This window comes from Triticum aestivum, chromosome 2B, assembly GCF_018294505.1.
Source record: "Triticum aestivum cultivar Chinese Spring chromosome 2B, IWGSC CS RefSeq v2.1, whole genome shotgun sequence".
Classification (NCBI taxonomy): domain Eukaryota; kingdom Viridiplantae; phylum Streptophyta; class Magnoliopsida; order Poales; family Poaceae; genus Triticum; species Triticum aestivum.
Window position 1 is genome coordinate 41,210,239 of NC_057798.1, and position 144,179 is coordinate 41,354,417.

The window sequence follows — 144,179 nt, forward strand, 5'->3', positions numbered from 1 at the left end:
CGGACCCGTAGTGGCTGCGGTCGAGGCCACAGGTGGCGAGGCCGGGGCGACTGGGGCGAGGCGGCAGGTGGCAGGCCCGGGGCAGCTGCGGTCGAAGCCGCAGGTGGCCGACATGAGCCAGACGAGGTGCCCGAGGTAGAGGCGCGCAAACCCGAAGCCGACGAGGAGGCCGAGGTCGCGGAGTGGCCCGGTGCCCAGACGTCCGAGCCGCTTTGTACGCCAACAGAGTCACCAAGCTCAGAGATGGTCAGACCGGGGCAACTACCGCGAGGAGACGAGAGCGCGGCAGAAGGCCCGCTGAGGGGAGGCGGGGTCGACGAAGTCGGTGCATCCGAGGGAGGTACCTGCTGAAACGGAAACACTTTTTCGTCAAAGTAAACATGCCTCAAAGTGATCACCCGATGAGAGACGGGGTCGTAGCACCGGTAGCTCTTTGTGTTGGAGGGGTACCCAAGAAAGATGCAAGCGAGGGACCGCGGAGCAAGCTTATGGGGGGCGATGGAGGCGGTGCTAGGGTAGCAGAGGCAGCCAAAGATGCGAAGATCGTCGTATGAGGGAGGAGTCCCATAGAGCAACTGATGCGGCATATAGTGCCAGCGAACACGACATGGCCGGATGTTGACAAGGAGAGTCGCGGTGGCGAGAGCATCGGGCCAGAATTGAGGCGGGATGTTGGCATGGAATAAGAGGGTACAGACGCAATCGTTGAGAGTGCGGAGTACACGCTCTGCCCGCCCATTTTGCTGCGAGGTGTAAGGACATGTTAGACGAAAAACAGTACCATATGTGGTGAGGCGATTGCGGGCGGCAAGACTATCGAACTCTTTCCCATTGTCTATTTGAAACGCAAGAATGGGTCGACCAAAGTGCATAGAGAAAAATGAGTAAAAAGATGTGAGTGTTGAAAAAACATCCGATTTTTGCCGAAGGGGAAAAGTCCACACATAGTGCGTAAAATCGTCTAAGATGACAAGATAATAAAGATAGCCAGAGTTGCTCGCAATGGGCGATGTCCAAACATCGCAATGTATCAACTGAAACGGATAAGCCGCAATAGTATTAGAATTGCTAAAGGGTAGACGCTAAAGGGTAGACGCATGTGTTTGCCAACACAGCAAGCATGACAAGTATGGTCATCGACCTTATTACAAGTGAAAGAAAAACTATGAAGAATGTGACGCAGCGAGGCGTGATTAGGGTGACCCAAACGAGCGTGCCAGAGGTCCAGACCAGCGGAGAGGGCGAGAGGAGCGGCGTCGGTGGAGGATGGTGGGTGGATCGGGTAGAGATCATCCGGGCTGTCACATCGGTGAAGAACCATCCTGGAATGGGCGTCCTTCACAGAAAAACCAGAACCGTCAAATTCAACCGTAATTGGATTTTCACGAGTAAGACGGCGAACAGAGACAAGATTTTTGATTAGTTCAGGAGAAACTAAGATATGAGACATGTTAATGGGTGTACTAGAAGACGGAAAAGAAGTAGAACCAACATGTGTAATGGGAAGGGAAGAGCCATCGCCGAGAGTAATGCGAGTGGCGATGTTGGTGGGAGAGAAAGAGGTGAGATTACCCAGGTTGGAGAACATGTGTGCGGTAGCCCCGGAGTCCATGAACCAGTCGCCGCCACCGGTGCAGGTATTGGGGGTGGGGGCCGACTGCAGCGCCACTAGAAGAGACGGGTCCCAAGGTAGCGAGGCGGGGGCCGAGTTGTAGAAGCCAGCGCCGGGCTGCGGGGCGCAAGGGCCGGCTGCGGTGGATAGGCCGGGTAGGCCCTAGACTGCGGGAACGCCGTGAAGGCCGCAGGTGGCTGCGGGACGGCGTGGTAGACTTGGTGCTGCGCTGGCCGAGGACCCAGGATGCCGGGGGCGGTGGGACGGGGAACCGGCATAGAGTATGCATGGACGACACCGGTCCAAGGGTTTATCCTGTAAGCCATGGCGCCACGGGCTGCTGCTGCTGCTAGACGCGGGGCGTCCCGGCGGGGTTGGCCGCCCGCTGCTGGCCCTTGCGGCTGATACGTCTCCAACGTATCTATAATTTTTGATTGCTCCATGCTTTATTATCTACTGTTTTGGGCAATATTGGGATTTATTATCCACTTTTATATTATTTTTGGGACTAACCTATTAACCGGAGGCCCAGCCCAGATTTGTTGTATTATGCCTATTTCAGTGTTTCGAGGAAAAGGAATATCAGACGGAGTCAAAACGGAACGAAATCAACTGGAGAAGTTATTTTTGGAAGGAAAGCAACCCAGGGAACTTGGAGTGCACATCAGAGGAGATACGGGCTGCCCACGAGGGTGGGGGCGCGCCCACCCCCCCGGGCGCGCCCCCTGCCTCGTGGGGCCCCCGTAGCTCCTTCGACGTTCCCCCTGCACCCATATATACTCTCGTACCTAAAACTTCCAGAACGGAGATTACATCAGAAGTTCCGCCGCCGCAAGCCTCCGTAGCCACGAAAAACCAATCGGGGCCCTCTCCGGCCCCCTGCCGGAGGGGGCCATCATCACCGGTGGCCATGGAGGAGTATCCCGGAGGGGTCTTCATCACCATGAAGGCCAAGGACCAGAAGGTGGAGGCCATGGAGGAGGAAGCACAAGGGGGAGAACCTCTCCTCCTCTCTTCCGGTGGTGCCGGAGTGCCATCGGGAGGGGAATCATCGCCACAGTGATCGTCTTCATCAACATCACCATCATCATCACCATCCTCATCTCTTTTACGCGGTCCACTCTCCCGCACCCCGCTATAATCCCTACTTGAACATGGTGCTTTATGCCACATATTATGATCCAATGATGTGTTGCCATTCTATGATGTTTTGAGTAGATATCTTTTGTCTTTGGGTTGATTGACGATCTAGATTGGTATGAGTTGTATGTTTTACTTTGGTGTTGTCCTATGGTGCCCTCCGTGTCGCGCAAGCGTGAGGGATTCCCGCTGTAGGGTGTTGCAATACGTTCATGATTCGCTTATAGTGGGTTGGTGAGTGACTGAAACACAAACCCGAGTAAGAGGGATTGTTGCGTATGGGAATAAAGAGGACTTGATGCTTTAATGCTATGGTTGGGTTTTACCTTAATGATCTTTAGTAGTTGCGGATGCTTGCTAGAGTTCCAATCATAAGTGCATATGATCCAAGTAGAGAAAGTATGTTAGCTTATGCCTCTCCCTCATATGAAACTGCAATAGTGATTATCGGTCTTGTTAACAATTGCCTAGGACAATTCCGCACACCAATCCACCATTATTCCACACTCGCTATTTATATTATTTAGTATTATATTCTAACTTTATGATAACAGCACCTACTTTTATGTTTTAGCTCTCTGATACTATACAAAGTTATCCTCTCCATACCCACAACGTAGTTTTATTTCTCGTTGCTAGTTGGAAGCAAACGTTCGGTGCACGTAGAGTCGTATCAGTGGCAGATAGGGCTTGAGAGAATATTGATCTTACCTTTAGCTCCTTGTGGGTTCGACACTCCATACTTATCACTTCCATCTTTGGAAAGTGCTACGATGATTCCTTGCACTTGGGGATTATCGAGCTCTTTTCTGGCGCCGTTGCCGGGGAGCAATAGCGTGGGGTTGATATTCTCGTGTGTGCTTGTTTGCTTTCTTCACTAAGTAGATTTTGTTTTCCTTTTTGTTTATGTTTACTTGTGGGTGAAACATACAAAAAAAATTAAAAATGAAAATACAAAATTTTTCATTACTTGCCTTTCATGCCTAAGAAGTTTTTTAAAAAGAGAAGTGATTGGAAGGTTTTGCATTGAAGTGAGGGTCGACCTTGAGCACTTGTGCTCATGTTCACGGAAACAATGTAGAAATTTTCATGGAAGTTTCTCTGTAAATAATTATCCCCTTGTATATATTCATTGTCTTATAAAAATAATGTGCCAAGCTTGGTTTTAGGATGATTAGATTGCTTGTTTGCTTTGTGCAGAATAAAAACAGGAACTTTGGTTGTAGTGCATGAATTTACATTTTTAACTGGAAAGCCAAATGGTTCTGATTCTTTTTGCACATTACTTCCGTACAAATTGTTCAAATTGTCAAATTTAGTTTATAATTTTAGGAGTTACAGAAGTTTGGCAAACTTCCAGATTACTACAGACTGTTCTATTTTTATCAGATTCTGTTTTGCGTGTGTTGTTTGCTTATTTTGATGAATCTATGAGTAGTATCGGAAGGTATGAACCATAGAGAAGTTGAAGTACAGTAGATTTAACATCAATACAAATAAAGAATGAGTCTATTACAGTACCTAAAGGTAGTGATTTGCTTTATTACACTAACAGATCTCACAAGTTTTTGTTAAAGTTTTGTGTGGATGAAGTGTCCGAAGGTCAAGGAGCTATCAATATGAGAAAAATAAAGAGAGGCAAGAGTTCAAGCTTGGGGATGACCAAGGCACCCCAAGTAAATATTTCAAAGTATACTCAAGCATCTAATCTTGGGGATGCCCCGGTTGGCATCCCATCTTTCTTCTTCAACAAATATCGGTATACCTCGGTTTTTGTTTTGTTCACATGATTTGTGTCCTTTGTGTTTTTCCTTTTCTTCAAGAACCATGCTAGTATGAGATAGCCCTTCATTGATTTATAGAATACTTCATGTGCTTCACTTAAATCTTTTAAGTATGATCTTATAGAATTGCTCTTTGTGCTTCACTTAAATCTTTTGAGTATGGTTTTATAGAATGCTTCATGTGCTTCACTTATACATTTTGAGCTTGGATATTGGTTAGTTGTAGAATGCTCCATGAACTTCACTTATATCTTTTGGAGTATGAATAATACTATCATTTAAAGTGGGTTTGGAAGAGTGTCAACTTTAGGAATTAGTGATCCCACTATTTTGGAAGATATTGAATCTTAGTGTGATATTTATGAAAGTGGATTTGAAAGAATGTCAACTTTAGTTAGTAATGATTCCACTATTTCGGAAGAGGTTCCAATTGAGTATGAGAACAAAGTTGTTATTCATGATGCCTCTGAAAATTATTATGAGGGAGGATTACATGCTTGTAGGAGTTGCAATAATATTAAGTATCCTCCTTATGTGCTTAAAGTTTTGAAAGTTATGCTTGTTTTGCCTTCCTATGCTAGTTGATTGTTGTTCTTACAAATTGTGTACTCACAAAATCCCTAGGCATAGGAAGTGTGTTAGATTTAAATGTGCTAGTCATATTCTTCAAGATGCTCTCATTGTGCTTTAATTCCTATCTTTTATGTGCGCATCATTGAAATCATCATGTCTAGCTAAAAGGCATTAAAGAAAAGCGCTTGTTGGGAGACAACCTAATATTTACCCTTACTGTTTTCATGTGTCTACATGATTAAGCCACTGTAGTAATCATGTTTTATAGCTTTTGTTTCAATAAAGTGCCAAGTAAGACCTTTGGGAAGACTTGGGTGAAGGTTAAAGTGATCTTGCTGTAAAAAACAGAAACTTTGCGCTCACGAGAATAGATGTCATTTTTTACAGAAGAGTGTTTTTCAGTTGATTATTTTTTCATAAGATTAATAGACAAATTCCTCACGTCCACCAATTTATTTTATAATTTTTGGAGTAGCAGAAGTATGGTTATTGTTCAGATCATTACAGACTGTTCTGTTTCTGACAGATTCTGTTTTCATTGCATAGTTTGCTTGTTTTCTAGTTTCTATGACTTATATTTCTCAATATAAATTGTAGAAATGATATGGTATAGCAGGCGTTGTGTGAGAACAATTATGAACCTTGTCTTTGACAGTACCCAAGTGTATGGTTTACTCTTTATCATACTAACCTATCTCACGAAGTTTGGATGAGTTTTGTGTGATTGAGGTTTTCAAGTTTTGGGTAAGATATCGATATGAGGAGAATAAGGAGTGGAAGGACCCTAAGCTTGGGGATGCCCGAGGCACACCAAGGTAATATTCAAGGAAGACTCAAGCGCCTAAGTTTGGGGATGCCCCGGAAGGCATCCCCTCTTTCATCTTCAAAACTATCGGTACACCTTACTCGGAGCTATACTTTTATTCGTCACATGATATGTGTTTTACTTGGAGCTTCATTTTCTTTTGTTAGTATTAGCTAGCTGCTATTTAGAATAGTGTTTTGAATTTTTATTTTCAATAAAAATGTCAAGGATAGCCTTTACCATGCTTATTTTGCTAGTATACATGTTGCTGTTTGAAAACAGAAGCTGTTGCAAAAAATCCCTAGAAAAGTCAGAGAATGGTATAACGTTGAATCTTTTTGCATATTGAGCTCTGATAAATTCACTACAGTGGCAATTTTAGTTCATAATTTTTGAGGTCAGGGAAGTACTGATACTCTTGCATTCTTTATAGACTGTACTGTTTTGGCAGATTGCTGTTATGTTTGCATTGTTTGCATATGTTTGCTTGTTTAATGATTCTATTTGAGGATATAAGTGTTAAATATGCAGAGGCATTTAGTATGAAATGTTGAATAATAATTTTGGTGATCGGTTACAGTAGAAAATGATAAGGTTTTGCATTGGTTTATACTAACCTATCTCACGAGTTCTTGTTGAGTTTGTTGTGAATGAAGCTTTTGATAAAAAGAGAAACCACGATATGAGAGGAATTAAGGAGACACAAAAGCTCGAGCTTGGGGATGCCCAAGGCACCCCAAGAATATATTCCAAGAAGTCTCAAGCATCTAATCTTGGGGATGCCCCGTTAGGTATCCCACCTTTCTTCTTCAACAACTATCGGTTAGTATCGGTTGAGCCTAAGTTTTTGCTTCTTCACATGAGTTGTGCTATCCTTGCAATGTCATTTTATTTTGTTTTACTTGCTGTTTGAATAAAATCATTGGATCTGAATTTTTGAATAAAAAAAAGGGGGACCCTCCTATGGCTAGTTAGTTATTTGACTATTCAGTGTCTATCACTCATATCTTATGGAGTAGTTTGTCATTTACTAACATGCTTCATGTCTATCCTATGAGTAAATGGTTGAATGAATTGAATGTCATAAATCTGAATTTATATATGTTTCATATGCTTATAACTTGGATAGTAATGACTTCACACATAGAAAGTATGAGGCATAAAAGTTGTTGAGAATTGGCAAACGTAGTTTTGGTCATCGTTGCAATTAATAGGAAGTAATAAGGAAAGAGAGGTTCACATACAATTATATTATCTTGGACATCTTTTATGATTGTGAAGCACTCATTAAGTATGACATGCTAAAAGAGTTGACGTTGGACAAGGAAGACAACGTAATGGTTTATGTTTTCTGACATCTCATTTAAAGTATATTGTCATTGACCTTCCAACCATGTTGAGCTTGCATTTCCCCCTCATGCTAGCCAAATTCCTCGCACCAAGTAGAGATACTACTTGTGCTTCCAAATACCCTTAAAACCCAGTTTTGCCATAAGTCCACCATACCTACCTATGGATTGAGTAAGATCCTTCAAGTAAGTTGTCATCGGTGAAAGCAATAAAAATTGCTCTCTAAATATGTATGACTTATTAGTGCAGAGAAAATAAGCTTTGTACGAACTTGTTGTGGAAGTAATAAAAGCGACGGACTGCATAATAAAGGTCCACATGCAAGGGGCAATATAAAGTGACATTCTTGTGCATTAAGATTTTGTGCATCAACCCTAAACGTGCATGACAACCTCTGCTTCCCTCCGCGAAGGGCCTATCTTTTACTTTATGTTATGCTTGAGTCGAGGTGATCCTCACCTTTCCCTTTTTCATTTTATCCTTTGGCAAGCTCCTCGTGTTTGAAAGATCATGATATATATATATATATATATCCAATTGGATGTAAGTTAGCATGGGCTATTATTGTTGACATCACCTAAAGGTGAATATGTTGGGAGGCAACACAATAAGCTCCTATCTTTCTCAGTGTCCGGCTAAAACTCCATAACCACAACTATTGCGTGAGTGTTAGCAATTGTAGAAGACTATATGATAGTTAAGTATGTGAACTTGCTGAAAAGCTCTATTCTTGACTCTTTCTGATGTTATGATAAACTAGATGACCCGTTGCGCCCATGGCGCAAAGGCCAGAAGCAAACCAAGTATTTGAAAGAGTGAACATTAAAATATTTAGACACAGGTTAAAACATATGGAAATGAGTAGCTACTGCTGGTACATAGTTGCTTACTGATGATACATAGTGTTCTATGAAGTTTACAAATGCTTATTTACAATGTTATTAGCAAGGAAGTAGATAGCCCCAGATATATCATATAGACGCTATGAAGTGAAGAATATTAGATAGACCCATTGCCGCGCATTTCATCGGTATTGACAACAACTTTCATGTGCAGGCAACTCTTCATAGTAGTTGCGATTGGTGACTCACATTGCCCAGAGCAGAAATTCCTTCAATATGTAGTCGACTCAATATGTAGTCGACTGGTGGAGCTCCGCGACGATCGGCTCTCCACCATCACTACGGAAAAGCTTCGCCTCCCTTGGCATACTCATTATATGGAGCATTTCGAAGCACCGCAACTCCATAGTATTTGATACTGCTAGCCCCTCCATGGATCTGGTTATCCAGAGCATTCTCGATGAGGCACGTTCTTGGGCCCTGGCCGGGGCTAGGGGATTTGCGGTGATCACCCAATTTGAGCCACCATAGGCGTGCACCTGTTTGTGTTTGAGCTGAGCACCCCGTCTTCTTCTGCTCATTGTAGATCCATCCTCACCCTCCGGTGTACGAGCTATGTATATACCACCTTGTAACTCTTGCTCTCCTACCTATCAATGAAATGATACACAACTTGTGTATTCACGAGAAAAAAGGACCGAGGCCACCCAAGTGAGAACAATGACCAACACGAGGAAATCCATTTAAGCAGTGCCAAAGGCAGAAAATAGTAGAGATGGAAAAACAATTTTGCAAGCATCAAAGCAGTCCATGGCCTCTGCCACACCGATCAAGAAGCAAGAAAAACACTACATTGGACTATAGTTTTTGTTAGACCTCATGTCCAGAACAGTGTGACCGTTTATTGCAGTTCAAAATTCTCATTGATCATAGAGTGAAATGGGCATCTATGAATAAAGAGCGTGCAGTAAGAAATGTGTGCACTGTACTGCCAAATTTCTTGACTGACTCTACCAACCTCACATACTTTCTCCTGCTAGCGATGTCCATGTTCCTACAATGGGAAGCAAAACGTTCAACTATTACCACTCCACTTCCAGTATATATATGGTACCAACAGCTTGGCATAGAATCTAATGTTTTCCTGTGAGTTCATGTATCGGTCATTGGGAGAATATTACAGGGTGGAGGCAGAAGGAGAATAATTAAATAGCAAGACCGTACATGAAAATAAGCTGCAACATGCAACTCATTAAGTAAAAAAGAGATCTTACTTCTCAAATGTGCTTCATAGCCATCCAAATACACTCTTTCTGTAAACATGACTTGATACATCCGTATTTGGACAAATTTAAGACAAGAATTTTGGGATGGAGGGAGTACATTGTTTATCCCAAACCGTTTGGAACCCATACAGCAGCAGCACTATTTCTGCAGAAATTATCAAAGCCGACAGTTTTAGCATGTCTGCGTCTCACACTCGAGATTTATATATTTATATTCATTACTGCTAGCAAACAAAGAAACTATCGTACCTAATAAAGCAAGGATCAGGAATGGTCTATTAAACCAACAAACTGAACAGATCTTTTAAAACCACTCCTAGAGAGCACGAGCAGCAGAGGTCAAATATATTTCGAGCCCAAAGCACTCAACCTTAGCATGCTAGCATCAGAAACTAATGTAGAGAAGAACAACTGCCATTAAATGTTCTGCAAATCTAGTAGATCATCAATTGGACAGATATAATGAGAAGACATTTGTGACAAAGAGAAAGAAAGCTTTCGATGAACAGCACCACAGGGAGGTGCCTCGCTACTGGTTGTACCGAGCTTTTGACGGACAGGACAACGGGGAGGCATGGCTCTACTGGTAGGACATAAGCAATGGGAGGTCCGTCGGCAAGAAGCACGCAGCACACCGAAACAAAAATACTAACTGGAGAAATCTTGACGATTTAAAAATAAATAAACTGCTGCAACAAAAGAAGCTTATAATCAATCGAGTTGCGGACTTGTTTATATGAAGAAGGATCACCAAAGGAAATAGTAGATCAAGAAAGAAAACCAAAAAACACATTAGAAAGTAAACATGGGGCGAAATGAATAAAGTAAAACCAAGACAGAGGTCACCCAAGGCAGAACATCAAACAGTGCGAGAAAGGAACATCAAAGAAACACTAAAGAGAGAAAACAACGAAGAGGAAAAAAGTCCATGCAAATATAAAAAGAAGCCATGCCCATGGCCTCCAAAAAACTGATCAAGAAGCGGAAAAAACAGTACACCGATCAACCAATGCATTTTTCAGATTTAGAACATACCTAGGAACTTTTTTTTTTGAGAAACTGAACATACTTAGGAACTACCCCATTCGGCTACCATTGGTGAAGTATCTTGATTCTTTCTATAACATAGTACGGTAAAAGGAAAGGCACAGACACAGTTTACACCCACAACCCCGAAACAATATCAACCATGACCCATAGAATAAAGGTAAAACCTTGTAAATTCTTAATAAAAACTACACCCATTGGGCTTATAATCAAGCAAGGTACTCCCTCTGTAAAGAAATATAAAAGCGTTTGGATCACTATTTTAGTGATGTAGACACTCTTATATTTCTTTACGGAGGGAGTAACATATATCTTTTCTTAGATAATACCTCAAACAGAACATTATATGTACATCTCACACTACAGGGAAAAAGACCATACTATACACCTACATATGACCAGATTAGAAAGTCCACCATGCCGCAAAAATATTTAGCACCCATTTAAATATGGATTTGGGTTCATACCTACACAAAGCACAGTAATTATTGTGAAGATAGAAAAAAATGCTCCCACCATCAAAAATATACGCCGACAACAGCATCATCCAATTAGAGCTCGAAAACAGGAACAAGGAAGGCACCTATAGCTGTTCATGGAGCTGTGTCTGAACCTCTATTTGCATATGTATAGCTTCTGCCAAGTTCCTAAGAAAAGGAGAAGGGAACAAATGTAAATTTGTAAGGTCATGGTATTACTATGCATGCATTGTAGTATAATAATTCAGAGATATTACTTGTTTGTTAACGGATCACTTCCACTCCTAACCCCAGTCTCCAACACGAGGAGTTAGAGGAAACATTTGTTCCCAACTTGATCACAATAGTTTACGCGCAGCCAACCTTCACTGAATTTGTCAGTTCCCATCTCCCCGAATTTGTCTGTTCCCATCTCCCTCTCAGAAAGATATGTCCAAATACCAAACAACAGTAATAGTAACTGGGTTTCCATGTTCCAAGTAGCCAAGATAGACAACTCCAAACTGACCTTTGCCAATGGAATTCTCGAATCTATTTGTGATGGTCTTGAGTTCTTAGTAACTGAACTGACGGTTATCGAATTGCAAAGAGACAGCATCTCCGTTCTCTTCTTTTGAGTTATTTCCATTCAGCGGTCTGACAGAAGGATTTGCATAGGTACTACAGTATTAGCAACCAAGAACATGATACACTATATTTTTCCTGAACAATAATTAGACAAGTACTTGGTTTCCAGTCAATATAAGTCACCATTTTCAGTTCTTCTCCTGCAAAGGGACAATGTAATAATTACCACCACAACCACCAGTACAGAAACTACAACGGCAGCCCCATCGGAAGCTAGATGAGCTCCGGGATGGTGGCGTCGAGGGCGTCAGGTTTGGCTTTAGGCGTGAGCATCTTCACCTCGTGCACGATCAGCCTAGGCTTATAATAATCCAAAGATTGGGGTCGTAGCGCCCGCCGCCGAGCTTGTGCCGCCGCAACAACTAAATCTACTTTATCAATTGAATGCACTTCATCGATTGGAAAGTGAAAACAAAAAACCAGCCTACATTGGACATGCAAAAATTCTCTTCATATATCTCAACTTGTGGCACCATAAGACGAAATGTCATAACTCATAAGTAAACTGAAGGGTGAGTTCGTATGTTGATGCGTCCGCAATGAGACAATTCGGCTCAAATGGAAAATAGCCAAATACAGATCAAGAAAATTGAGCATGTAAAGTTTTATAGCTTAGCTCAATAGCATATAAAATGCCCCCATACTCTAGCATGCTTGAAAAAGAATTAAAATTTTCAACATGAATAGGCAGGATAACAATGCAATGGCTGTGATTCTTCAGGAGGCCTTCCAACCACACAAAATTCATTAAGTAATGAGTAACAGATAGAGTGACTAAGATCTGATTAGCTGAAGGCATACCTTCCCACAGATGCCTGAATATGGTGAGAAGTTTTTCCTCTGCAACATGATATGGACCTGATATGACATATGGAATAAGCCAAACAAACAGTGTGATTCTCCACATCTCTCTAAGATTGAGCATGAGAGAAATAATAGCAAGAATAGACAGTGAAAGAGATTTAGCATGAGAGAAATAATAGTAAAATGACAGTAAAAAGAAGTACAATCAAACATCAAAATGCAGGAACAAATGTGATTGTGTTCAAGAGAGAGAGAGAGAGAGAGAGAGAGAGAGAGAGAGAGAGAGAACTCACCTTATTCTTCACCAAACTCTTCCTGAAGATTATTTCTCTTCTCTTCTTTCTCAAATCTGCACACATGTGTATAGAAAAACCATAAATTGAGAAATCAAAATAAGACTATCAAGACCAGAAGAATCAAGGATAAAAACTGAGGGAGGAAGACTTCCATTTGTTTTCCTTCTTTCCCATAATCATGTATGATACCACAGGCATATTCCTTGTCAAACTAACAAGAAAAATACCAAGACACATACTAACCAAATGATTTGATCACTGAAATCTACAAAGGGATAATTTCTTCACTCCCATAATCATGGGATCCTAAAACTTAAAACCATGTGAAATTAGTATAAGCCTGCTATAACACTAATCGGCATAAGGGTTGCCACTGTCCAACCTGAGTAAAAAAATCATTTGCTTTCAAGACCATCATCCCAGTGCCAATAGTCCTCAGGTAAAAAATGCTCGTATCCAGTATTTGATTTACCTACTTGATGCAAATGTAAAAGCTCTATAATACCTCATAATGCAAGAAGATTTTCAGTATGATTGTTATAGAACAGAGTTGAGTAGTTCACTCCTGGCCCTTCAGGCACAACATTTTTATCTCTCTAATCTTTAGTTTGGAAGGATCGGTACTAACAAAACTGATACACATGCAACTACAAAGGCAATATTGCAACTCTCATTCCAAGACCACACACTGTAACCGAGCCTTGCTGCATATTTCAGAATGAGTTCTGAGAACTGTAAGATTTGCATTGGCATGGACTCTCTCAAGATGCACAGTCAGAACAATTTTGTCAAAACTATGTGCTAAAAATAACTGAGTCTCGTAAGTTCAGAAGGTGGTCCGCGAGCGTGCTACCGAGAATCTCTCTTCCTCCTGCTTGTCTCCTTCCCCATCCTCCCTTTGTACTACTGATTTGTTATCTCCATGGTCTTTTCTGAACCTTGTTTGTTATTTCGTAGAGTCAAGGAACAAAATATATAGTACACAGAAATTAGATGACTTAAATTGTGGGTTGTGGGTAATTTTAAGCTCAACAGACACAGAGTAGTTCAGAACTTCATACTTAGAACATGACTAAAAGGCAGGAGAGGAATTAGTTAAAATAGCAATATAATCAAGTGGCTATTTTTGGCATGGCCACAACATACATACTGAATTACTGATTGTGCCGGTGGAGCATAGGCGGAGACCGAGGAAGAGGTTGGAGTCGTGCTGGACGTAGCAGTCGTTGTCAAAGTGACAGACGGTAAAGAAGAGCCGCTGCATGGCCACAGGACGCGTTCCCAGGCTTGAGCTTGACCTGTGCCGTCCTCAATCTGAAGGCCATGACCATGCTCGCGACCTGTGCCGTCCTCCTCAATCGGCGGCTGCTTCCCTCCCCGCAATAAAGTATCTTCCTCACTAACCGTGAGATGGTCGTGGCCATCATCATCTCCCCACCAACGAAAATGAGAATGAGAATGAGAGAGAGAGTTAGCAGTCGCCCCGATCTAAAAGAGAAGGAAAACAAAAGACAGAGAAAGGATGGACGGACGTCTATGCGGTCCGTGCTCCTCCTGCTGAGGACGACGGAGACGGTGCCGTGGACCATCACTGTGGCTTGAGCTTCTCCTAGGCCGTCGCGCATGTATGTGGATGGAGGACGGGAAGAAGGCAGAGCTGCTCTGCCCTGCCCCGATCTGAGAGAGCCAGGGTGGACGGACGGCAGCGCCAGGAGCTGCGCGCCGGCCGCCGCGCACGGAGAAGAGGAGGGGAATCGGAGGAGATGGGGCGGCGCAGAGGAATGGGAGGAGAGAGAGAGACAGAGGAAGTGGAGGCAGATATTTTTAGGCCTCGCCCCATCTCTGGCCCGTACGCTCACGCCTTAGCCACGCTAAAAAGCAGCTGATTCACTGGACCCATAGCTAAAGAGGTCCACCCGGCAGCCGCTTTCGAAGAAGACGCGAATGTACAAAAGAATGGGCGGTTGATCATGCGCCAGCAGCTAAAATGGAGCAACAGTGAAAGAATGAAGGGCCCAACCAGCGTCGCGCGCGCGGATGCCTCAGAATTGCGGGTTGCCTAGAGCTGTTTATATGTTTAATTGCAATTGCTTCAATGAATGAGATTATAGTTTGTTAGTTTTCAATAAAGTTTTTGAACCATGCTTGACATTGTGATTAGATTGTTACTTCATCATGAAAAGTTTTATGAGATAAGCTACTATTATGACACATTTTGATGCTAGAAAAAGTGATTAGAATTATCATTGATCAAACTTAAGCACTTACTAGCATTCCACATTAAAAATTATCCTTTTTATCATTTACCTACTCGAGGACGAGCAGGAATTAAGCTTGGGGATGCCTGATACGTCTACAACGTATCTATAATTTTTGATTGCTCCATGCTTTATTATCTACTGTTTTGGGCAATATTGGGATTTATTATCCACTTTTATATTATTTTTGGGACTAACCTATTAACCGGAGGCCCATCCCAGATTTGCTGTTTTATGCCTATTTCAGTGTTTCGAGGAAAAGGAATATCAGACGGAGTCAAAACGGAACGAAATCAACTGGAGAAGTTATTTTTGGAAGGAAAGCAACCCAGGGAACTTGGAGTGCACGCCAGAGGAGATACAGGCTGCCCACGAGGGTGGGGGCGCCCCCCCCCCCGGGGCGCACCCCCTGCCTCGTGGGGCCCCCGTAGCTCCTCCGATGTACCCCCTACCCATATATACTCTCGTACCCTAAAACTTCCAGAACGGGGATTAGATCAGAAGTTCCGTCGCCGCAAGCCTCCGTAGCCACGAAAAACCAACCGGGGCCCTCTCCGGCCCCCTGCCGGATGGGGCCATCATCACCGGTGGCCATGGAGGAGTATCCCGGAGGGGTCTTCATCACCATGAAAGCCAAGGACCAGAAGGTGGAGGCCATGGAGGAGGAAGCACAAGAGGGAGAACCTCTCCTCCTCTCTTCCGGTGGTGCCGGAGTGCCATCGGGAGGGGAATCATCGCCACGGTGATCGTCTTCATCAACATCATCATCATCATCCCCATCATCATCTCTTTTACGCGGTCCACTCTCCCGCACCCCGCTGTAATCCCTACTTGAACATGGTGCTTTATGCCACATATTATGATCCAATGATGTGTTGCCATTCTATGATGTTTTGAGTAGATATCTTTTGTCTTTGGGTTGATTGACGATCTAGATTGGTATGAGTTGTATGTTTTACTTTGGTGATGTCCTATGATTCCCTTCGTGTCGCGCAAGCATGAGGGATTCCCGTTGTAGGGTGTTGCAATACGTTCATGATTCGCTTATAGTGGGTTGGTGAGTGACTGAAACACAAACCTGAGTAAGAGGGATTGTTGCGTATGGGAATAAAGAGGACTTGATGCTTTAATGCTATGGTTGGGTTTTACCTTAATGATGTTTAGTAGTTGCGGATGCTTGCTAGAGTTCCAATCATAAGTGCATATGATCCAAGTAGAGAAAGTATGTTAGCTTATGCCTCTCCCTCATATGAAACTGCAATAGTGATTATCGGTCTTGTTAACAATTGCCTAGGACAATTCCGCACACCGATCCACCATTATTCCGCACTCGCTATTTATATTATTTAGTATTATATTCTAACTTTATGATAACAATACCTACTTTTATGTTTTAGCTCTCCGATACTATACAAAGTTATCCTCTCTATACCCACAACGTAGTTTTATTTCTCGTTGCTAGTTGGAAGCAAATGTTCGGTGCACGTAGATTCGTATCAGTGGCAGATAGGGCTTGAGAGAATATTGATCTTACCTTTAGCTCCTTGTGGGTTCGACACTCCATACTTATCACTTCCATCTTTGGAAAGTGCTATGATGATTCCTTGCACTTGGGGATTATCAGCAGCCCCCCTTGCCGCGGCAACCGTCGCGCTCGTTGGAGGCAGCAGGCTGCGGCGCCCCCTGTTGGGTGTACTGGAAGGGCGGCTAGACCGGCTGGGGCAGGAAGAGTGCCGATGGCTGTTGGGGAGCCGCGCCGCGCGACGTGCCGGCGGCAAGGGCGGTGTGAACCGCCCGGGCCCTCATCTTCTTCATCCTACATTCCTCCAAACGCAGGTAGGCAACGACCTTGGGGAAGGTCGGGTTGGGGATGAGTGGGAGGTTGGCAGCCGTGTGGGTTAACTCCTCGTTGAGACCGGCCCGAGGGTGCTAAGGAGAAGGTCGTTGGAGACGTTCTCGCCGATGTCGCGGAGCTCGTCACAGAGGCGCTTTAGGTGCATGCAAAAGTCGTCCACGGAGGAACTATTTTGATGGCACCCAAAGAACTCCTGTTGGAGAAAAACGAGCCGCTGTAGCCGATTGTCGGTGAAGAGGCTATTGAGCTTCGTCCAAACGGCGTGTGCGTCATCGCCGTCTTGCACCACAGTGTAGAACAAGTCCTTGGAGATGGTGAGGAAGAACCAGCGAATGAGCGTCGTCTCGACCGCCGACCACTCGGCGTCAAACACCATGGTCGCGGCGTCAACGGTGCCGTCGATGTGCTCCTGGAGGTGAAACTCATGAAAAATAAGGTTAAAATTAGTCTTCCATGCATAGTAAGATGAGTCCTCCTAGGAGAGACGGATGGGCACACGGGCGAGAATGTCGACGCTGCGGATGACTTCGGCGGGGATGGGAGCAGGGACGGCAAAGGGGTTGGATGGTTGGGTGGCGCCGGACATGGGGGAGGAGGAGGAGGAGTCATAGGAGGCGAACGACATGGTGGCGTGCGGCTAGGGTTTGGGTTCGGTGGAGGTAGAAGGAGAGGGGGGTGGTGGCTGCGAGGGAGGGTGGCAGCGGGGTTGGGATGCGGCGGCAGAGGGACTGCGGTGGCAAAGGGCGGCGGCGGCGGCGGAAGCGTGTTTAGGAAGAAAACTCGGTATTTGATACCATGTGGAATATGCGATATGTTCATTGATCGTATGCCGTAGCATATATAGAGTACAAGGGCAAGAATATTTCAACCATATCCGCTATACAAAGAAAGGATCGGAAGATATCCGTAGACTAGAAAACAATAAAAGAAGATCCTAGCTGCCTAAGTACATGCGATCATGAGTATGTCAACAACCACCACATACTCAGGGATGCCAGCAAGCTGGCGCCAGCACCTGACCTGGTCAACACCGTCATGAGCGGCGTTGTCCACGTTGAGCGCCTTCACCGCCACACGCTGGTGGGCAGGGAGTGGGCCAGGGGTGCGAGGAGGTGTACGTGGCGCCCATGCTGACTAGCGAGTGGCTGACGAGCCTGGAGTATCGTACGTGGCTTTGGAGCGGCAGGTACGGCGACGCGCTGCCACGTGTGTTCCGCCTGCTGGAAACCCAGTGCCTGTTCGTGCTTTAGACTAGCCACAATGGTGAGTAACATACACTAGTAACATACACATATCCCTAGACTATGTTACTACCTTCATAGTGGGTAGTAACATAAGTGTGGTAACATACAAAGCTTCATTTATTAGGTTATAGACTCATATTGCATTGGGACATGTGATGTTACAGTAACTAGCTAAGTTACTATAACTACCTCTCTCCTCATTAACTCATTGCCACATAAGCAAATTTGTTGAGTTGGACTCGATGTTACTGCTGAAGTTACTCCCACTGTGGCTAGTCTTAAGTGCGAGGTGTCTGGGGGGCGATGCAGCTACAACCAGCCCGGTGGGTTCCTCGGCTGCCTCTGCTCCAATGGGCACATATGCAACCCGGACAGGCGGGATAGTCACATGTGGGCGGCTCGGGAGCAGTGGCGACAGCGGCTAGCATCACCAACACACGGTGGCAGTGGCAAAGCACTACCGCGAGCGTCAGAAACGGAGGGACAGAGTGGCTCGCAGGTGCACATGAGGTGTTTGCTAAAATTCCAGAGAGAGAGAGGATGAAGAGAAAGAAGTAGGGGATTCTGACATATGGGCCCCACCTATCATATGGTCAACTTAACAGTCAAAATAAATGGAGTTGACTTCGCTGCCACATCAGGCCTGACATGTGGTTCCAGCATGTCAGAAACATGTTTAAAATCATAAAAGCGGTCATCAGTTTCACTTGGTAGTTTTTGCCATAAAATTTAAAAAATGGTAGTTTTTGGCCACTAAAATGGTAGTTCTTTGGGACACAAACCTCAATTGTGGTAGTCTTTTGTTAAATACTAAAAGACCATCTTGATTTCACTTCGTGCAGTATATTGTCATCAGGAGTAATTCAGGTTAGAGAGGGGAACTGCATGCCTAGCACATGTACAACACAAAATTGACTTTCAACAGGAATATCTAAATGAAACTACATCACCATTTGAAGTTTGCATGCCTAGTACTTGTGTGATGTTGTCCTTCAAACTTCAAATCCAAATATTTTATAGTTTGGGAGAAACGAAAAGTGTTTTTTTACTCACAAACTTGATGCAAAATTGGACGGTCGAGATAAAGGGGTACACCTACATGGGGGGTCAACTACAAGTCTCTGTTTCTTATACCATTATAAAGTAGAGTTCCTTGTAATACGTACAACTGAAGATGCAACTTGAGATCTCTAAGCTTGGAAGGCAGAGGCGTTGTGCTGTATTAGTAATTTAGTACATCGAATATACTTGGGCATCTCTAAGCTTCCAAGGCAGAGGGCGTTGTGTTGTACTAGTGTCTAGTGATTCAGTACATCAAACATACTTTGGCGTCCTTTACAAACTTTGTGAAAGTAGATTTCAGACATGCAGTTACCATTTACATTTCTTGTGTCTCAACGTAGTCCATGACCTGTTTTCTAATATGTCTTCATTAGTATAACATTGGTACTTTGTAAAACAAGATGATTGTGATAGATTTCACAAGGATGTGGTGAAGAGGATGTTGACGCCCTTATAAAAGGGCTTGATTTTGAGAGGATGGATCAATTGTGGTATGAGGCCTGTCGGAATGATTAACAAGTATTGCACTTCCGAGCTGAGTACACGGTTGAAAGGTTTCTATAGTGTAGCTATACATGCGAGAGGTGAGATATTAGAAGAACAGTGAATAGAGGATGTTGAAGGTACAGTGGTACTCTATGGGAAGGATGGGTGCACCAGTCTAATTCTAACGAAGCATCTTCAGTGTGCTGCTTGGAGTTTTGTTCCCTGTCAATCTCTTTGAACTGAACCGCACAACCGGCTCTTCCGATGACTAAGATGTGCCTTCCTCCATCTTGAGGAGTTCCAGCACATCATCCCTCCAGAAATTTAGAGGGAATGGCTTGTTGTACGCTTAGAGAGCAGGAAGAGTTCTTGCTCCTTTTGAGGAGTTCTTGCTCCTTTTGTACTGAGATGTGCCTTCCTCTAATCTTGGACATTGCTAGCTCGTTTTGAGGCAATCCTATAACTGTTGTTGTATGTAGTTGTAGTGAAGAGTAGGAAATATTGCTTTCCAGTGAAATTTGTCCATGGTTTTTGTAATGATCATCTCGCTTTCATGTCAAGAAATCCGTTTCGGCCTTTAGTTTGTTCTTTATTTTGGACACCGAGCGGTCGAGCCTTTGACTTCGCTGGAATAGTTAGGTCATGGTGCGAAAGAAATTTTGGAGGCAGAAAGGAGCTGCTCTAGGTGGCGACCTACTATGGCCTGGCTGCAACCTGAATGACAACCCGCACGAGAGACATGTATGAGGGTGGCCAGTGATGTGCACCCATGAGGCGGACACTGCAAGCCTGGAACACCTGGAGATTTGCAGGGCCAAAACCCTGCCTTTATGGCAACATGACAGACATACCGGAGATTTGCAGGTAGAATTGGTACATCGATCGCCAATTCCACCCTGTTGATTTGATTTGTCGTTGTTCATGGAATACTTCATACGCATCCCGTAAGGTACAAGTGTATAACAGGTACAAGTGGTCCGGGCGGCAAAAGTGCAAAAACGGAACCTACCTCACTCTTTGGCACTGGAGTCACACACACACACACACACACACACACACACACACACACACACACACACACACACACACACACACACACTGCATGGACACGGATACCGTGTCAAACATGACACTGACGAGCATGGGGACGAATGCCCGTCTGGCATGCAGCGCTGCTGGTTGCTTAGCATGCATGAACTCAGCCACAGACTGTGCGTACATGGTTACATTTTGCACTTAGTCAACTTACCTGCTCCTGTTCCTCCAAGTTCATTCAGGTTCATGAAGAACTCAGCAACAGTCGCCAGTGGCGCTTTCATACGGCGGGCTGGTCGCGCCGACCGACATGGCCGGCCGATCCATTTTTTCCCAGGCGTTCGATAAAGGCAAATTGCATTGTCAATCATGACGTACTGGTTCCATCCACTAGCAGCTCGCGGGCATGGCATGCAGATACAGGACCAAAAGGCCTGCCGGGATGGCAACGTGACTGATGACAGGCTACCATCGCTTGTCGCAGAGGCCGCTTGATTGGCGTGATGGTCACATTTTACACTAGTATTTCTCTTTATTCCACTATATAGTGCTACGTACCTGGTCGATTCAGGCACTCAGATCAAATTTGAAGATCAACAATCAACATCATACAAGAACTACTCCAAGCAGAAAATGTTTCAGATTGTTTGGTGCAACATAAATTTCTCAAATGATATAATTTACAATAAGCATCACCATTTTCGATGTTCTTGTTGCACCCAAAGATAAATCAAAACAGTTTCTAGACATAGTAGTACTTGTGTGATGTGGTCCTGCAGCTCCAAGTCCAAATCTTTAATTGTTTGGGGGAAATGAAAAAGTGGTGTTTTTTACGCACGAAACTTCGATGCAACATTGGGCAGTTGAGATAAAGGGGTGCACCTACATGGGGGCTCAACTACAAGCCTCTCTTTCTTATCCCATTATAAAGTCGAGCTCCTTGTAATACATACTACAGAAGATGCAATCCGAGATCTCTAAGCTTCGAAGGCAGAGGCGTTGTGTTGTCCTTGTAAATTTTTACAAAAAAATATACTTTGGCATGCTTGGCAAACTTTGCAAAAGTATATTTCAGACATGCAGTTACCATTTACATTTTGAGTGTCTCCACGTAGTCCATGACCTGTTTCCGGATGTGCCTTCATCAATATAACATTGGTACTTTGGAAAACAAGATGATTGTGATATATTTCACGAGGATGGGGTGAAGAGGGTGTTGATGCCCGTATAAAAGGGCTTGGTTTTTGAGAGGATAGATCAATTTGTTGTTGAGTATTGAACTAGTATTGAACTTCTGAGCTGAGTATGTTGTTGAAAGGTTTATATAGTGCAGCTATACACGCGAGATGAGATATTAGAGGAATACTGAATAGAGGATTCTTAAACTACCGCGGTACTCTATGGGAAGGATCGGTGCACTGGTTAAATTCTAACAGTGCATCTTCAGCATGCTGCTTTGAAGTTTTGGTCCCTGTCAATCTCTTTGAACTGAACCACACAACAGACTCTACCACTGACTGAGTAGTGCCCTTGTCTATCTTGCGAAGTTCGAGCACCTCTCCCGTTCGCGAATTTAGAGGGACAAACCTTTTATAATGTTAGCAAAAAGAGCGTTCTACGCCGTTATAGCGTATTCAGAAAGAAAATGCTATATTTTAGCAAATTCAACCGCTATGGCGCTCATTCACGTAATTAAAAGGAGTTCGACTTCATAATGGGATTGCATCTTAGTGCCTTCTTATCCCATAATGACTTCATAATTCAACCGTTAGGCTCGGTGCTCAATGTTCAGAGTTAATATATGTTAAATAGATTGACAATAGTTTGAGATTCAGTTTAAAATTTGTGCTTCCTATCTAGGTATCTGGCTAGATTATGTCTCTCTATGATGGTGTCTGAAGGTACTGAAATACATTACTTATGTTTATATTTGGCATTATTTTGAAAACGCTATTTTGAAATTATAGCATGATATTAGCGCGCTATCACTAGTGTAGCATTTCGAGAAGGGCCTCGTTATATTTTGTAGTGCGCTATTTTTTTCGTTGCTGTTAGAGAGCTGGAGATATGGTGGTGTAGCAGATCTTGCTCCTTTTGATGAGGATTAGCTATCATAGACATGTTGTTGTATGGAGTTGTAATGAACAGTATAAAATATTGCTTTGCACCGAAATCCATATTTGGTTTCTCCAATGATGATCATCTCACTTTCATGCCAAGAAATCCGTTTCAGTCTTTAGTTTGTTCTCTTTTTTTACGCGAGCCTTTGATTTCGCTAGGATAGTTAGATCACGACGCGGAAAGAATTTTGTAGGCAGAAAGTAGCGACCTACTGTGCTTGAAACCTCGAATGACAACGCCCACAAGGGACATAGGTGAGAGACTGAGGGTGGCCTGTGTTGTGCACCTATGAAGCGAAGGCTGCAACACTCGGATATTTGCAGGACCAAAACCCTGCCTTTTATGGCAACATGACTGTCTTCTCAACAAGTGGCTGTATAAGCTATCTGTAGAGACGGAGGCCACATAGGCACAGATTCTGTGTAATAAGTATCTTCAATCCAAAACTTTGTCCCAGGTGACAGTGAGGCCGACGGATTCGCCTTTTTGGAAAGGACTGATGAGAATTAATCAGTTTTTTTTCAATAGGACAAAGTTATTGTCGGTAACGGTACCTCTACGAGATTCTGGGAGGATACTTGGCTAGGGAAAACACCCCTCGCGCTTCAATATCCTTCTCTCTATAGCATTGTTCAACGAGAGACGCTTTCGTTGCGACAGTAGTTCAGTCCACGCCTCTCAATATTCACTTCAGGAGAACGCTAGCCGGAAACCGTTGGGAAGCTTGGCTCCATCTTGTGAGACGACTGATGGATGTTTAGCTTTCTCAACGACATGATCAGTTGTGCTGGAAGCTAACTAGGAATGGAGAGTTTACGGTTAAATCCATGTATCTGGATGTTATCAACTCTAGCTCTATTCCTAGTTCGAAGCATGTTTGAAATGTCAAAGTACCTTTGAGAGTTAAAGTGTTTATGTGTTTTGTACACAAACAAGTCATTTTAACTAAGGATAACTTGGCAAAAGGCAACTGGACTGGATCTACAAGATGTAGTTTTTGTGATCGGGATGAATCCGTCAAACCCCTCTTTCTTGACTGCCCGTTGGCAAAAGTTTTATGGCGGACAGTTCACATAGCCTTTAATATTACTCCTCCGAATAATACCAACGCGTTATTTGGGACGTGACTTGACGGGATAGCTTCCGAAACAGCGAGACACATTCGTGTAGGAGTATGTGCTTTAATATGGGCAGTCTAAAACTGCAGAAATGATTTGGTCTTTAATAGAACAACAAATACTCATTTTTTGTAGGTTATCTTCCGAGCCACTGCATTGATCCATATGTGGCCGCTACTCACTCCGACGGAGGCCAGGGAGCGTTTGGTTACTGGATCTATCTGATGGAAGATGGTAGCACGGACTATTTTCAACCGGTTTGGATGGCGATTATGTAATAGGATAGGCAATTAGTTTTTCTATCTTTCTTTTGTCAGCCGGTTGTGGCTTTACTTTTACTCTTCTGCTCTTTGTGAGCATTTTTTGTTCTTTTGTTTGAGACTCCAAGACCTCTGTCGAACTTATTTGCTTATTAATAAATGTGGCCGTATGCATCGGTCTGATGCAGAGACCGGGGATCTCCCCCTTTTTGAAAAAAAAACATGACAGGCATACCGTGCTTCGTTCTCGTTGCATCCCCTTCCTTGCTCGTTGTCGGCATGCCTCTGCTTGACTCATCCTAGTCGAGCATGCCGCCCCTCTGCCCCTTCCAATCTCATTTTTGTTCCTAGCAAAAGACTTGCTCCACATTAACATGAAATATTACATTCCAGTGGAACCATTCCAAGATTTCTGCAAGGAAACATTACGCATTCATGCCAAGGATCCCGATTTGATCTTCAGAGGAATCATCTCAGAGTGCTCAGGGATCTGATAGTCAATTTTGGAGACGGAAAGGAGGTCCCCTCTCTCTCCTTATCTCTTTGTTCTAGCAGTTAATGAACTTTCGCTTGCCCTTAATGATGCTTTGGCTACTAACAATCTTGAGGGTATCAGCCTTGGGCCAAATTGCCCTCCTGTCCACTCACTACTTTTTGCAAATGACCTTCTTGTGTGCGGAAAAGCAAGTATGGGGGAAGCTCAAGCCATGGCTCAAATTCTTCACCAATTTTGTGCTGCCTCGGGTCAGACTCCTAATTGGGCCAAATCTACAATTCTTTTTAGTGCTCATGTTAATCAGACAGTGATCTCTAACATTCAAAGAGTTTTCCCTGTCCCTATCATGGATGAGAATTTCACTCACCTTGGCCACCTTCTTATTCTTCGTGCTAAGAACATGACAACTGCTTACAACTTTGTGTTGGACACATTTTTGGCTAAACTTCCAGGATATGAGGCCAATATGCTTTCCCATGCAGCTAGGTTGGAATTAATTAGATCTATTTTCTCTTCCATTCCGGATTATTACATGGCTAACATATTGCCAAAAAGTTCATTGCTAAACTTACCACTATCATTAGAACTTTTTGGTGGACAGGAATTAGCGAAGACAGTTCTTCAAGAGGTCTTTGCCTTCAAGCTTGGAAGGAGATATGCACATCTAAGCAAGAAGGGGGTCTAGGTATTAGAAACCTTCAAGCTATGAAACAAGGTTTAATCTTGGCTTCGGCTTGGAGAATCGCAAACTCCCCAAATTCTCAATTGCATCTTGCTCTCAAATCTAAGTACTTTTCGGAATCCTCTTTCTGGACTGCCACTTCCAATACCCCTAAATCTTCTTTTTGGTCCTCTGTTATCAAGTTGCTACCTAAATTGAAAGCACACTCTTTTTATCATATCACGCAAGGAAACATTTCCATATGGAGTACTCCCTGGTGTTCAGCTTGGTCTGATATTCATGATCATCTCATCATCCAACCTAACAACTTCACTTACCCTGCAACAATCATTACTCAAACTAATATTATTCCAGGTCAAAAAGTCTGGAACATTGATGTAACTCGCTATATTTTCCAGGAGCCTACTGCAACAATCATTACTCAGATTAATATTATTCCAGATGATTGTGCGGATATATTATGTTGGGATCTCACGCCTAATGGTAAGTGCAACACTAAAAATACATACAAGTTATGTTTGCAGGATATTCAAAGACATCCCAGGAATCAACCTGGTTAGGTCTCTACATTAGTCAAAGATTTACTCAAGGAAGCACAACAATATGCTTCCTAGGGTTCAAACATTTGCTTGGAGATTACTTCGCAAGGCCCTACCTACAGGTTTGAGAGCATCTCATTTCTCTAGTCATATTGATAAAGAGTGTTGTCGTTGTGCTCAAGATGAGGATGAATTGCATTTGTTTTTCAATTGTGCATTTGCTAGGGCTGCATGGTTTGTGCATCCTTGGTATCTTAGGATTGATATCTTAATTGAAGATCATCATTCTATACAAGCTCTTATCCATGCTCTTCTGACCATGAACCACTCTCATGCATCAATCCCAAATATTTTAATTTCTTATGGTGCATTTGGAAATCAAAAAATGATTGCCTTTTTGGTAGAAAAAATTCTTCTCCTCATCAGGATTTTATGGCTACAATGGCGTTGGATGAAAGCAGTAAACTTAATGATGTCTCTCCTGATGGTGCAAAGACTTATTCTCTCTAGCAAAATACTACAAACTCCACTCTTTTGCCGCTGCAGGGACAAACTATTTGGACGGATCTTCTTATTTCAGGGGCAAAAATTTATTCTGATGCTTCTTTTAAATGCACAAAGATCCCAGGTCTAACGCATGGACAAACATCCACGGGTATTGGTGTCTATCTTAATTTTTTGCAGGATCAAAGGAGCATGCAGGTCCAAATTCAAGCCTCGACTGAGCCCACCTTTTCTCCATTACAAGCAGAAGCACATGCCCTTGTTCTTTCTGTGAGGGTGACTCAACTTTTGCAGATTAGCCAATCTACGTTCCTCACTGATAATCTCTCTTTGGCTAAAGCAGCAGCAAGCAAAAATGTCTTGGCTGATGCGATTCCTTGGTCAATCAGAAAGCTCATTGCAAAGTTCTACAACACCACTCAACAGTTGCAATCGCAGGTGTTCCATATATCCAGAGAGAACAATGGCATAGCCCACAATGTAGCTCATCAGGTTCTGACCAGAGCAACATGACCTGTTTTTAGTTGTTTTAGTTCAACTCATTCTCACTCAACTTGCCCTGTCATCTCCACTCTGTCTTCTTGCAACATTGAGGGAGTTGTAATTCATGCTGTACACTGTTACTGACTTGAATGAAGTTGGCACCATGGGTGCCTTTCCCTGTTCAAAAAAAAGGTGCCCTCGGTGGGGTCTCGATGCAATGGGCAATGGGCAATGGACAGGTGCACTACGGCCTGCAACTTCGAACAACAACGCCCACAAAGGACAGTGCGCGGTGAGGGTGGCTTTTTTTAGAAAAGGTGGAAGACCCCATCCTCTGCATTTGGGAAATGCATGCAATCACTTTATTAATTATTGACAAAGACCTTACAAAGTAACACATCAGCAAGTCTGAAGCCACCATCTTGGCAACATCTGTCGCTACTCCTATCCACTTGATGAAGGGGTGCCGATAGACCGAGCCGAATACCAAACATACCTCGCACCAAAGCCTAACATCTAAAACCGGAGACCTCAACCAAGGCAAATTGCCAGGTCTGGCGCACACGCCGGTTCGATGCACTGTCAGAGGCCACCGCCGCTGTCTTCCACCGATCCATCTTCAGAGCAGGTACTGACACATCAACCTTGCCAGGCCCGCGGTTGACGTCACCACGACGCCAGACAGCGCCAAGACTCCACTCCGTCACGCCGTCGTCGATGCAGAGGAGGTAACACCGCTCCACCTCTGGGCCATTTCAGTCAAGATGTCATCATCGTCCGGTCTAGGAAGCCCCAGATCTAGGGTTTCCCCTGGAGCATGGTCCGGCAACCTGAAACAACGATGCCTCGAGAAGGGAATGACGTCACGGATGGCGCCATCGTCCACCATGACTGTAATCGGTGCGATTTTCACCGGCGGTCATGTCACCCATCTCTCATGGCTGACTGGAACCGAATGGAGCCTCGCCGTGAAGACGAAAGTCGCTGTCAGCACATCGACAAAGGGCCTCCAGCCGCCCAGCACTGGTCCCTCCATGCGTCACCGGCCGACCAAGGCCATGCCGCGGCGGATCTAGACGGGACGCTAGATCCACAGCCACCACCACCACCCAACACCTGATCGGGCAAGCCAATGACTCAACCCACCGGCCATGGGGGAACCGGCCGCCGTCGCACGCTAGGGTCACCACCCTGACCGCGCCAGCTGAAGACACAGGCTCCATGGCGAGATCGATCTGGATCCCTCGTGCTCGACCCCCGTCAGCCACGTAGAACCTCCTCGTCGCGCTGATGAGAGGTCCACCACCGGATCAACCACGCCGGCTTCTGCAACCGCGCCGCGCAGTCCAGGGCAACGCATCACCGCGAGGAGAAAGTGCCCTGTCGCTGCCGTCCACTGAGGCGGCCTTCGCCCCGTCGGCCTCCTTCGGCAGCGGCCAGGCCGTGGGCTGCAAAACCGAGGTTCGGGGCGGTGGCTAGGGTTCGCTCGTGCTGCCCCCCTGAACCAAGCTTGATACTCAATAAATGGGGGAAAAACCCTGTGCATTACTCCCTCCGTTCCAAAATAGATGACCCAACTTTGTACTAATTAGTACAAAGTTGGGTCATCTATTTTGGAACGTAGGCAGTAGTTGTCAATTTTAGGAATTTAACTCGGGTAGTTAGGTTACACAACCGCATGCCGAACCACTGAGCTCAGGCTCTCATTGCGGTGAGAGTGGCTTGTGCAGCCATATGCCCATATATGCAAGTAAAGGAATTTTCTCTCTGAAATTTGCAGGTTGACTTGGTACATATCGATCGCCACTTCCACCCTGTGTTTTTTCTTTGCACAGTGCGCTTTATGTTTGCCAACAGGAAAAACAAGTGAACATATTAGCATTTGGCCATATTCTTTTCATAAAAATTAAAATGTGCAAGTGCTTTCTGCCACATGTTCTGTTAACTTCCATTGCAAACATTCAAAGGTTCAAGGGGCGAGTCATCTTTGTTATTTCTTCTTGTTTTGAGTTGAGTTGTTGTGTCTTTGTTACTGGAATTCTTGTTTTTTGGGTTGAGTTGTCTTTGTTACTGGAATACTCCATAGGCATCCCGTAAGGTGTGTTGGAAGTTCGCCCACATGATCGATCACATAAAATAGCATGAACAAACACACACACAAACTGATAGCCAAAGGGCCCTTGTCGTGTCTTTGTTTCTCCTCTTTATTAATTTTCTGGTTTTCTGTGGTGCTACAAAACTCACGCGCTGCTGCTACTTATCTAAGTGCAGCCACCGCCCAACACAGGATCTACTCGTACCTTTACTACTAAACCAACACGGACACGGACTTCCGAATTCAACTAGAGATCTGATACACGTACACGTAAACAGCCAAGTACAACTCTTAGCCGGACCCAACTAGATAACTTTCCTAATCTAATTACGCGGCCACGCTGATCACAATAATGCTAATCCTAACCGGACATAACTTTGTCATGCATCAACGCACACCGTACATCCACTAACTCAACTATGTTTGGATTATTCTAACAAGGTGAAAGTATTACCGTGTTTAACCGGTATAACTTGTGCAGCGTATGACAGGTACAAGTGGTTCAGGCGGCAAAAGTGCAAAAACGGAACATACTTCCCTCTTTGGTACTGGAGTTAAAAGTGCCATTGAGGTGGATGTTGGCTTCAGTTTTCTGAAACACTCCGGTGGAAAACCGCGCCAGAAATAATTGTGTTGTGGATCGATGGTCCAAGGCAGAATATTGGTCGTCTCTAGGACACACATACACACACACACACGCGATGCAAGGACGTGGATACCTTGTCGAACATGATGCTGACAAGCACGACAAAGTCCAATTGCATGTCCGTCCCTCGCCACTGAACGAACGAGGTACTGGAATGCCCGTCTGCGTCTGGTATGCAGCGTTGTTGGCTGCGCAGCATGCATGAACTCAGCCACAGTGTGCATACATGGTTACATTTTGCACGCAGTCAGTTTACCTCCTGTTCCTCCAAGTTCAGGTTCAGGATGAACTCAGCAGCAGTCGCCAGTGGCGCTCTCGTAGGGCGGGCCGCCGACCGACATGGCCGTCAGATCCATTTTTTTCCGGTGTTCGAGAATGGCAAATTGCATCGTCAATCATCACGTGCTGGTTCCATCCACTAGCAGCTCGCGGACCAAAAGGCCTGCTGTGATGCCAACGTGACTGACGACAGCCTACCATCGCTTGTCGCAAAGGCCGCTTGATACTCACGTTTTACACTAGCATTTCTCTTTACTAGTACACGATTGTAATCGAGGAGGCCGCCGATGCGTTAGCTGACCCGCTGAAGAATTTGCTGTGCAAGGGGGTGTGATGCATCGTCTGCTCTCTGGCTCAGATTATTATATAATTTTATTTTATTTACACCTACTATAGACAATTATACCTTCTACAAATCTTTGTCAAGATATTTGTTAGAAAAGTATGTTCTATAATTCTTTATGAAGATATTACACAATTAAACACATATAATACACGATAACACATCTTATGATGCATATGGACTAAGATTTGGTCTTCGTTATTTTTCTTAAATTTGAAGGAAAGCAAATTCAACGGAAGTTTCTCGACAACATCTAAAATGAAATGAAAAAAAAGGATTATAACTCCTAGAGAATAAAATTAAAATTTTGTGAGAGTATATTTTGTAATAAATAGATTGAGAATAGCAACAAAGAATATTGTATTTTAAATTGAGCAGCACACTATATGTGTCTAATTATGCTAAATGTAACAAAAAAGTTAGTAAATAAGATATTATGTTAGCGGTATAAGTCATAAATAATTAAAAATGTTTAGTATAAATAAATCCATCACTCAAATTTAACATATGGTGAATAATCACACATAGTTTTTGGTAGCCATTCTACGCAACTCAAAATACCAACCCCTTGAATCCACAACTGCACACTAAGAACATTGACCAAATCACGGAAGACAACGATCTCTTCTAGCAGAGGCGCAGGCTCGACAATCGCGATAGCATAGTCCTCATGGCGCTGTTGGGGGGCGACATCCGGGGAGAATAATGTTCTTTACAGGCACAAAGTGTTGAAATGTGAGATGGGCCTAGAGCCCATATGACAATTTCAGATTTGATCTCTAAGGGCCCATGTAGCTGGCAGGACAAGGTGGTGGGAAGTTTAGTCCCACCATGCTAGTGGAAGAAAAGTTGGAGTGTTTATAAGGGTGGCTCTTCTACATGCTATTGGAGCTTGAGAAGAGAAGAGGCCCTCGCGCGCCAACTCCGCCGCCCGCCTCGCCACGCCTCGCCTCGCCTCGCCTCGTCACGACGCGACGCGACGCGCCACGCCGCGGGAATGAGCCGAGCCGAGCTCACACCTATCCGCTTATTTTTGTCAGTCACTAACGGAGAGGTTCTGACAGCAGGGCCACGATCCGAGACGTCGGATCGTGGGCTGTCACGGACTCGGACGTGGGTCAAGCCCACGTCTCTCCACGCGGCTGCGTCTATATAAGTGTGTTGTGTCCCCTAACCCTAGCGGCCATGATCAGATCACATCTGCTCCACGCGCACCGCCCACCGTCGTTCCTTTGCTGCTGCTGCCGCCGGTGACTCCATCCCGTCCGCCGCGTACACGGTCGACGGGAGAGCAGGTCTCCGAAACTCCGTCTCTCTGGTTCCTGTACGGGAGAGAGACGAATAGGTTTTTGGGAAGCGACTACGCGACTGCTCGCCTCCGATCCACTACTTCCTCTACGTCCGTGCCGTCTCCGTCATCACCATGTCCAGCGACGCCGAACGCGCCGCCGCCGAGAAGACCGAGGCCGACAAGAAGGCCGCCGAGGACGCTTCTACTGCTGCCACCGCGGCGCCGGCTTCTGCATGGCCTACTGGAGGGTATACCGCGTTTATCGCTCTCATGATAATTTATGTATTAGCAGTGCTAGCATTATGTGTAGATTTGTCTACTATTTGCGTAGTACGTGCTCGTTTAGATCAGTATCAGTATGTTGTTAGTTCTGTCAATGCCATGCTAGTTATCTACTTATGGATTAAATTAGTCGAAAAATTGCCTATTTTCTTAGCAATCCAAAAACCTATTATGTGTAGGAATTTTTCGGCAAGTGGCTTTGCCGCAGCACTGAAACCGGATAAGTTTACCGGTACGTATTTTAAGCGTTGGCAGACAAAGACCACTTTATGGCTCACGGCTATGAACGTGTTCTGGGTCACCGGTGTGTCCAGGGAACGATTGCTCTTGAACAGGAGAAGGCGTTCAGGGAGGCAACCACTGTGTTTCTCGGAGCAGTTCTTAGCGTGATCGGAGATAAACTGGTCGACGCATATTTACATGTGCATGTCGCCAAGGACTTGTGGGAGGCGCTCGAATCTAAGTTCGGGGCCCCCGATGTAGGGAGCGAGATGTATATTATAGAGCAGTTCCACGATTACAAGATGGTTGAGAACCGTCCTGTACTGGAGCAGGCTCATGAGATAATATGCATTGTTAAGGAGCTTGAGCTTCTGAAGTGCGAGTTACCGGGCAAAAATACTGATATTCGGAACAAGGCCAGGCTTGTGGCCAAGGGCTATGACCAGAAAGAAGAGGAAGATTTCTTCGATACTTATTCACCTGTGGCTAGACTGACCACCATTCGAGTATTACTCTCGTTGGCAGCCTCACATGGTCTTCTCGTCCATCAAATGGATGTTAAGACGGCTTTTCTGAATGGAGAGCTAAATGAGGAAATCTACATGCAACAGCCAGATGGCTTTGTGATAGATGGTTAGGAAAGGAAGGTGTGTAAGTTGCTGAAATCTTTATATGGCCTGAAGCAAGCACCTAAGCAATGGCATGATAAGTTCAATACAACTCTGACATCTGTTGGTTTCGCTGTTAATGAGGCTGACAAATGTGTATACTATCGTCATGGTGGGGGTGAAGGAGTTATACTGTGCTTGTATGTTGATGACATACTGATATTCGGAACAAACCTCAAAGTCATTGAGGAGGTCAAATCGTTTCTGTCTCAGAACTTTGAGATGAAGGACCTTGGTGTGGCTGATGTTATCTTGAACATCAAGCTACTGAGAGATAATGAGGGTGGGATCACACTTCTGCAATCCCATTATGTTGAGAAGGTGTTGAGTCGTTTTGGATATTCGGACTGCACACCTTCTGAAACACCATATGATCCTAGCGTGTTGATTCGAAAGTCCAAAGGCGTGGTTAAAGATCAATTGAGATACTCTCAAATCATTGGTTCATTGATGTACCTAGCGAGCGCAACGAGGCCTGACATCGCGTTTGCTGTGAGCAAACTGAGCCGGTTTATTTCCAAACCGGGTGATGTACATTGGCATGCTGTTGAAAGAGTTATGCGCTATCTAAAAGGTACTATGAACTATGGACTTCATTATACCGGAGACCCGTCGGTACTTGAAGGGTATAGTGATGCGAATTGGATCTCTGATGCTGATGAGATGAAGGCCACAACTGGGTATATGTTTACTCTTGGAGGTGGCGCTGTTTCCTGGAAGTCTTGCAAGCAAACGATCTTAACGAGATCGACAATGGAAGCAGAATTAACAGCATTAGACACTTCTGGTGTTGAAGGAGGATGGCTTCGAGATCTTTTGATGGACTTGCCACTGGTTGATAAACCGGTTCCGGCTATCCTTATGAACTGTGATAATCAGACTGTCATCACCAAGGTGAAGAGTTCAAAGGACAACATGAAGTCCAACAAACACATAAGAATGAGATTAAAAGCTGTCAGAAAATTAAGAAACTCCGGAGTGATAGCGCTGGACTATGTCCATACGGCTAAGAATCTGGCAGATCCCTTTACGAAAGGGCTATCATGTGTACTGATAGATAGTGCATCGAGGGAGGTGGGTATGAGACCCACATGAGTTGCCATGGTGGTAACCCAACCTATGTTATCGGAGATCCCATGAAGTAGGACCTGGGAAACAAGCCAGTGGTGAACTGAGGAGAGTAACTTTACTAACCCACTCCGTTGGAGATGCAATCTCGGAAACTGTATGGAAGGATGACTACTGTCTTAATGTGTTCCAAGGCTTATATGTATAAGCAAGATGCTATCCTACCGAGCGATCTTTGGAGGAACACAACTATGTGAGCCCGATTGCTAGTCACAGTCTATGAGATTGGGGTGATCTCTAGTAAGCTCATGAATAGGCCAGGAGTGTGACTTATATGCTTCACCCGAGGGGTCAGCCTTCGGCAGCCCAGTACTAGTAAGACATGTGGTGAAACTTCTTTACGTGAAACTGACAATTCAAGGCATAGTCCATTGTTCAGTTGTGAAGGAGTGTAGCTACTTGCTCCAGGTGAAGCTCAACCTTAACAGGTCTTCACTGAAACACTAGTATATCAAAACAACCTTTGGAACAAAGGACAAAGTGGGCCCCTGAGATCTGGTGGGGGATTGTTGAAATGTGAGATGGGCCTAGAGCCCATATGACAATTTCAGATTTGATCTCTAAGGGCCCATGTAGGTGGCATGACAAGGTGGTGGGAAGTTTAGTCCCACCATGCTAGTGGAAGGAAAGTTGGAGTGGTTTATAAGGGTGGCTCTTCTACATGCTATTGGAGCTTTTGAAGAGAAGAGGCCCTCGCGCGCTCCTCCTCCGCCGCCCGCCTCGCCACGCCTCGCCTCGCCTCGTCACGACGCGCCGCAGGTTGCGGGAATGAGCCGAGCCGAGCTCACTGTTGGGAAAAGTAGTAATTTCCAAAAATTTCCTACGCACACGCAAGATCGTGGTGATGCATAGCAACGAGAGGGGAGACTAATGTCCACGTACCCTCGTAGACCGTAAGCAGAAGCGTTAGAACAACGCGGTTGATGTAGTCGTACGTCTTCACGATCCGACCGATTCAAGTACCGAACGTACGGCACCTCCGAGTTCAGCACACGTTCAGCTCGATGACGATCCCCGGACTCCGATCCAGCAAAGTGTCGGGGATGAGTTCCGTCAGCACGATGGCGTGGTGACGATCCTGATGTTCTACCGTTGCAGGGCTTCGCCTAAGCACTCCTACAATATTATCGAGGAGGACTATGGTGGAGGGGGGCACCGCACACGGCTAATAGATCTCAAGGATCAATTGCTGTTGTGTCTTTGGGGTGCCCCCTGCCCCCGTATATAAAGGAGCAAGGGGGGAGGCGGCCAGCCTAGGAAGGAGGCGCGCCAAGGGGGGAGTCCTACTCCCACCGGGAGTAGGACTCCTCGTTTCCTTGTTGGAGAAGCAAGGAGGAGGAAAGGGAGAAGGAAAAGGGGGCTGCCCTCCTTGTCCAATTCGGACCAGAGGGGGGGCGCAGGCCTCCTTCCTTTTGGCCTCTCTCCTCTATTCCCGTATGGCCCAATAAGGCCCATATACTCCCCGGCGAATTCCCGTAACTCTCCGGTACTCCGAAAAATACCCGAATCACTCGGAACCTTTCCGAAGTCAGAGTATAGTCGTCCAACATATCATCTTTACGTCTCGACCATTTCGAGACTCCTCGTCATGTCTCCGATCTCATCCGGGACTCCGAACTCCTTCGGTACATCAAAACTCATAAACTCATAATATAACTGTCATCGAAACCTTAAGCGTGCGGACCCTACGGGTTCGAGAACAATGTAGACATGACCTAGAACTATTCTCGGTCAATAGCCAATAGCGGAACCTGGATGCTCATATTGGCTCCTACATATTCTGCGAAGATCTTTATCGGTCAAAGCGCATAACAACATACGTTGTTCCCTTTGTCATCGGTATGTTACTTGCCCGAGATTTGATCGGCGGTATCTCAATACCTAGTTCAATCTCGTTACCGGCAAGTCTCTTTACTCGTTCCGTAATACATCATCTCGCAACTAACTCATTAGTTGCAATGCTTGCAAGGCTTAAGTGTTGTGCATTACCGAGAGGGCCCAGAGATACCTCTCCGACAATCGGAGTGACAAATCCTAATCTCGAAATACGCCAACCCAACATGTACCTTCAGAGACACCTGTAGTACTCCTTTATAATCACCCAGTTACGTTGTGACGTTTGGTAGCACTCAAAGTGTTCCTCCGGTAAACGGGAGTTGCATAATCTCATAGTTACAGGAACATGTATAAGTCATGAAGAAAGCAATAGCAATATACTAAATGATCAAGTGCTAGGCTAACGGAATGGGTCATGTCAATCACATCATTCTCCTAATGATGTGATCCCATTAATCAAATGACAACACATGTCTATGGTTAGGAAACATAATCATCTTTGATTAATGAGCTAGTCAAGTAGAGGCATACTAGTGACTATATGTTTGTCTATGTATTCACACATGTATCATGTTTCCGGTTAATACAATTCTAGCATGAATAATAAACATTTATCATGATATGAGGAAATAAATAATAACTTTATTATTGCCTCTAGGGCATATTTCCTTCAGTCTCCCACTTGCACTAGAGTCAATAATCTAGTTCACATCATCATGTGATTTAACACCAATATTCATATTTGTATATGATTAACACCCATAGTTTACATCGTCATGTGATCAACACCCAAAGAGTTTACTAGAGTCAATAATCTAGTTCACATCGCTATGTGATTAACACCCAAAGAGTACTAAGGTATGATCATGTTTTGCTCGTGAGAGAAGTTTAGTCTACGGGTCTGTCACATTCAGAGCAGTATGTATTTTGCAAATATTCTATGTCTACAATGCTCTGCATGGAGCTACTCTAGCTAATTGCTCCCACTTTCAATATGTATCCAGATTGAGACTTAGAGTCATCTGGATCGGTGTAAAAGCTTGCACTGATGTAACTTTTTACAACGGGCTCTTTTATCACCTCCATAATCGAGAAGTATTTCCTTGGTCCTCACTAAGGATATTTTTGACCGCTGTCCAGTGATCTACTATTAGATCAAAATTGTATTCCTTTGCCAAACACAGAGTAAGGTATACAATAGGTCTGGCTCATAGCATAGCATACTTTATAGAACCTATGACTGAGGCATAGGGAATGACTTTTCATTCTCTTTCTATCTTCTGCCGTGGTCGGGCTTTGAGTCTTACTCAATTTCACACCGTGCAGCACGAGCAAGAACTCTTTCTTTGACTGTTCCATTTTGAACTATTTCAAAATCTTGTCAAGGTATGTACTCATTGAAAATCTTTATCAAGCGTCTTGATCTATCTCAATAGATCTTGATGCTTAATATGTAAGCAGCTTCACTGAGGTCTTTCTTTGAAAAACTGCTTTCAAACACTCCTTTATGCTTTGCAGAATAATTCTACATTATTTCCGATGAACAATATGTCATTCACATATACTTATCAGAAATGTTGTAGTGCTCCCACTCACTTTCTTGTAAATACAGGTCTTTCCAAAAGTCCGTATAAAACCATATGCTTTGATCAACTCATCAAAGCGTATATTCCAACTCCGAGATGCTTCCACCAGTCCATTGATGGATTTGCTAGAGCTTGCACACTTTGTTAGCATCTTTAGGATTGACAAAAACTTTCTGGTTGCATCATATACAACTCTTCTTTAATAAATCCATTAAGGAATGCAGTTTTGACATCCATTTGCCAGATTTCATAAAATGTGGCAATTGCTAACATGATTCAGACAGACTTAAGCTTCGATACGAGTGAGAAAATCTCATCATATTCAATACCTTGAACTTGTTGAAAACCTTTCGCAACAAGTCGAGCTTTGTAGATAGTAACACTACTATCAGTGTCCGTCTTCCTCTTGAAGATCCATTTATTTAACATGGCTTGCTGATCATCGAGCAAGTCAATCAAAGTCCATACTTTGTTCTCATATATGAATCATATCTAAGATTTTATGGCCTCAAGCCATTTCGTGGAATCTGGGCTCATCATCGCTTCCTCATAGTTCGTAGGTTCATCATGGTCTAGTAACATGACTTCCAGAACATGATTACCGTACCACTGTGGTGCGGATCTTACTCTGGAAGACCTACGAGGTTTGGTAGTAACTTGATCTGAAGTTTCATGATCGTCATCATTAACTTCCTCACTAATTGGTGTAGGAATCACTCGAACTGATTTCTGTGATGAACTACTTTCCAATAAGGGAGAAGGTACAATTACCTCATCAAGTTCTACTTTCCTCCCACTCACTTCTTTCGAGAGAAACTTCTTCTCTAGAAAGGATCCATCTTAGCAACGAATAAATTGCCTTCGGATATGTGATAGAAGGTGTACCCAATAGTTACCTTTGGGTATTCTATGAAGACGCAATTCTCCGATTTGGGTTCGAGCTTATCAGGTTGAAAAACCTTTTTCATATAAGCATCGCAACTCCAAGTTTTAAGAAGCGACAGCTTAGGTTTACTGCTAAACCATAGTTCATACGGTGTCGTCTCAACGGATTTAGATGTTGCCCTATTAAACGTGAATGCAACTGTCTCTAATGCATAACCCCAAAACGGTAGTGGTAAACCGATAAGAGACATCATAGATCACACCATATCTAGTAAAGTACGATTACGATGTTCGGACACACCATTACATTGTGGTGTCCCAGATGGCGTGAGTTGCGAAACTATTTCACATTGTTTCAAATGAAGACCAAACTCATAACTCAAATATTCGTCTCCACGACAGATCGTAGAAACTTTATTTTTCTTGTTACGATGATTTTTCCACTTCACTATGAAATTCTTTGAACTTTTCAACTATTTAAGACTTATGTTTCATTAAGTAGATATACCCATATCTGCTCAAATCATCTGTGAAGGTTTAGAAAATAATGATACTTGCCACGAGCCTTAACACTCATCGGATCGCATACATCGGTATGTATTATTTCCAATAAGTCAGTAGCTCGTTGCATTGTTCCGGAGAACGGAGTTTTAGTCATCTTGCCCAAAAGGCACGGTTCACAAGCATCAAATGATTCATAACCAAGTGATTCCGAAAATCCATCTTTATGGAGTTTCTTCATGCGCTTTACACCGATATGACCCAAACGGCAGTGCCACAAATAAGTTGCACTATCATTATTAACTTTGCATCTTTTGGCATCAATATTATGAATATGTGTATCACTACGATCGAGATCCAACAAACTATTTTCATTGGGTGTATGACCATCGAAGGTTTTATTCATGTAAACAGAACAACAATTATTCTTTGACTTTAAATGAATAACCGTATCGCAATAAACATGATCAAATCATATTCATGTTCAACGCAAATGCCAAATAACATTTATTTAGGTTTAACACTAATCCCGAAAGTATAGGGAGTGTGCGATGATGATCATATCAATCTTGGAACACTTCCAACACACATCGTCACTTCACCCTCAATTAGTTTCTGTTTATTCTGTAACTCCTGTTTCGAGTTACTAATCTTAGCAACCGAACAAGTATCAAATACTCAGGGGTTACTATAAACACTAGTAAGGTACACATCAATAACCTGTATATCAAATATACCCTTGTTCAGTTTGCCATCCTTCTTATCCACCAAATATTCAGGGTATTTCCGTTTCCAGTGACCATTTCCTTTGTAGTGTAAGCACTCAGTTTCAGGCTTTGGTTCAGCTTTGGGCTTCTTCGTGGGAGTGACAACTTGCTTGTCATTCTAGTTGAAGTTCCCTTTCTTTCCCTTTGCCCTTTTCTTGAAACTAGTAGTCTTGTCAATCATCAACACTTGATGCTCTTTTCTTGATTTCTACCTTCGTCGATTTCAGCATCACGAAGAGCTCGGGAATCGTTTTCGTCATCCCTTGCATTATAGTTCATCACGAAGTTCCAGTAACTTGGTAATGGTGACTAGAGAACTCTGCCAATCACTATCTTATCTGGAAGATTAACTTCCACTTGATTCAAGCGATTGTAGTACTCAGACAATCTAAGTACTTGCTCACTAGTTGAGCAATTCTCCTCCATCTTTTAGGCGAAGTATTTGTCAAAGGTCTCATACCTCTTGACACGGGTATGAGTCTGAAATACCAATTTCATATCTTGAAACATCTTATATGTTCCATGACGTTTCAAAAACGTTTTTGTAGTCCCGGTTCTAAGCCATAAAGCATGGTGTTCAAAACTATCAAGTAGTCATCATATTGAGCTAGCCAAACGTTCATAACGTCTGCACCTGCTCCTGCAATAGGTCTATCACCTAGCGGTGCATGAAGGACATAATTCTTCTGTGCAGCAATGAGGATAAACCTCAGATCACGGACCAAGTCCGCATCATTGCTACTAACATCTTTTCAACTTAGTTTTTCTCTAGGGACACATATAAATACATAGGGAAGCAACAACGCGAGCTATTGATCTACAACATAATTTGCAAAATACTACCAGGACTAAGTTCATGATAAGTTTAAAGTTCAATTAATCATATTACTTAAGAACTCCCACTTAGGAAGACATCCATCTAATCCTCTAAGTGATTACGTGATCCATATCAACTACACCATGTCTGACCGTCACGCGAGATGGAGTAGTTTCAACGGTGAACATCAATATGTTGATCATATCTACTATATGATTCCTGCTCGACCTTTCGGTCTCCGTGTTCCGAGGCCATATCTGTTATATGCTAGGCTCGTCAAGTTTAACCTGAGTATTCCGCGTGTGCAACTATTTTGCACCCGTTGTATTTGAACGTAGAGCTATCACACCCGATCATCACGTGGTGTCTCAGCACGAAGAACTTTCGCAACGGTGCATACTCAGGGAGAACACTTCTTGATAATTTAGTGAGAGATCGTCTTAAAATGCTACCGTCAATCAAAGCAAGATAAGATGCATAAAGGATAAACATCACATGCAATCAATATAAGTGATATGATATGGCCATCATCATCTTGTGCTTGTGATCTCCATCTTCGAAGCACCGTCGTGATCACCATCGTCACCGGCGCGACACCTTGATCTCCATCGTAGCATCGTTGTCGTTACGCCATCTATTGCTTCTACGACTATCGCTACCGCTTAGTGATAAAGTAAAGCAATTACAGGGCGTTTGCATTTCATACAATAAAGCGACAACCATATGGCTCCTGCCAGTTGCCGATAACTTCGGTTACAAAACATGATCATCTCATACAATAAAATATAGCATCACATCTTGACCATATCACATCACAACATGCCCTGCAAAAACAAGTTAGACGTCCTCTACTTTGTTGTTGCAAATTTTACGTGGCTGCTACGGGCTTAGCAAGAACCGTTCTTACCTACGCATCAAAACCACAACGATAGTTCATCAAGTTAATGTTGTTTTAACCTTCGCAAGGACCGGGTGTAGCCACACTCGATTCAGCTAAAGTGAGAGAGACAGACACCCGCCAGTCACCTTTAAGCACGAGTGCTCGTAACGGTGAAACCAGTCTCGCGTAAGCGTACGCGTAATGTCGGTCCGGGCCGCTTCATCTCACAATACCGTTGAGCCAAAGTATGACATGCTGGTAAGCAGTATGACTTGTATCGCCCACAACTCACTTGTGTTCTACTCGTGCATATGACATCTATGCATAAAACCAGGCTCGGATGTCACTGTTGGGAAACGTAGTAATTTCAAAAAGTTTCCTACGCACACGTAAGATCATGGTGACGCATAGCAACGAGAGGGGAGAGTAATGTCCACGTACCCTCGTAGACCGTAAGCGGAAGCGTTAGAACAACGCTGTTGATGTAGTCGTACGTCTTCACAATCCGACCGATCCAAGTACCGAACGTACGGCACCTCTGAGTTCAGCACACGTTCAGCTCGATGACGATCCCCAGACTCCGATCCAGCAAAGTGTCGGGGATGAGTTCCGTCAGCACGACGGCGTGGTGACGATCTTGATGTTCTACCGTCGCAGGGCTTCGCCTAAGCACCGCTACAATATTATCGAGGAGGACTATGGTGGAGGGGGGCACCGCACACGGCTAATAGATCTCAAGGATCAATTGTTGTTGTGTCTTTGGGGTGTCCCCCTGCCCCCGTATATAAAGGAGCAAGGGGGGAGGCGGCCGGCCTAGGGAGGAGGCGCGCCAAGGGGGGAGTCCTACTCCCACCGGGAGTAGGACTCCTCCTTTCCTTGTTGGAGAAGGAAAGAGGAGGAGAGGGAGAAGGAAAAGGGGGCTGCCCCCCTTGTCCAATTCGGACCAGAGGGGGGGCGCAGGCCTCCTTCCTTTTGGCCTCTCTCCTCTATTCCCGTATGGCCCAATAAGGCCCATATACTCCCCGGCGAATTCCTGTAACTCTCTGGTACTCCGAAAAATACCCGAATCACTCGGAACCTTTTCGAAGTCCGAATATAGTCGTCCAACATATCGATCTTTACGTCTCGACCATTTCGAGACTCCTCGTCATGTCCCCGATCTCATCCGGGACTCCGAACTCCTTCGGTACATCAAAACTCATAAACTCATAATATAACTGTCATCGAAACCTTAAGCGTGCGGACCCTACGGGTTCGAGAACAATGTAGACATGACCTAGAACTATTCTCGGTCAATAACCAATAGCGGAACCTGGATGCTCATATTGGCTCCTACATATTCTGCGAAGATCTTTATCGGTCAAACCGCATAACAACATACGTTGTTCCCTTTGTCATCGGTATGTTACTTGCCCGAGATTTGATCGTCGGTATCTCAATACCTAGTTCAATCTCATTACCGGCAAGTCTCTTTACTCGTTCCGTAATACATCATCTCGCAACTAACTCATTAGTTGCAATGCTTGCAAGGCTTAAGTGATGTGCATTACCGAGAGGGCCCAGAGATACCTCTCCGACAATCGGAGTGACAAATCCTAATCTCGAAATACGCCAACCCAACATGTACCTTCAGAGACACCTGTAGTACTCCTTTATAATCATCCAGTTACGTTGTGACGTTTGGTAGCACTCAAAGTGTTCCTCCGGTAAACGGGAGTTGCATAATCTCATAGTTACAGGAACATGTATAAGTCATGAAGAAAGCAATAGCAATATACTAAACGATCAAGTGCTAGGCTAACGAAATGGGTCATGTCAATCACATCATTGTCCTAATGATGTGATCACATTAATCAAATGACAACACATGTCTATGGTTAAGAAACATAACCATCTTTGATTAATGAGCTAGTCAAGTAGAGGCATACTAGTGACTATATGTGATCCCATTAATCAAATGACAACACATGTCTATGGTTAATACAATTCTAGCATGAATAATAAACATTTATCATGATATGAGGAAATAAATAATAACTTTATTATTGCCTCTAGGGCAGATTTCCTTCACTCACACCTATGCGCATATTTTTGCCAGTCACTAACGGAGAGGTTCTGACAGCAGGGCCACGATCCGAGACGTCGGATCGTGGGCTGTCACGGACTCGGACGTGGGTCAAGCCCACGTCTCGGATCGTGGGCTGCGTCTATATAAGTGTGTTGTGTCCCCTAACCCTAGCGGCCACGATCAGATCACATCTGCTCCACGCGCACCGCCCACCGTCGTTCCTTTGCTGCTGCTGCCGCCGGTGACTCCATCCCGTCCGTCGCATACACGGTCGACGGGAGAGCAGGTCTCCGAAACTCCGTCTCTCTGGTTCCTGTACGGGAGAGAGACGAATAGGTTTTTGGGAAGCGACTACGCGACTGTTCGCCTCCAATCCACTACTTCCTCTACGTCCGCGCCGTCTCCGTCATCACCATGTCCAGCGACGCCGAACGCGCCGCCGCCGAGAAGACCGAGGCCGACAAGAAGGCCGCCAAGGACGCTTCTGCTGCTGCCACCGCGGCGGCGGCTTCTGCATGGCCTACTGGAGGGTATACCGCGTTTATCCCTCTTATGATAATTTATGTATTAGCAGTGCTAGCATCATATGTAGATTTGTCTCCTATTTGCGTAGTACGTGCTCGTTTAGATCAGTACCAGTATGTTATTAGTTCTTTCAATGCCATGCTAGTTATCTACTTATGGATTAAATTAGTAGAAAAATTGCCTATTTTCTTAGCACAAAGGGCCTCCATTGATGATGTTTAAGCCCAACGGTAGGAGCTCTTTAGGACCAAGCTCGAAATTAGCCATGTCGAAGGAGTTGGGTTGGCAAGGGTGGATTTATTTTTTTCAAAAATGATGATAACCCGACCTCCGGTATATGGATGATGCATACAACCATATATTATTAAGACTGCAAAATACAATAGCTGAGTAATATTAACACGGAAATAAAGCGGGAAAAAACCCAAGGCCGCATGTCTTCTGACAGTGACTCCACCAGATAACCACTATGTTACAAGACGATAGCAAAACAAAAAATACACAACTCCTAGGCTGCACCTCCAAGTAGGAATCGCCGCACTTGCGCCATGATGGCGAGTCCAACACAAGTTCGAACTCCGGATTCTCATCCCCAAAGCTAAACTTCAATCCACCACCTCAGCAACGACACGGTGTAGGTGCGCGTCAACATGGCCTGATCAGAGATGTTTTGTTTCCACCGGAGTGCATAAAGTCGTCTTGAAGCCGTATGTACCAACATCCCTTATCTGGGCAATGGTGGAGGTGAAGGATTGCTTATATAACTCATGGGTTTCATCGTGGATGGATCATGTTCTTGTGTATACCGCTAGGTTAGCGCCGCACGGATTTCATTGCAGACATGATTAATACTTTTGGCCATTTTCATAGTTGGCATCAGAATGATCTGAGGCTAAAGAGAAATTTGTGCATGTCTCTTTGCTTGCACCTTAGTTGGTTCTGAGGGATATTATTTGTAGTGTATACTGATTTTGGGGCAACAAGGGTTTCTTGGACAGCCCCGCCTTGTGCAATTCTTTTTTTGTCGGAATTCCCTAAGCTTGGATGCAAAATTGGATGGTCAAGATAAAGGGGTGCACCTAAATGGGGGCTCAACTACAACTCTCTCTTTCTCATACCAGTATAAAGTAGAGCTCCCTGTAATACATACAACCAAAGGAGAGGCGTTGTGTTGTACTAGTGATTTAGTACATCAAACATACTTTGGCATGCTTGGCAAACTTTGCAAAAGTAGATTTTAGACATGCAGTTGTCATTTACATTGTGAGTGTGTCAACGTAGTCCCTGACCTGTTTACTGGTGTGCCTTCATCAGTATAACATTGGTACTTTGGAAAACCAGATGATTGCGATAGACTTCACAAGGGTGAGAGGGTGTTGACGCCCTTATAAAAGGGCTTGGTTTTTTAGAGGATGGATCAATTTGTGGCTATGAGGCTCGTCCGAATGATTAACTAGTATTGCACTTCCGAGATGAATATACAGTTGAAAGATTTTATAACTTTATATAGTGTAGCTATACATGCGAGAGATGAGATATTAGAAAAATATTGAATAGAAGATTTTTGAGGTACCGTGGTACTGCATGGGAAGAATGGGTGCACCAATCAAATTCTAACAATGCATCTTCAACATGGTACTTTGGAGTTTTGGTCCCTTGGAATCTCTCTGAACTGAAGTGCACAACCGACTCTTTCGATGACTGAGCAGTGACTTCCTACATCGTGCGGAGGTTAAGTGCCCACTCCCAGCCGTTCATCCTTCCTAGACCCTTCTATTTGGAGCACTAGATGCTGGCAAACAAGCAAGCGCCCACCGCCTTCCCCGGCGGGCCCTTTTGAGCCCGTTCATGTGCTGGACGCGCGCCCTATTTTCTTCATTTCGCTTTTTTGCTTTTTTATTTTCTTTCTTCTTTAAAAAATTGAGATTAAAACAAATTCCAAGTTTACAAAAAGTCTTAGTACTGAAAAAAATGTTTAAGGAAAATGTTTGTGATTTTTCATAAATGTTCTCATATTAAAAAAAACATAAGTTTGAAAAACAAATTTTAGGAAATATAGAAATGTTCATGATCTTGAAAAAATGTCTGTGTATTACGCAAATGTTTGTGAATTTGAGAAATATTCATGATTATAAAAAAATCATGATTTTTGAAAAACTCGCAAAAAAATGTTCGTTAATTAAAAAAAATCATGGACTCAAAAAATGTTCGCTCATTCAAAAAAGAATCATGAATAAATATGTTCATGCATTCCAAAAGTGTTCATCAAAACTTAAAATTGTTTATGAATTACTATTTTCCCCCAATTTCAATATTTTTCATAGGTTTTAGAAAAAATGTTCACTAATGCACGAGTTTCATGAAAAACATTCACAGTTTTAAAAGATTTTCTCGAATTTGTAAAAAAGATTCGTGAATTCAAAAAATTTATGATTTAATTTTTTTTGCGGATTTGTAAAAAAGTTCGGGATTTTGTGAAAATATTTGGGATTTCGAAAGATTTCATGATTTTTTGAAAAAAAAATTAAAAATAAACATGAAAAAAGGAAAATTAATAAAGAATGAAAGGTTGAAAATAAAAAAAAACAGGAAAAAGAAAGAAAAACACACAAAAAATAAAAACGGTTGTGGGGGTGGGGGGCGGTGTTACATGCTAGGTCGCTAGCAGCAAATAGGATTCCCAGCGAGAGATAGCACGGCGTCGGACATGCTTCCAAACTACGTTCTTCCCCTCGTCAACATTTGCAGACTTTTTCAGACCGCTACATTATTTCCACCATAAACTGATCTTCTTCTACAAAAAGCACAATTAAGAACAAGTGCCCAGATAGATGTATTAATTCCACCTTTGTGATCCGATTACGTTTCTATGATCACAAATCCGTATCAACCACATAATATAATAGAAGACAGAATACGAATCCCACTCCATCTTTAAGCCCATCAAGATCATGCCCCTGTTTTATGTCCACTTTTCACTGCACGAATAAGTTCAGAGACATGCCAATGCATCATCCTGCAAAGTGCCAACTACCAATTTGCTTCGAGGCTGTACAGAGAACCCATGAAAACTTGAAATAGAAACGAAGAAGGTTCAAAGAGGCAGCAGGGGTGGTTTCATCCTCCATGGTAATATATACATCAACCTGGTGCTGCATGCTCGGTGATATTATTCAGGTACGCTCTGAGGCAAAAGCTAGTGAAAAAGTCCCCGAATCCCCGATGATGTCTAGCGGTCTCCCTGTATCTTTAGCAGGAAATGCAGCTTCTCCGCTATGCTGATTAAGCAAAAGAGAAAAGGAGTTCCTAGTGAATGAAGGGACTGTCAGAAAAAGTCTTCCTCTGTTTTTCCAGTTCCCAGAGCTCTGTTTTTCCTTTTAGCGAGTACATTTCCTCTGTTTTGGGTGAAGCATCCCTAGCTAGTTTGTGACAATCGCTCCAACCAATCTGCACTTTCTTGTGTATTTCATTCCTCATGTCAAGACATAAATAGCGGTAATTATCTGCCACAGTAATTGAGTTTGATGGAAGTGAACTCCATCATGCCAAGACATAGTTAGTGGTAATTATCTGCCACAGTAATTGAAGTTGTCAAAGGCGTTTCAACCAATCTTTAGTTTCTTGTGCATTCAATTCCTCATGCCAAGACATAGTTAGTGGTAATTATCTGCCACAGTAATTGAGTTTGATGGAACCGAACTCCATCACTGTAGCTCACCAGCACAAAATTAAGTGACGCTAGAGAGAAACTTCGTTAAGATGCTATCGAGAAGAAAATTTTGACCTCTCTGGCGATACTTGTAAAATTTTCTGAAAGTGAAACAATGTGTGTGACGCGAAGCTACATTTCACAATTACTGTACATACTTCAGATGGAAATATACCTTCAGATGCACCGTACTCCCTTCATTTTTATTAACTCCGCATATTAGAGTTGACTGAAGTCAAACTTCGTAAAGTTTGACCAAGTTTATGGAGAACAATGTAAATATTTATCATAACACATCTATATGATGTGAAAGTACATTCAATAACAAATTTGAACCAAATCTAATACGCGGACTAAATAAAAACGGAGGGAGTACTATATTGCAGAGTTCCGGCTATGTAACCTCTATCCCACAATATAAGACACTTTTGTAAACTATGGGACGGAGGGAGTATATTAGTAATTCCAGCTATCTATCCAGGTGCGTTTATGTGCCTAGTTTCTCACGTATCCATATTTAAGCCCATCAATCAAACCACACCCCTAATGTTTCTGTCCATTTTTCACTGTTGCGGTCAATACAGGCCGATATGATATCCCTTCATCAGATATGCTCATGGATCATCATGCGAACTAATTTGCAATCTGGTGCTGCTTGGCGTTCCGAGGGGCATATGTTCCCGGCTGTATTCAAGTCTGGGGCTAAAGCTGTCAAAGAAGAAGCAATCCTCGATAATTTCGAATGCAGCCACAACACGTTCCCTCTTCCCTTTGCTTGTTCGCTGCCAAGAAAGAGGTTCAGTCACGTCTGATCCAGGTTGCAGCCTCGTTTGAGACTACGGTCTACGGATATTTTGGAATCAGTGAGTTCTCTGAATCTGTTGCGGCTGCACTCAAGTGAAAAAGGAGACAGCTCGCTTTTGTGATAAAATAATTTTAAATAGCGCGCTAAGCATCTTAGCGACGGACCTCTTTCAAATGCTATGGCGTGCTATAGCGGAGTTATAGCGTGCTATAGCGGACCTCTCGACCAAAGTCTCTTAGCGCAAGACCTTCTGTAAACGCTATAGCGTGCTATAGCGGAGCCTGTGTCATGTCATTATACAGGTCGTGTTCAGGTCGAGAGAGCCTGTGTCATGTCACCTCGTCCAGACTTGGCGACACCACAACTCTAGATGAATTCAACTGCAGGAGTGATTATGATTTTCCTTCTGACCTCTGCATGAGTCATTATACATTCTTGCATGCGTGCATATATTGCCATAAAGGATCATTCGGCTTAGACGGTGGAACTGCATGGCTAAGACATGTACACCACAAAACATGGACTAGCTAAGCAATTACTGAAAACTGAAGTGTAGGCCCAACCGGATTGGCCTTGTTGAGATGGCAAATGTGTACTTAGTTCAGATAGGAATGTTCGTTTAGATGCATACTATTGCAGAGTTGCGGCAGTGTAATACTTGGTACTAACCATATAATTCACACTAATTTAACTTCGTCTCATTATCTGAAAAAACTTAGAATATCTTCAATCATACACCTGTTATGATAAATAGCTCAACTAAAAATTGGCATGTTCATGTAATGCGGTTACCTTCATCGATTTAACATTGTTGTCATGCAGGACATGAGATGAGCATTCCATAAGAGTGAACGGTGTGGAACTTCATGCTACTAGTATATATAAGTGTCCTTTACTTGACACCTGTTGAAGGGACTAAATTATATCCGGCCTATGCGATGAGATGACTATATGATTGAAAGGAGTCACCCACATAATTTAGATGAGGTATTAGAAGAATACTGAAGGGATGGGTCTAGAGGAGTTCCAGCAGCAGAGGATTGGCGAGTAGAGGAGCAGAACTGGCCCGCAAGAGCAATGCTAGCGAGACAAACGAGTCTATCGTCGCCCTCCGGCGCTGGCCCGCCTTGCCTCAGCTTGCGACAACGAAAAGGCCGATGATCTCTAGCCTGGACAGGACTGAGTGCTCCAGTCCAGCACACACATCACAGATATAAGCCAACTGATTCGCACTGAGATTGAAACGAAGAAGATTCAGAGCACCAACGGGGTAATAGTAATACAACAATGATCAAATCACCGTCATGCAAACCTATGGATACATATGAATCGGTTAGTTTTCTGAATCTAATGGCGGAACTTTGAACAATGAGAGGTGAAAGAAATGCAGTTTCCTGGTGCTGATCAAGTGAAAAAAGAAACAGTTCGGTTTTGCATTTATGCAGTTTCATGTATGCCCCGGTGATAACTCTTCTAGGCAATAAAAACTGTACGCACCTTGACTGTCATTGTCATGATCTAGTCGAGACTCTCGAGAGACCCCGCATCATATATAGTTCACACTTGACTCCTATCTCCCGTGTTGCCTATCGCCTGGCCATGAGGTGCATGAGGTTGACATCGTCCTTGCTATTTGGCGCACCCACGCTCCCGAATGCAAGTTCATTTCTTTCTTTCCACCGTCGTTATCTGCCGTTGGCGGCCCATTTCCATCACCGCCACATCATTCCAGTGTGTCGTCTGCCTTCTGTGGGGCGGTAGAGACTCCAGAGCACCTCATGTTCAACTGCGTGTACACGCGCACGCTGTCTTGGCACTCGCAGGCCCTTCCGGGTGGTTGAGGTTGTTTGCGGCCCCTCAGCCTATGTTCTGCCCTCTCCTCGCCTTCGTTCTATGGCCGCAATCACTGTGCTATGGATGATTTGGATGCAACTCCAAGGTGTACTGTGGTCACCCCTCTGTTGCCAGTGTCCGTCACGACATTGCGGCCAATGTCCCGCTTTGGAGGTGGCATTGCTCTTGCTCGATCTGCAAATCGATCCGGGAAGCATGGGCTCCGAGTTTTGCGGCTTTGGCTTAACTCTCTCTCTCTCTCTCTCTCTCTCTCTCTCTCTCTCTCTCTCTCTCTCTCTCTCTCTCTCTCTCTCTCTCTCTCTCTCTCTCTCTCTCTCTCTCTCTCTCTCTCTCTCTCTCTCTTCAAGGATGCACCATTGAGAGGTGCATCTTTCTTTCTTTTTTAGAATATTGAGAGGTGTATTAGAATCATAGAAAAAGAACCAAGACGACTAATAGAACGCCAAACAACGTCTCCTCAGGTCTGGCTGGTTCCCCCTGTCTGCTTGCCATTCACTTGGGCGCTTCGGGTGGAGAGTACGTTGATTCAGCTATGGCTTGTTGTTTGGGTCGTGGTTCCGAGGTGTCTGGTTTGGTTGTGACATGGCCTTGGTGCTCTGTGTTCGGTTTCTTCGCCATTCGTGGCTGGAGGTTGACCAGGGTGAGTTGCATGTCGTTGTAGTCGTGGTGTCATGGTGTGTTGTGCCTGCTTAACTTTCTCTCTAGCTAGCCCTACTTGTTGTATCCATAGAAAAAAATTTGACAAAATTTCCGAAATTTCTTGAAATTTCGCTCATGTCGAGGGTCCACGAAACATTTACGTTTCGTTTAAATTATTTCGGTATTTTAAAATTAAACGTATAAGAGAGAGCTCGATTCTAGCTTAGTTGTATTCATATGCTTACCAGAGTGGTAGGCTAGTGTTATTACACAATTTAGGTCCTTTTTTCGAATCCCAGGGCCGCACATTTTTTTACTACTTTACTATTTCTGCTATACGAAAATTTGACAAAAAAAATAAGCCACTGGTATTCGAACCTGGATCTACAAAGACTGAAGTAGTGATTGCACCATTCGGATAGACTAATTCTGGTGAAAAATGCGTGCTAAAAAGTTACTTGTTCAATACTTTGTGTTCGAATTTATTGAAATTTAATTAAAAATTTCATTAATTTGCTCGAAATGGTTTTCGAAGTTGTAGTGCTTTCGAGGGTGAGCGAAAAAAAAATTGTTTCAAAAGTGAAAACTATGCTTGTATCTTGTGTCTTTTCCATGGTGTAACTCGACGATCGACCTATTTGACCTATTTTACCTATTTGTATCTTGTATCTTGTATCTATTTGACCTATTTGACCTACTTGAGCTATTTACCTATGCTTGTATCTTGTATCTTGTGCCTTGTAACTCGACGATCGACCTATTTGACCTATTTACCTATGCTTGTATCTTGTATCTTGTGCCTTGTAACTCGACGATCGACCTATTTGACCTATTTACCTATGCTTGTATCTCGACGATCGACCTATTTGACCTATTTACCTATGCTTGTATCTTGTGTCTTGTGCCTTGGCTGCGTCATCTGCCTGTTTGACCTATTTGTCATGTTCTGTAGCCTATTGTTTTGCCTCTCTTTGCTCAATGAAATGTTCAGTGGGTGGCACTAGTAGAAAAGGGGGCAAAGGTCCAGACCGGGTCAGCCCATTAGTCCCGGTTCAATCAAGAACCGGGACCCATGGGGGCATTGGACCCGGTTCGTGAGCCCCCGGGCCGGCCGGGCCACGTGGGCCATTGGTCCCGGTTCATGTGGACCTTTTGGTTCTGGTTGGTGGGACGAACCGGGACCAATGGACCTCGCTCCTGGCCCACCACCATTGGTTCTGGTTGGTGGCTCGAACCGGGACCAAAGGCTGCCCTTTAGTCCCGGTTTATGCCACCAACCGGGATCAATGAGGTGCCTATATATACCCCCTCGCGTAAGAGCAGAGCACACTGCTTTGTTTTTTCTGGCCGCCGAGGGGGAGAGGGCTTGGTGGTGCTCTAGCTCACCTCCTATGCACACAAGGTGTTCGATGGAATGCCCGAGCCACACTACTTAAGCTTTCCTCCAAGCTCCATTTTCCTCAATATTTGTCTAGATTTAGCGGTTCGTCACGCCCCGTCTCCGTCTTCACCGCCGTCGATCACCCACGCCGATCTCATCGCCGGCACCACCGTGGTGAGCCTCTTGTTCTTATCTTCTTTCTGAAAGGAAACATATTCTTATTTGTATGTTTAGATAGATACTTGTATTATTTTCTTTGGTTTTGGTATCCGCCCCCCGTCGGCCCTAGTCCTGTCTATAATTCGGATGCGGTATATATTATCTTTTCATAACTATTGGTTCATTTATTGTTTATGAAAATTATGCCGACCAACGTGACATAGATTTTATTTATCTAGGAGGTTGTAGAACCGGAAATTCCAACCGACCCTATTGTCGAGAGGTTAAATTTAGTTGAAGAAGGAAACAATTTCTTAAAGGAAAAAATAAGAAAAATTGAGGAGGAGAAGATGATATTGGAGTTGCATTTTGCGGATGTCATCGATGATCACAAGATCAAGATGGATGCAATGCGCTTGAAGATTAGAAAGATTAGAAAATATGCCATTCATACCGAGACTTGGTATCATTATGCCGTTGGATTAGTTATTACCTTGGTTGCGATTATGATCGCATTTGTTTTCGCATTGAAATGTTTTACATAGTTTCAATGTATGGTTTAATTAATTTAGATGCTCTGCAGAGCTTTATGTTGTTCTGTAATGATTTTCGCTTGAAGATGAGAATTATGTATGTACTTTGGTTTTAATGTGATGATGAACTTCTATTAATTTGGTCACTTAATTATCTATTCATAATGTTTTGTAGTGATTTTTGACACACTTAATTATATATAATGCACGCAGATGAACCGGCAATGGATGTACGGTAACAGACACACCTCCGAGTACATTAGGGGCGTGCATGATTTTCTCGAAGTGGCTGAGGCAAACAAGCAGAATGGTTTTATGTGTTGTCCATGCCCTATATGGTTGGTCCTCGTTGGTCCTCGTTGCGCTCAGAGTTTAGTCCCACGTCGCCAACCGAAGGGCGCTCACACCGGTTTATAAGCCCATCCCTCTCTGCCTTGTTGAGCTCCTCTCAAAGTGAAAATAGATGCCCCTATACAGGGAATTTGACCTAAATTCATAGTGAATTTCTCTGAAATTCATAGAAATTTATTACGAATTTAGGTTGAATTTTCTCTATAGGCGCATCTATGTTCATTTTTTAGTAAAGTTAATCACAAACTTGTGATTCACACAAATTTGAAAGAATTCAAATTTTAACTATTCAAATTTGAAAACTAATGGCACTAACATAAAGTTTATAATTTTACTGACCTAAAAGCAAAAAGAATTAAAAATAAAGCAAAAAACAAAAGAAAATAAATAATGTAGAAAACAAAACAAAAACACTGGAAACAAAATAAAAATAGTAACAATAGTTATTTTGTTGTAAGTAGAAACAAAAAAAATAAAGCAACAAAGAAAACAAAAAACAAAAAAAGTGTTTTTAAATTTGAAAACTAATGGAACTAACAGAAAGTTTATAATTTTTCTAAAACTAAAAGCAAAAAAGAATTAAAAAATAAAGCAAAAAACAAAAGAAAATAAATAATGCAGAAAACAAAACAAAAAAACTGGAAAAAAATAGCAACAATAAGTATTTTGTTGTAAGTAGAAACAAAATAAAATAAATAAAGCAAGAAAGAAAACAAAAAAACAAAAAAAGTGTTTTCAGATTTGAAACTAATGGCACTAACAGAAAGTTTATAATTTTCCTAAAACTAAAAGCAAAAAGAATTAAAAAATAATGCAAAAAACAAAAGAAAATAAATAATGCAGAAAACAAAACAAAAAAACTGGAAAAAAATAAAAATAGCAACAATAAGTAAAGAAAACAAAAAAACAAAAAAAGTGCCTCCTACTGGGCCCCCACGGTCTGAATACGACTAGAAACCCTAGCATGGGCCAGGATTCAGGCCCGCAGAAGGCCTAATAGGCCCACATGCAAAGCAGTGTCAGATTAGGCCCATAGGCCTGCAGTTCAGATGAGTTCGAGTGGGAAGAGGCAGCGGAGCTTATAAACAGGTGCGGGGCGCTCTCAACTAGCGAGGTGGGACTAAACTCCCACCATCACGCCGCTGCGCAAGGCCATTGGTCCCGGTTGGTGCCACGAACCGGGACCAATGCCACCCTTTGGTCCCGGTTCGTGGCACCAACCGGGACCAATGCCTCCCCTTTAGTCCCGGTTCGTGCCACCAACCGGGACCAAAGGTCGCCGCTTCCCGCCCTTTGGGCTGCTGAAAAGAGGCCTTTGGTCCTGGTTGGTGGCACCAACCTGGACTAAAGGGTGTATTAGTCCCGGTTGGTGCCACGAACTGGGACTAAAGGCTTTGCTATATAAGTTCACACTTGGGGAAATTTTCACTCTCATCTCGCAATTGCCGCCCCGACGACGCCGATGCTGCCAGGCTGCCCCGACGCCGCCCGCCGCCCCCACCGTTGCCCATGCCCGTCGTCGCAGTCGCCCGCGACCTCACTGTCGCCCGCGCCCCTGCCCCGACGCGCGCCGCCCCGGCCCTCCCCCGTCATCGCCGTCGCCCGCGCCCCTGCCCAGACGCACGCCGCCCCGGCCTGCCCCCGTACGTCGTCGCTGTCGCCCTGCCTCGCCCTTCGTCGACGTCGCCCCCCTACCCCGAGCACATGCCCACTGCCCCGTCGCCATCCTCGCCGCCGACCCCACGGTCCTCCTCACCTTGGTCCGGCCGGCGCCCTCCCTATCATTTTTTTTCATATATATGCTTGTTTTTTTCATATATATGCTTATTTTTTTATATATATGATGATATATATGCTTGTTATCATAATTGTTTTTGTTCATATATATATATATATGTGATGATTTTTTTCTAGAATATGATGTTTTTTTCATAGATGATCACATATATGATGTATGCACGGATGTGGATGAAATATGATGTTTTTTTTTGTTCATAGAACATGATGTTTTTTTATTCACAGATTTTTTTTGTTTATGAGAGAGGCGGGGACGTCGAGGGATCATAGATGTATTTTTTTTTCAGAATTTTCTATCGTGCATAGATGGAGTTTAGACCACGAGAGCACCCCCTCCCTATCGTTGCAAAAGTTGCTAAGTGATATTAAGAAGGACGTGGGGGGTCGATATACCCCCTCCTCGATAATATTATTTTCATGTACGTATGTCGTGTCGATATAAACTCCCGATAACTTCAACACGTGGGGGGGGTCAATATACCCCCTCCCGATAACTTCAACACGAGGGGGGGTCGATATACCCCTCCCGATAACTTCAACATGTTGGGGGGGGTCGATATACCCCCTCCCAATAACTTCAACACGAGGGGGCCGGGGTCGATATACCCTCTCCCGATAACTTCAACACGTGGGGGGGGAGGTGTGGGTCGATATACCCCCTCCCCGATAATATTCATATGAATGATGAATTAGGCAAAACATTTACTTTTTTTCTAAAATTTCTATTTGAACATTATTTAAAAAAAACAAGCAATACTACTTCATGTATTTTTAAGAAGGAAGAAGAAGAAAAAGAATGAGAGGAAAAAGGAAATAAGAAGAGGAAGAAGAGGAGAAATAAATAAGAAGAAGAAAAAAGAAGAAAAGGAAGAGGAGAAGAAGAAAAAATAGAAATTTTTTCTATTTTTTCTTGTTCTCCTCTATTCCTTTCTTCTTCTCCTCTTTTTTTCTTCTTTTTTTTCTTTGATCTTCTCCTCTATTCCTTTCTTCTTCTCCTCTTTTTATTTCTTCTTTGTTTTCTTATGTTTTATCGGGTCTGTCGTCGTCCATATACCCCTCCCAATAACTTCAACACGAGGGGGGGGGGGGCGATATACCCCCTCCACGATAATATTATTTTCCCATGTATATGCATGTCGCGTCGTTGTCGATATAACCCCTCCCGGATAACTTCGACATGAGGGGCGGTTGATATATATACCCCCTCTCGACCGTGATAACTTATACCACGGCAGCAGCACCCTCGGCCCTCTCGCTCGACCAAAACTCTCGAGGACACCCAAATCCTAGAGAAAAAACGATGTTGGTCTCCTACCCCCTCCCGCCGCGCCCCTACCTGACAAACTCTCTCGAGGCCACCCAAATTTACCAAGTTAAAAGAGCGTTGTCGTCGAGGCCACCCCAAACCCTTGAAGTGTTGTGTCGAGGCCACCCCAAACCCTTGAAGCGTTGTTGAGGCCACCCCAAACCCTAGAGAAGCAGCGTCGAGGCCACTAATTAATATGATTCCTTACTGTGATTAGCTAGCTAGTTCTATGTTTGCCACTAATATATCCATATCTGTCATGTTTGAATAAGAATTGCCATGTTGTAAATATTTGTAGAAACTATGGACACCCCCCGAGACGAAGCAACAGAAGTGATGTTGGAGGAGATAATCGCACATGGAAGTGTTGCCGTCTTATCATTTCTGAACGACACCGATGGTCTGGAAGGATAGGGTGAAGAAGCAAGCAATTATTATGGCTCCTTTGACCCAATGCCGGTGCAAGAAGGATACCATGAGGACGGCTCCGGTGACCCAATGACGGTGCAAGAAGGAGACCGTGATGACGGCTCCGTTGACCGAACCGAGTCTGGCCAGGTATATATATTAGTTAAGCATGTGCTAACTAGCTAATTGATGCATTCATTGTTTTGGTATATGTACACATATTAATTAACTCTCGTCTTTCTTCTTTTTTCTAGCCCTCCAGATCGAGCACAACTTCGGTAAGGAGACGGGGCCCAAAGAAAAAGTTGAGCTCGGATGAAAGGTTTGAGATCACAACAATCGCACGTGATGGTGAACCGATTGAACCCATCCGGACAAAGAACACATTTGCTGCTCAGTGCGGGGTTCTTGTTAGGGACAAGATCCCGATCAGCATCCACCAATGGTATAAGCCTAAGGAGGAAGACCCTCAGGTGTCTTATGTCAATGATATGCAGAAAGATGATCTTTGGACTGAGCTGAAGGCAAATTACACCCTACCGCCATAGGAGGATCTGGAGAAGCCAATTAAAGAGCAATTAATCAAGTCTTGTGCTCTTAAAAAGATGGCAGGCCTATTCAGGAGGTGGAGGAAAGAGCTGAAAAAGTTTGTCGACAAAGAAGATACACCAGAATTCATCGGCAAATATGAGAAGATCAGAGATCACTGGCCCGCATTTGTGGCCCACACGACATCGGAAAGGAGTAAGAAGATGTCGGCGGTAAACAAGCAAAATGCTGCGAAGAAGAAGTTTCACCATCGCACGGGGTCAGGTGGCTACCTCAAAGCCCGGCCTAAGTGGTCCAAGGCTGAGAATGATCTGCTTGATAAAGGGATCGAACCAGAGACAATGAAATGGCCAGACCGTTGCCGGACTTGGTTCTTCGGGGCTGGCGGAACCTCGGACCCTGTATCAGGGAAGTGCCGTTCGATGGACGAGCAACTGAAAACACCAGTCAACAGGCTTCGGCACTATATCTATGCAGCGCAGCAAGGGACGTTCGTTCCAGACAGGGAGAAGGACGAGCTCACAATGGCCCTCGGGAATCCTGAGCACCCTGGACGGACACGAGGCATGCCAGGCTCCATTCTGTGGAAGGATGGTTTTCCGGACGCAGGGGGTTACAAAACCCACGAGAGGAGGAAGAAACTGGAGCAGAGCCAACTGCACGCGCTGCCCGAAAGGGTACAAGGGCTAGAGGAACGAGAAGCAGATCGCAACAAATGACCTGCCAAAGCTTCCCCCGAAGCTACCCCACCATCTCAGCGGAGAAGCAACGTGGCTTCCACTGAGCTGCTTCAGCCGGAGCATGTCTTGACGGCTCCTGCTAGCTACCCCGTGGATTTTATCACGGAGGCTTAAAATTGCCACCTTATGACGCAATGGCAGAACTTAAAAGTCAAGGCGGCTGTCGGCCAAGTTCGACCTTCTGAACCCGGCGCAACTTTTCACCGTCGTCCGATTCTAGAAGGATATGCTGGGGTGACGGTGGACAAAATAACGGAGGGATTTGAGGACCTCCAGCTTGACCACCCTACCGGTGAAGGGGAGACTCGGCTGGGTTCTGCTCTGAAGACTCCATGCCTATGACGGAAGGAGTTCATCAAACTTCCGAATTGGACGCCTCCTCCTCCTCCGGCGAGTTAGGGCACTCCGCCTCCTCCACCGCCTCCTCCTCCGGCGAGTGACGATCAGGGCACTCGGCCTCCTTCTTCGGCGCGTGGCGGCACTCCGCCTCCTTCTCCGCCTGTGCCGGTGCGCCCGAGGAGCCAGCAGCCTCCTCCTTCTTCGGCGCGTGGCGGCACTCCGCCTCCTTCTCCGCCTGCGCCGGCGCGCCCGAGCAGCCAGCAGCCTCCTCCTTCTCCGCCTCGCCAGCAAGGGCGGAAGAGACCCGCCGCCGCCCCGGCTGCTCCAGCACGTCGTAGTCCTTCTCCTCCGCCTTGTAAGCAAGCACAAAAGAAGACAGACGCCACAGCCGCTCTGTCTGCTCCGGCATCTAGCAGTACAGCCAACAGAGGCGGGAGGCAATACAGATACGGTCCATCTCTCAAGCCTCTAGAGAAGTTACCGTACGAGAGGACCAAGGAGGAAAACGCGAAGATCGTGCAGGCCGAAGTGGACGACTTCTTTGAAGGGTTGAAAGCAAAGAGACATCCACCTCCGGAGGAGAAGGTAGATCCGGTGAAAGCAAAGCGCACTATCGATGCCCTGAGGAAACCACCAAAGTCTCCGCCGAGAACCAACTATGAGCGCATTACTGAACAGACATATCTCAAAGCGGAGCGGTCGGGAAGTATTGTCAGTGATACAAGGTTAAAAGAACGAGCAGCTGGGAAAAAATTGCCCAGCTCAGCGAACAAGCAAAGCAATCGTGGCCCCCGCTCAATGTGTCTAGCGGCAACATCGTCGCTAATGCTCCGGGGACGGTGGCCGGTTATGGCAATCTTGGAGATTACCTGCCTGACGATCAACTTCCTGATTTCTTGGAGGTGGACGAACACAAATACGAGTACGGGAAGCCTCTTGTCAAAGATAAAAATTCTCTAACAACGATGATGCGAAGATTCGATAATTGGTACATGAAAACCTACAGAGAGTCTGGGGGGACGAATGCTTTGTATGTGAATATTAAAGAGGAGCACGACCTCGTTGGAACTAATCTGTTGACTGTTCCATTTGAGGAGTTCTTTGAGTTCTTCAATCAAAAGGACCTCGATAAATTGACGGTCTTTTCCTACTGTCTATAAGTACTATTTCTGTCATTAAGTCTCTATATATAGCTCGGCTCTTTCATTGCATATATTTATAATTAATTATTCTCACTATATTATGCAGATTGAAGATCATCGAGTGCAAAAAACAAGAAATGTATGATATTGGGTTCATTAACACAAATATCATAGATGAAATTCAGGTAACAAAGCACGCCGAAGAGGTCGAGGCCAACTTGCTACAATCGTTGATCAAAAATCAAAACAAAGATTTAATACGCTTTCCTTACAACTTCCAGTGAGTGTTACTGTCGTGTGCATATTCGGTTTCCCTTATTACTCAAGCGAGGTTATGGTAATGTAATTGATGAGTTATGCATGCGTGCGCAGATACCACTATGTTCTTCTGGAGATTAAGCTTGAGCGGGGAGTAGTAAACGTCTTAGACTCGAGACGAAAAGATCCCCAAACCTATGGAGACATGACTAATTTGCTCAACAAGTAAGTTCAATCGATCATTATCGCACCATATCGGCAACTTTTTGTTCATTTTCTGATATCTCAAGTAATAATAATTATTTTCTTTGTCTTGCAGGGTTTGGAAATAGTTCACCACAGAAGTTCCGGGACTGCCGAAGGAGCTGCGATATACATACCCGAAAGTAAGTACTACTAGCTAGCTAGTTGCGCGCATCTCCCGTTGATTCTATAGCTGTACTTTCATCAATGCCATTTATAATGCTTCATTATCAGTTTGATTGACCTCTATTTCTCGTAAAGTGCTTGTGGCAGGAACAAGGGAATGATTTCTGTGGATACTACGTGTGCGAGTTCATCTACAACGCGACTTTGAAAAATAAGCGGGGCTACTCTAAAAGACAATATGAAGTGCGTAAGCAATAATATTCACAATTTTATTTTATTACACCATCATTTCTGTTGAGTTTCATTCATATATGTATTAACCCCCTTCTTCAAATTAGACGTGGCAGATGCGGGATGAACTCCTAGAACAAGATCGCATGAAAGCAATTCAAGAGGAATTGGCGGGATTCTTTCTTGACCACGTCATCAATAAAGCCGGAGAATACCATGTGGAAGTTGATTTCAATTGCTAGGGGATTGTAAGATATCTTACATATTGTATATGTATGTAGCCAGTAGCGTCGGATAGATAATACGAAAACTTGTTGTTCGACCAATCTCTCGGAGAAGGAGAGGTCGATCGATCACTTCTCTCGGTATGCATTACGAACTTCTGTACTTAATGATTCCCTTCATTTTCTTACTAGCTAGCGTGTCGAGGGCCTCTCTATGTACAATACGTAGCGTCGACCAAGCACGGACATAAGAGAGGACACTTCTCTCTATTAATTAGCTAGCTAACACAATATATGAAACACCTAAATTAACCCCCCAAAACGCCCAACCCCCAACCCCCCTTCAAAAAAAACAAAAACCACAGCCACTAAAATGCTGACGCGTGGATGCCTTTTGGTCCCGGTTGATGTCACCAACCGGGACCAAAGGCCCTCCTGCCTGGACTCGGCGCACCGGCCACGTGGAGGCCCACACGAACGGGGACTAAAGGGGGGAGGCATTAGTAACGACCCTTTAGTCCCGGTTCAAGAACCGGGACAAAATGCCCTCACCAACCGGGACAAATGCCCTGTTTTCTACTAGTGCGGTAACATTTCTATTTGGTTTTTATTTAACTCCATGCACTATATATTGTCATCAGCGATAGGTTAGAGAGGGGAACTGCATGCCAAACACATGTACAACACAAAATTGACTGAAACACGATTCACCTGCTGCAACCAAATGAACCATTTTTTTCTTCCAAGGGGGCTAGCTAGGAAATTACTAAAAATTGAAAAGTACACCCAACTGGATTTGCCATGTTGGGACGGTGCATATGTACCTAATTCAGATAGAAATGTTCGTTTAGATGCATTCTATTGCAGAGTTACGGTAGTGTAATACTTTTGTGCGTTTAGATATAAATGTTTTTCCTTCTGATATCTGCATGACTCATTATCTCGCTCGGGTTAGACAGTGGAACTGCATGCCTAAGTAATGTACACCACAAAACATGGACTAGCTAAGTAATTACAGAACATCAATATTTACGCTAAACAGGATTGGCCTGGTTGAGACGGCAAGTGTGTACCTAATTCAGATAGGAATTTTCATTTACTCCCTCTGTTCCCAAATAGTTGAAGTTATAGGGTTTTCCTAAGTAAAGCTTGCTTAAGTTTGACCAAATCAATAGAAAAAATGTGTTGAGATCTACAACACTAAATACTCATAATACAAAAATATATGTCATAAAAGTATCAAAAGATTAATTTGATGTTGTAGATGTTAATATATTGTTCTATAAACTTGGTCAAAATAAAACAACTTTGACTTTGGACAAATCCAAAACTTCTATTATTTTGAAACGGAGGTAGTACACGTGCATACTATTTTTCTTGAATACGCACGAGTGTGCGCATTATATATTAAAGAGAGGAAGGAAAGAAGAAACCTCTCCACATTGGATGTTCCATATTAGACACCAACTCCACGCTCGGTCCACCTACTACATAGCTAACTTCTCGGGTTGGCCCACGTAGCCAATGCATGCAACATTGGCTCCACGTCACATGCATATACCATTACAAAGTTGCCGCAGTGTAATACTTTGTACTAACCATATAATTCACACTAACACAACTTCACCTAATTATCTAAAAATGACCCTTAGAATATCTTCAAGCATGCAATCATTATGATAATTAGCTCAACTGAATTTTGGCATGCTATGATGCGGCTACCTTCATCGATTTGGCATTGTTGCCACGCAGGACATGAGATGAGCATTCCCCAAGGATGAATTGTGTGAAACTTCGTATCTGCTAGTATAAAAGTCTCCTTTACTTGAGATCTATTGAAGGGAATAAACTATATCAGGACTCTGTGATGACATGAGTATACGATTGAGAGGAGTCACCCATATAATTTAGATGAGGTATTGAACATATAAACACAGCTACGCTACCCGCCTAGCAAGAGCACTTGCGAGGGCAAAACGAGCTGTGCCGCTCAATGATTTCACCATAGTACGGATTTTCACCATGGCAGCAGGCCCTCCATTCATTCCTATTATACCTTGCCAGCTTATTTGGTACTCAATGACAGGTGGGGCTTGTGAGCCATGTACCCAGTTAATTGTGTGGTGTTTTTGTGATTATGGGTGACCAAAAAATTTACTGATGTGTGCCTGCGTGGGAGGATAGGAACGTGGGGTGGGACCTTGACCATAAAAATATCGGCCTCCTCCTCTCATCGCTCGATTCCTCCTCTCCTCCCTGTCGCCGCCACCTCCTCTTCTTCCCTAGACCATGCCTCCTCCCCGCTCCTCGTTCCGCCGCCTCCTGCTGCTCCCGCACGGCAGCCGTCTCCCATCCGGCGTATCGCCTAGCGGAGCAAATGGCGGATCTGCCACCTCTCTCCTCGCTGGTAAGGAGCAACCAGACCGGTGCTGGGGAGAGCCGGAGACGGGGACAAGAAGCAGCAGTGGTCGGCTCCCGCTGCGGTGGAGTGGAGCTGCAGGGAGAGGAAGGAGGCCGACAACAGGGGAAAAGAACATGTCGGCTCTGGTTCGTCATGGAGAACACAACTGCTCGCACTCCTCTACCTCTTCTTCTCTGGTCCATGGATTCGTTGTAGGTCTCATGTTCTCTATCCAGCATTATTCCTTCTCCGTTTTGTTGCTTCTTGATTTTGTTTTATTCTTGATTCATATGCTCATGTTGCAGGTGGGTTCTCTATTGGTGGTGTTGGGGATTGTAAGGCTTGTTCCATCTGGTTTTAGGAGTGTGTGTTGCTCCTATAAAATTTTCTCAGGTTATCTCTCTTCTTCTTGTTGCTATCTTAGTTCATTCTTTTGTTCATACAAGGGATTTCGAGATTTGCTTTTTAGCTCCTAATCGTTTGAGCCATTGGAGTTAGTGTACACTCCTATATCTAATTAGAAGTCACATACTTGTCTCCTGGTTGGGGAAATTAAAAATTGGTTTGCAGTCCTTCCATGCCTTCTAATTAGATGATTGAAATTTGTCAACTCCGCTGACTCGACTATGGCATGCTACAAGCCTACAACCCCGACCCAGCCCACTTATGCAGTAATATGCTCGTGTGACCGCTGCTTTTCAGGATTTTGTTTACTCAATATTACTTGCTTTCTTTACTTACTAAACTTGATGGTTTGACTTATATATAAGTTCCTTGAGGGAAAATCACAAGGCCTGTAGACATTCTTACGCACAAGATATTGTTCTGAAACAAGTTATCTTCCCCTCATGTTCTGCTCTTCCATCGTGTCTGATTCTAAAATTTGTTTCTTGCAATGTGTGATATGTTTGTTTACTTTCATTTTTGAGGAAAAGTAAGCTCCTATGCATCATAGGACTATTTGGTTACCTAATATTTTTAACAATGATCTGTTGGCGAATCTGTTTCTTTAGTTTTAAAATCTAACTTGCTCGTACAGATTAAGAGGTCTGCTTGTACTGTTTACATCACTAGGCTGAGTCCATCATTGGTGGTGGTTATTGTCCAGGTTCGGCAGCAAATCAACTACTCTGAATGAGGCCATTCACAGCTTCTCATGAGTAACATGCATACGCGAACACGTTGATCCAAGGTAATGAAGGAACCTGTTCTATTCTCGAATATTGACCATCACACAGTTGAAACTATTAAGAATAAGAGAAGCATGTCATTCATGTAGGGTTATGTTTTGTGTATTCTATTTTCGTGGGCTATGCTATGTGTTTCAGTGCCAATGACTCAACAGTCATTTATCAATCAGTGTGTATTTTGTTCTCATCAGCAATGATGCATATACATGTAAGTGGCGATGGTGATATGGTTCAGACAGATATTTTAATCATTTCCTTTTCTTGATCAATTTTATGCTTCCATCGATCTACAGTTAATATAGATCACAAACTTGACACTTCTAGGTGGAACTTTGGGGTGTAATATTTATTTCACTGCTTCATGGTTCATTGTAGCAATGCTGGCCGTCAGGGACGATGCTGTTAAGCACAAAGTGAGTGAGTTCCTAGCGAATTCCTCGAGCAAAGTTCATATAACTGTTGTCTCATAAGCATTCATGTGTATTATTTATCAGACCAATTGCAAAATTGCAATAATTGTTGGGTGCTGGCTGGCGTACTCGAGCCTGGGGTGGACAATTTAATTTGTCTGTATTAGTGTAGCAGCAAGCCAGAAACATTGATGTTGTTTCTTGTTTTATTGCTTGTGCACCGTCCTTAACAAATGAAATGGGCAGCAGGCTTTTGATATTTTAGTCCTCTAGCCTTGTATGCAGTACTTTGCTAGATTATTGCAGAAAAATTGAAAGAACTGCAAATGTGTAGCTCCCGAATTAGGAGACTAGAAACAATTGAGCTTTTTTGCCAAAAAAAATCTAGGATTTTACATCACTAATTAGCCCTTCATTCTTATATGCTTTTGCATTTGCTGCATTCCCGCTTTCAGGTCGTTCCATTGTTTTCACGCGCTCGCTTTAGCATGCCAAGTGTAATTCAGTTCATATGTACATGTACTGTTTTCAGGTCGTTTCCTTGTCCTATCTGGTGCATGTTTGGTTTGGTTACCCTTTGTAAACCAGTCATTTGAGAACGATGCAAGATTTGTTCTTACATAAATAGACATCACAAGTAGATTCCCATTTACCTGAACACTTGCAGAATTCAGTGCTCGGAGAAGTCTGTTATGCTAACTTGTGGGTTCAGATCCTTATTATCAGATCATGTCACTCTTCCGACTCCAAAACCGATGAGCTCTCAAAAACGGTATATCTCTGCCTCCTGTTCCTAGCACTACTCATTTTTGAAACAATTCATTCCCTATACTGCATTTAAATATCTTGCATTTGCACATAATTTGTAATAGCAATCCGTGGCTTTCATGTAATAAGGTGAAACCTACTCTTGCATGCTTCTGATTGTGTGTGTGTATTTTGTAGCTTCATCGCCTTATGGCATCAGATGCAGCTGCTCATATGATTTCACAGTTTGGCAAGTACCAGAGAATTTGTGGTTGACTGTTTACATCCAAAATCATCGTGTTAGTACTTAGTATTGAAGCTAATTTCTACATTGTTAATAGAGTTGCCTTGATGTTTCCCATACTAGAAAGATCTATCTATGATCTATTTTCTAACCATCTAAGACGGTAGTCATATATACTCCATACAGTAACAATATATGTTGTTGTCAGTTTGCTGATTATTTATCTCTCCCAGCTTGTTTTTATGTCTGGTCAGATTGCATAAGAAGCTGACATGTAAATGTAGATCATGCAACTTTATGGGCATGCATCAGATTCATATTATAATAAAGTTTTGCCTTCATAATATAAATCCATTCATTGGAGCTATATATCATATACAGTACCATTTAGGCTGGTTCATGAGTAAAATGTTGTTTTTAATAAATTTAAGGTTGTTCCTTGTTTGCTTGTTGTTTGCTAGCACTATTGCTGATGTAAGAAAACAAAGTATACTTCATATTTTAAATCATTTATGGCCATATCGTCTGATGCTAATGTATGAACTTTATATGGTTTGGTTTAAACCATATCAATAAAAGAATTTACATTGTGGAAATTAAATAAATCCTACAAATCGGATTAGGAAACTATTGTTACTGGCATTCGACGAGGAAAAGGAGACCCTGGAGGAAGTTACTGCGTCGCCGTGGTGGCTCGATCGATGCGGATTTTGATGTTCATTGTTTTGATCTGGACATGGATTGGATAGTGGAGAATTGATACTAGGGATAGAGAAATTGTTATTTGTGTTGCTGATTTTTTTTAGAGTCAATTACACTGGTGGTGCTACAACTTGGCGTAAACGGTCACTTTGGTGCTAGAAGTTGTGGTGTACATTGAAGTGGTGCAAAAACTTGGCATTAGCGTGCAAATACGGTGCTTATCTCATTTATGTACGAAGTAGGTGCTGACTAGGTGCGTGAGGCCCGCTGTCAGCCACTGCACCAGAGAGAAGGGGTGTGTGGCCTGATTTTTTGAAAAACACCCACAAAATATATACTTTCACAAAAAGCCCCTGTTGACATGGGAGAGTGGCATTTTTTTCACCTCTATGAGGAGTGGGTCCCACCTGTTAGAGAAGAGTGAAAATTAAATCAAAAGTGAGGCCGGCTGGACTCGTAGCCATGTCCGACAAGAAGCCACAACACGGCTAACCAGTACGCCAACAAGATCTCTTGTTTAATTCGGATAAGAAAGCTATATGTACTAAACTGGAAGCATGAGAAGCTTTTATGGGCTGCAGATAGTGCCGCCATTCTACGCCTGTTCCTTTTTAAAATTTATTTGTAAAACATAATTAATAAAAATATGCTCAAATATTTCTGTGATACAAATATTATACATGAAAATGATTATTAGTAAATAATAATATTTAAATGTACATCCTGGCATGATATAAAAAATATTTAGTTAATACGGACATTTAATAAAGTTAAAATATTTAGTGAATACATAAATATTATACAGTCACAGCTTATATTTAAATTATATAAAATGAATATTGATATGAGCAGTTTAAATTATAAATTATCATTATTTTTAGTTATAAAAACATTGAACTATACAAACATGCATATAATTATTGAAATGCTGTATACCTAAAATAATAGTATGAATTGTAATTTAACTTTGTAAATTCTAAATTATGCAAACACTGTTATAATTCATAGTATTTTTTAAATAATATGTGAACAATTTTATAAAATAATTTATTCTGTTTGCATGTACAATATTTATAAACACAAACATAAATATTATACAGTCACAGCTTATATTTAAATTATATAAAATGAATATTGATATGAGCAGTTTAAATTATAAATTATCATTATTTTTAGTTATAAAAACATTGAACTATACAAACATGCATATAATTATTGAAATGCTGTATACCTAAAATAATAGTATGAATTGTAATTTAACTTTTTAAATTCTAAATTATGCAAACACTGTTATAATTCATAGTATTTTTTAAATAATATGTGAACAATTTTATAAAATAATTTATTCTGTTTGCATGTACAATATTTATAAACACAAATATTCGTTCATTGCGTTTATTACTGAGATTATAATTTAGATTTTCTTAAAACACTTATAATTTGATACTTTCTACAGAAAAATAAATAAACTAACAGGTCTAGAAGAAGCCGCAAGATATGCAGCCCGTTTAACCTCTGCCTGCGCTGCGATTAAAAATCACATATGACGTTTTTACCCATACTGGCCGAAGAAAACTTAATGGGTGCAGTGGTTTGCCAGCTCGTTTGTGTGGATGATGTTGTGTGTTCGATCCCCAGCGGCCACATCTGGCATTTAATTATCTGTGTCAGGTGACATGTGAGACCCACTTCTCATAGAGGTGACAAAATCTTCCGAGTCAACAGGGATTTTTTTGAAAAAAATATTTCGAGGGTGTTTTTGAAAAATTCAGGTCACATGCGCCATCTCTCTGGTGGGAACGTATCTGGTATCTGTGTCAGGTGACATGTGAGACCCACTTCTCATAGAGGTGACAAAATCTTCCCAGTCAACAGGGATTTTTTTGAAAAAAATATTTCGAGGGTGTTTTTGAAAAATTCAGGTCACATGCGCCATCTCTCTGGTGGGAACGTATCTGGTGCAACGTTGAATTTGGTGCTACCGGTGCACCGATCTCCCTATTTCACTTTATAAACATTGGAAAATTATAAATTTTGTGAGGGTGTAAGTATAACACATATCTACCATAGTATAAACTTTTAGATTCAAATTTAACGTACATAGTTAAAAAAAGACAAATCATGCTGTGAATAGTACCTAATGCAATCTGGGCCTTGAATTCAGCCCATTTTCTATATCATTGGTGAATTTGTCATTTTTGTTTCTAGTGTCGTGTTTTCAATTTGGATCTCAACTTTTGTAGTCTGACAGATTCTTGTTGCTAGTACAACATACCTTTTGTTCAGAATTTTTTGACACTAATAAATTGGATTTTATTAACTTGGTGCACAGGTAGCACAAGATGGTTGGGTGCACTAGATATTTCCCCTCTCTCTGGTAGAGTGGCTGATGCCGGGCCCCATGCACCTAGTCAGCACCTACTCCTTACATAAACGAGATAAGCACCGTATTTGTACGTTAATGTCAAGTTTTTGCACCACTTCAATGTACACCACAACTTCTAGCACCAAAGTGATCGTTTACGCCAAGTTGTAGCACCACCAGTGTAATTGACTCTTTTTTTTATTTGGGCATGGATTTGAGAGTGGACAAGGCCTGATCAAGTCTCCAGACTCATGATTCTTTTTCAGTGTCAATCAATGGTTTCCTTAATTGCAAGACAGCGACTCCCCATGTTATCGATCTGGTACAGTGTTATTGTGCGTGAGGACGACACAGGGAAAGGTGCAACAAGGCAGCGCTCGCGTTGCAGTGGACTGGAGTCCGCCATCACCACCGACCGCTGCTCGCCGATCGTCGTCCCTCATCCCCCATCTAGGTTGCACGTCTTTGGCCTTGTCATCTTCTTCCTCCCAGTTTTCTACTCTTGCTTTCATAGGTTCTTTGACAATCTAATATTGATTTCTTGATTTATATATTTTTTGAACAAGATGTTTGCGGATCAGGCGAAGAAGAGAGGAATGATCTTGAAGAAGAGTCAGGAACATGGTGAACCTCTTGGCCATCGCAACCCGATGGCTCAGGCGACAATTAACAGGGGTATTTCTAGCCCATCAATCTACAGGGCTCAGGTCCTGCACATGGTATATCTAGCCCATCAATCTGCATGATATATGTTCCTACACTATACTGTAGCGCCGCGCCAATCTGTAGCTCAGATTTCCTTGTCTTTGGCTAACAATCCCTTTCTTTTGCCAAGCTATCGACTTGCTTGCTGTCGGGCGAGATTGGTTGCAACTTGTCTGCCTCGATTCTAATTCTCTGTGTTATCCATCTACATATGCCTACTATTGTCGGCTATGTCTTCAGCCCAAACAGCTGTAGCTCAGTTTTCCTTGCCTTTGGCTGGACATCCCTTTCTTTTGCCACGCCATTGACTTGCTTGATGTCGGGTGAAATTGGATGCAACCTATCTGCCTCGATTCTAATTCTCCGCATTATCCATCTACATATGCCTGCGATTGCCAACTATGTTTTCTGCCCAAACAACATATGTAAAGTATGATGGTGGAAGTGAGAGAGAATTTAAGAGGGGGAGAAAGAGTGAGAGAGACAAATGTTAGGGAAAAAGATAGCTAGGCAACAAATGTTGTGGTATATAGGTTGTTATAAAATTGGTTGCTACTCTCCTGTTTAATTAAATGTCCATGAGCTGGTTTTTGTTCTATGCTTGGAGTCGTCACATTCATTAAGGTTTATCTATCAGACTGAGCAAATGCATTTGAGTTCGTCTATTTCTGAATTTATGATTCTGCTTCGATGTGTATTTTCCACGCCTGAGTCATTCATGGTAGTATTGCTAGCTGCCTCCTTATTTTGGCGCTGCTTAGATTTAGTTACCTTTACTTCACGTTTGTCATTTCCAATCCTAGATAGTTAGCAACTTTAGCATGATTTGACATTCATGTGAACGATGCCATTGTTCTGCAAATAAAACCATAGAGTCACCTGCACATGTGTTGTCATTAATTGTGCTATGAGAAGTTGATAATAATGCATAATTTTATGTTTGGGATCTTGGATTTAGATGAAGGCCTCCTGTTGCATTAATCTTGTTTATAATACCAGGTGTTTGCTAGAGAAAAATCAAAAGAAGCAACCTGAATGTCAATGGGGTGATGGCAGTGACATGTTTAACACGAGGTGTTGCATCTAGGTACCTACTTCACCGATCATTCTGTTTCATCTGCAACTACTACTTGCAATTCAGATTTCAAAGGATGTTTAGAATCAGAATAGAACTAAATTGGTTCTGTATGACTTATCAAATTTACACACGCCTCAACCATAGTAAAATCTGGAAGGAGACGTAAAAGAATCAAAGAAAAGTAGAGATGCACAATAATTTTTGCTTTTCAGGGATTGTTCTTGGGTTCAGCTTTCGCTGGCAAGTTGTTATTACAGAGTTAGCCCTATCTTTTTGAATCATCATATGTACTCAAGAGCCTTATAAATTATGCAACTAGCTAATCATTGGAACTTTAATACTCGGCTTTATTTATAGATAGCACAACTTCATGTTAGTTGCCATTTTATTGCTACATATATGATGTTGTTCTGATTGTATATTGTATATTTGATAATTATATCCATGTGGATGTATGTGGTCTTCAAAGTTATTGAAAGATTTAAAGCATAAGCAAGCTCGTTAAATTCCTTTGGTACGTCATATATCCTTCTGTCTCATTCCTATGCTTCAGAGGTTTATAGTAAGAAGATATGAGATATAGTCTTTCCTTTTCAGTATATCTGAAAGCATATGACCGAGGTTACTAGCTCACACATATAGTTTGATTATTAAGTTTCTAAATAGTTCAGCCTCAGAGCACATATTTTGCATCCATTGCTTATTTAATCCATTGAGATGCTTCTAACTGCATCTTAATCTGTACTTGGTAGGTTCTACAGGATTCGTTGATGGATGTGTGAATGTGAGCAATCAGGATATAAATTTGTTCCGACAACAAGACATGCTGATTAGATTCATGAATATGTTGTTACGTCTCAGCTTTGCAGCTTCAAGTTGTAGGATTAATATTTGGCACCTGACATGCATGAGGTTGAGAAATACCATGCTTTAATTACATATGACATGCCTTGTGCAGGGCACATAAAATATATCTGATATCACTTTTTTGTTATGTATATTTTTGTCCTTTCTACCCTAATTCAATAGCATCATTTTTTTATGTTACTTCTTTATATGGTTGTTGCTTTCACTATCTGAAATATATATGAAATGAATTTGAATTAGGTTACTTTAGTATCAAGGAAAAATTTCTTTGTTGTCAAGAAGCGCCAAAATCCAAGGTGATAATAATTTTGTGCTTGACTGTTTGTTGACGACCAGTAAATTTGTTGACGTGTGTTCGATAAAATTGGCAATGTGATCGGAAGGTGGTGTCCAAGAATTCTGTGGTTTGATGGCACTAGGGGCAGGAGGTGCTGATTTAATCAGACTAAGAAGATGCCTAAATAAGCTGTGAGGCTGCCTATTATAACTGTGTTTCTAAGTCATTGTACTATATGTAAACCAATTTAAGTCATTCTACCATCTATAATACAATCCACATTGTATTATCTTTTCATCGACATCTTCTACTTACTCACTACTAACATTGCTTCTAACTGGCGTTTTGCGCCATTGGCGCAACCGGGTCATCTAGTTAGAAGAACACTGAAGAGATGGCTCTAGAATATGTAAGCATAGAAATGCTTTGTGCAGAAATTTAAGGGTGCTTGCATCTAACTGCCACCCATCTCATACGTGCTGTTGGACATTGTTCCTTGCATACGAGTATGACTAGGAGGAAAATTCCAGCACGCATATACAAGTCATGGTCACGATCACTGTACTATGTCTATATTCAGGAACAGGAATTCGGTTCTATCCTGCCAACTACCCATTTGCTTCGAGACTGTACATAGAAATCACAAATACTTGAGACAGAAACGAAGAATCAAAGAAGCAACAGTTGTTTTATCCTCCATGTAATTAATACAGTGGATGGTGCTACATGCTCGGCGATAATATTCAGGTCTGAATTGAAAGCAGGTGAAGATGCAAGTCCCCGATGATGTATCTCGAGCAGGAAATGCAGTTTCTCTGCGGCGCTGATTAAGTAAAAGATAAAAGGCAGTTTCACTCTGCATTTACTGATTTACGCATTCATATTGCTGCATTGCATTGACAGATTGACTGATGAAACAAGAGAAAATTCTTTATTTGTCACTATCTTAAAATCTGCTTCCTTATTTGACATTGAAAAAGTTTTTCTTCCCTATTTGACACAAGTTTTAAATTTTATTCTCTATATGACATTTTCCGTCCATTTTAAGCTTAAATGACACCTGAAAAGACTCTTTTGCCCCTCATGTGGTATCTGTGTGTGCGGGGCAGTAGCGCACACACGCATCATCAGTGCTAGGGTAGGAGCACACACGCAGCAACACATACACATGCAGCAACACACACGGACGCGCACACACACGCAGCAACACAAACGCGCATGCGCGCATACACACACACACGCACACACACACACGCAGCAACACACATGCACGCGCACACACACACACACGCAGCACACACACACACACACGCAGGCAGCACATAGGCACGCAACAGCGCACACACACGCACGCACGTACACACGCAGTAGCAAACACACACGCAGCAGCACACACGCACGCGCACACACACACACACATGCATGTGCGCGTGCACCCACGGACGCAACAGCACACACGCGCGCACATACACATACCGCATGAGGGGCAAAATGGTCTTTTCATGTGTCATTAAGGCTCAAAGTGAACGGAAGTGTCGTATAGGGAATAAAATTTAGGACTGATGTCAAATAAGGAAGAAAAACTTTTTCAGTGTCAAATAAGGAACTAGATTTTAAGGTAGTGTCAAATAAGGAATTTTCTCATGAAACAAAGCCAGGGCAAGCAGCCGTGGATGCTTGCCTTTACAGACAGACCGTAAAAGGCCGTGCACAGTCGATTGGGCCAAGCCCAGCCCAGCACTGTATGTTCCGTAGAGAAGCGTGTGTCGTTCCAGGCCAAACAGGTCATTCCAGCCCAGTGAAGCCCCGTTCATTGAACTCTTCCTCTGTAAAAAAACTCCTCCTCTGTTTATCCTGTTCTTCAAAAGAGCTCTGTTTTTCCTTTTGGCAAGTACAGTTCCTCTGTTTTGAGTGAAGCATCACTAGCTAGTTATAGAAGTTGTCACAATCGTTTCAACCAATCTGTAGTTTCTTGTGCATCCAATTCCTCATGTCAAGACATAGTTAGCGGTAATTATCTGCCACAGTTACCAAACTCCCTCACTGTAGCTCACCGGCACAAAATTAAGTGGCGCAGCAGAAAAACTTCATGAAGATGCCATCGAGAAGAAAAATTTGACCTCTCTGAGATAATCGTAAATATTTCTGAAAGCAAAACAATGTGTGCGAGGAGAAGCTACATTTCACAATTTATGTACTACATAATCAAGGTACATATTTCAGATGGAAATGTACGTTCAGATGCACGGTACTATATTGTAGAGTTGCAATCATGTCACCTCGTCCAGACTTGGCGATGGCAGAGCTCTAGATGAATTCAAGTGCAGGAGTGATAATGTTTTTTCTTCTGACATCAGCATGAGTCATTATCCATTTTTGCATGCGTGCAGTATATTGCCATAAAGGATCATTCGGGTTAGACAGTGGAACTGCATGCCTAAGACATGTATACCACAAAACAGGGACTAGCTAAGCAATTACTGAGAATTGAAATGTGGGCCCAACCGGATTGGCCTCGTTGAGACGACAAATGTGTACCTCACATAGGAATGTTCGCTTAGATGCATACTATTGCAGAGTTGCGGCAGTGTAATACTTTGTACTAACCATATAATTCACACTAATACAACTTCGTATCATTATCTAGCGAAAAACCTTGGAATATCTTTTTATTTTTTGAAAGATCGAGCGATCACTAGCTTTTAATTTAATTGATTTAGCGGAGGAAGATTACAAACGTTTGGTCAAATGACCCGAGAGGCTACTACTAACATGAGCTAGTACTCAAAATGTCAGAGAGAGGAGAGCTCATCTGTTTCTTCCGGGCTATATCTCACATTTGATCCCCAAACAGGGGTGCTAGGCATTTTGCTCCGGCGAGATGCCACTGATCACCTTGGTTGCGCATGGTGTCTTCTCCTTGGAATATCTTCAAGCATGCAACCGTTATGATAAATAGCTCAACTGAAATTTGGCATGTCCGTGCGATGCAGCTACCATCATCGATTTAGCATTGTTGCCATGCATGTAAGACGTGAGATGAGCATTCCACAAGGATGAATCGCGTGGAACTTCATTGCTGCTAGTATAAAAGAGTCCTTTACTTGAGAGTCTGCGATGAGATGAGTATACGACTGAGAGGAGTCACCCACATAATTTAGAACGAGGTATTAGAAAAACACTGAAGAGATGGCTCTAGAATATGTAAGCATAGAAGTTCTTTGTGCAGATCTTTAAGGGTGCTTACATCTAACTGCCACCTGTCTTATACGTGCTGTTGGACATTGTTCCATGCATGAGTGTGACTAGGAGGAAAATTCCAGCCCGCATATACAAGTCATGGTCACAATCACTGTACTATGCGTGCATTCAGGAACAGGAATTCGATTCTATCCTGAAGTTCGCCCTTGAGTCACTACCGGCTGTAATCATATTCCTGATAATTAATCAATATATCTCCCTCTTCGCCCAAAAAGAAAAAAGATAGATGGATGTTGTTCCTAGCATGACTATGACTAGGAGGAAAATTCCTACCCGGACATACAAGTCATGGTCTTTCTCTTGTCAGCCTTTTTCACATGTTTACTTCTGTAGCAGATTTTTCTAACTGCATATACAAATGTTCTTATAGAAAAGCACAATCATGGTATGGCTGCATTCAGGTCCAGGAATTCCATTCTATTCCGAAGCATGTCAGCTTGTCAGTGTTGGCTGTAATCATATTCCTAATGACGTTCCCTTTTAATTCCCCTGCAAAGAAAATAAGACATTTGTTCTAATTCCTGCTCTCTACAGTTACGTTTCTGAGTCAAGTGTGCTCACAAATCCATACCGGCCACATAATAGTATAAAGTAACAGACAAAAGACAGGACGAATCCATCTTTAAGCCCATCAATCAGATCAAGTCCCTAATTTTGCTGTTCACTTGTCACTGCACGAACAGATAGAGGCTGCCTGACATTATATCACTAAGATATGCTCATGGAATATGGATCATCCTGCCAGGTGATTCGCACTGAGATATAGAAACTAAGAAGATTGAGAGAACCAATGGGGTAATACAGCAATGATCCAACCACCGTCGTGCAGACCTTTTGACACATGGGAATCGGTGGGTTTTCTTAATCAGTTGACGGAACTTTGAACAACAAGAGGTAAAGGAAATGCAGTTTCCTCACGGTGCTGATCAAGTGAAGCAAGAAACAGTTCGCTTTGCATTTATACAGTTTCATGTCTACCCTGGTGATACAAAAACGTACGCAGATTGACTGCCATCGTCATGTTCTGGCCGAGACTTGAGAGACCCTGCGTCATAGTCCACACTTGACTCCTAGCTCTTGTGCCGTCTGGCCATCGAGGTGCATGCGGCCGATGCCATCGTCCTCGCGGTTGGGCGCAGCCACGCTCCCGAAATGCAAGTTCTTTTTGTTGCTTTCCACCGTTCATCGTCTGCCATGGGTGTGTGCCTTTCGTGGGGAGCACCTCATGTTCAACTTCGCACACGCGCACGTACGCTATCTTGGCGCTCGCAGACCCTTCCAGGTCATGGCCACGATTGCCATGCTATCGAACAATTGGAAAAGCTGCAACTCCAACGTGTACCGTGATGACCCACCGTTGCCGGTGGCCATCGCTCGCAATATTGTGGTGATCTGCAAATAGATCATGGAAGAATGGCCTTTCCAAGTTTTGTCGCTTTGGCTTAGCTTTCTCTCTAGCTAGCCTCTCCTTGTTGTATCTTGGGTCTTTCCCCTGGTGTGGCTCAATGATCTACCGAGTCTTGCTGCATTGTGAGCGAAGGAAATGAGATGGTAATGCACCGTAGTGCTTGCCGATCTATTAGCTCCGTATATACTAGATGATACCCCGCGCGTTGCGGCGGAAATCGCCAAAAAATAATCTGATATTAAAAAATATAACTGTTTGTATGAAAATATAGTATGAAATGATGGCAAATAGATGATATCACGCGCGTTGCACGGAAATCACTAAAAATAATCTGTTGTTTAAAATAAGAGTTTGTATGAAAACATAGTATGGAATGATAACAAATAATTTTTTGGGGGGAAGAAATATTGTTTAGATTAAGCATCTAGAGAGAACACGATGAAAAGCCAAAAATGTGTGTATATGATTTTTTAAAATATTTTTTCCTTGACAATATAACTTCAAGGTGATAAGACAAAAAATGCGTTAAGCAGAGACATTGGAAATCATAGCTTGCATAGAAAAATAAAATACAAGTTCACTCATAATCTGATTTTCTCTATATAAAAAAGGTCGCTTATAAATCCTGAGGCTCACAGTTGAGTAAGTCATGTATCTCATCAGATCGATCATGTGCAACGTATTGCTTCCGCTGCCTGATATTCTTTTTATTTGTCTTAGTTGGTGCGGAACCATGCATGCTTCCATATTAGATGAAGCCGAGTTCCATCCTACAAAAGCTTGATTAGCAGTGGATTTGTTAAAAAAGAAGTGATGAGTTACGTCTGTCTACGTAGTGGAATCAACTTAGGATCGAAAGAAGACATACACCACTGGAGAGGTTAGACGGAATGAATGTATCTATGGTCTGATCAGATAAACCAATGAGTCCACAATTAGTCTAAATTATGATTTGCTGGCCTGAATTCCAAAGAAAATAGGCAAGGAACATGATCGAATTTTTTGGCATACCTTTCGCTGGTTCAGTGTACAGTAGATCGCCGACGCGTCGCCGCACCGCTGCTACATCCCCGCAGCCGATTGCCTCCCAAGCCTATTCCTCAAGTCGATGGGCTTCACTGCAGCTGCTACCTGCTGCCTGCCCGCTGCCGTTGCTTTTCACGTCCAGTGATTGGGAAGTAGAAGCATGCAGTTGGCACAAGATTCGATCGTGATTTGTATGGAGAAGTGTGCATGAGCAGGGGCCACGAGGAACCGAACTGGCATATGAACAATGGATATACATAATGGATGGAATATGGAAGGCCCCTCGTTTGGTCTTCCTGTTCGGTGGATGGAATATGGAGGAGCCCCCGTTTCGTGTTCCAGTAGAGTGGGTGCGTGCCACACAACGTGATTAAAGAAATAGAGATGAAGTGGCATCAGGCAAATGCAGATAATTTTTTCCAAGGTGCATGATTGCATGTTGATTGATGACATGGATAGCTTGCATGCAAAAAGAAATAGGTTAGTCGGGATGAACTATTTAGGTATTACTAATAAGCGTGCACGTGCAACGCACGTATAAAAATGAAGTCGGTCACACATACAATTATGCCACATGCAAGACATACAAATGATCTTCAGAAGTGCATCTAGATGTCAGTCACATATAGTACAATAGCACTGAAGTCATACTTCTGCATAAGTGTATTTCAAATAAGAAGTCACATACATTACAAAAGCAATAAGGGCATACTTCTGCATAAGTGTATTTCAAATAGAAGGGCCCTTAGAGAATGTGGTGCTCAGAGTTTGGGTCTTCCTTCAGTTCCAGTTCTTGCAATATAACTTTATTTCCTGAATTTGCAGACAATTCAAGAATGGGGAAATATTTTTGAATGGATCAATGATGCAACATCATTACACGAGCTGAACATGAGCTTAACCGGATTCTTAAAATAAATGCATCACATTACAGACAAATAAAAGGCAATCTCCGCACAGGTTAACCCATGAGCAGCAAATTCAATGAGAATAACTTAACAGAGTGGATGAGAAAATTCAATTGGACGAATGTCTAAACGAAAGGATACATAACGAATATGATCCAGTAAAACTCCCTAAATTAGCCTAGTAGGAGAGAGAAGCTTTGAGTAAGTACATCATTAAAAAAGAATAGGAAATCTTAACAGAATTCAATGTAAACTTTAGCAAGAGAGAAGACGGCATAGATTCATATAAGCATCTACTAAATGTACACAAAAAGGGGATAATCTGGAACTAACCATTAAAAAATTGCATGCAACCTGTACTGAAGAAGTTACAATTTAATGTAGAATGCTTCATCTAAGGAAAACAAATTGATGCTCATTGTCGCCTTCAGCTAATTCAGCTGTCACTGAAGAACTGCATAATAGGTAAATGTCTAGTAATGAAATCTCACATCGATAAGAAATATAACTAAGAATAGAGTAGCACAAAAACTTCAATTGAAGCTGTGAGAAGCATGGGCTTGCATCAACCATCATGTGCATGATACACATGTTTTTTGTAGTTTGAGATAGAACCCAACTGTAGCAGTAAATAGAAAAGCCAAACTGTAGCCTAGCAATACACATAAGAGGTAGCACTGATCATGTGAATTGAAAAAAAGAAAGAATACAACCAGTAAAGACCCTTCAGATATACAATGACTACCTACACTCATCTTGATTTTACCGACATAAGAGTGAAAAATACAACCAGTAAAGGCCCTTAAGATGTACAATGACCACCTACACTCATCTTCATTTTACAGATGCGTAACTGACAGAAGAGTAGATTTGTCTAGATTGAGTAATCACAACTCCTCTTTTTTTTTGCGTTATCCCCACTTGAGGTGGTATTATCATTCTCATGCTTCATGACAAAATGACCCATTGTTCTTCACAGCTGTGTTTTAGTCTATAAGTTAAGTATAAAGATAAACAGAGACAACCAGCCCGTGTTTCTGCAAGTCTATAAGCATGTAAATATAGAGAGGATAGGCATTCCAAGGGGTTGTCATGGGTCTGCGAACCATCAATCTATCTATCATATAATGGATGGGAAATAGCCAAATCAATCTAAAGAAGAGTTTAGAGGTAAGAACAAAAAATTGACCTGGGAGGTAAGAAAAATTGCAGAGCAGGCAAATAAATATTTCACCGGAATTGAGGAACACACTACAAAGTGGCTAACATGGACTCCAACTAAACTGACAAGTTGAGTTACACACTCGAGTATTGCCTGAGAACCTGAGAGCATCATATTACTATGCTAATAGCCTAGAATCTGAGCAGCAATTTACACATTTGATGTTTCTGTAGATTCTCCTGACAAACAGAGTCCCCCCCCCCCCCCCCAGCACCCTGAATCAACCACAAATGCCAAAAAAGCATCCTAAAAGTAGATTGAAGCATATGTACGTATGTATCGAAGGACCTGAGGCAATGACGACTTCCACTTGAGCCCGTGGCTCCTGTGGCAGCAGCGGCTGCCACGTGCGCCCGTGTCCCCTGTGGTAGCAGTGGCTAGCGCGTCCAGGTGGCGGCGGCATGTGATTCCCGCATCCCCAATGGCGGTTCCCCAGTGATTCCCTCACATTTTCACATAACATAAGTGAGGAAACGAGGAACCTATGTCCAAATTAAGCATTCGCCAATAAGTAACATGATCAACTAAAGAAAAATTAAACACGCTATCATGTCAATTTAGGAACCTTGTACCATTCATGACTAATCACATTGCATGTCATCATAGAATATTTTCTCTTTTCTGAAGAGGGCGCTTGGCAGGAGGACTATCACATCATACCACATTTGCTAACTAATATTTTCTTGAGAAGTAGTGCATGCTAATAATTTCATACAAGCTGATTCTTTCCTAAATGCTTGGCATAAGTGTCATTTTGTAAATCATAATCCCTTCACCTCAGCAAGTACAGGAAGAACTAACATAAAGGAACCATGCTAACATTTGGCAAAGTCTATGGAGGATTACAAATATATGCATCATCTATAAAGGAAAAATAGATAAATCTCACAGGGAGAAGCGTGGCATCAGGCACTTGATCTGGATCTCGTTGTTCGAACTTCTAACCACACTTATCTGCACCCCGACCGCTGTAATATATGATATTTCTCAAATTACAGAATGTCGGCATTTTTAGTTCTTCTTATAGGCTAATTAAGTTCCTTTGGTCTAGATATTATTTTGGTGTTCTTGTTCTTTTCTATACAAAGACCGAACAGATAGAAATATTGTAGGATTATGATTATGCTAGGGGAAACAATCATATCATAGGCCATAGCAACAACACAACAGTAAGAAAGCAAACGCATTATCATTCATGTTTGAACTCTGGAGTGAATTTGTACAAGGTTAGGAGAATAGGGATACAGACTGTGTAGGAATCACACCAATCCCAAACCCTTCCAACAATCGGCCCATGAACAAAAATACGGAGTCCTGCACAGCATAATTCAGGAGGAAGTTAAAATAACATTTGTTCAATTCAGAACAATCCCGCGCGGAACAATTTAGAAGGAAGCATCAGTAAAAATAACAGGCGTAAATTAAGAAACCTTACATTTGCAAATGATATTGCAAGCCACCCAATGATGTTTGGGAACTGCGGCGATCATGAGAGACTGCAGGACCAATAGAAAAGAGAGCATCGTCAGTCAATGAGTGCACGACTGAATGTAATTCCATCAGAGAATCAACCACGAGCAGATCCATGAACTAATACTCCGTACATTTAACAGTAAAATTGAACGAATATAGGACCAAACATGGGTCAAAGGGAATTCAAATATCACCCCTTTAGGACCGATGAACTCGGCGATTTGCCCAATGGCAAAGGCGATGAGTGGGCAAGGAGTAACTGGACGCGAAGCTGAACTGGATGGGGCCAAGCGCGACAACGAAGGTGCAGAGCAAGGTGGAGATGGAGCTGTCGCAGAGCATGTAGGCGGAGGAGCCGAGGCGGGCCACCGTGTCCCCACCCATTGGGGACATCCCCGTGTGTTGGAAAGGCTTTCGCAAGTCCGACGCCGATCAGCCCCCCACCGCCCTCCTCCCCGCCGCTCTCATCCTGAAAGCTCATTGCGCGGCCGCGGGATCAGATCCGTCCTATTCTTCTCCACGTCCTCTTCTCTCTGTTTCCAGCAGGAGATCATTGAGTGGCTCAGCGCCGATTTAGCAGCCCTCGTCTGAAGCCATGTCGTGCTCATCCCCTTGATTGATGGGACAGCCGGCGGCACCTCTAGCAATGGGGAGGCGGCGACCCACGAATCCCGTGGCTTCGGCGGCGCGAGGCGGCAGCAAAGGGCGCGGCCGCGGCAGGCGGCAAAGGGCGCAGTGGGGCGGCTCCTATGGCTAACGGCGGCACGAGGCTGCGAGAAGGGCGCAACTGCGGGAGGCGAATGTCGCAGGAGGAGGAGGTCATGGGGGAGGCAAACGGCGCAGGAGGAGGAGGTCGTGCGGTCGTGCGGGGCAACTGGTTTGTTTTTTAACTGCGGGGCAGGTTAGAGATCGATGGATTAGCTTAATACGTGGTTGGTAGCGTTAAACACCGGAGAATTAAGGGCCATTAGATCTTGATGATGGATGGGTGTGATTGTTTGGATCTGCCCCTCTCTTTCTTTTATAGTGGTAGTAGATAGATATATAGTTTGTGAGTACAACCGTTGCGCAATCGTGCACAGATGGGGATCGTGCGCCTAGTGCGCAGAGAGGGAGGAGACTGGGTCGTGTCTAGAGAGGGCTGGTCAACAAGCAGATATCCGTTGACACCCGCCGCAATTTGAGTGTCCGACGGCCCGATGCACAAGCTGGAACCGAAATTCTTTGAACGCAGCTTTAGGTACCTTCACCATCACGTTGGCAAACTGTTGCGTCGTCGGGACGTGGAGAACATGGAGCTCACCAAGTGCCACCTTCTCCCGGACAAAATGTATGTCGAGCTCCATGTGCTTGGTGCGCTGGTGATAGGACGGGGTTGGCTGCCATGTAGACACTGGAGATGTTGTCACAGTACATGACCGTGGCCTTGGGGACCACGAATCGTAGCTCGCCCAGTAGCTGTTGGAGCCAGCAGCATTCGGCGACAACGTTGGCGACGACACGGTACTCGGCCTCCACACTCGATCTGGAGACCGTGGCTTGGCGCTTTGAGGACCAAGAGATCACCGAGGAAGATGGTGTAGCCGGAAGTGGAGCGGCGCGTGTCGGGGCAGCCGGCCCAGTCCCCGTCTGAGTACGTGACGAGGTCGAGCACGTGGGAGCGATGCAGATGAAGACCGTGCGATGTCGTCCCCGCAGGTACCGGAGTATGCGCTTGACCAGGGCCAAGTGCTGATCCCGAGGGTTGTGCATATGAAGGCATGATTGTTGGAAGGCGTAGGCGAGATCGGGGCGAGTCATGGTGATGCATTGGAGCGCCCCGACCAAGCTTCTGTACCCCGAAGGATCTGCAACAGTTGAGCCGGCAAACGTGGACATCTTGGCGCGTGTGGCCATTGGTGTCGGCGAGGGCATGCACGCAGCCATGTTGGCACGGTCAAGGAGCTCCTCCGCGTATTTGCGTTGCGGCAGGAAAAATCCAGAGCTGCTGCGCGTGACGCTGATGGCGAGGAAGTAGTGGAGGGAGCCCAGATCCTTCATCGAGAACTCGACGAGTTGGCCCTTCTATATTTGTTGGAGTAGAGGTAGCGAGTACGATGTCGTGGACATATAGGAGGAGGTCAGGCCACCGTCGTGCGAGTACACGTACAATGACGGGTGAGAGCGTGCCGCCGCGAAGTCGATCATGTTGGGGAACATAGTAATTTCAAAAAAATTCATACACACACGCAAGATCATGGTGATGCATAGCAACGAGAGGGGAGCGTGTCGTCCACGTACCCTCGAGCGGAAGCATTATGAAACACGGTTGATGTAGTCGTACGTCTTCATGATCGACCGATCCTTGTATCAAATGTACGGAACCTCCGCGATCTGCACACGTTCAGCTCGGTGACGTCCCACGAACTCACAATCCAGTAGAGCTTCGAGGGAGAGTTCCGTCAGCACGATGGCGTGATGACGGTGTTGATGAAGCTACCGACGCAGGGCTTCGCCTAAGCACCGCTACGATATGACCGAGGTGGATTATGGTGGAGGGGGGCACCGCACAGGGCTAAAAGATCAATGATCAACTTGTGTGTCTATGGGGTGCCTGTCGGTGTCAAAACCGGCGGATCTCGGGTAGGGGGTCCCGAACTGTGCGTCTAAGGCTAATGGTAACAGGCGGCGGGGGACACAATGTTTACCGAGGTTTGGGTCCTCTCGATGGAGGTAATACCCTACTTCCTGCTTGATTGATCTTAATGATATGAGTATTACAAGAGTTGATCTATCACGAGATCGTAGAGGCTAAACCCTAGAAGCTAGCCTATGATTATGATTGTTGTTGTCCTACGGACTAAACCCTCCGGTTTATATAGACACCGGAGGGGGCTAGGGTTACACAGAGTCGGTTATAGAGAAGGGGATCTACATATCCGAATTGCCAAGCTTGCCTTCCACGCAAAGGAGAGTCCCATCCGGACACGGGACGAAGTCTTCAATCTTGTATGTTCATAGTCCAACAGTCCGGCCAAAGTATATAGTCCGGCTGTCCGAGGACCCATTAATCCTGGACTCCCTCAGTAGCCCCTGAACCAGGATTCAATGACGATGAGTCCGACGCGTAGATTGTCTTCGGCATTGCAAGGTGGGTTCCTTCTCCGAATACTCAATAGAAGATTTTGAACACAAGAATCGTGTCCGGCTCTGCAAAAAAAAATTCAACATACCATCGTAGAGAGTACAATATTCCACAAATCTAATCTGCTGACAGCTTTTCATAACATGACATCACGCCACGGCCCGGTCATTATTCGAACCGTTTTTCACAACCAGCTACTGCACGTATTGCGAGACAGTTTCCTTGACACGTCTTGTCGAAGCAGAGATCGTGTCCCCTTATCGCGGGATTCTCATCAATACGGGCGGGGGTAACCCAACCGCGCCATCAATCGTGGCGCTTGAGATATAAGCGATTTTAACGGGCAAGTGGGGAGGCGCACAGTTTCTACCGCCTTTATAAAGAGATAGGGATTCCCTTTTTCACCCACACCTTCTTCCTCCTTCGCTCATTCATTCTCGCACCCTCGAGCTCCAGCGCCCAAGTTCTCACCTTCTCCGTAAGGCCATTCCGGACATGTCTGGAGCGGGAGGCAAGTGGATGGCCTCCTCCATTACGGAGGAGGACATCACGAAGCTCCGGGAGGCCGGATACTTGGCCGCAGACATCACGCACCGGCTCCCGGACGAAGGGTAGATCATCCCTACTCCAGAACCCCGCGAGAGGGTTGTGTTTCTCGCCCACTTCATCCGCGGACTAGGATTTCCCCTCCACCCATTTGTCCGTGAGATCATGTTCTATTATGGGCTGGATTTCCATGATCTAGCCCCTAACTTCATCCTCAATATCTCGGTGTTTATCGTCGTGTGCGAGGCCTTCCTCCGCATCAAGCCCCACTTCGGCCTATGGCTGAAGATCTTCAACGTGAAGCCGAAGATAGTGGTCGGCCAACAAGCGGAGTGCGGAGGCGCCATGGTGGGCAAGATGCCCAATGTCACCTGGCTCGAAGGCTCCTATGTGGAGACCGTGAAGGGGTGGCAGTCGGGGTGGTTCTACATCATCGAGACGCATGACTCCAACTGGGCGGCGGCCCCCGAAAATCGATCTGGCATCCCCATGCGGCTTACCTCTTGGAAAAAGAAGGGTTTAGCCTGGGGTGAGCCAACGGAGCTGACCGGACTCCAGAACTGCGGTCCAGGTCATGCTCTTCCGCCGGATCCTCCCGTGTCAAAGACGGACATTTAATATGTGGGAGTTCGACCCATCCGAACACCAGACGCTGTGAGAGCTCTTCGACACGACGCACAAGGACGTCTGGAAGGTGTATTTCAAGGCCGCCGAGGTACCTCCTCCCGTTACCGAAGATCGCGGGCTCAGCGCATAGCGCCCCGCCAATCCGGTAAGTTTTCAATGTTTTACAAGATGCTCCTTCCCCAAATATATTCGTGAAAGGAATTTAAGCCTTCCCACCAATCTTAACAGGACTGGGTGGCGACAGCGAAGCGGATCAACTGCCCAGCTCCGCTACCCGAAGACACAGCGACGGCTCTCCTAACGGAGATGCTGTTCCCGGCGCCCTATGAGGTGCCGGAGAAGAAGGCCAAGAAGAAGGCCACGGGGACCAGGAAAGGTCTCCGGCGTAAGGTGGTGTCGGACTCGTCGTTCGAAGACACCGAGGCGCACTCCTCCAATGAAAACGAGGAGGAAGAAGAGGAAAAACCCCTCCCCCAAACCGAGGGGGAGAAGAAAAGGAAGGCCGCCCCATTCGGGGAGGCCGAAGGGTCCAAGAAGGGAAGGACCCTCCCTCCAGACCACTCCACAACAGCCACCTATAGCGACGAGGAGTGGTTGCCCAGGGACAAGCCCCTAGCGAAGTCGTAAGTATCCGGATATCATAATGCTTCTGGCATGTTTGGCTTTATGGCTTCTTAGCGTGTTAAAATATGTTCGTGCAGTTCATCCAAAGCCCGCATTGACCTATCCTCCTCGGATGGGTCTTTGAGCTCGTCAGCGATGAACAACGATTCGCTCCCGACGGCCTCCACTCCCCGGCCCGCGGACGACATCGAAGTGTTGTCTCAGAGGATCCCGGGCCAGGGGGAGATAGTTCTGGAGGCGCCTCAAGGCAAAACCCCCGATGTCGGGCTCATGGGGGGGGGGGAGATCCCCATGGATTCTGATGAGGGGGCCGCAGCAAGCTTGACCCCCAGCCGGATACTGCGTCGGAACCTCCAGTTGTTTCGGATTCAGGCAGGCGGCCCTTTGCTAAGGGGGGCGAGCCGCCTGTGCCGATGACCTCTGTCCATCCAGAGGCATCGGACAGCTTGGTGGAAGCGCTTCGGGGCGCTTCCCTTGATGAAGAACACCATACTCTCATGAGTACGGTGATTGCGAAGATTCAGTCCGCAAAGAGCGGATTGACCGAGGCCTGCGCCAGCCTCCTGACAGGCTTTGAGGTAAATAATTCAATTATGAGGAAATGTCACAGTATAGACGGTAGCCCTTGATGCTCTATTTGGTGTTCGGAAAGAAAGGCCGAACAGAGGATCACATATTGCCCACAGGAGTCTAATCATATTATGTCTGTGTGAATAAGCAGGCGTCGCTGCTGGCCGCCGCTGCCCTCACTGCGGAGGTCTTCGGACTGAAGCAGAACCTGGGGCGGGCCGAAGAAGAGCTCGGCCTCGTGAAGAGGCAGCTCGAGGAGAACAAAGGTAAGTGATACCCCGTCTGAATGTTATATGAAGGAAAAATTGTTGACGCTAATGGAAGCATCATGTATATAATAGGGGCCACGACCGAAGTGGCGACCCTTAAGAAGGCGATGTCTGAGGCCAAAGACAAAGCGGCCAAGGAGCGCACCAAACGCGTAAAACAAGAGGCTCGGGTTGATGAGGTCCAGCAAGAGCTCCAGGATTTTGTCAAAAAATTCGAGTCCTTGGAGCGTGACTCCAAGACGCAAGAGTCGGAGTTTGCGAAGGCCCGTCAGAGCGGGCAAGATGCCAAGGTCGAAGCCCAGAAGGCCCTCCAGGAGATTGAGGCGGCTAAGAAGATAGGGGCGGGTAAGGCTTTCATTATGCAAAGCAAGCATGTGAAGGAGACTTTCCTTTTACTTACCCGAATTCGGAGCAATCCAGTTGCATTCGCAGATCTGCCGCACAACATCTCTGATGCCGCAGAGTTCTACCGAGCTGAGGAAGGGAGCTAGATGGATAAGCTGTTTTGGTCCCAGTATATTGGGGCCGAACATCCGATGCCCTTGAGCGACCAGGTGAAGCAATTGGTCGAACTTCACAAGGCGACCGAACTGGCCATGAAGGACCTCATAGTCCGCCTGTGGCCTCGCGAGCCCCTTCCCGGCAGCTACTTCGGCCTTGTCAAGCGGATGGTAAATGCCTGTCCGCCGTTGAAGTCATTAAGCGGTCCATCTACATTGAAGGTGCACACAGAGCCTTGGCCCGTGCGGAAGTGCACTGGGCGAAGATGGATGCCGAGAAGCTGGTGACAGAGGGGCCGCCAAAGGGCAAGTAGCATCGCCACCCCGAACAGTACTATGACAATGTCATTAAGGGTGGCCGCCTTGTGGCGGATGAATGTGCTAAGGATGTAATATTTGAATGAATGTACTCATATCATCCTGTAATATGAAAACGAGTTCATGTGCAATATGTGGCGCTTGTTATTTTAAAATATTACCTTCTGTGCGGCCGTTTATAAAATCTTGAGAGTTGGCCAGTCGTCGGCTTCTGCCCCCATGTAACTAGTACTGGGGTGTTCGGGATAAATATAAGCATTCTTTATCCAAATTTTTGGTCCTTTTAAGATGGTGTTTAACGTAGCGAGCAAGGCAATCAGACTGTACAACTTTATCACTCTCACTTGGTCATAGAAGTCTACAATTTTAAATTTTGGCGAAGCCCCTAGTATTCGGAAGGCCGGACTTGGGGCGCTATACACGCCTAAATCGGACGAGGCCAATTCCTCGCCTGAAGAGAAAAAAATCTTTAAGGATTTGAGACCTCTCGAAAAGTGACCAGCTCTCACCTCATTATGACAGTCAGTTTACGCCTTTCTCTACTGAGGTTCTCGTCCAGAAGAACCGGGACACAATCACAGTAGTTCTCCCTGTGCTACCTTAGCTGATATAGCGGAACGTAAGGTACCAAAACATGGGAGCCGGGCAAACCCAACTATTGACCAAAGACATGATTCAGATCTGATGCATATAATGCTATAAGTTCGGGGTGCCGCACTGTCAAAAGTGTTCGACTTTTCTTGCTATGTTATGGGGTACACTAAAGCCCCTGGCAAACTGGACGTACCAAGACGTACAGGTGTGATAAATAAGCAGTAAAGAAAAGGGGTAAATAAATGTAATAGTAAGCTAGGGCTATACACTATTTCCCTTGTTATTCGAATAATACGTCAAAGCGTACATATAGAAGTAGTGCGATAAGCAAAATAGGACTGTTTGACACCTCCTGAGCAGGAGCGAGCTGTGTGCGGGTATGTAAAACAGGTATAACAATCGTTATCAGAGACCACCTGAGGATTCCCTTGTATGCCCGAGCTTCTTGTCTTCTTGGTGTGTCCGTCCCTCTATGTGTCCGATACTCGGTCTATCGGAAGAGCCTCCCGAAGATAGGGACCTAAAAGAAAAAAAGTGGAAAGATGCGTGGGTCCTAGGGCGGTCGAACCGCATTGTGGACCGTGTCATAGTCGTGCCTCCGCCTATGCCCATGGTATTTTAAGTGCGTAACTATGTACGCGCGGCACAAAATTCACTACTTGACTGGGACTAGGACGGAGGCCGAATTGCTAGTCAAGCGCTGGACGTGCCGGATGATCCTGTTGCGGGGTACTCCGGACTCGCTTGACGGTGTCCGGGTTCTTTATCGCCGAATTGGATGTTTGCCTAAGAAGGCTGTTTTGTACTTCTGCCGCGAGGGCCGCCGTGTGCTCCTCCGTATGGAGCAAGCGCTCTGTGTTTCCATTAACTCTTATAACCCCGCGAGGTCCTGGCATTTTGACCTTGAGGTATGCATAATGCGGTACCGCATTGAATCTGGCTAATGCGGTTCGTTCGAGAAGTGCGTGATAGCCACTGCGGAAGGGGACGATGTCGAAGATTAACTCCTCGCTTCGGAAATTTTCCGGAGATCCGAAGACCACTTCAGTGTGATTGAGCCCGTGTAACAGGCCTCCACACCTGGTATGACACCTTTGAAGGTGGTTTTTGTGGGCTTGATCCTTGAGGGGTCGATGCCCATTTTGTGCACTGTATCCTGATAGAGCAGGTTCAGGCTGCTGCCACCGTCCATGAGGACTCGTGTGAGATGGAATCCATCGATGATGGGGTCAAGAACCAATGCGGCCGAACTGCCATGACGGATACTGGTAGGATGGTCCCTGCGATCGAAAGTGATCGGACAAGAGGACCATGGGTTGAACTTTGGGGCGACTGGCTCCATCGCATAGACGTCTCTTAGTGCACATTTCCGTTCCCGCTTGGGGATATGGGTTGCGTATATCATATTCACCGTTTTCACCTGGGGAGGGAATTTCTTCTGTCCTCCTGTGTTCGGCGGCCGGAGCTCCTCGTCGTCATCGCTATGCAGCCCCTTTTCCTTGTTTTCGGCATTCAACTTGCCGGCCTGTTTGAACACCCAGCATGGCTGGTTTATCGGGGGTGCCGTGAATTTGACATGAGTGATCGAGTATGCAGTCCAAACTAGATGAGCCCGGATTGTTTCTTTTGAATGGCTTTTTCTGCTATCCGGATTTAAAGCCTCTGAATCCGGCATTGACTGCCATGTCTTCGACATTGTCGCCATTGTTGTGACGCTTGTGTCTATTGTGTCGTGGCTTGCTGTTGCTATCTCTGGCGTCTGAATCGCCGGAGTTTTTGGGTGTGATGTTGCTACGAGCCAGCCAGCTGTCCTCGCCCGCGCAAAAGCGGGTCATGAGTGTCGTGAGGGCTGCCATGGACTTTGGTTTCTCTTGGCCGAGGTGTCGGGAGAGCCAATCGTCACGGATGTTATGCTTGAAGGCTGCTAAGGCTTCGACATCCGGACAGTCGACAATTTGGTTCTTTTTAGTTAGGAACCGAGTCCAGAATTTCCTGGCTGACTCTCCGAGTTGTTGAGTTATGTGACTTAAGTCATCAGCATCCGGTGGTCGCACGTAAGTGCCCTTGAAGTTGTCAAGGAATGCGTCTTCCAGGTCCTCCCAACTGCCAATGGAGCTTGCTGGGAGGCTATTCAGCCAATGCCGAGCCGGCCCTTTGAGCTTAAGTGGTAGGTACTTGATGGCATGTAGATCATCGCCACGGGCCATGTGAATGTGTAGGAGAAAATCTTCAATCCATACCGTGGGGTCTGTTGGGCCATCATATGATTCAATGTTCACGGGTTTAAACCCTTCTGGGAATTCATGATCCATTACTTCATCAGTGAAGCATAGGGGGTGTGCTGCGCCTCTATGCTGGGCTACATCCCAACGCAGTTCAAATGAGTCTGGTCTGTTGTATTCAGCCCGGCCAGACTTCTGTTTATTGTATCCGGGGTGACAGTCATTGTCACGTGTTGTGGCGCGCCCCCATGATCCATAGATTGATCTTGACTGTCCTCCTTTGTTTTCCAATACGTGTCGCAGGTCCTTCGTGTAGCCCCGGGCCTTAGTGTTACTGTTTGATTGGCGACGGGGTGCGGTCTGGACTTCGGGCTGGTACGCCACTCTGTCTCGGCCATGGGGTGGCCGGTAGCCGCATCATGCGCTGGTAGTGTGGGTTTTAACACCTCCTCCTCGAGTTGAGGTAGCAACCTGCGCTTTGGGTAACTTTTGGTAGGGCGCTCGAGTCCGTATTCCTCGGCTGCCACGACCTCGGTCCATCTATCGATTAGCAGATCATGATCAGCTTGAAGCTATTGCTGCTTATTCTTTAGGCTTTTTGCAGTGGCTATAAGCCGGCGCTTGAAGCGCTCCTGCTCAACGGGATCCTCAGGTACGATGAATTGTTCGTCGCTAAGGCTTACTTCGTCTTCGGAGAGAAGCATGTAGTTATCATCCTCTGATTCTCCATCTGTTGCCTGTTCTTTAGGGCTAGCTTGCCCATCTTCCTGCTCGGCCCGCTTGAAGCCTGGCTGGGTAGGATTGTTTTCGTCTTCGGCACCATCCGGATTGTTATCATCTCTTGTGCTGGTATTAGTGTTTTTGCTATGGCGGGGCTTGGAGCTGCGCCTATGACGCCGGTGCCTAGGTTGCTTCTCCAAGGGATTATCTTCGGTTGCCTCTTCGCCATTGCTTTCTTTGGGGGTGTCCACCATATATATATCATATGATGAGGTGGCTGTCCAGCGCCCTATAGGCGGTGGTTCCTGTTCTTCTCCTGCATCGTCTTCCATACCATCGATGTCTTCGGAGTTGAAGTCAAGCACGTCGGTTAAGTCATCGACAGTGGCTATTAAGTGGGTGGTGGGTGGGGAACGAATTTCTTCGTCGTTCGCTTGCCACTCGAGCCGAACATAGTTCAGCCAAGAATCTTCTAACAAGGAGAGAGACCTTAATGAGTTTAGCACATCACCCAAGGGCAAGTGCTGAAAGATATCCACGGAGGTGAACTCCATGACCGGTGCCCAATCAGATTAGATAGGAATGGATGTACGCGGTTCGGATTGTGTAGCCAGAGATGAGTCCAGGGGTCCAACGATACCGACCTCATAGGAGGTGGGGTCAGTGTTCGGCTCCAGGGCCGATGGGTGTGTGATACGTCTCCATCGTATCTATAATTTTTGATTGTTCCATGCCAATATTCTTCAACTTTCGTATACTTTTGGCAACTTTTTATACTATTTTTGGGACTAACATATTGATCCAGTGCCCAGTGGCAGTTCCTGTTTGTTGCATGTTTTATGTTTCGCAGAAACCCAACATCAAACGGAATCCAAACAGGATAAAAACGGACGGAGAATTATTTTGGAATATTTGGGATTTTTCAGAGGAAGAATCAACACAAAACGGTGTCCGGGGTGGCCACAAGATAGGGGGGCGCGCCCTTCCCCCTTGGGCGCGCCCTGGACTCTCTTGGGCCACCCGTAAGGCGGTTGACGCTCTTCTTTTGCCGCAAGAAAGCTAATTTTACGAGAAAAATCTGGGCAAAAGATTCACCCCAATAGGAGTTACGGATCTCCAGACATAAAAGAAACGGTGAAGGGGTAGAATCTGAGAACGCAGAAACAGAGAGATAGGTCCAATCTCGGAGGGGCTCTCGCCCCTCCCACGCCATGGGAGCCAAGGACCGGAGGGGAAACCCTTCTCCCATCTAGGGAGGAGGTCAAGGAAGAAGAAGAAGAAGGGGGGCTCTCTCCCCCTTGCTTTCGGTGGCGCCGGAACGCCGCCGGGGGCCATCATCATCACCGCGATCTTCACCAACACCTCCATCATCTTCACCAAACGTCTCCATCACCTTCCCCCATCTATATCCAGCGGTCCACTCTCCCGCAACCCGCTGTACCCTATACTTGAACATGGTGCTTTATGCTTCATATTATTATCCAATGATGTGTTGCCATCTGATGATGTCTAAGTAGATTTCCATTGTCCTATCGGTGATTGATGAATTGCTATGACTGGTTTGAGTTGCATGCTTTATTATTGGTGCTGTCCTATGGTGCCCTCCGTGTCGCGCAAGCGTGAGGGATTCCCGCTGTAGGGTGTTGCAATGCGTTCATGATTCGCTTATAGTGGGTTGCGTGAGTGACTGAAACACAAACCCGAGTAAGGTGATTGTTGCGTATGGGATAAAGGGGACTTGATGCTTTAATGGTATGGTTGGGTTTTACCTTAATGAATCTTTAGTATTTGCGGATTCTTGCTAGAGTTCCAATCATAAGTGCATATGATCCAAGTAGAGAAAGTATGTTAGCTTATGCCTCTCCCTCAAATAGAATTGCAATAGTGATTATTGGTCTAGTAACATAGTCAATTGCTTAGGGACAATTCCACAACTCCTACCACCACTTTTCCACACTCACTATATTTAATTTATTGCATCTTTATCTAAACAGCCCCTAGTTTTTATTTACTTGCTCTTTATTATCTTGCAAAGCTATCCTATCACACCTACAAAGTACTTCTAGTTTCATACTTGTTCTAGGTAAAGCCAACGTCAAGCGTGCGTAGAGTTGTATCGGTGGTCGATAGAACTTGAGGGAATATTTATTCTACCTTTAGCTCCTCGTTGGGTTCGACAGTCTTACTTACCGAAAACTGTTGCGATCCCCTACACTTATGGGTTATCAAGACCTTTTTCTGGCGCCGTTGCCGGGGAGTCATAGCGTGGGGTGAATATTCTCGTGTGTGCTTGTTTGCTTTATCACTACGTAATTTTTATTTTCTGTTCTTAGTTGTTTTCTCTCTTTAGTTATGGGTAGGAAATGCAAAATACCAAAAAAATTAGTTGTACTTACTGCACCAATGGTTGAAGAACCACTCAAAATCTATCACACTCCTGAAGCTTTTTACTTGGATCATCTTTGATCCCTTTGTGCTTGTGCTGAAACCCCAACTAGTTTAGTTGAGGGCAAATCTTTAGATGAGCATGCTTGTTTTGTGCGACACCGTATATCTGAAAAGGGGAAACTTTTACTGGATCAAATTCATCGCTTGCAATGTTATGCTTGGAATTTATGTGAAATATATGATATTACTTGTTGTTCTGAAAACCCTAAGAAACACCTTCCCTATCAATGTGTGTTTATTGATAATGGGATCGTATCTTCGTATGCTAAGGGTGTTTATAATTACTATGATGTTCAACAAATTGAAGAATTTGTTGCTTTTAAGTGTGCTTATGAAATTGCTTCTTTGATTGAAAAGTATGATGCTACTCTCTACAAATCTGAAAATTTTGCCATACTTGAATATTGTTATGATAATTATGCTTCTAATGCCTATGTTAAAGTATATATTGAGAAATTCTCCGCTGTCCAAGAAGAGACTAATATTCTGCAGGAAGCTATGGAAGAAGAAATTGATGAAACTGTGAGCTCATTGGATGAAAAAGATGATGAGGAGAGCAAAGAACAAACGGAGGAAGAGCGGATTGATCACCCGTGCCCACCTTCTAATGAGAGTAACTCTTCAACATACATTGTTTAATTCCCCTTCGTGCTTAACGAAGGAAGATTGCTATGATGATTGTTATGATCCCGTTGATTCTCTTGAAATATCCCTTTTTGATGATGCTTGCTATGCTTGTGGCCAAGATGCCAATATGAATTATACTTATGGAGATGAACTTGCTATAGTTCCTTATGTTAAACATGAAATTGTTGCTATTGCACCCACGCATGATAGTCCTATTATCTTTTTGAATTCTCCCGACTACACTATATAGGAGAAGTTTGTGCTTATTAAAGATTACATTGATGGGTTGCCTTTTACCATTGCACATGATAATTTTGATGAATGTTATATGCATGTGCTTGCTGCTCCTACTTGCAATTATTATGAGATAGGAACTACATCTCCACCTCTTTATGTTTCCCATACGATAAAATTGCAAGAAACTGCTTATACTATGCATTGGCCTTTACTTGGTGTGCATGAATTGTTCTTTTATGACATGCCAATGCATAGGAAGAGAGTTAGGCTTCGTTGTTGCATGATTTATGTTACTTTGTGCTCACTACTAAATTACAAATCATTGTTAATTAAAATTGGCTTTGATATACCTTGGGATCCGGGTGGATTCATTACTTGAGCACTATATGTCTAGCTTAATGGCTTTAAAGAAAGCGCTGCCAGGGAGACAACCCGGAAGTTTTAGAGAATCATTTATTTCTGTTGATTGCTTTTATATAGTTAAAAAAAGAAGAGGGGAACCTAAAAACTTTTCAAAAAGGAAACTGAAAGTGAGAAAGACAAGCATTGTTGAAGTGGGAGCTAGCCTTGAACTTTGTTCATGCTCACAGAAACATTGTGAATCTTGATTATAGAAACTTTTCAACAAACATAATTATCCCCTTGTATAATTCCATTGTATTATAAAAATAATGTGCCAAGGTTTGCCTTTAGGATGTTTACAATGCTTGTTGGTTTGTACGGTGCAGGACAGAAACTTTGGTTGTAGTGCGTGATTTTACATTTTTAACTGGAAGGTCAATTGGTTCTGATTATTTTTGCACTGTATTTCTATACAACTTGTTTACGTTTCCTAATTTTGGTAGAATTTGTGGGGTACCATAAGTATGGTGGATGTTCAGATTGCTACAGACTGTTCTGTTTTTGACAGATTCTGTTTTTTATGCATAGTTTGCTTGTTTTGATGAAACTATCAATTTATATTAGTGGATTAAGCCATGGAAAATTTATATTACAGTAGACACAATGCAGAAACAAAATATGAATTGGTTTGCAACAGTACTTAGAGTGGTGATTTGCTTTATTATAGTAACGGATCTTACCGAGTTTTCTGTTGTAGTTTTGTGGGGATGAAGGGTCTAATCGAGGATGTCTAGATATGAGGAAAAGGAAGAGAGGCAAGAGCTCAAGCTTGGGGATGCCCGAGGCACTCCAAGTAAATATTCAAGGAGACTCAAGCGTCTAAGCTTGGGGATGCCCCGGAAGGCATCCCCTCTTTCTTCAACAAGTATCGGTATGTTTTCGAATTTGTTTCATTCGTGCGATATGTGCAAGTCTTGGAGCGTCTTTTGCATTTAGTTTTCACTTTTCTTTTTTGCACCATGCTGGTATGAGATAGTCCTTGGTTGATTTATAGAATGCTCATTGCACTTCACTTAAATATTTTGAGTATGGCTTTATAGAATGCTTCATGTGCTTCACTTATATCATTTGAAGTCTGGATTGCCTGTTTCTCTTCACATAGAAAACCGCCATTTGTAGAATGCTCTTTTGCTTCACTTATATTTGTTAGAGCGTGGGCATATCTTTTGTAGAAAGAATTAAACTCTCTTTCTTCACTTATATATTTTTAGAGAGATGACAGGAATTGGTCATTCACATGGTTAGTCATAAAATCCTACATAAACTTGTGGATCGCTGAATTGTAAGTGCATCTAGTGCCCCTTAGTGATTTTGGTGTATTGAAGACTTATAGGTTAAGGGACTAATGCGTTTGTGAGTGTAAGCAGGTCTATAAGTCTATGAGGAGTTTGATATTTACAGAGAAAGTCGACCCCTAAAAATGAAGTTCTTCAACTGAAGACTTTGATATTCTGAAGACTTTCTGAAGACTTTGAAAGTGAAGAAATTGGTGTGACCTTGAAGACTTGGTATTCATTTGTGGAACATGAAACATGAAGACTTTTGTTTTTGTAGTTTCATTTTCTCTTTCTTGGGTCATAGGAAACACCGTACTGTTAAAGGGGGTCGAGGAAATACTAAGGAAAAATTTCTATGTGATGCTCAACTCAAAATCCTACACCTACCAATCCCTTCGAGTGAAGCCTTTGGAAATCTCATACAGTTCAGTCACTTTCTTCAGTGACAGAGACGAAATTCTTCTAGTCGCTGATGAATTTTTTCTGACTGAGGTGTTAGGAATTCGTCAGTGCGAATTACCTACACAGTGAGGAACATGATAGCCCTGAGGAATTTGAGAGTCAAATTTCCGACCGTTGCTGTGCTGCGCGCCAACTGTCCCAAAATATCTTATCCACCTAACGGTCATATCATTGAGGGGCATTTATGTCATATCATGTCGGGCTGCTCCCTAGGCTATAAATAGCCACCCCCTACAACCACTAGCTGGTTGGCTGCTCCGAGAGAACTTGACACTTGTCATTTGAGAGCAACCCATCCTTCGAGGACTTTGAGCGAAAATCTTCAAGTGAGGAAAACCCAAAACCAAACCCCTACAAACCCAAAGTGATTGAGCATCACTGAAGAAATTGATCCTGCGTGGATCCGACGCTTGTTACCTTTGAAGACCGTGCTTCTTCCAGACGGTTAGGCATCAAGGTCTAGAGCATCCAAGAGGAATTGTGGATCGCCAAGTGACCAAGTCTGTGAAGGTTTGGAAGTCGCCTGAAGACTTACCACGGGTGATTGGACGAGGTCTACGTGACCTTAGTTCAAGGAGAATACGGTGAGGACTGGGTGTCCTGAGCTGCGTGCTCAGTGACTGGGTGTCCGGGACTGTGTGTCCTCGAGTTTAAATACTCAGCCGCTCCAACCAGACGTACAACTGAGACAACAGTTGGAACTGGCCTACCAAATCATTGTCTTCACCAACCTACTGGTTCTATTTCCTCAACCCTTTCATTTCCTCATTACTGTGTTGAGTGTTTGTTCATATCTATGTTTGAAGACTTTGACTGAAGACTTTCTCAATTTCCTCAGTTCAATTTCTTCAGTCTGTTTGTCTTCATCTTGTGTTATGCTGTGATTACGCTTTCTGTACTCTGTGCTAGTCTTCATTTCATCATGATGACCATGCTTGTATTCTATCATGCTTACTTGTGAGTACTTATTCCGCTGCTAATAGTTCTTCGCTAAGGAATTTCCTCACCGGCAAATTCCTCAGTGAAGAATTCATAAAAATCGCCTATTCACCCCCCTCTAGTCGACATAACGCACTTTCAATTGGTATCAGAGCAAGGTACTCCCTTGTTCTGTGTGATTTTGGTTTAACCGCCTGGAGTTTTAGTTATGTCGACCGCAGGTATGATCAAGGTCTCGGCTGGGTGTCCTACCTTTGATGGGACGGACTACCCCTACTGGAAAAACAAGATGCGAATGCATCTCGAGGCAATTGACAACGATCTCTGGTATGTTGTGGAAAATGGTGTTCCCTCTGTCTCACCCTCACTGAACGCTACCGATGTGAAGAGATTCAAGCAACTCGATTCTCAAGCGAAGAATATCATATGTGGCCATCTGAGTAAAGGACAGTATGGAAGAGTGAGTGCTTTGGAAACTGCTAAGCTTATCTGGGATAGGCTGTCCAAAGTGAATGAAGGAGTCTCAACTCAGCGTGACTCTCGAGTTGATGTTCTTCGGAATCTCTTCAACCGCTTCAAAAGACTCGACAATGAAAATGTCCAACAAACCTTTGATCGCCTTACTGACATCTCAAATGAGCTTCAAGCCCTCGGTGCCACTGACATCACTGACCATGAGGTGGTGAAGAAACTGTTGAGATCGCTTGATTCCTCATTTGATACTCTGGGTCTGATGATACAAGAACGGGCTGACTACAAGTCTCTTGATCCTGCCGATATCCTCGAAAGGCTAAATACTCACGAGTTCCAGCTTGCTGAAAAGAGAGATCTCTATGGTTCGAGCTTTGGCAAACCATGTGCCCTGAAGGCCAAGGTTGTGTCTGAATCTGAATGTGAGGACTCTGGTAGTAGCCTTGGTGATCCTGAAGAATTGAGCCAGGAGCTAGCACTGCTCGTGAAGAAATTCCTGAAGTTCTCAAGACGTGGTCGCTTTGGAAAATCCTCAAGAAGCAGTGATTCCTCATCAAGTGACTATAAGATAAGGCTGTGCCACAAATGCAAGAAACCTGGTCATTATATTCAAGATTGTCCTCAGTGGGAAAAGGAATTGAAGAAGAAGAAATACAAGGATTACAGTTCTGATGATGCGAAGAAGAAGAAGAAATCGTCAAAATCTTCGTCATCAAAATCCTCGAAGTCTTCATCTCACAAGAAGAGCAGCTCCAAGAAGGCTCGGGTATTCATTGGCAACGAAATGGACTCTGAAGCTGAATCTGAGGAAAATGAGGAAGAGGAGGCATCTGAAGAATCCGAATCTGGTGTGGCGAGTCTGGCCTTCGCTACTGCTTTCGTTAGCAAGTCCATCTTCAACACTGAAGAAACTGACCCCACCGACAAGCTTGATGAAGATAATGATGACTACGCTCCCACCTACTGCTTCATGGCAAAAGGTGCAAAGGTACTCAAATACACCTCCTCTGAATCTAGTGACTGTGAATCTGATGATGATGAATCTGATGATGATATTGAACCTAGCTATACCAAGCTTGTTTGCATTGCCACCAAACAAAAACATGCCTTGGAAAAGGTTCAAAACATGCTAGACAAAAGTGATGATATGTTGGGTGAAGAAATGGATCGCACTAAATCCCTGACTGAAAATCTTCAGAGACTTCAGTCTTGGTTTGATAACCTTCAAAGTCATCATAACACTCTCTTATCTGATCATGAGAAACTTTCTTATGAATTTCTTCAAAGAAAGCAAGATCTTGAGAAGCTAAGAGTGAGTTATGAAGATCTTCAGAAGGAGCGCGATTCATTACTTGCTCAACAAATCAGCACTTCTCAGGAAGAATTTGTTCCTCCATGCTTAAAGTGCATTGAACGTGAATCTGCTAATTCTTCACCTGAAGGTTCAAATGCTTCAACTGTTACAAACTCTTCACCTGCCTCAGATATCACTAATTCCTCATCTGAGGACATTGCTAGTATCACTAACGATGCAGGGCTGAAGGAACTGTACATGACAGGCATGTACAAAAGCCTCAAAGGGCATCAGATTCTCTGTGATGTGCTGAAAAAGCAGATCCTCAACAGAAACCCTAGGAAAGAGGGTATTGCCTTTGAGAGGAAACTTAATGCTGATGGAACATATTGGAAGCCTGAGCAGTACCCCAAAACCTCATGGGTTGCTGCAAAGGGACCTCCAGTTGATCCATCCAAGTTATCTGGCTTTACATGTGGATCTCCTCATTCTTCTGATGATTCATTTGACTCCAACTATAAACTGTTCAAAAATCAGAATGGTGAAGTATTTGCTAGATATGTTGGGACTAACTGCAGGAACGGTTCCCCTATGAAGAAAATCTGGGTTCCCAAAAGTTATGTTGAAAGTCTTCAGGTGAATGTCCTCATGACACCACCTGTGAAGAACAGGAACCCCAGATCAAACTCTTCATATGGACCAAATTCTTCATATGGATCCAAGTCCTCATACGGACAAAATTCCTCACGTGGATCAAAGTCCTCAAATGGATCAAAGTCCTCATATGACTATCATCGTGCTAACAACTCTGTTTCGCAGGGTAGAGCTAAGGGCTATGAATATGCGCATTATTCTTCAAACCATTATGTTCATAAGTCGTTGAAGAATTTCTCTGCTTATTCATATGCTTACCCTAACCCCTCTTATGTGAAACGAAATGGTTTGGCTTCTATGCCACCATTCTCGTATGGTGCTCGCAGAGTGATGAACTCTTTGCCACCCCTTCAGATGTGGGTGGTGAAGAAAAAGAACTAATCTCTTCTGCAGGGTCAGGTCTCCAGACGTGCCTTAACGTCTGAAGAATTTGCTGGGGACCTGACAAAATTGCCTGAAAGGACGCAGGCGAATCATGATGAAATAAACTTTCACACGTCCTCCTACTGCTATATCTGTTTACTGCTTGATGAAATTCATCTGATGAACTTGATATCATATTCTTCATTGATGAAGCATATGAGATTGTAAGTTACACTAATTCATCTGCAGGATGATCAACCCAAAACCACTGAATGGGTCCTCGATAGTGGATGTACAAATCACATGACTGGTGACAAGAATCTTTTGATGGATGCTCCCTTATCACCGTCACATCTGAAGCACGTCATCTTTGCTGACAAAGGCAAAAGTCAGGTATTGGGTCTTGGTAAGGTTGCGATCTCTAAGGATAAACACATGGACAAAGTCATGCTTGTTGAGTCCTTAGGATACAACCTCATTTGAGTCTCAATGCTTTGTGATCTTGATATGGTTGTTGTCTTTGGCAAGTATCGCTGTGTTGTGATTATGGAAGCTGATAATTCCAAAGTCTTCGAAGGCTTTAGGAGAGGAGATTTGTATATTGTTGATTTCTCTACAGGACCACAACCAGCCGTGTGTCTACTTGCAAAAGCTTCAGAAGGCTGGCTATGGCATCGACGACTTGGTCACGCAGGCATGAGGAATTTTCACACGCTTGCGAAGAAGAAGCATGTCATTGGCATTGAGAATGTCAAATTCCTCAAGGATCACTTATGCTGAGCCTGTGAAGCTGGAAAAATGACCAAGGCCAAGCATCCAGCAAAGACTATCATGACCACTACTCGTCCATTTGAATTGCTTCACATGGACCTCTTCGGACCTAATCATTACTCAGCAGTCTCTAATGCTGCATCTCTATATGGTTTTGTCATTGTTGATGATTACTCTCGATATACATGGGTACACCTTGTTACTTACAAACATGAAGTGCAGGAAGTCTTCAAACGATTTTCCTCGAGGGCTTGAACCAACTTTGGTGTGAAGATCAAGCACATCAGAAGTGACAATGGAACTGAGTTCAAGAATTTCGGTCTTGATGACTATCTTGATGAACTTGGTATTACTCATGAGTTATCTGCTCCTTATACTCCTCGGCAAAATGGCGTCGTGGAGCGCAAGAACAGAACTCTTGTTGAGATGGCTAGCACTATGCTTGATGAATATAAAACGCCTCATCGTTTTTGGATTGATGCAATTGATACTGTGTGCCACATCATCAACAGAGTATATCTTCACAAATTCTTCAAGAAGACGCCTATGAACTCCTCACTGACAAGAAACCCAATGTGAGTTATTTCAAAGTCTTCGGTGCTAAATGTTGGATTAGAGATCCTCATCACAACTCTAAATTTGCAACTAAAGCACATGAAGGTTTTATGCTTGGTTACGGAAAGGACTCGCACACCTACAAAGTCTTCAACATCGCTCTTCACAAGATTGTTGAAACTGTAGATGTGCGGTTCGATGAAACTAATGGCTCGCAAAGAGAGCACCTACCTTCTGTGTTAGATGAACCAGCACCTGAGGATTCTATCAAGTTCAAGGCAACTGAGGATGTCATTCCTACTGAAGAATTTGCTGAAGAATTCATTCAAGTACGCGAAGAACGTCGAGCTGACGCACCTGAAAATAATGCTGAAGACAATGGTGCTGAGGAAAATGATCAAATACCTCGACGACAACCAGCTCATCCTCGCGTTGCAAAAGAAGTACAAGTTGACAAGATCATCGATGACATTGAAGCACCAGGTCCTCTCACACGCTCAAAAGCTTCACATTTATCTAACTTTTGTGGGCACTATGCTTTTGTCTCTATCACAGAGCCCACTAAGGTAGATGAAGCATTTTTGGAGCCGGAGTGGATTCAGGCTATGCAAGAAGAATTACATCAGTTCGAGCTCAACAATGTCTGGGAACTGGTCAAACGTCTAGATCCTCGCAAGCATCATATCAATTGGCACAAAGTGGATCTACCGCAGCAAGCAAGATGAAAATGGCCTTGTGGTAAGGAATAAGGCACGACTGGTAGCTCAAGGCTACACACAGGTTGAAGGAATTGATTTCGATGAAACTTTTGCACCTGTTGCTAGACTTGAGGCTATTCGCATATTACTTGCTTATGCTAATCATCATGATATCATCTTATATCAAATGGATGTGAAAAGTGCATTCCTCAATGGTAAGCTTGAGGAAGAAGTATGTGTTGCTCAACCCCCAGGTTTTGAAGATCCAAAGAATCCTGACAAAGTCTTCAGACTTAATAAGGCCCTCTATGGCCTCAAGCAAGCCCCTCGGGCGTGGTATGATACATTGAAGGAATTCTTCGTGAAGAATGGCTTCACACCCGGTTCACTCGACCCTACTCTCTTTACTAAATCTGTGAACTGTTTGTGTGCCAAATATATGTTGATGATATTATCTTTGGCTGTACTGACCAACGTTATAGTGATGAATTTGCCTATATGACGAGTGAAGAATATCAAATGTCTATGATGGGAGAGTTGAAATTCTTCTTAGCTCTTCAAATTCGTCAACAGCGCAATGGCATATTCATATCTCAGGAGAAATACCTCAAAGATGTACTGAGGAAATTCGGCATGCAAGATTGCAAAGGAATCAAAATTCCTATGCCCACAAAAGGCCATCTATGCACTGATGAAAATGGTATTGACTTCGATCACAAGGTATACCGCTCCATGATTGGTTTTTTATTGTACTTATGTGCATCTAGGCCAGATATAATGCTTAGTGTTTGCATGTGTGCCCGGTTTCAAGCTGCACCGAAGGAATCACACCATAATGCTTTGAAGCATATTCTTCGATATCTAGCTCACACACCAACACTAGGATTATGGTACCCCAAGGGCTCTGCTTTTGATCTCATTGGATATTCTGACTCTGACTATGCTGGTGATCGTGTGGACCGCAAGTCAACTTCTGGCACTTGTCATTTCCTCGGACGATCTTTGGTCTGTTGGTCCTCGAAGAAATAGAACTCCGTATCATTGTCTACTGCGGAAGCTGAATACATTGCTGCTGGCTCTTGCTATGCTCAACTGCTTTGGATGAAGCAAACACTCAAGGACTATGGCGTCAACGTGAAGAATGTGCCTCTCCTCTGCGACAATGAGAGTGCCATCAAGATTGCTCACAACCCAGTTCAGCACTCGAAGACAAAGCACATTCAAATTCGTCATCATTTTCTTCGTGATCATGTGTTGAAGGGCGACATCTCCATCGAGCACGTGAAGACTGAAGAACAGCTAGCTGATATCTTCACTAAGCCCTTGGATGAGAAGAGATTTAGCAAGTTGCGGTGTGAGATAAATATCTTAGAATCTTCGAATGTTCTTTGAAAAGGACACACATCCTAACACTTATGATAAATTGATGACTTAGATGTGCAACACATGAAGAAACGTTTTTCTTCAATCAATGAAGAATAACACTCTAAGTGTGAAGAAATTAATGAAGAATTTGATTCTCAGAACCCTACGACAATTGTACGTGGTGTCTGAAATCATCATTCTTATACGGTGGGTCACGCCACCACAAAAAGTTGAAAATCTTCAATTTGAGTTTTTCCTCAGTTTTGAAATTCTTCAGTTTTTCAAATTCTTCAACTTTTCAAAATCTTCACTATTTCCTTTGTTTTTCTTCATTGGCTATATATATATATATATATATATATATATATGAGTTTATGTCCTCTACAGCATTCACTTATAGCTATTTATTCAAGTTGCTTTTTCTGCTAAGTGAATGTGATCGGACCCTTCCCCCTCTATGCTATACTCATCCCAATCTATTCACAAATTCTTCATGTGCGTTCAATTTGAAACTCGTTCAAAATCTTCACTGTGTCCTTGTCAGCTGAAGAAATTGCGAACGGAACTTTAAAACAAATCTTATCCAAATTTTCGGTTTTGCCGCTCAAACTGTTCCGCATCCCACGATGCATTATTTTACTCACCCACGATCGTACACGATCTCCACTACACAGTACGTGGGTGACACATGTCATGAGAAGGAGAATGGTCAGGGGCACGTTCGTCCTAAATCTTCGGACGAACAATTTTTCACTGCCTCTATAAATACCCCTCTCTTCATCCTCACTTCTTTTACTCCGCTCGACCTCTCTCTCCCGCTCGAGCTCCTCAAACCCTAGCGCCGCCGCTACTCCATCATCGCCGGTGAGGAAGAGCTTCGCTGCCTCGACCTCGTCGCCGTCGTACTCACGCCGACCGCGGAAATCTTCACTCCGCCATCGCCTAGCTGTCTTCCTCTGCCAAGTTAGGGCGTGGGAGATCTAACCTGACGAGCTTCACATCTGTTCTTCTCAGTTCGTCGTGTTCTTCACTTCGGGTAATTAAAAGTTGCTTTTATTACTCACTTTGATTCTCAAACTTTCCTGAAAATCTTCAAAGGTCTTTATCTTCAAATCTTCACACATACGAACACCTCACATCATATGATCTTGAACTGTTTCTCTAAGCAATCATTTTCTTCAAGATTCCCTAATTGTGTGGATTTTCGATCTGTACAACTCTGGAACCTAAGACAAGAACGCTTAGTGAAATTCCTCAAGGTTCATCTGGTCAAATTCCTCAAAACTTGTTCTTTTCGAAAAACCTTCTTAGAACGCATATGACCTCTCCGAATTCCTCGCACCTGTACTCTATTCACAGGTACTCATGTCTGCTGCTGAATCAGTAGGTTCTCATCAACTTAACTCATTTGCAGCGTTGCTCGAAGAAAAACTGCATACTTCTTCAGAGAACTCAATTGTTCAAATTCCTCAACTAAAGAATATGGCAGACGGTAAGAAGCCGTAGAAAGGAGGAAAGAAACCTGAGGTTATGACTGCGTTTGAAATCCCTGAGGAAATTTATGTTGACTATTGCACACCTGATGAAGCAAAATTTGGCAAAGAAAACAAAAATCAGCGCAAGGTGCGCATTCAGAAGATTGAACGGAGATGGGCAAGGGAATGGAGGGAATACAGATATGTGACTCCAAAGTACATGAAAAAATTCGCCCTTAATCCTCCATGCCCACGAGCTCCATTGGCACCTGGCCAAGTAGCTGACCCCACAAGCATCAAACATGGTGAGGACTTTCCTGAAGAATGGGCTAAGCGCCAAGCTAAATTGGCAAGACAAGCCAAGGAGGCAGTGAAGAAATTCAATGAGGATTCTGCCACTGCTACTGCTACTGAGGCCTCGGTCAAACCGAGGAAATCCATGCCAAAGAAGCCTGCTCGTAAGCCAAGTGCTTTACCAACAGTGCCCTCACGGCAAATTCCTCACACTGCTACAGCTCCACCAAAGTCCTCAAATGCTCCTTCAAAGTCCTTAGCTCCTGTGCATCTGGCTACATGTCAAAGGACTGCTGGTTTCTCGATTGCCTCTGGTGTTTCAGCAAGTTCCTCAGCTGCACCAATTTCCTCATCAGGCCCCACACTGTTGAAGACCAAAGCAACAGCTGGACGAGGTCCTCGGCCAAGTCCAAAGAAGAAAAAGGTCGCATTCCATGTGCCTTCTGATGATGAAGCTTCTGATGATGAACTTGCAGAAATCATCAGAGACAGACAGGTGAAGGCCGCTAGAGCCAAAGGCACATCTGTGCCACTGCTGTTGGATCCGAGAAAAATCCTCGATTATATTGATCTCTGGCACAAGGATCCAAACACCCCAATGCCTAATTTTCATCTGACCCCTGGACAAAGTCACATATTGACCCATTTCATCACTGAAGAGAAATGGAAGTTTGAAAAGGCAAGAGAGATCAAGAAAGCTCAATACCGAAAGGAGAAGTTCCTGAAGAAAAACGTTGTCAGAATGACACCTTAGGAACTTCTCAAGGTCCAGACTGAAATTCAAGACCTCAACAAAAACTTTGATGCCTACTATGCTGATTGGCCAGGAGCCAAAGTCAGATTCATCAACCTGACGAAGAAATTCACCAATGTTGCTGCTTCAACGCAACATGAAATTCCTCAGGCTGAAGCCTCAGCTCAGCCGACTGAAGAACATGCCAACACCGCTGATGAAGTTCAGGCTGCTGATGAAAATGCTAGTTCCAGGGCTGATGATCCCATTCCAGCCGCTGAAGAAATTGCCAGGGCATCCACTAGTGGTGCGCCTGAAGAAAATCAACCAGATACCTCAGCTCCATCTGCACCTACACCAAGTCCAATTCTTCCATGTGCATTCGATGTGAAGAAGACCAAGGCTGCAGAGCGAGCTGCAGTGAAGAAAAGGAAGGCATCAGCTACGTCAAACTCTTCGGCTGCGAAGAAAATGAAGCCAATGACCAGCTCACTCGAAAATCCAATTGATGATGTTCCGATTTCCTCCATGCCATCAAAGGACCTTGTTCCTTTTGGAGAAGACTATGAGATCCCAAGCGGATCTGATGAAGAAAATCATTCTGCTGCTTCGTCAGATCAGATTGATGAAGAAATTGAAGTGGAAGCAATCCCTTCAACCCCAATCATTTCCTCGCCTATGCCTCAGTTCACAGCTGAAGAGGCCGGTGTTGAGGAACTTGAAGAAGATGTGGATATTAGAAACACAACACCAATGATGAACGATGACTTTTGGGAAAGTCAGCATCCAAATTCTCCACTCTTCACCCCACTACAACAAATACCTCAGTCCCCTACACCAACAGTTCAAATGGGCTCTGAAGAAACTCATCCCACTTCATCTGTCCATGAAGAAATTCCAGCAACTAGTGCTGATGAACCTGCTGCTGCTGATCCTTAGACTGCACCTGTTGAGGAACAAGAAATTCCTCAGCCTGAAGAACCTGAGCTCGTGATTCCTGAGGTGGTGATGCAACTCACTGACACCCCTCTGCCAAAGCCAAAGAATCCATTCTCAAGCAAACAGAAGTTCAAGGGTGAAGATTACTTTGCCAATCATGTATTCTTCACTGATTATAATCCATATGATTCTGCTCGCATAAGGAAGAGGCGTTTCTGGACTGCCAGCCAAGCCAATTTCTATTCCTCAGTGCTCTTCAACAAAGACAAAGTCTTCGATCATGCACATATTCCTCATGTGGACATGGAGTCTCTGCCCGGCTTTGAGCCAGTCCTCAGTGTTCTTCACGACGCAGGACTTCTGAATTTCTGCATTGATATCTGTGACTGGAATGAAGAACTCATTCTTCAATTCTATGCAACTCTGCACATCACCGGAGACGCTGAAGACGTGAACTCATGGGTATTAGACTGGATGTCTGAAAATACTCACTACAAGGCACCAGCAACTGAATTGCTTCGTGCTCTACCACTCAGTCCTCCACTTGATGGTGCTCGTTGTATCTACAATAAACCAGAACTTTCAAATCACTATATGCAAGTGCTGATGAAGCCTTTGAAGCCAAGGTAGGCCCCATGAACCAAATTCCTCATCCAGGAATTACTCTATGTGCCTCGGACTGTCTATCGAATTCTGACAAAGACAATGAGTCCCATCAAAGGCCACGACTCAAATGATGAAGAAGTCGTTGGCATCATGAAGAATATGCTTTTCAACATCATTCATGGCGTTCCCGTCAACTTCCATGATTTCTTCATGAGGACTCTGGCCAATATTGCTATGTCACCATTCGAGCTGAAGCCCTATGCTCCTTGGATTATGAGATTCATCAGGGCAAGATCTTCATTGAATTACAAAGCTGACACTCTGAACCACGGTAGCTACTTGCCTCCCATTGAAGTCCTCAAACGGACAGTTTCATCAGCTGATGATAAAGGCAAGGCCGCTACTGTGATCGGTGAAGGCATTCGTCCATTGGATGGTCAATTTCGCAAGGCTGCATCTTACTCTACCAATGACGATTCTGCCACACATGACTCTGCCGCAAATACCTCAGCCAAGCAAAGTCCTCAAGCCACAGCACCCAGGGTGATGACTGACCGTGAGTTAGTCCTCAGTCTTCATCAGAAGGTTGATCGCAATCACAAATGGGTCAAGCGTTAGTTTGGTTCAATTCTTCACAACATGACCTCAACACACAATGCAGTGAAGAAAAACCAATACTACCTCCATGAAACCTTCAACCGTACCTGGGCTGTTCTCTCTCATGTCTACAGCGCTGCAGATCTGAAGAATATGGGTCTCAAGGAAGAATTTGACTGGTATGCACCTCCACCGAAGAGATTCAAGAAGGTCAAAGTTCCTTCCTTGGTGGCCAGCTCTTTTTCTTCATCGCGTGACACTAATGAGTATGAAGATTTGGACGACACTGCGGCAGGCCCTGCTACAACAAACAACCCCGACAACGCTGGCGCTCCTCCATCGACTTGAAATTCTTCAAGGGGCGTTAGTCCTCAGTTTCAATCCTTCTGGTCATTTGATGACAAAGGGGGAGAAATCTGAGTTAGTCTTCAAGCGGGTCTATATTAAGGGCATTTTTTTAAGTTACAACTCTCGTTCTTCTGAAACTTTTATTTGGATCGAGTTGTAATCTTAAGCCCGATGGTGCGCTGATACTTTTGTTGCATTATGCTTTGCATGCTTATTCCTCGTTAATGACATTACATGCATGTTGAATCTCATCAGGCACCATATTTCATCATGCATTTCAAATTCTTCATATTATATATCAAATGCGTGTATGAATTACAAGATATAGGGGGAGATCTCCATGATTCAACTCTTCAAATGTGCATTGCCCCAAAAGCAAATTCCTCACTATGCACATCTTCAGGGGGAGTTCTTCTATATCTTGTAATCAAATTCCTCAATATCAGTATTTACACTTCATATGTTTATCCCCGTTGAAAACTTAACCTATGTTGTCATCAATCACCAAAAAGGGGGAGATTGTAAGTGCATCTAGTGCCCCTTAGTGATTTTGGTGTATTGAAGACTTATAGGTTAAGGGACTAATGCGTTTGTGAGTGTACACAGGTCTATAAGTCTATGAGGAGTTTGATATTTACAGAGAAAGTCGACCCCTAAAAATGAAGTTCTTCAACTGAAGACTTTGATATTCTGAAGACTTTCTGAAGACTTTGAAAGTGAAGAAATTGGTGTGACCTTGAAGACTTGGTATTCATTTGTGGAACATGAAGCGTGAAGGCTTTTGTTTTTGTAGTTTCATTTTCTCTTTCTTGAGTCATAGGACACACCGTACTGTTAAAGGGGGTCGAGGAAATACTAAGGAAATTTTTCCATGTGATGCTCAACTCAAAATCCTACACCTACCAATCCCTTCGAGTGAAGCCTTTGGAAATCTCATACAGTTCAGTCACTTTCTTCAGTGACAGAGACGAAGTTCTTCTGGTCGCTGATGAATTTGTTCTGACTGAGGAGTTAGGAATTCGTCAGTACGAATTACCTACACAGTGAGGAACATGATAGCCCTGAGGAATTTGAGAGTCAAATTTCCGACCGTTGTTGTGCTGCGCGCCAGCTGTCCCAAAATATCTTATCCACCTAACGGTCATATCATTGAGGGGCATTTATGTCATATCATGTCGGGCTGCTCCCTAGGCTATAAATAGCCGCCCCCCTACAACCACTAGCTGGTTGGCTGCTCCGAGAGAACTTGACACTTGTCATTTGAGAGCAACCCATCCTCCGAGGACTTTGAGCGAAAATCATCAAGTGAGGAAAACCCAAAACCAAACCCCTACAAACCCAAAGTGATTGAGCATCACTGAAGAAATTGATCTTGCGTGGATCCGACGCTTGTTACCTTTGAAGACCGTGCTTCTTCCAGACGGTTAGGCGTCAAGGTCTAGAGCATCCAAGAGGAATTGTGGATCACCGAGTGACCAAGTCTGTGAAGGTTTGGAAGTCGCCTGAAGACTTACCACGAGTGATTGGACGAGGTCTACATGACCTTAGTTCAAGGAGAATACAGTGAGGACTGGGTGTCCTGAGCTGCGTGCTCAGCGACTGGGTGTCCGGGACTGTGTGTCCTCGAGTTTAAATACTCAGCCGCTCCAACCAGACATACAACTGAGACAGCAGTTGGAACTGGTCTACCAAATCATTGTCTTCACCAACCTACTGGTTCTATTTCCTCAACCCTTTCATTTCCTCATTACTGTGTTGAGTGTTTGTTCATATCTGTGTTTGAAGACTTTGACTGAAGACTTTCTCAATTTCCTCAGTTCAATTTCTTCAGTCTGTTTGTCTTCATCTTGTGTTATCCTGTGATTACGCTTTCTGTACTCTGTGCTAGTCTTCATTTCATCGTGATGACCATGCTTGTATTCTGTCATGCTTACTTCTGAGTACTTATTCCGCTGCTAATAGTTCTTCGGTAAGGAATTTCCTCACCGGCAAATTCCTCAGTGAAGAATTCATAAAAATCGCCTATTCACCCCCCCTCTAGTTGACATAACGCACTTTCATGAATATGATATGTTTGATCCCTTGCAATAGTTTTGCGATATAAAGATGGTGATATTAGAGTCATGCTAATGGGTGGTTGTGGATTGTAGAGACACTTGTGTTGAGGTTTGCAAGTCCCGTAGCATGCACGTATGGTAACCTTTGTGTGACAAATTTGAAGCATGGGGTGTTTCTTTGATTGTCTTCCTTATGAGTGGCGGTCGGGGACGAGCGATGGTATTTTCCTACTAATCTATCCCCCTAGGGGCATGCGTAGTAGTACTTTGCTTCGAGGGCTAATAAACTTTTGCAATAAGTATATGAGTTCTTTATGACTAATGTGAGTCCATGGATTATACGCACTTTTACCTTTCCATCATTGCTAGCCTCTTCGGTACTGTGCATTGCCCTTTCTCACCTCGAGAGTTGGTGAAAACTTCACCGGTGCATCGAAACCCCATGATATGATACGCTCTATCACACATAAACCTCCTTATATCTTCCTCAAAACAGCCACCATACCTACCTATCATGGCATTTCCATAGCCATTCCGAGATATATTGCCATGCAACTTCCATCATCATCATATACATGACTTGAGCAGTCATTGTCATATTGCGTTGCATGATCGTAAGATAGCTAGCATGATGTTTTCATGGCTTGTCCGTTTTTTGATGTCATTGCTATGCTAGATCATTGCACATCCCGGTACACCACCGGCAGCATTCATATAGAGTCATATCTTTGTTCTAGTATCGAGTTGTAATATTGGGTTGTAAGTAAATAAAAATGTGATGATCATCATTATAGAGCATTGCCCCATGAAAAAAAGAAAAAAAGGAAAGGCCAAAGAAGCCTAAATAAAAAAGGGGGCCAAAGAAGCCCACCCAAAAAGAAAAAAAAGAAAAAAAGAAAAAAGAAGAAGAAAAAAAAGGGGCAATGTTACTATCCTTTTTCCACACTTGTGCTTCAAAGTAGCACCATGTTCTTCATATAGATTGTCTCCTATATGTTGTCACTTTCATATACTAGTGGGAATTTACATTATAGATTTTGGCTTGTATATTCCAACGATGGGCTTCCTCAAATGCCCTAGGTCTTCATGAGCAAGAAAGTTGGATGCACACCCACTTAGTTTCTTTTGTTGAGCTTTCATACACTTATAGCTCTTAGTGCATCCGTTGCATGGCAATACCTACTCCTCGCATTGACATCAATTGATGGGCATCTCCATAGCCCATTGATTAGCCGCGTCGATGTGAGACTTTCTCCTTTTTTGTCTTCTCCACATAACCTCCATCATTATATTCTATTCCACCTATAGTGCTATATCCATGGCTTGCGCTCATGTATTGTGTGAGGGTTGAAAAAGCTGAAGCGCGTTAAAAAGTATGAACCAATTGTTCGGCTTGTCATCGGGGTTGTGCATGATGGGGGCATTTTGTGTGACGAAAATGAAGCATGGCCAAACTATATGATTTTGTAGTGATAAGCTTGCTTTGGGCTTGTTGTTTTGAAAAGACATGATTGCTTTATTGGTAAGCTCGAAGTATTATTTCTTTTATGTCAAATGATAGACTATTGCCTTGAATCACTCGTATCTTAATATTCATGCCATGATTAGACATATGATCAAGATTATGCTAGGTAGCATTCGACATCAAAAATTATCTTTTTTATCATTTACCTACTCGAGGACGAGCAGGAATTAAGCTTGGGATGTTGATACGTCTCCGTCGTATCTATAATTTTTGATTGTTCCATGCCAATATTCTTCAACTTTCATATACTTTTGGCAACTTTTTATACTATTTTTGGGACTAACATATTGATCCAGTGCCCAGTGCCAGTTCCTGTTTGTTGCATGTTTTATGTTTCGCAGAAACCCAATATCAAACGGAATCCAAATGGGATAGAAACGGATGGAGAATTATTTTGGAATATTTGGGATTTTTCGAAGGAAGAATCAACGCGAAACGTTGTCCGGGGTGGCCACGAGACAGGGGGGCGCGCCATTCCCTCCCTGGGCGCGCCCTGGACTCTTGTGGGCCACCCGTAAGGCGGTTGACGCTCTTCTTTTGCTGCAAGAAAGCTAATTTTACAAGAAAAATCTGGGCGAAAGATTCACCCCAATCGGAGTTACGGATCTCCAGATATAAAAGAACCGGTGAAGGGGTAGAATCTGAGAATGCAGAACAGAGAGATAGATCCAATCTCGGAGGGGCTCTCGCCCCTCCCATGCCATGGGAGCCAAGGACCAGAGGGGAAACCATTCTCCCATCTAGGGAGGAGGTCAAGTAAGAAGAATAAGAAGGGGGGCTCTCTCCCCCTTGCTTCCGGTGGCGCCGGAATGCCGCCGGGGGCCATCATCATCACCGCGATCTTCACCAACACGTCCATCATCTTCACCAAACGTCTCCATCACCTTCCCCCATCTATATCCAGCGGTCCACTCTCCCGCAACCCGTTGTACCCTCTACTTGAACATGGTGCTTTATGCTTCATATTATTATCCAATGATGTGTTGCCATCTTATGATGTCTGAGTAGATTTCCATTGTCCTATCGGTGATTGATGAATTGATATGATTGGTTTGAGTTGCATGTTTTATTATTGGTGTTGTCCTATGGTGCCCTTCGTGTCGCGCAAGCGCGAGGGATTCCCACTGTAGGGTGTTGCAATGCGTTCATGATTGGCTTATAGTGGGTTGCGTGAGTGACTGAAACACAAACCCGAGTAAGGGGATTGTTGCGTATGGGATAAAGGGGACTTGATGCTTTAATGTTATGGTTGGGTTTTACCTTTATGAATCTTTAGTATTTGCGGATGCTTGCTAGAGTTCCAATCATAAGTGCATATGATCCAAGTAGAGAAAGTATGTTAGCTTATGCCTCTCCCTCAAATGGAATTGCAATAGTGATTATCGGTCTAGTAACATAGTCAATTGCTTAGGGACAATTCCACAACTCCTACCACCACTTTTCCACACTCGCTATATTTACTTTATGGCATCTTTATCTAAACAGCCCCTAGTTTTTATTTACTTGCTATTTATTATCTTGCAAAGCTATCCTATCACACCTACAAAGTACTTCTAGTTTCATACTTGTTCTAGGTAAAGCGAACGTCAAGCGTGCGTAGAGTTGTATCGGTGGTCGATAGAACTTGAGGGAATATTTATTCTACCTTTAGCTCCTCGTTGGGTTCGACACTCTTACTTATCAAAAACTATTGCGATCCCCTACACTTGTGGGTTATCAGTGTGTGGCCTATGTAGCGGGGTCCATCCACCCGTCCTCGGATGGCACAATCTGCTCCGGATTGATTCCCGGGGTCACCGTAGGCGCGATCTCCCGAACACTGTCCGATGGCAGATCTAAGTCATGCTCGTCGTGATTGTTCGGTGTACCTGACATGGGCTCGAATCCGTCGAAGATCAAGTCTCTGTGGATGTCGGAAGTATAGTTCAAGCTTCCAAACCTGACCTGACGGCCAGGGGCGTGGCTATCGATCTGCTCCAGATGGCCAAGCGAATTGGCCCGCAGTACGAAGCCGCCGAATATGAAGATCTGCCCGAGAAGGAAAACCTCCCCCTGGACCGCGTCGTTGAAGATGATTGAAGGAGCCATCAAGCCTTATCATGACGGCACAGTGGAACTCTCAATGAAAGCACCAATGTCGGTGTCAAAACCGGCGGATCTCGGGTAGGGGGTCCCGAACTTTGCGTCTAAGGCTAATGGTAACAGGAGGTGGGGGACACAATGTTTACCCAGGTTCGGGCCCTCTCGATGGAGGTAATACCCTAATTCCTTCTTAATTGATCTTGATGATATGAGTATTACAAGAGTTGATCTACCACGAGATCGTAGAGGCTAAACCCTAGAAGCTAGCCTATGATTATGATTGTTGTTGTCCTACGAACTAAACCCTCCGGTTTATATAGACACCGGAGGGGGCTAGGGTTACACAGAGTCGGTTATAGAGAAGGGGATCTACATATCTGAATTGCCAAGCTTGCCTTCCACGCAAAGGAGAGTCCCATCCAGACACGGGACAAAGTCTTCACTCTTGTATCTTCATAGTCCAACAGTCCGGCCAAAGTATATAGTCCGGCTGTCCGAGGACCCCTTAATCCCGGACTCCCTCAGTGCCCCCTCCCTCATATATAAAGGAGTGGAGGAGGGGGAGGGGCCGGCCCTCCTAGGCGCGCCCCAAGGGGAGTCCTACTCCCACCGGGAGTAGGACCCCAATCCTTCCAAGGGTAGGAGTAGGAGAGAGGGAAGGAGGAGAGTGGGGGAAGGAAAGGGGGGCGCCGCCCCCCTCCTTGTCCAATTCGGACTAGACGAGAGGGGGTACGCGGCCTGCCTTGGCCGCCCCTCCTCTTCTCCACTAAGGCCAAATAGGCCCGTTACACTCCCCGGGGGGCTTCCGGTAACCCCCCGGTACTCCGGTATTTGTCCAAACTTGCCCGGAACCCTTCCGAAGTCCAAATATAGTCATCCAATATATTGATCTTTATGTCTCGACCATTTTGAGACTCCTCGTCATGTCCGTGATCATATCCGGGGCTCCAAACTACCTTTGGTACATCAAAACACATAAACTCATAATACTGATCATCACCGAATGTTAAGCGTGCGGACCCTACGGGTTCGAGAACTATGTAGACATGACTGAGACACGTCTCCGGTCAATAACCAATAGCAGAACCTGGATGCTCATATTGGCTCCTACATATTCTACGATGATCTTTATCAGTCAAACCAAATAACAACATACGTTGTTCCCTTTGTCATCGGTATGTTACTTGCCCGAGATTCCATCGTCTGTATCTCAATACCTAGTTCTATCTCGTTACCGGCAAGTCTCTTTACTCGTTCCGTAATGCATCATCCCGCAACTAACTCATTAATCACATTGCTTGCAAGGCTTATAGTGATGTGCATTACCGAGAGGGCCCAGGGATACCTCTCTGACAATCGGAGTGACAAATCCTAATCTCGATCTATGCCAACTCAACAAGTACCATCGGAGACACCTGTAGAGCACCTTTATAATCACCCAGTTATGTTGTGACGTTTGTAGCACACAGAGTGTTCCTCTGGTAATCGGGAGTTGCATAATCTCATAGTCATAGGAACATGTATAAGTCATGAAGAAAGCAATAGCAGCAAACTAAACCGATCAAGTGCTAAGCTAACGGAATGGGTCAAGTCAATCACATCCTTCTCCTAATGACGTGATCTCGTTTATCAAATGACAACTCATGTCTATGGTCAGGAAACTTAACCATCTTTCATCAACGAGCTAGTTAAGTAGAGGCGTACTAGTGACACTCTGTTTGTCTATGTATTCACACATGTATTATGTTTCCGGTTAATAAAATTCTAGCATGAATAATAAACATTTATCATGAATTAAGGAAATAAATAATAACTTTATTATTGCCTCTAGGGCATATTTTCTTCAGTCTCCCACTTGCACTAGAGTCAATAATCTAGATTACACAGTAATGATTCTAACACCCATAGAGTCTTGGTGCTGATCATGTTTTGCTCGTGAGAGAGGCTTAGTCAACGGGTCTGCAACATTCAGATTCGTATGTATCTTGCAAATCTTTATGTCTCCCGCCTGGACTAGATCATGGATGGAATTGAAGCGTCTCTTGATGTGCTTGGTTCTCTTGTGAAATCTGGATTCCTTCGCCAATGCAATTGCACCAGTATTGTCACAAAAGATTTTCATTGGACCCGATGCTCTAGGTATGACACCTAGATCGGATATGAACTCCTTCATCCACACTCCTTCATTTGTTGCTTCTGAAGCAGCTATGTAGTCCACTTCACACGTAGATCCCACCACAACGCTTTGTTTAGAACTGCACCAACTGACAGCTCCACCGTTTAATATAAACACGTATTCGTTTTGCGATTTAGAATCGTCCGGATTAGTGTCAAAGCTTGCATCGACGTAACCATTTACGACGAGCTCTTTGTCACCTCCATAAATGAGAAACATATCCTTAGTCCTTTTCAGGCATTTCAGGATGTTCTTGACCCTGTCCAGTGATCCACTCCTGGATTACTTTGGTACCTCCCTACTAAACTGATAGTAAGGCACACATCAGGTCTGGTACAAAGCATTGCATACATGATAGATCCTATGGCTGAAGCATAGGGAACATTTTTCATTTTCTCTCTATCTTCTGTAGTGGTCGGGCATTGAGTCTGACTCAACTTCACACCTTGTAACACAGGCAAGAACCCTTTATTTGCTTGATCCATTTTGAACTTTTTCAAAACGTTATCAAGGTATGTGCTTTGTGAAAGTCCAATTAAGCGTATTGATCTATTTCTATAGATCTTGATGCCCAATATATAAGAAGCTTCACAGAGGTCTTTCATTGAAAAACTCTTATTCATGTATCCTTTTATGCTATCCAGAAATTCTATATCATTTCCAATCAACAATATGTCATCCACATGTAGTATTAGAAATGCTACAGAGCTCCCACTCACTTTCTTGTAAATATAGGCTTCTCCAAAAGTCTGTATAAAACCATATGCTTTGATCACACTATAAAAATGTTTATTCCAACTCCGAGAGGCTTGCACCAATCCATAAATGGATCACTGGAGCTTGCACACTTTGTTAGCACCTTTTGGATCGACAAAACCTTCTGGTTGCATCATATACAACTCTTCTTCTAGAAATCCATTCAGGAATGCAGTTTTGACATCCATTTGCCAAATTTCATAATCATAAAATGCGGCAATTGCTAACATGATTCGGACAGACTTAAGCATCGCTACGGGTGAGAAAGTCTCATCGTAGTCAACCCCGGCCCTTGAACTTGTCGAAAATCTTTCGCAACAAGTCGAGCTTTGTAGACAATAACATTACAGTCAACGTCAGTATTCTTCTTGAAGATCCATTTATTCTCGATGGCTTGGTGATCATTGGGCAAGTCAACCAAAGTCCACACTTTGTTCTCATACATTGATCCCATCTCAGATTTCATGGCCTCAACCTATTTTGCGGAATCTGGGCTCATCATTGCTTCCGCATAGTTTGTAGGTTCGCCATGGTCAAGTAACATGACCTCCAGAATAGGATTACCGTACCACTCTGGTGCGGAGCTTACTCTGGTTGACCTACGAGGTTCGGCAGTAACTTGATCTGAAGTTTCTTGATCAATATCATTAGCTTCCTCGCTAATTGGTGTAGGTGTCACGGGAACCGGTTTCTGCGCTGAACTACTTTCCAATAAGGGAGTAGGTACAGTTACCATCATTATTAAGATTCATATTGCAAAACAAAGATCTAATAGGGGACACATCAATAACTTTAAGATCTTCATCATTATTTTCATCTAACTTTTCTGGTTTGGCAACCATCTTATTGACTAAGGTAGCTTTCTTATCAGAAAATTGTGCTATAGAATTTTCAAGACGAGTAATTTGAGAGTTCAAACCATAAAATTCTTTAGACATATCATCAAGCTCTTTGTTCATAAACCCCATAAAACTTTTTTGTTCTTTTAGCTCCTTTCTGAAGAAATTATTATGCTCAAAATGTAAAGTCATAAAACTTCTAACGTTTGATTCAATATCTTCCAACCTTCTAAGATGAAGGTCGGTGTTCTTAGGCAAAGCCATAAGGGCAAACAGGCACACAAGCAAACAAAAAGGCAAGCGAAAGAGAGAGGAGATTGGGAAAGAGAGGGCGATTAAAACGGCAAGGGTGAAGTGGGGGAGAGGAAAACGAGAGGCAAATGGCAAATAATGTAAGTGCGAGGGAGATGAGTATGTGATGGGTACTTGGTATGTCTTGACATGAGCGAAGACCTCCCCGGCAACGGCGCCAGAAATCTTTCTTGCTATGTCTTGAGCTTGCGTTGGTTTTCCTTGAAGAGGAAAGGGTGATGCAGCAATAGTAGCCTAAGTATTTTCCTCAGTTTTTGAGAACCAAGGTATCAATCCAGTAGGAGGCTCCTCAAAAGTCCCACGCACCTATACAAACAAACAAGAACTCACAACCAATGCAATAAAGGGGTTGTCAATCCCTTCAAGGCCACTTGCGAAAGTGAGACCTGATAGAGATAAAATGATAAGATAAATATATTTTTGGTATTTTATGATAAAGTAAAGATGCAAATAAAAGTAGATTGAAAGCTTATATGATAAGAGATAGACCCGGGGGCCATAGGTTTCACCAGTGGCTTCTCTCAAGATAGCATAAGTATTATGGTGGGTGAACAAATTACTGTCGAGCAATTGATAGAAAAACGAATAATTATGATATTATCTAGGCATGGTCATGTATATAGGCATGACGTCCGTGACAAGTAGACCGACTCCTGCCTGCATCTACTACTATTACTCCACACATCGACCACTATCCAGCATGCATCTAGAGTATTAAGTTCATAAAGAACAGAGTAATGCATTAAGAAAGATGACATGATGTAGAGGGATAAACTCATGCAATATGATATAAACTCTATCTTTTTATCCTCGATGGCAACAATACAATACGTGCCTTGCTGCCCCTGCTGTCAATGGGAAAGGACACCGCAAGATTGAACCCAAAGCTAAGCACTTCTCTCATTGCAAGAAAGAACAATCTAGTAGGCCAAACCAAACTGATAATTCGAATAGTCTTGCAAAGATAACTTAATCACACATAAAAGAATTCAGAGGAGATTCAAATATTTCTCATAGATAAATTTGATCATAAACCCACAATTCATCGGATCTCGAAAAACACACCGCAAAAAGAGTTATATCGAATAGATCTCCAAGAAGATCAAGGAGAACTTTGTATTGAGATTCAAAGAGAGAGAAGAAGCCATCTAGCTAATAACTATAGACCCGAAGGTCTCTGGTAAACTACTCAAAATTCATCGGAGAGGCTATGGTGTTGATGTAGAGGCCCTCCGTGATTGATTCCCCCTCCGGTGGAGCACCGACGAAGGCTCCAAGATGGGATCTCGCGGATATAGAAGGTTACGGCGGTGGAAATATTTTTTCATGGTCGCTTCTGATGTTTTCGGGGTACATGGGTATATATAGGAGGAAGAAGTAGGTCGGTGGATGCCCGAGGGGCCCACGAGGGTGGGGGCGTGCCGGGCAACCTCGTGGTTGCCTCGGTTGTTTCTTGACTTCCACTCCAAGTCCTCTGGATCACGTTTGTTCCAAAAATCACGCTCCCGAAGGTTTCATTCCGTTTGGACTCCGTTTGATATTCCTTTTCTTTGAAACATTGAAATAGGCAAAAAAACAACAATTCGGGCTGGGCCTCCGGTGAGTAGGTTAGTCCCAAATGATATAAATGTGTAAAGTAAAGCCCATAAACATCCAAAACGGGTAATATAATAGCATGGAACAATCAAAAATTATAGATACGTTGGAGACGTATCAACTATCATCCGAAAGATTAACTCCCAGTTGAATCAAGTGATTATTATACCTAGACATTTTGAGTATATGTTCACTCACAGAACTATTCTCCTCCATTTTGCAGCTGTAGAACTTATTGGAGACTTCATATCTCTCAATCCGGGCATTTGCTTGAAATATTAACTTCAACTCCTGGAACATCTCATATGCTCCATGACGTTCAAAATGTCGTTGAAGTCCCGGTTCTAAGCCATTATGGCACACTGAACTATCGAGTAGTCATCAACACGCGACTGCCAGGCATTCACAATGTCTGCAGTTGCTGGCGCGGGTGGTTCACCTAGCGGTGCTTCCAGGACGTAATTCTTCTGTGCAGCGTTACGGACCTAGTCCGTGTAATTGCTACCATCATCTTTCAACTTAGCTTTGTCAAGGAACGCATTAAAATTCAACGGAACAACAGCATGGGCCATCTATTTACAACAACATAGACAAGCAAAACACAATCAGGTACTAAGTTCATAATAAATTAAAGTTCAATTAATCATATTACTTAAGAACTCCCACTTAGATAGACATCCCTCTAATCATCTAAGTGATCATGTGATCCAAATCAACCAAACCATGTCCGATCGTCACGTGAAATGGAGTAGTTTTCACTGGTGAACAACACTATGTTGATCATATCTACTATATGATGCACGCTCGACCTTTCGGTTTCAGTGTTCCGAGGCCATATCTGCATATGCTAGGCTCGTCAAGTTTAACCCGAGTATTTCTGCGTGTGCAAAACTGGCTTGCACCCGTTGTATGTGAACGTAGAGCTTATCACACCCGATCATCACGTGGTGTCTCAGCACGACAAACTTTGGCAATGATGCATACTCAGGGAGAACACTTGTACCTTGAAATTTAGTGACAGATCATCTTATAATGCTACCTTCAATCAAAGCAGAATAAGATGCATAAAGGATAAACATCACATGCAATCAATATATATATGATATGATATGGCCATCATCATCTTGTGCCTTTGATCTCCATCTCCAAGCACCGTCATGATCACCATCGTCACCGCCTTGACACCTTGATCTCCATCGAAGCATCGTTGTCATCTCGCTAACTATTGCTACTACGACTATCGCTACTGCTTCGTGATAAAGTAAAGCAATTACAGGGCGATTACATTGCATACAATAAAGCGACAACCATATGGCTCCTGCCAGTTGCCGATAACTTCGTTAAAAAACATGATCATCTCATACAATAAAATATAGCATCATGTCTTGACCATATCACATCACTACATGCCCTGCAAAAACAAGTTAGACGTCCTCTACTTTATTGTTGCAAGTTTTACGTGGCTGCTATGGGCTGAGCAAGAACCTATCTTACCTACGCATCAAAACCACAATGATATTTCATCATGTTAGTGTTGTTTTAACCTTCAACGAGGACCGCGCATAGCCACACTTGATTCAACTAAAGTTGGAGAAACTGACACCCGCCAGCCACCTGTGTGCGAAGCACATCGATAGAACCAATCTCGCGTAAGCGTACGCATCATGTCGGTTCGGGATGCTTCATCCAACAATACCGCCGAATCAAAGTATGACATGCTGGTAAGCAGTATGAATAGTATCGCCAACAACTCACTTGTGTTCTACTCGTGCATATAACATCTACGCATAAACCTGGCTCCGATGCCATTGTTGGGGAACGTAGTAATTTCAAAAAAAAATCCTATGCACACGCAAGATCATGGTGATGCATAGCAACGAGAGGGGAGAGTGTCGTCCATGTACCCTCGTAGACCGTAAGGGGAAGCGTTATCACAACGCGGTTGATGTAGTCGTACGTCTTCACGATCGACCGATCCTAGTACCGAACGTACGGCACCTCCGTGATCTGCACACGTTCAGCTCGGTGACGTCCCACGAACTCATGATCCAGTAGAGCTTCGAGGGAGAGTTCCATCAGCACGACGGCGTGATCACGGTGTTGATGAAGCTACTGATGCAGGGCTTCGCCTAAGCACCGCTATGATATGACCGAGGTGGATTAATTATGGTGGAGGGGGGCACCGCACACGGCTAAAAGATCAATGATCAACTTGTGTGTCTATGGGGTGCCCCCATCCCCAGTATATAAAGAAGTGGAGGAGGGGGAGGGCCGGCCCTCTTAGGCGCGTCCCAAGGGGAGTCCTACTCCCACCGGGAGTAGGACTCCAATCCTTCCAAGAGTAGGAGTAGGAGAGAGGGAAGGAGGAGAGAGGGGGAAGGAAAGGGGGGCGCCGCCTCCCTCCTTGTCCAATTCATACTAGAGGGGGAGGGGGCGCGCGGCCTGCCCTGGCCACCCCTCCTCTTCTCCACTAAGGCCCAATAGACCCATTACACTCCCCGGGGGGGTTCCAGTAACCCCCCGGTACTCCGGTATTTGTCCGAACTTGCCCGGAACCCTTCCGAAGTCCAAACATAGTCATCCAATATATCGATCTTTATGTCTCGACCATTTTGAGACTCCTCGTCATGTCCATGATCATATCCGGGACTCCAAGCTACCTTTGGTACATCAAAACACATAAACTCATAATACCGATCGTCACCGAACATTAAGCGTGCAGATCCTACGGGTTCGAGAACTATGTAGACATGACCGAGACACGTCTCCTTTCAATAACAAATAGCGGAACCTGGATGCTCATATTGGCTCCTACATATACGAAGATCTTTATCAGTCAAACTGCATAACAACATACGTTGTTCCCTTTGTCATCGGTATGTTACTTGCCCATGATTCGATCGTCAGTATCTCAATACCTAGTTCAATCTCGTTACCGGCAAGTCTCTTTACTCATTTCGTAATGCATCATCCCGCAACTAACTCATTAGTCACATTGCTTGCAAGGCTTATAGTGATGTGCATTACCGAGAGGGCCCAGATATTACTCTCCAACAATCGGAGTGACAAATCCTAATCTTGATCTATGACAACTAAACAAGTACCATCGGAGACACCTGTAGACACTAGTAGAAAAGGGGGCAATGGTCTAGGCCGGGTCAGCCCATTAGTCCCGGTTCAATCCAGAACCGGGACCCATGGGGGCATTGGACCCGGTTCGTGAGCCCCGGGGGCCGGCCGGGCCACGTGGGCCATTTGTCCCGGTTCGTCTGAACCTTTTGGTTCCGGTTGGTGGGACGAACCGGGACCAATGGGCCTCGCTCCTGGCCCACCACCATTGGTCCCGGTTGGTGGCATGAACCGGGACCAAAGGCTGCCCTTTAGTCCCGGTTCATGCCACGAACCGGGACTAAATGGTTGGTCCTCGTTGCGGTCAGAGTTTAGTCCCACCTCGCCAACCGAAGAAAGCTCACACCGGTTTATAAGCCCCTCCCTCTCTGCCATGTTGAGCTCCTCTCAAAGTGAAAATAGATTCCCTTATACAGGGAATTTGACCTAAATTCATATTTAATTTCTCTGAAGTTAGTAGAAATTTATTATGAATTTAGGTTCAATTTTCTCTATAACCGCATCTATGCTCATTTTTTTAGTAAAGTTATTCACAACTAGTTTTTCTTCTATTTATTTCTGAGTAGTTTTTTATATAGTTTTTTTCTTTTCTGCTATATTTATTTTTTTTCTATTTATTTCTGAGTTGTAATAAGTCATTAAAAATAAAAAATAGGCGCATTGCTCATTAATTAGCTTCAAGCCTTTCGGAATAGTGTAAACTGCACTGCACATAGCTCCATGCAGTCTACCCTATTCCTCAAGGCTTGAAGCTAAGCAACGTGCATTAAGCCTCTTCTTCATCATCTTTGCACTCAGAGCTTATAAACCGCTGCGAGTGCCTCTCGCTTGGCGAGGTGGGACTAAAAAACAGCTGCAGAAAGAATCAACTAAAAAACTCTTTTACCGGTTCATGCCACGAACCGGTACTAAAAGGTGCTCGTGGGGCACCAGCCTTAAAACATGTACCAAATAAAATGCCTTTGTAACAGCCTTAGAATTGGTACTGAACGAATCAACTAAAAAGCTTTTATAAATCTCTAGTATTATTGAAACTAAAATTATATAGAATTTTGTTACAAACTTTAATAGCAAAAAGAATTATCATAAAAAAATAAGTAATTAGAATTCTGTTCAAAAAATTAATAGCAAAAAGAATTATCATAAAAGAAAATAAATAAGTAATTAGAATTCTGTTCAAAACATTAAAAGTAGAAATAATTATCATAAAGAAAATAAATAAGTAATTAGAATTCTGTTACAAACTTTAAAAGCAAAAAGAATTATCATAAAAGAAAATAAATAAGTAATTAAAATTTTGTTACAAACTTTAATAGCAAAAAGAATTATCATAAAAGAAAATAAATAAGTAATTAGAATTCTGTTCAAAACATGAAAAGCAAAAAGAATTATCATAATAGAAAATAAATAAGTAATTAGAATTTTGTTACAAACTTTAATAGCAAAAAGAATTATCATAAAAGAAAATAAATAAGTAATTAGAAATAAAAAGAAAGCAAAAAAAACTAGGAAAAAATTAAAAAAAGTGCCACCTAGAGGGCCACCATGGCCTGCATACGACTAGAAACCCATTACTAGGGCCAGGATGCAGGCCCGCAGTAGGCCCAATAGGCCCACAAGCACAGAGAGTGATTTTATGCACGTAAGCCTGCAGTGGAGTGGAGCTCGAGAGGGCAGCGGAACTGGGGCTTATAAACCACCCTCGAGCTCCCTCAGCTAGCGAGGTGGGACTAAACTTTCGTGCCGCGACACGGGAGCACAAGGCCTTTAGTCCCGGTTGGTGGCACCAACCTGGACTAAAGGGCTGCTTTGGTACCGGTTGGTGGCACCAACCGGGACCAATGAGCCCCCTTTAGTCCCGGTTTGTGCCACCAACCGGGACTAAAGGCCTCTGCTTCCCGCCCTTTGGGCTACTGAAAAGAGGCCTTTGGTCCCAGCTGGTGGCACCAACCGGGACTAAAGGGGTCATTGGTCCCGGTTGGTCTCACGAACCGGGACCAATGCTCTGCCTATATAAGCAGCACTCGTGAAATTTTGGTTCAGTTCGTTCTTCCCCGCCTGCCCGACGCCGCCAGGCTGCCCGCCGTATCCACCTCGCCATCGCCGTCGTCGCCCTGCGCCGCCCCGCGCCATCCCGCGTTGCCCCGATCGACGCCTTCGCCGCCCCCCACCCCGCGACGCCGCCGGCCCCTGCCCGTCGCCGCCCCGCCCCGACCCGCCACGCCCCCGCCCGTCGCCGCGCGCCGCCTCGCCCCGCCCCGCGCCACACCTCGCCGTCGCCGTCATCGTCGCCGTCGCCGTCGCCGTGAGCAACTAATTTAATTTGATGTTAGTAGTAGTTAATTGAGTTAGATTTTGTTAGATTTTTTTGTAGATTTTTTGTAGTTCATAGATTTTTTTGTTAGATGTGTAGTAATTTAGATGTGTAGTTCATAGATTTTTCTGTTAGATTTTTTTTCATATTGTGTAATTAATTTGTTCATATTGTGTTAGATTTTTTTATGATTTTTTCTGTTGTAATTTAAATGTCAAATTTTTATGATATTTTCTGTTGTAATTTAGATGTCAATATTTTTTCATATTGTGTAAGTAATTTAGATGTCAATTTTTTTTCATATTGTGTAAGTAATTTAGATGTCAAATTTTTATGATTTTTTTCTGTTCATAGAATTTTTATGATTTTTTTCTATTGTAATTTTTTTCATAGAATTTTAATGATTTTTTTGTTCATAGTATTTTCTTTGTCAATTTATTGTGTATGTATAGGAAAATTGTGAATGATATAAGTCATTTATGAATATGTTCATATTTATAATAGAGGAAAAAGGAAAAAAATAAGAAGAGAAAGTGTTTAATATAATTAGTTAGAAAAATAATAGAACTATAGTTACACTAGTTTATTTTTAGTAAGTACTACTTTATTTTAGTAAGTGCTTCATATATAGTTGAACTAGCTAGTTGATTTAATAAACTACTTTATTTAACTATATATAGAAGTAGTTCCTGCATCGACGTCGGCGATGCCTATCCCTCATCCTCGTCGTCGTCGACTCGGCGGTGGAGGCCTGTTTGATCAGGGCCATGTTCGGGACTGGGCTCCGCCAGGCTGGTATTGGGAGGTGCTACCTTCCGGGGGACGTAGGTTGGTGAGGAGGCAGCCCGTTGTTGACCCGATTCTTGTTTGGTGGCGGTCGCGTGGGCCAGTGACGGTGCCGAGGCTTCCGGACACCGCAGAGGTGGTACGTCATCGTGTCAGCGAGGAGGACGAGCACGTTCGTCGCTACATGGTTGCATTGGAGGGCAGGTTCGACAATACCTGGCAGGTTCTTCAGGGATCTCACTGGAGCTATGATCCTGTGATGGTTCCTTATCTTTGGGTGTCCACCGCCCGCGACGATACCCGTCGGGTGCTACGGTTCTAGCTGTATTCGTGATGCTATATGTATGATAGTATTCGAGGAGTATTAGTGATAATATTTGACGATGTACGGACACAAGAGATGATGTACTTTTGCTTATAATTGAATACTACTTTATTTTATGATTTGGTTTTGCTTATTGAATGATCATATTGGAAAAGTACTCCTACTTTGAATGCTAAAATTGGAGAGCACTATGCCGAAATCTAGAGGAGCCCCCTCCATCATCCACGCCATCGTGGGGGTAGCTTCTCCTTCATTCCCGTGTGCTAGACAATTTGGTGTAATAATGCACTCGGGAATGAAAGGAGGAGCTATGTACCATCACCGATAGTCAACCCGTGATTAATAATAATGATCTAATTTAGGTTTTTTTAGTACATATATTTAATTGTACAAGTTTAATATTTGAATTATGAACATAGGCCGGAAATGTTGTACTCGGACGACGAAAACTGCCCAGGGGAGCGCGACTGGTGCCACGACTACCGAGGTACATGCGACAGGTTCATTGAGCTGGACGAAGATCGGCGCTTCAGCATTAAGCTCGAGGAGACCTTCGATGTTCATACGGTACGCAACAACGACAATAGTTTTTTTCGTAATTAAGAACAACTTCAACTATTTTGACGTGTATTTTTCATTGTTTCCAATTCGACTAGCTTATCCCATGCTATGCAAGACGCTATGTCTTGAAGAGGATGGGTTTTGAAGACCATGAAAGTATGAAAACCAAAAAAATCATCTGATCGCATTTTGTACTAATCTTGAGAATTACAATGTCTACAATCGAACTCCTCAACATTATGGTCAATACGTGCCACTAGTGCACGTGTTGAACTACGGTAACTACCATGGAGATACCCTGGTAAGATTTTTTACTATTATGACATCCGTGCATCTTTTTGCACACTTCTAAAACTAGTACATCATTGCTAACTACGAAGTTATTACTATGTTTTTCAACAGATAATCCCGAATGATTGTGTGCCTCACCTGATGTATACGCACGGTAGCCTTCATGTTTTGAACATACAACCAGGTCTTCCTACGAATCTGAACTGTCCATACCATGTTTCTAAAAGAAGTGGAGACATGACAATCAAAGAATGGAAAAAATGTATGGACAGTCGTAAGGAGCTTCTTGGAAGCAAAAGGCAGCGAAGCGCAAGAATTGGAGACAGGATGATCTCCATTCTTCATAATGGAGAGTCAGGGTCTATATTATTTTATGCTATTTTACCTTAAGGGTGTTTAGGTCCTACCTGATACTGATGATCATGTGCTAAGAACAATTATATATGTAGGGTTGGGTTCGATGACTATGAGGATGATGATCGTATGACTTATTATTAATAACGAGTAGAAGTTGTATGATGATGCATGATTAGTAGGACTTGTTATTATATATGATGATGTATGATGCTCGAGCATGCATGAGTTACTATATCAGCGGGGGAAATGAACATAGCAGCAGCGTTGGTAAACCAAGGACGAAGATATCAGTGGGTGAAAAATAACCCCCAAAACCCCTAAAGCAGCCACTTTTTCTTTAAAAAAACATCGCCTTTTGGTCCCGGTTGGTGCCACCAACCGGGACCAAAGGCCCCCCTGCCTGGGCTCGGCGCACCGGCCACATGGAGGACCATCTGTCCCGGTTCGTGTTAGAACCGAGACTAAAGGGGGGAGGTATTAGTAATGACCTATTAGTCCCGGTTCATGAACCGGGACTAAAGGCCCTTACGAACCGGCACAAATGCCCCCTTTTCTACTAGTGAGAGCACCTTTATAATCACCCAATTACGTTGTGACGTTTGGTAGCACACAAAGTGTTCCTCCGGTAATCGGGAGTTGCATAATCTCCTAGTCATAGGAACATGTATAATTCATGAAGAAAGCAATAGCAGCAAACTAAATCGATCAAGTGCTAAGCTAACGGAATGGGTCAAGTCAATCACATCATTCTCCTAATGATGTGATCTTGTTTATCAAATGACAACTCATGTCTATGGTCAGGAAACTTAACCATCTTTGATCAACGAGCTAGTTAAGTAGAGGCATACTAGTGACACTTTGTTTGTCTATGTATTCACACATGTATTATGTGTCTGGTTAATATAATTCTAGCATGAATAATAAACATTTATCATGAATTAAGGAAATAAATAATAACTTTATTATTGCCTCTAGGGCATATATCCTTCAGATCACGCGCAGGAATGCGGCGAATCTGGCGAACCAGGCACGACTTGTCGAGGACGCGGACGTAGTCGGGGTGGTCATTGTCGACGAAGTCGGCCGGTTGTTGACAATAGATGCGCTCGGCCAGTTGTCCATGGAGAAAGGCATTGTTCATGTCCATTTGATGGACAGGCCAGTCTCGCGATGCGGCAATGGCGAGCACGACACGAACGATAGCAGACTTGATGACAGGACTGAAGGTTTCGTCGAAGTCTACACCTGGTCGTTGCAAGAAACCGCGCACCACACTTTGTACCGCTCCAGATAGCCATCCGCCTTGATCTTGTGCCGGAACAACCATTTCCCGATGACAATGTTGGCACCAGGTGGGCGTCGCACTAGCTTCCATGTCTTGTTCGCCATCAGCGCCCGATACTCTTCCTGCATAGCTGTTAGCCAGAACGGATCGCGCAATGCCGTGTGCACGGATTTGGGTATGGGAGAGATGGTGGTTTTGTGAGCCTGGAGCGCGTATTTGGGATTGGGCTGGAATATGCCATGGTCACCGCGGGTGACCATGCGATGCGTAAGTGCTAGGGGCGCGAGGGGATGTGGTTGTTGGGAAGGTGGGGATGGGGTTTCCGTGGTCGAAGGTGAGGGCTCTGGTGTGCGTGGGGAGGGAGATGGTATGGGCGATCAACATAGTCTAGCGCGAGAGGCAGGTGCCGGCGGTGACCGGCACGGTGACGGTGTTTGTGGGGAGGTAGGTGGCAGACTACTGTGTCGAGGAACCGGCGACTGATAGTTTTCGTCATCAGCAGTAGACGTAGGGTGTGTGGGTTCAGGAGTGTGATAGGGGAAGGAGCTCTCATCAAAGAAGACATGGAGGGATATAAGAACCCTGCCGGTCGTTCGGTTGTAGCAGCGGTAACCCTTGTGATCGGGCGAATAGCCAAGGAATACGCACGGCGTCGAGCGTGGAGGTAGTTTGTGAGCAGCGGTGGCCTTGGTGTTTGGGTAACACAAGCACCCCAAAACACGCATGTTTGCATAGTCCGGGTGAGCACCGAAGAGAAGAAAGAATGGAGTGAGGTTTTGGCGTGGACGGCATGGACGTTTATTAAGTATGAAGGGGGCGGTGTTAAGTGCCTCGGCCCACAACGAGAAAGGCATGGAGGCGTGGATTAGGAGGCTGCAGACTCATTTAGGGTTCGTAGGATACGTTCAGCGCGACCGTTTTAAGGGCTAGTGCAGGGACACGACATGTGCAATGCAATGGCGTGTGCGGAGCAGAACTCGCGGGTGGAGTGGTTATCAAATTCGCGTCCATTATCTGTTTGAAGTGTTAGTATGTTCAGGTTGATGTGGTGTAAAATGGAGTTCTGAAATGACAGTATGAAAAAAATGTTCGCCATGTATGAAAAAAATGTTAAACTTGTTTTTAGAAAATGTTAAATATGTATTAGATAAATGTTTTTGATCTATATGAATATGTAGATTAAAAACCAAAAGAAAGAAAGAAATATGGAAACAATTTGATGAAAACCAAATAAGAACCAAAGAAAACTAAGAACAAAAAGCAAAAACCCAATCAAAACCGAGAAAGGAACAAATAAAAACCAAGAAAAACTAAACAATGGTGACAACCAAAAAAGAAACGAAGAAAGCAGAAGAAAAATAAAAAAACAAAGAAAAAATATAAAAACGAGAAAGAGTGAATAAATAAAGGAAAAGGAAAAACAACAAATGAAAAATGAGAAAGAAATGAACAAAACCGGTGAAAAAACAAAGAAAAACGAAAAAAAATCATTGAATGAACAAAAAAAATCAACAAAGAAAAAAACCAAGAAAGAAAACCTAGCGAATGAAACCCAGCGAACGAAACAAGCGTAATTGATGGAAACCAGCGAACCAGAAAAAAAGAGATGAAAATAGGCCAGCCCAGTAGCTACGAATGAGGGATAGAACGTTCAGCGAGACTTATGTTCACTAGTAGAAAAAGGGGCAAATCTGAGAAACATTAGTGCTGGTTTGATTTAGAGCCGGCACTAATGTGTCCATTAGTGCCGGTTCCAACGGTTAGCCGGCCGCTCTCATTAGTAATGGTTCGTGGCGGACTTTTAGCACCGGTTCGTGCCACGAACCGGTACTAAAGAGAGTGGTGGCAGGATGTTGTCAGTCTGGGGGCTCTCCAGCACGTTTAGTACCGGTTCGTGCCACGAACCGGTACTAAAGGTCGTCGTACATAAACCCTTCATCCACCCGAGCTCGCTCTGTTCTTCCCCTTTCCCTTAACTTCCTCTGTTCTTCCCCTCTCTTCCTCGAGCTCATCATAAATTTTGCCCAAAAATTGTCAAAATTTGAAGGCCCCCATCCATTCAAATGATCACAAAGGTTAGCAACTTTGTCCTTTCATCTCTCATTGCTAGATTAGCTCTTGCAATGCTTTGTACAGTGATTAATTTGGGAGTTTAGTAATTTGGGAGGAATTATATGTGCTAGTATTTGATTTATATGCAATTTGAGGTCAAAAATAACACTTAGTTTGCATATGTAGGTGTGGTTTACTTAGTGCCTTCTAAATCTCCATCGTAACTACCGTCGATGGCCCGCACCGTCCCGTCGCCGGCACCACCTTGTGGTGAGGCTCTTGTTCATGAATGTTTTACATTACCAAATTGATGTTTGTGTGATTTGGATATATAGTTACTCGTATAATTATCTTACATGTACGTTGTTTGTTATACATAGTGCCATGGTTTTGATATCCGTCCCCGTCGGCCCTCATCCTTGTTATGATTCGGATGTGGTATATTCTCTTTTAAAACTAGTTGTTGCATTTTGTGTTTATGACAAATTATGCCCATCAAGTTGACATAGATATTCTTATCTAGGAGGTATGTGAACCAGAAATTCCAACCGGCCCTATTGTCGAGAGGTTAAATTTAGTTGAAAGAGAAAACGAGTATTTGAAAGAAAAATTGAAAAGAATTGAGGGGGAGAAGATGGAATTGGAGTTGCATGTTGCCGATGTCGTCGATGATCACAAGATCAAGATGGAGAAAATGAGGTTGAAGATTAGAAAGATTAGAAAATATGTCATTGATAGTGTGTCTTGGTATCATTATGCTGTTGGATCAATGTTACCTTAGTTGCGATCTTGATCGCATTTGTTGTTGCATTTAAATTCTTTAGCTAGAGAGTTATTTGTATGTTGCATTTAATTAAGTGTTGTATATGAACTTTATGTATGAACTTGTATTAATTTGGTCTATTAGGTGTTGTGTAATGAAGATGAGCCGACAATGGATGTGTGATGACCGATGCTCTCAACCATTCACGTCCACCTATTTGAGTCCGGTTTCATGCCCCACTATAATGTTTGGACCAAGCACGAAGAAATAGGGGTTATGATGGAAGACAATGAAGAAGAACAGGACGACAACGGCTATCCTGGCCATGGGTTCCCTGAATACGATGATACAACAATGGGGGAAGACGCTGAGTCGGCAATGCGGGAAGAAGCTGAAGAAGAGGCATCAAATGAGCCCGCTGATGATCTAGGTCGGGCCATTGCCGATGCAAAGAGAAACTGCGCAAGTGATTTGGAGAAGAAGAAGTTGCAGGGTATGTTAGAGGATCACAAGAAATTGTTGTACCCGAATTGCGAAGCTGACAAAAAAAAGTTGGGCACCACACTGGAATTGCTGCAATGGAAGGCAGAGAATGGTGTATCTGACAAGGGATTTGGAAAGTTGCTGGTAATGCTAAAGAATATGCTTCCAAAGGACAACGAATTACCCGAGAGTACGTATGAAGCAAAGAAGGTTGTCTGCCCTCTAGGGTTAGAGGTGCAAAAGTTACATGCATGCCCTAATGACTGCATCCTCTACCGCGGTGAGTACGAGGATTTGAGCGCTTGCCCGGTATGCGGTGCATTGCGTTATAAGATCAGTCGCGATGACCCTGGTGATGTCAAGGGCGAGCGCCCTAGGAAGAAGATTCCTGCCAAGGTGATGTGGTATGCTCCTATAATACCACGGTTGAAACATTTGTTCCAAAACAAAGAGCATGCGAAGGCGATGCGGTGGCACGAGAAGACCGTAAGAAAGGAGGAAATAAAACAGAAATATGTCCGGGGCCAACCTTTGGTCGAGCCAGACAAGTTCAAGAACCTCCCAACGAGAATGTATGAATTGCATCAATGGTACATGAACATTACCAAGATTTCCAATCGAGAGTCCCTCATGGTGAATGTCAAGAAGGAGCATTACTTCCATGAGAAAGCTCTGTGCGTTGAGTATTCAGAACTATTTCAGTTATACAATCAAGACGCACTCGACAAATCTATCGTCAGTTGCTATTGTCTGTAAGTGATTTATTTCTGTAATTTTTGATCAATCATTACATGTAATTATTCTCACTATATATTCTTTTCTGTGGTATTATATGCAGGATGAAGATGTATGAAATGAAAAAATCTGGACGCTATGGCATTGGGTTCATTGACACAAATACCATTAATGAGTACACACGGAATCTTCCAACTTCTCAAGCAAGTGTAGAGGAAAGCATGCTACAGTTCTTGAAGCGCCTCAATACCAATGAAGATATACTACTTCTTTACAACTTCTTGTGAGTCACACTGTCTTGTAATACAAATTCTGTTTTTGCTTACTTGCTAGCTAGATGTTAATAATTAAGTGTATATGGTTTACGATAGTTGATTAATTTTTTGCACATGCCCGCTTAACTAAGACATGCAAACGTGTGCGCATGCAGTTTTCACTGGATCTTGTTAGACATTAAAGTTGACAAAGCAACAGTTGAAGTATTGGACTCACTACTTAAAGAAGATAAAGACTACACCATCATGAAGGGGATAGTCAACAGGTAATTTCAGTCATTATTACCTATATCTCGACCTATTATTAGTTCGTCATTTCCTGATATGAAATATTTAATAACCCCTTTATTAATTTTCTTTGCCGGCGGGCAGGGCTTGGGCAAAGTTCATCAAGGTGACTCCAGGCAAATGGCCAAAAAAGTTGTTTTGGCATCGACCAAAGGTAAGTAATTAAGTAGTACTAGCTAGCTACCACATCTTTAGTTCTTGTTTCAATACCATTAATTAATTATCATGCTTGATTAATCACTATCTGGTTCAATTCCATTCTCGTAAAGGCCCTGAAGCAGGCGCCGGGGAATGATCTGTGTGCATTCTACGTTTGCGAGAACATTCGCATGATGGCGTCCGAAAGGAGCAGATCTCAAAGACAGGACTGGGTACGTTTGTCAGAATACTATTCACACCATTATCGATATCTTGTCACACAACTAATACACATGCATATTGATCTCCTTCTTAACAGTTTAGAGAGGTGCGGGATAAGCTCCTACCAGCGGACCGCATACTAGCACTTCAAGAGGAAATAGCCGGATTTTTACTCGACCAGGTCATAGATCCAAAGGAGAATACTATTACCCGCTACCGCCCCCATGAACCACTTGTCATCGTGCTCCGAAGGCACCAAGGCAACATGTAGAAGAAATTATATATGTATATACATGTGTATGTGTGAATAATTAATGGTGTTGGTTGTGAGACATTTGATGATATATATTTTATATATATATGCGGTTCTACGTACGAGAAAATCTATTTATATATATGCATAACGTGTACAATTTGTAGTATCATGAAATACCAGCAAACAAAAAAGAATTAAATGGAAAATAAAGCCAAAACCCTCCCAAACATTTAGTACCGGTTCGTGTTACCAACCGGTACTAATGTCCTACACGCACCCGGGCCTGACTCGTGCCACGAGGTGGCACTTTAGCACTGGTTCATGACGAACCGGTATGAAAGGGGGGACCTTTAGTCCCCACTCTTTTGTGCCGGTTGCCGAACCGGCACTAAAGGCTGTTACGAACCGGCACTAAAGGCCGGTTCTACACTAGTGGTTAGTCTCGCTGTAAGCGAGCTACAATATCTGCGAGAGATTGCACGGTGGCGGACATGCTTGCAAACAAGCACTAGTAGAAAAGGGGGCAATGGTCCAGGCTAGGTCAGCCCATTAGTCCCGGTTCAATCCAGAACTGGGACCCATGGGGGCATTGGACCCGGTTCGTGAGCCCCGGGGGCTGGCCGGGCCACGTGGGCCATTGGTCCCGGTTCGTCTGGACCTTTTGGTCCCGGTTGGTGGGACGAACCGGGACCAATGTGCCTCGCTCGTGGACCACCACCATTGGTCCCGGTTGGTGGCCTGAACTGGGACCAAAGGCTGCCCTTTAGTCCCGGTTCGTGCCACGAACTAGGACCAATTAATTGCCAATATATACCCCTCGCCCGCGAGCAGAGCACTCCCACTGCTCTGTTTTTCCTGGACGGCGAGGAGAGAGCTTTCTGGTGCTCTAGCTCACCTTGTATGCACACGAGGTGTTCAATGGAATGCCCAAGCCACACTACTTAAGCTTTCTCCTCTCCAAGCTCGACCTCCAAGCTCCATTTTCTTCAATATTTGTCTAGGTTTAGCAGTCCGTCACGTCCCGTCCCCGTCTTCACCGCCGTCAATCGCCCGTGCCGATCTCGTCGCCGGCACCATCGTGGTGAGCCTCTTGTTCTTATATTCTTTCTGAAAGGAAAAAAAATTCTTACTTGTTTATATAGATAGTTGTATAATTTTCTTACTTTTATTATTGCATCTTATATAGTGCGATGGTTTTGGTATCCGCCCCCGTCGGCCCTCGTCCTGTCTATGATTCGGATGTGGTATATATTATTTTTTTCATAACTATTGGTTCATTTATTGTTTATGACAATTATGCCGACCAGCATGACATAGATTTTATTTATCTAGGAGTTGTTGAACCGGAAATTCTAACCGACCCTATTGTCGAGAGGTTAAATTTAGTTGAAGAAGAAAACAATTTCTTGAAGGAAAAAATAAGAAAAATTGAGGAGGAGAAGATGATATTGAAGTTGCATGTTGCGGATGTCGTCGATGATCACAAGATCAAGAAGGATGCAATGCACTTGAAGATTAGAAAGATTATAAAATATGCCATTCATATCCAGGCTTGGTATCATTATGCCATTGGATCAGTTGTTACATTGGTTGCGATTATGATCGATCACATTTGTTTTCGCATTGAAATGTTTTACATATTTTCAATGTATGGTTTAATTAATTTAGATGCTCTGCAGAGCTTTATGTTGTTAGATGAGAACTATGTATGTACTTTGGTTTTAATGTGATGATGAACTTCTATTAATTTGGTCACTTAATTATCTATTCATGATGTTTTGTAATGATTTTTGACACACTTAATTATATATAATGCACGCAGATGAACCTGCAATGGATGTACGGTTCAAGAAAAACCTCCGAGTACATTAAGGGCGTGCATGATTTTCTCGAAGTGGCTGAGGCAAACAAGCAGAATGGTTTTATGTGTTGTCCATGCCCTATATGTGGGAATACGAAGTCTTACTCTGACTGGAAAATCCTTCACACCCACCTGCTTTACAAGGGTTTCATGCCACAGTATAATGTTTGGACGAGGCACGGAGAAATAGGGGTTATGATGGAAGACGGTGAAGAAGAAGAGTACGATGACAACTATGTGCCCCCTGAATACGGTGATGCTACTGAACATCAAGAGGAACCAGACGATGTGCACGATGATGCTGCAACGGGCGAAGCTGCTCAAGATCAAGAGGAACCAGACGATGTGCCCGATGATGATGATCTCCGCCGGGTCATTCTCGATGCAAGTACGCAATGCGTAAGTCAAAAGGAGAAGCTGAAGTTCGATCGCATGTTAGAGGACCACAAAAAAGGGTTGTACCCCAATTGCTAAGATGGCAACACAAAGCTCGGTACCGTACTGGAATTGATGCAGTGGAAGGCAGAGAATGTTGTGCCTGACAAAGGATTTGAGAAGCTACTGAAAATATTGAAGAAGAAGCTTCCAAAGGATAACGAATTGCCCGACAGTACATACGCAGCAAAGAAGGTCGTATGCCCTCTAGGATTGGAGGTGCAGAAGATACATGCATGCCCTAATGACTGCATCCTCTACCGCGGTGCGTACAAGGATCTGAAAGCATGTCCGGTGTCGGTGTCAAAACCGGCGGATCTCGGGTAGGGGGTCCCGAACTGTGCGTCTAGGAGGATGGTAACAGGAGACAAGGGACATGATGTTTTTACCCAGGTTCGGGCCCTCTCGATGGAGGTAAAACCCTACTCCTGCTTGATTAATATTGATGATATGGGTAGTACAAGAGTTGATCTACCACGAGATCAGAGAGGCTAAACCCTAGAAGCTAGCCTATGGTATGATTGTTGTTCGTCCTACGGACTAAAACTCTCCGGTTTATAGACACCGGAGAGGGCTAGGGTTACACAGAGTCGGTTACAATGGGAGGAGATCTTCATATCGTATCGCCAAGCTTGCCTTCCACGCCAAGGAAAGTCCCATCCGGACATGGGATGGAGTCTTCAATCTTGTATCTTCATAGTCCGGGAGTCCGGCCATCCGGACACCCCCTAATCCAGGACTCCCTCGGTAGCCCCTGAACCAGGCTTCAATGACGACGAGTCCGGCGCGCAAGTTGTCTTCGGCATTGCAAGGCGGGTTCCTCCTCCGAATACTTCATAGAAGATGTTGAACACCAGGATAGTGTCTGGCTCTGCAAAATAAGTTCCACATGCCACCATAGAGAGAATAACATTTGCACCAATCTAATCTACTGACGTATTCCGCAGCGTGACATCATGCCACGGCCAGGCTTTTATTCATTTTACTGTTCCACCTCAGCTCGTTTAGCGAGGCGGTTTCCTTGGCACGTCTTGTCAAAGCAGAGATCGTGTCCCCTTATTCTGGGATTCTCATCAATACGGGCGTGGGTAACCCAACCGCGCCATTAACCGCGGCGCTTGGGAGATAAGCGAGTTTTATTAGGCCGGTGGGGGCTCGTAGTTTTGGCCGCCCATATAAGGGGATAAGAATCCGCCCTTTCCATTCACGCCTTATTCCTCCTTTGCTTATTCGTCCTTGCGCGCTCGAGCTCCAACGCCCAAGCCCGCACTTCTCATCTCAACCTTCTCCAATCATGTCCGGAGCGGGAGGTAGATGGATGGCCTCCTCCGTCACGGAGGGGCAAATCAAAAAAATGAGGAAGGCCGGATACTTGTCCGACGACATCGCGCACCGGCTTCCAGATATGGGGCAACTCATCCCCACCCCCAGGCCCCATGAGAGGGTTGTTTTTCTTCCCCATTTCCTCTGCGGACTGGGTTTTCCTCTTCACCCGTTTGTCCGGGGGCTCATGTTCTACTACGGCCTGGACTTCCACGATCTGGCCCCAAATTTCATCCTCAACATCTCGACATTCATTGTCGTGTGCGAGGCCTTCCTCCATTTCCAGCCCCATTTTGGCCTATGGCTGAAGATCTTCAGCGTCAAGCCGAAGGTCGTGGGCGGCCGCCAAGCGGAGTGCGGAGGCGCCATGGTGGCAAGATAGCCAACGTTACATGGCTTGAGGGCGCCTTCATAGAGACCATCAAAGGATGGCAATCGGGGTGGTTCTACATCACCGAGCCGCGTGACCCTGAGTGGGCAGCGGTCCCCGAATTCCGATCCGGCATCCCCACATGGCTCACGTCTTGGAAAGAGACGGGCCTGTCATGGGGTAATTCAGCAGAAATGACCGGACTTTAGACCTGCATCAAGGACTTGATCGGCAGGAAGGTTAAACTTGTCACCATGGTCCAGGTCATGCTCCTTCGCCGGATTCTCCCGTGTCAACGACGGGCTTTCAACTTATGGGAGTTCGACCCGGCCCAGCACCAGACTCTGTCTCGGCTCTTCGATACAAAGCACGAGGATGCTTGGAATGTGCTATTCAAGAGCTCCGAGGTCTCCCCTCCCGTCACCGAGGATCGCGGATTCTGCGCCAAGCGCCAAGCCAGCGCGGTGAGCTTAATTTTCCCATTACGGGGTACCTTGTTCTTCATAGATTGGCTCCATGCGAGATCTAAACTCCCTTACCTTTGACAGGATTGGCTGAAGAAGTCTGGGCAGGTTAGCTGTCCGGCTCCCTTACCGGAAGACCCAGCGGATGCCCGATTGACGGGGCTGCTGGTTCCGGCACATCACGTGGTGCCAGAGAAGAAGGCCAAGAAGATGGCCACGGGGACTCGAAAGAGCTCCCGGCGCTCGGTGGTATCGGATTCATCGCCCGACAACCCCGAGGCGCCCTCCGCCTCCGAAGACGAGGAGGAGGAAGAAGAAGAAGCCTCTCCCTCTCCAACAGGAGGAGGAAAAGAAAAGGAAGGACGCCCCAGCTGGGGAGGCCGGAGGGTCCAAGAAGGGGAAGACCCTTCTGCCGGACTATGCCTCCGATGCCGAAGACGGCGAGGAGGAATGGCCATCCAGGGTCAAGCCCATGGCAAAATTGTAAGTGTCCGGTTACCCGAATGACTCATGACACTCCTCTATTATTCGATAGCTTCTGACGCCGAATTTTAATTTATGCAGTCCACCAAGAGCTCAGCTCGGCGATTCGTCGAGCGGCTCCCTGAATTCGTCGAATGTGAATAGCACTTCACTTCCGACGGCCTCCTCCCCGCTCCCTGCGGACAACGCCGAGGTGGAGTCCCAAAGGGACCGAACCAGGAGGAGGTGGTCCTGGAGGCGCCCCAAGGCGACCTCTCGGACTCCAGGCCCAAAGGGGACAAAGCCCCAGAGGGATCCAAGTCCGGCCCTGGGCCGGACACTGCTCCGGAACCATCAACGGTTCCAGAGTCCGACAGGCGGCGCCTTTGTAAGAAGGGCAAGCCTACGACGTCGGCGACCTCCGTCCACCCGGAGGCGCCGGACAATTTGCTGGAGGTGCTTAACGGCGCCTCCATCGACGAGGAACAGCGCACTGTTATGAGTGCGGTTATTCAAAAGGTTCAGTCCGCCAAGAGCGGGCTGACAGAAGCCTGTACAAGTCTGTTAACAGGCTTTGAGGTACGTGTTCAAAACACATAAAAAATGTTACCGCATAGACAGTAGCCCCTGATGCTCGGTTGGGCGTTCGGAAAGAAAAGCCGAGCTGAGGATCTAAAAAGATATACGCAGGAGTCTAATAAAAATATGTGGGAATGCAGGCTGCGCTGCTGACCTTTGCCGCACTCACTGCGGAGGTCAATGCATTGAAGGGAAGCCTCGAGCGGTCCGAGAACGAGCTCGGCCGTGCCAAGAAGCAGCTCGAGGACAAGGAGGGTATGTAATACCGCATGTAAATCTATATAGTACTTGGTTGCAAATAATGACAGGACCAACTTAAATGTTGCAGGAGAGCCACGGCCGAGGTGGCGACCCTGAAGGAGGCGGTCTCCAAGGCCGAAAACAGTGCGGCCCTGGAGCGCACCGAGCGAGAGAAGCAGGAGGCGCGGGTGGCGGAGGTGCGGCAAGAGCTCCGGGCTCTCGTGGAAAAACATGAGAGTTTGGAGCGTGACTCGAAGACTCGAGAGTCCGAGCTCGCCTTGGCTCTTGAGAGTGCCAAAAACGCTAAGGCCGAAGCCCAGAAGGCCCGCCAGGAGATCGAGGCGATGAAGAAGATAGCAGCGGGTAAGGCATTCTTTATGCAAAGCAAGAATATAAAAGTTAATCATCTGCTACTTACCCGAATCCGGAGCTCTCCAGGAGCGTTCGCCGATCTGCCCCGTAGTGTGTCTGATGCCGCCGCATACTACCGAGCCGAAGAGGGGAGCTCGACAGAAAAAGTGTTCTGGTCTCAGTATGCTGAGGCCGAACATCCGGTGCCCCTGAGCGACCAGCTGAAGCAGCTAGTCGAGCTCCACAAGGTGGCCGAATAGGCCATGAAGGGCCTCATAGCTCGGCTGTGGCCTGGAGAAGCCATGCCTAAGAGCTACTTTGGTCTGGTGCGGCGGCTGGTGGACGCGTGTCCGTGGATTGAGGTTGTCAAGCGCTCCGTTTGTATCGAAGGTGCCCGTCGGGCCCTTCCCGTGCTAAGGTGCACTGGGGCAAGCTGGACGCTGAGAAGATTTTGACGGACGCACCACCGTCGGGCAAGGAGTATCGCACGCCCGAGATGTATTATAAGGGCGTCCTGAAGGGTGCTCGCCGTATAGCGGACGAATGCTCCAAAGATGTAATTTTTGAGTAGACTCGCATTTGTTATCATGTACGTTGAAAACATTGTTCATGTGCGTTAAGCAACGCTTGTTAATTTAAAATATTACCTTCTGTGCGGCCGTTTATCAAATCTGAGAGATGCAAGTCGTCGGCTTCGACCCCCATGCCACGAGTGCTGGGGTGTTCGAGATAAACCTAAGCGCTCTTGTTCCCATTCTTGGGTCCATCTAGGGAGGCGCTCAGCACAACGAACCAGGCCGTCGGACTTATAATGCTTTATCACTCTCACTTAGCCATAGAATTCTATAATTTTAAATTTCAGCGAAGCCCCTAGTATTCGGAAGACCGAGTTCGGGGCGCTATCCATGCCTAGGACGGATAAGTCCGGTTCCTCGCTCTAAGCGGCATAAGTCTTTAAGGACTCGAAAAACCTCGCGAACAGCGACCGTTCTCTCGCACTACCATGACGGTCAGTTTTAGCTTTCTCTACTGAGGTGTTAACCCAGCTCAACTGGGGCACAATCGCAGTAGTTCTCCCAGCGCTACTTTAGCTAACATTGCGGAACGTAAGGTACCAAAACATGGGAGCCGGGCAAACCCAACTATTGACCAAAGACATGATTCGGAGCCGATGCATATAGTGCTATAAGTTTGGGGTGCCGCACTCATGAGAGTGTTCGGTCTTCTCACATCATGTTACGGGGTGCTTAAGCCCCTGGTGTATTGGTCGTACCAAAGTGTACGGTTGCAGAATGTCATGACTGAACATATTTGTATATATAAAAAATAGATGAGTACAATAATAGATAAGAGCTATGTATTGTGTATTAAAAAAGGGCTGCTGCGAAAGCAGAATGATACAAGTAGTGCAATAAGCAAGAGATGGGATTATTTGACATGTCCCCCTCTAGGGGCAAGCTGCGGGATTTTAAGTAAAACAGGTACTAAGCTCATTATAGAAACCACCTGGACATTTGACGCGGCTTGTTTTCTCCCTGGCTGTTGCATCGTATGTTCGGCGAGTGTGTTGCCGGACAGGCCTTCCGAATAGTTGGGTCCTGAAAGTATAAAAAAGAAAACAGCAGAATAGGGAGCCCCTAAGTGCGGTTGAGCCGCATTCTGGGCATGCCATAGTTGTGCCCCTCCCCTTATGCCCATGGTATTTTCAAAGCGTAATTATGTACGCGTGGTGTCGATAGCACCATCTGACGAGGGTTGGGGTTGGGGCCGCACTTCTATGCTTGCTCGGATCGTGCCGGCCGACTCTATTGTAGGTTGCTTCGGGCGCGCTTGACGTTGTCCGGACGTTTAATACCTGGATTGGAGAGCTGCCTTGAGAGGCTGCTCTGTACTTCCGCCGCCAGGGCTGCTGTGTGCTCCTCCGTTCGGAGAGAGAGTTCGGTGTTTCCATTTATCGTGATGACTCCGCGAGGGCTTGGCATCTTGAGCTTGAGATATGCATAGTGCGGCACCGCATTGAACTTTGCAAATGCGGTTCGTCCGAGCAGGGCGTGATAGCCGCTGCGGAATGGGACTATCTCGAAGATTAAATTCTCGCTTCGGAAATTATCCGGGGATCCGAAGACCACTTTGAGTGTAACCAAGCCTGTACAGCTGGCTTCTACACCTGGTATGACGCCTTTAAAGGTTGTCTTTGTGGGTTTAATCCTTGAGGGATCTATGCCCATTTTCCGCACTGTATCCTGATAAAGCAGGTTCAGGCTGCTGCTGCCGTCCATTAGGACTCTGGTGAGGTGAAATCTGTCGATAATTGGGTCTAGGACCAATGCGGTGAATCCGCCGTGACGGATGCTGATGGGGTGGTCCCTTCGATCAAAAGTGATTGGGCAGGAGGACCATGGGTTGAACTTTGGGGCGAATGGCTCTAACGCATAGATGTCCTTGAGAGCACGCTTCCGCTCCCTTTTAGGGATGTGGGTTGCGTATATCATGTTCACCGTCCGCACTTGCGGGGGGAATCACTTCTGTCCTCTGTTGTTCGGCGGCCGGGGCTCCTCCTCGTCATCGCTACGCAGCCCCTTGTCTCTGGTTTCGGCACTTAACTTTCCTGCCTGTTTGAACATCCAACAATCCCTGTTGGTGTGGTTGGTTGGTTGTTCGGGGGTGCCATGTATCTGGCACGAGCGGTCGAGTATCCGGTCTAAGTTAGATGGGCCCGGAGGGTTTCTTTTGAATGGCTTCTTCCGCTGACCGGGTTTAGAGCCTCTGAATCCGGCGTTGACTGCCGTATCCTCAGTATTGTCGCCGTTAATGTGGCGCTTGTGCTTGTTGCGACGTGACCTGCCATTGTTGTCCTTGGTATCCGAATTACCAGGGCTCTTGGTTATGTTATTGCTACGAGCTAGCCAGCTGTCTTCGCCCGCGCAGAAGCGGGTCATGAGTGTCGTGAGGGCTGCCATAGATTTCGGCTTTTCCTGTCCTAGGTGCCGGGCAAGCCATTCGTCTCGGATGTTGTGCCTGAAGGCAGCAAGGGCCTCGGCGTCCGGACAGTCGACTATTTGATTTTTCTTAGTTAGGAACCGTGTCCAGAATTGCCTGGCCGATTCCTCTGGCTGCTGGATTATGTGGCTTAGGTCATCGGCGTCTGGTGGTCGCACATAAGTGCCCTGGAAGTTGTCAAGGAATGCGGATTCCAGGTCCTCCCAGCAACTAATTGACTCTGCTGGCAGGCTGTTAAGCCAATGTCGAGCTGGTCCTTTAAGCTTGAGCGGGAGGTATTTGATGGCATGTAGATCATCACCACGGGCCATGTGGATATGAAGGAGATAATCCTCGATCCATACCGCAGGATCTGTTGTGCCATCATATGATTCGATGTTCACGGGTTTAAAGCCCTCGGGGATTTGATGATCCATTACTTCGTCTGTGAAGCATAGTGGGTGTGCGGCGTCCCTGTATTGGGCTATATCACGACGCAACTCGGATGAGCTTGGTCTGTTGTATTCGGCCTGGCCGTACTTATCATGTGCGTCGTGACGGCTGGCGTCACGTGAAGCGGGGCGCCCATGCGATCCGTAGATCGATCTTGCTTGCCTTGCCTTGTTCTCCAATATGTCTCGCAGGTCTGTTGCGTCTCCCCGTACTCTGGTATGTGTTGAGCGGTGTCGGGGTGCGGCTTGGGTCGAGGGCCTGAAGGCCTCTCTGTCGTGGCCACGGGGTGGTCGATTGGGCGCATCGTACACTGGTGATGTAGGTTTAGTTGCTTCCTCCTCAAGTTGGGGTAGCAGCCTGCGCTTTGGGTAGCTTTTGGACGGGCGCTCGAGTTTATACTCTTCGGCCGCCAGGACTTCGGTCCATCTGTCGGCTAGCAAGTCTTGGTCAGCTCTAAGTTGCTGCTATTTTTTCTTGAGGCTGCATGCCGTGGCCATAAGCCTGCATTTGAAACGCTCTTGTTCGACGGAATCCTCTGGCACGACGAATTCGTCATCGTCGAGGCTTGCCTCGTCTTCGGAGGGAGGCATATAGTTGTCGTTCTCAACCTCTCTTTCGGCCGCTCTCTCATGAGGGTTGGCTCCTTTGTCCTCCCGCGATGAATCCTGCTGGAGGGGGTTATCTTCGGCACTGTCCGGCGTGTTG

General features: G+C 44.3%; 1 long non-coding RNA gene across 1 annotated transcript; it reads right to left on the reverse strand.

Annotated features, from left to right (window-relative positions):
• Positions 1 to 77,591: 77,591 nt before the first annotated feature.
• On the reverse strand, positions 77,592 to 81,459 carry LOC123040247 (uncharacterized). The gene is made up of 3 exons (XR_006418101.1): positions 80,648 to 81,459; positions 78,324 to 80,526; positions 77,592 to 77,895 (listed from the first exon to the last, which is right to left on the reverse strand). It is a non-coding gene; the product is annotated as an uncharacterized lncRNA (long non-coding RNA).
• Between the last annotated feature and the right edge of the window lie 62,720 nt (positions 81,460 to 144,179).